At 38.7% G+C, this 122,068-nt stretch overlaps 3 protein-coding genes across 4 annotated transcripts; 1 reads left to right on the top strand and 2 right to left on the bottom strand.

Annotated features, from left to right (window-relative positions):
• Window positions 1–30,931: 30,931 nt before the first annotated feature.
• Window positions 30,932–35,289, bottom strand: fbxo4 (F-box protein 4). 2 transcript variants are annotated; one of them, XM_056237539.1, is made up of 7 exons: window positions 34,988–35,289; window positions 33,646–33,878; window positions 33,178–33,401; window positions 32,983–33,058; window positions 32,233–32,402; window positions 31,900–32,087; window positions 30,932–31,809 (listed from the first exon to the last, which is right to left on the bottom strand). In XM_056237539.1, the coding sequence occupies exons 1-7, from the start codon at window positions 35,117–35,119 to the stop codon at window positions 31,726–31,728; spliced, it is 1,107 nt and encodes a 368-aa protein (XP_056093514.1). In that variant the 5' UTR covers window positions 35,120–35,289; the 3' UTR covers window positions 30,932–31,725. The 2 variants fall into 2 exon arrangements, with proteins under 2 accessions (XP_056093514.1, XP_056093515.1); XM_056237540.1 differs by having other exon boundaries at window positions 31,900–32,084; window positions 34,988–35,288.
• A 1,039-nt stretch (window positions 35,290–36,328) lies between these two features.
• Window positions 36,329–43,354, bottom strand: rimoc1 (rab7a interacting mon1-ccz1 complex subunit 1). The gene is made up of 6 exons (XM_056237542.1): window positions 43,138–43,354; window positions 40,471–40,580; window positions 38,735–38,881; window positions 38,342–38,473; window positions 38,142–38,256; window positions 36,329–37,694 (listed from the first exon to the last, which is right to left on the bottom strand). The coding sequence occupies exons 1-6, from the start codon at window positions 43,226–43,228 to the stop codon at window positions 37,459–37,461; spliced, it is 831 nt and encodes a 276-aa protein (XP_056093517.1). The 5' UTR covers window positions 43,229–43,354; the 3' UTR covers window positions 36,329–37,458.
• Window positions 43,355–44,244: 890 nt separating this feature from the next.
• On the top strand, window positions 44,245–120,595 carry oxct1a (3-oxoacid CoA transferase 1a). The gene is made up of 17 exons (XM_056237531.1): window positions 44,245–44,463; window positions 45,672–45,780; window positions 46,526–46,616; window positions 61,805–61,940; window positions 62,107–62,256; window positions 62,406–62,512; window positions 64,350–64,410; window positions 74,966–75,073; window positions 75,173–75,287; window positions 81,534–81,628; window positions 82,081–82,129; window positions 82,267–82,339; window positions 84,512–84,587; window positions 99,388–99,477; window positions 113,521–113,601; window positions 119,828–119,929; window positions 120,118–120,595. Exons 1-17 carry the CDS (start codon window positions 44,365–44,367, stop codon window positions 120,151–120,153), a joined length of 1,578 nt encoding a protein of 525 aa, XP_056093506.1. The 5' UTR covers window positions 44,245–44,364; the 3' UTR covers window positions 120,154–120,595.
• Window positions 120,596–122,068: the final 1,473 nt, after the last annotated feature.

Raw genomic sequence — 122,068 nt, forward strand, 5'->3', positions numbered from 1 at the left:
GCTACAGCATATGAGAATCTTTTCGCTTTGTGATGGCATTCAGTTCTGGTTGGTGAGACCCGATCGTCTCTGCCGCTCCTATTTCACAAGGGCAATGGAAAAGTTTGGGTCAGCAAAGCAGGCTACTGGAGGGGGACGGAGCTAGATTCTGCCAAACGGAGCATGTGTGCGCGTATGTGTGTGTGGCGAGAACTGAGTTTTACGATGCTGACTCTAAACAAGAAGGAGAGAGAGATATCATGCTTCCAACACCCGTGGTAAACTGAGGTCAATCAAGTTCGTGCAGAGAGTGCTTGCAAACCTGTTTGTGTTGTGAGGGTCTTCAATCGTCTAGACGTTTTTCATTGAGAGCCAAAAGCTGGCGCATTGTAACGCTTGACCCCTTCATACTCTACTCTGTTATACCCCCGGTTTCACAGACAAAGCTTAAGCAAGTCCTAGATTAAAAGGAATGTTTAAGCTGTTTTAACTGAAAGCACATATTAAAATATGTCAGTGCTATTGTTTTGACTTACGATGCACACTAGTAATGTTTTTTTTTTTATATATAGGGCACGTTTATAAAAGCTACTTAAATGTCCAAATTGAACTAAGACTGGGGCTTAGTCTAAGCCCTGTCTGTGAAACCGGACCATAGAGTCTGGCACTTAAGCTACATTTAAAAATGTATGAATGTCTTTGCGTTATACAATACCGTTCAAAAGGTTGAGGTCCGTAGGATTTTTATAAATGATTACTTTTCTTACAAAAGATTTCTATTTCACATAAAGCTCTTCATTTGAACTTTCTATTAATCAAAAGCCGCGTTTCCACCGCAATTACCAGGAACTATTTTTCCCAGGAACTTTTTTCATAGGAACTTGTTTTGCCCCAGAACGGTTGCTCACTGCGTTTACACCGTGGACTAAAGTACCGGGAAGATTATGTTGACGTTGAACTGCGTGCGACTGCTCCTCTCAGTCTGCGCGTACTTGTTTTGAGTTTTAAGTATTGAGGAGATTCAAGCTGTGCTGTTTTTGTGTGCGATCTATTGGTTTACTAGACAACGTTTGTTATCAGCTATAGCGGACATGACCGTGAGATGGATGGGACGAACGCGCGCCATCTGGCAGAGAGAACAAGGTAAAAGAACCAATCAGCATGTTCAGCGCACAAGTCCCACCCCGAAAGTTCCTGAACTCTGAAAAAGTACTACCTCGCCAGCAGGGACTTTCTGGGGGGGGAATTTTTACCCGGAACTTCATTTAGACCCTGGTTCCTGCGGTGTAAACACACGGAGTACCACCCCAAAGTTCCTAGTTCCTGGGGAAAGTTCCTGCGGTGGAAACGCGGCTAAAGTATCCTGAAAACATGTACCACGGTTTCCACCAAAATACTAAACACAACTGTTTTCAACATTGATAATAATAAGAAATATTTCTTGAGTACCAAAACAGCATATTAGAATGATTTTGGAATTATTTTAAAATATATTATATTTAAAATATATATTTTTTTTAAAAACAGTTATTTTAAATAATATTATATCACAATAGTACTGCACCCCTGGGGCCTCATTTATAAAACTGTGCGTAGGATCCTTACTAAAAGTGTACGTGCGCCCGAAAGCCAAAAATGGCGTACGCACAAAAATATTCAGATTTATAAACCTCTAAAGCCAGAACCTGCGCAGAATTCACTTTATAAATCCCGATAAATCTCAGTCAGCGGAAGATTGTGCGCACACGCGTCTCCTCCCCGAAATAACCATATATGGAGCTTACAACGCCTAGTTTTACTATGCATATCCTCATCTGCATATCATTTGCATATGATTATTCATCCACGTGATAACATGTTTAACGGTATAGACATTAGGAAAATATGAAATAGCCTAATACGGATGTGCCGTCACATTAGCCTATACATTAATAAAAATAATTTAGTAGCCTAACCTTGCCTTGTTTTTGAATAAATAAATCAAATAGTGTAAAATACATTTCAGAGAAAGTTTTCACAATCTTTTCCACTGACCAAATAGTATTTTTTATTGATTTATATTTTTAATGGAAACAGATAGACTGTTGTGCATTATTTGCACGAAACTATTTTCTCAGACAATCTGCTATAAGCAATTATCTCTTTAGTTAAAATATTAAAACACAGCATGCCAGAGGAAAAGTGTTCAAAAGCATTGCATCCACAAGAAATATTTATATTTATTGAATATAAAAAATGTTGTAACTTCTCAGTAATGATTTCATGTTTAGCCTAAGTGTTTAACTCCATCAATGACAATGGCATATTTAATCTAAATGTTTATATCAGAAGTAAAACAGTTTAAATCATTCTTTTATTTATTTAAACTGTTATTGTGAACATGCACTGTTTTTATGATTAGGACTCTGTCGTTAGATAGGCGTTAGTTTCACTAAACGGCACAACGCGCTCGCTGGCGCGGACATTTAAGAAGGGATGAATATTTGCCTCAAGTGATATGCTTGGTGAGTGAAATTATATTTGTATTATCTTTCTGTATAGCCTATGTATAATTTTCTTTAGATTTTCTGTCTAAAAGTGACCAAAAAGACATTTAACTCCAGCTCACCATCGGTGTCGCCAAACTGCTCCGTCTCCAAAACGTTCGTACGCATGGATCAGAGTTTGCGTGCAGGTGCGCACATTTTTCCGTCAAGTTTGTTTTTATAAATCACAACTTATGCGTCGGAAGTGGCGTACGCCTCTTTCAGGGCCTGTTTTGTGCGTACGCAACGGTTATAAATGAGGCCCCTGATGAGCATAAGTGACCTCTTTCAAAAAGAATTTAAAAATCTTACCGACCCCAAACTTTTGAAAGATAGTGTATAACAAAATACCAAATGGCATTTATTTTGAAGAAATGTAGTACAAACACTCTTTTTTAGAAAAATAATTCACACAAAGCAGTTTATTAATATAACAATACAGATAAGTATGTTCTTTGTTAGTGTGTTGAATTACAGCTGTGTTATTCTGTTTGAACACCTGTGTCGACTTGAGAAGAACAAACTTCCACTAAAATATGACTTTGGAAGAGGTTAGTTAAGTAATTACAAAAGTTATACCTGATAAAATGCATCAATTGTTTGATATTTTACACCCATGCAGACATTTTAAGAGTGTCTTAGGGCATTCACACATGTAGTTCGGTTCTCTTTGTTCTTTTCTTCCGGACCAAAAAAGAAAATGATGCATTTAGTCCTGGTTCGCTTAGCGTTCACAGTAATTTTTAACACCGAACCTAAATATAAAAAACAAAAATGGCTTTTATGACGTTCGCTCATAAGCCTTGACAAGAAGATGCGAAAGGGAGCTCGTTTCGTTACTCACACGCTGTGGAAAGTTTTGTGTGCGCAAACATCCGAAGCGCACGCTGTTCACCAAACTGAGATCTCTTTCACGTCTTCTTGCACTTGAGAGGACAAATTCACACAAAATTATGTCAAAAAACAGTATCCTAGTAAACATAGTCAGTTACATCTTAAGTAAACTTAGTTGAGAAAGTAAACAAATGTATGTAACAGTATCATTATATTAGATCCGTGCATTCACTCTTAAAGTGACAGCAGCCTAATAGCCTTGCTGCTGTCTGTGTTTTTAATGTTAATCAAACAACATAATTATGTCAAAAAGTAGTATCCTAGTAAACATAATCACTTATGTCTTAAGTAAACTTAGTTGAGAAAGTAAACAAATGTGTAACAGTATCTGTATTAAATTCGTGCATTCATTAACCCTTTAAGACCGACGGTCTTCGTCGGTTTGTGTGTCTCCGTTTTTAGAGCCGATAGAAACTGAAACCAAGTAGCTAGCTCGATAATTCTTTTTGCATACAAAACCATAGACGTTACCCGTTCAGATCAAGCCTCCAACATGCTCCTGTTGCGTTGTTTTCACCCTCTAACGAGTCTGTACAAATTGTGTAATATGCGTTTACAAGAAAAACACTAAAATGCATTGCACGTCTTTGCACACATGTTCTATAGATCTGCGATTGAGTTACGTCTTCCGATGGCTCATAAAACGTGCTGTGCACTATGACCCCAGAGTTTGTCGCATGTTGTGACCAGGGTTCTAAATTAACTTTTTTGATCACCAGCCAATGTGGCTGGTAACTTTCTAAAGTTACCAGCCAATCAGAATTTCCACTAGCCAAATTTTTTTCCGGTGAAAATAAGAGAAATTATGAGTACCACTGAATGCATTTGATCATTTTATTAACATTGTTGGCATGAAAAACACATATAAAGTACAATACAACACAGAAAGTGCAAACATTTCATTTCAAGTTTGGTATCTATCTATCTATCTATCTATCTGTCTATCTATCTATTTGGGATGTGCACGAATATTCAAATTTTCGATCTGTAATTCAAAAAATAAAATACTATTCAAATTTTTTTCTTCTTTTTTTTTCAGTTATAATTAAATGCACTGAGTGGAGCGTGTTTAACAAGTGGATTGTATTTGATCACATAATGTCGTTGTCTGCCTCACGAAGTTTGGAATTACTTAGTTTAATTAATAATTGATTAAAAGTAATTCCATTTTGTAATAGGCTATAATTTTCATCTGAGTTATCATAATATCACCACCACAATATATAGGCCTATGAGAAATCACATGAAATACAAAGAAACACCAGTCGACTGAGGAAGCAGCTGTCCATCACTGCATTAACGACTGCAGGACAGCAGCTGTACCCCAAGGGAATCATGATCCGAGATGATATCTTCTGGTAGCAAAATGATTTTGAGACATATGCTTCCTTTAAATTTCGTTGAGGGATACAGGTTTAAGAAAAGAAAACGCAAAGTGCTGTTACTTCACTTTGCACACACACACGTGTCTCTGCAACGTCTGTGTCAGCGCAGCGCGTTTTCTCACTCGAGCATGTGGATATTATTGTTTTTCTCAACATGAACGTGAAACAATATAAACACGATAATCATGCTTACTCGAGTATGTACGTTCTGTACGATAACTGCGCAGTCTGCTTTTTTTAGCGTTTTTTTCCCCGTTCGCGCTGCTTGAGCTCAGCTGCTATCAGCTGCTATCTGGGAGCTTAAATGCTTTTGCTGTTTATATTTTTTGTTTACACATATTGTTTAATGTTTTCAACTAAAAGAAAACCTTAAGATATATAGTAAGCTTGTTGTGTATATTGCCTAAGGTATAAGCTTGTTCAGAAATAATGACAAAAACCTTAAACTTAAAAAAATAACGTATCTCTAAACGACATTTAAATTTAAACCCAGAAGTCTGTCCCAACCACCTCCGCATTTAGTTTAATCTTAACTTTTTACTTTACTTTACTAGCTCCCTCCTCTTTCAGTCTATGCTCCCTGCTCTGGCTCCATTCGTTCTTCATCTTCCTTGTGTTTTCTGGTGGACGGACGCGTACGCTCCGTTCGTTTCCATGATCATTTCTCGCGCTGGTTTCACTGCTAACTGCAGCCAATGGGCGTATGAAACGTCATCACGTAGCATTACGGCACAGTGTTCATGGGAAATGTAGGAAGTACGGCCAGGGGATAAATGACCGAGAACAGAGCCTTATGCATCACCGGCCAAACTGGCTAGTAAGTTTTTATTAGCACCCGCCAAAATGAATTTTAACCCGCATTTGGCGGGTTGGCGGGTGTTAATTTAGAACCCTGGTTGTGACGTCACAAGCTGCGACATTTGATTCCCATTTGCTGTATATGCTACTCTACTGCGTTCTACTTTCATTATTGTCTCTTTTTATCATTGCTTCATCATTTTGACTCCACAATGCACTGTTTATAGAAATGAGTATCTCATTATCAAAAAAAAAAACGATTTAATTTTTTCGTTTTTTGTTTATTGCACTTTTGAGCTATTTATCTAGTTACTATTGATTTATTACATACATAGCCTTCAAATAGAGGGTGAAAGGATTAATTAATTAAATTTTGATGTACGGCATATGAAAATGCTCAAAAGAATGACACCACATACTAAGATATACTCTGGCGGAATTGTTCTATGGCAGGTCATAAAGGGTTAAAGTCACAGCAGCCTAATTGTGGCGAGCAGGACGAGGTCGAGGGCCGTAGGAGGATGGCGCAAGGCCGGTGGCGTGATTACTAATGAGCGACACCTGAGCGACACACCGGTCTCGTATCTCTCACGGCCCTCTGCCTCGTCCAGCTCGCCACACTAATATGTTGCTGTCTGTTTTTAATGTAAATCAAACAACAAATGACAAAGAAAAGAAAAATCACTCACTGCTCTTGACTGAATAACTTTTGTAACTCTAATAAGGATGAATTAATAAGGATGTTTATACAGTGAAGACTATGCAGTGTTATTTTACATTTGCTTACTTAAATTTCTGTACCTGAAAACTACTGTTAGACCTACCTGAAAAGCCAGAAAAGCACTGTTTATTACATTTGTATCTTTGTTATATTGTATTTATTTGTGGTTTTGTATTTTCTTATTTTATTACTGACTTTTTGCTGACTTTACTGACCTATTTGTCTTTAATAATATTTTACATTTATTAGGGCCGGGACTTTAACGCGTTAATTAAGATGAATTAATTACACACTTTAACGCGTTAATTAATTACACAAAAAATTATTTTTAATCGCACTTATTTTTGCACCGCGGAACGTTTCTCACTGGATGAGTTTCGGCGGACCGATTATACTGGCGCACCAACTAGCGTTCATGACGAAGAAGCTGACGAGATCGCTTTGATTGGCCGGTGGCTGGGAAATGTTCTTACAAAAAACGAACGGATGGACGCGTCGATAAGAGCATGGTTGTGTGCAAGCTATGCAACAAGGAATTCGCTATTGCTATAAGTGTAGTGTAGCAATATGCTATTGCTACACTTAATGGCAAAAATTGCACTGGTCTGCTGGACTTGGTTGAACAAAAATAAACAATATTTTGTTGCTTAAGCTTATGTATGCAGTCATTATTCAATGGTATACTAAAAATCCATGTGAAAAAAAAATACTTCTCACAGTTCTCAGGTCAAATATTTATGCGATTAAAATGCGATTAATTTCGATTAATTAATTACAAAGCCTCTAATTAATTAGATTAATTTTTTTAATCGAGTCCCGGCCCTAAAATTTATATAAGGCTAGTAGTTGTAGCTGTGGTATTGTAATATAGAATTGAGATTTTCACTGGTGTCTAAAATTTTGGTGTCAATACTGCCTGTTTTTGCAAAAACAGTTTCATGGCTGGTAAAAAAACATTTATGCTTTATTTATGCTCAAATTTACGCTTTAGTCACCGGCCATTGGCAGGTGTGGCAAAAAGTTCATTTTAGGCCCTGTGCGTACATGATGGAGCTGACAACTTGTGATGAGCTTATAAAATGTGTAAAGGAGTCAAAACAACAGCAGAAATCCCTCCGTTACACAGACAAACGAAGATCTGCTGCGAGGAGATGTCTGTACTGCCTGTACCGAACTGTAATGGGCAACAAAATTGCGACTATGACGAGAAAAAACTGGTATGCTTGAGCATTCTTTCCTTTTTAGAGTAGCATCTTGTGACATCATGTCCTGTTTTTGGTTCATTTTCGTGTCTTTGGTCCGTGTTGCGTTCATATTTCAGTCGAACCGCACCAGAGTTTGTTTGAAAGAGGACCGAGACTGGAACACTCTAAAAAATGCTGGGTTGTTTCAACCCAAATTTGGGTCAAAGATGGACAAACCCAAATGTTGGGTTAAAAATGTAATTAAAAAAATTACAGTTGAAAGTGAAAGTTGAAGTTTTCATTTCCATTTTTAACCCAACATTTGGGTTTGTCCATTTTTGACCCAAATTTGGGTTAAAACAACCCAGCGTTGTTTAGAGTGAAGCGTTCACACTTATTCAAATGATCCGCACTAACAGAGCAATCGCACCAGAGTTCATTTTAATCAAACCAAACCTGACAAGTGTGAACACACCCTTAAAAGTGTACAAATACTATCTAACCTATATGGTAACACTTTTCTGATTACCAGCACTTTGAGCTTGTCTCTGTGTGCACAGTCCATTCAGTCAACACAAAATGTTCCTGAGAGCCTGCTACACAAAAAGCAATTACAATCGACACTGAACAAACATTTAATTACAGAAAAACATTAAGCTGAAACAAGTAATTCAATTTACTGGTGGATGGTGACAATTTGATAATGTATAGCCTAATGAGTTTAAATGAATAATAATGGATTTCAGGATCAATAACATTTAGCATTTTTCAATTAGCATGTGAGAATCTACTGCTGAATTTCATCAGCATTAGGAAAGCACTGAACAAAAATATAGAGTTTAACACAAGCTGGTCTGTACATGTCATGCCTTGAGTGGGAAACCTGTACAACCTGTAACCTTTTTTACTACAATGAAACAAGCCAGTCTTTGAAAACTGGGAAATCTTTCAATACATTTAAAGGGTTAGTTCACCCAAAAATTCTGTCATCAATCACTCATCCTTGTGTTGTTCCAAACCCTTAAGACTTTCGTGCATCTTTGGAACATCTACTATTTACCGTTTATATTCACCCAAAACTGGATTTGTTTAAAATATGGATTTCTTTTACAATCTCTATATGAACGTTTCGCAGCGCCAGAGTTTTGGTAGTACTTTCAATGGAGGAACAGAAATCTCTTTTAGATTTCATTAAAAATCTCTTTAGTTGTTTTTCAAAGATGAACAACAGTCATTGGAACGACGTGAGAGTGAGTAATTGATGACAGAATATTCATTTTTGGGTGAAACTATCAAGTGTTTTAGGAATATGCACAAATCTGCTGCACTCTTCTCACCCTATATCATCTTAAGACCTCTCTGTTCATAGCTGCTTGAAACAAATCTGTGAATAAAGCATTCAGACTCGTTTAAAACTCGAACTCATGACCTTTCTGTTTAAGAATCTTTGAAGAAATTGTGATTGCAGCGCTTTTACCTGTAGAATTGCACAGTTAATCATGGCTGCTTGGAAATATAAAATGCAGGGAGTATTGGATTTGCAGTCTCATTTCAATGGCATTTCTGTCTGGAAAAAGTGCTATAGATTCTCGGAAAAAATTCTAGGATTTCTCAACCATTGTTTGAACTTTTAGTCTTTCAAGCGTAATTTTCTTTATCAGTATTACAATTCAAAGTGATCAAAAGAGTTATCACTGCAGGATTTTTTTTGACATTTAAATATGAACATGAATATAATATGAATACAGTAAAAGTAAAACTTCTAGATATTTAAATGCATTTCTAACTATATGACCAGATTCTAAATGTGAGCTATAATTATTTGAAAATAATCTAATAAACTGTATCATACATTAGAAAAACAACGCACACATAATAATAATTATAATAATTATGCAAAACTATCCATACAATACATTCTTCAAAAGGGAAGAAATGCCAGCTGCTTATATATTCTAATAGCCCAAGTGTACTTGACTACACCCGAAGTGCCCTAAAATGATTTAAACCTGAGGAAAACACCTGCATGACAGTCGCCGAGTATGCATACATCCAGCTGTCACAGAAAATCATAACAGGGATAAACAGCAAATGTGTCCCACTCTGTTTAACTTGTTACTCTGGGTTTGGTTTAACAAGGGTAATAAATATTTTCAAACAGTTTTCGCAGCTGATAAGCCATCTGAGGCCCCTTATAAACATACTGAGACGTGGGTAAACTACATTACTGATTTATTTCCACTTGCGCTGAGCAAAGTTTAGACGACTGAACAACATCAGACGACAGAACAACATCAGACGAGCAAGACAAAGATTATTATCCAAAATTCCAAAGATTATTATTACATATTATCCAAGGACTTTTAAACTGCACACGAAGCCCGCAAACAGAGCTTGATTTCGCAAACTGTTTACCGCCCTGTGCTCCACGAGCTCTGCACACCCCTTTAAACCAACGTGTAGCCCAACTAAAACACTTAAAACCGAGATTTATAAATGCATATCATGCGAGAGCACTTGATAAGAAGAAAGCGAAACTCACTCAGCCCAGAGAAGTTGTCCGCGAGCAAAATCGGTTGCGAGTCACTTTTTTACCAGTTCGTTCATCCGGATCAACAGACTTGAGTGTTGTGGGTCTCCCGATATTGTTCCCCTCCAAAACGATGCAAAAACGTGATGAGATGACACTCAAAAATCACTCGAACATATTTTCGGGAACAATGCGTTGTAGGGTATTCAGGTAAAACGCGCTGAAAAGTGTTGACAGGGATATGTTAAGAGGGAGTGGGGGGCACAGCGCGGATCCTGAAGGGTCTCACGTTGACTGCGTAATACTTCAAGTCTCCAGCAGATTCACATTAACTGGTCTCTGGCAATGTCACTGGCTCGCGCCCCCTGCCGACAAATATTCAAGTCTTGGCGCGAGCTGCGAAATATAGCGGTCTCCCACGCGCTGAGCGCGCGCAACATCCAAAACACTCGATCGCGCCGCATAGAATCGAGTGAGTTTAGTTAGATTACTCGCGGAAACTAATTTTCTTTTTGTTGTTTGGGAAAGTCAGCACTGGTCACCCCTTTTGTTTACGTATTTTGGCCAGAGAGAGAGACAGCTCTATTCAGGGTTTTTGAGGGAGAATCACTCTTTTGGTGACTTATTTGGGAGAGCGCGCTTTTCAGACAACTCAAGACATTCATTTTGGTCACTTAATAGGGAGAAAGGGCTCTAATTCTCTTTTTTGGTCATTCAATTCGACATTTTTTTTGAGAGAGCCAGAACTGGCCACTCTATGGCAGCAACGCGGTCACTCTTTTGGGTCACTTGGTTGGGAGAGAGAGCACATTCATTGGCCACACTTTTCTGTAACTTTGGTCACACTTTTCTGTTACTTTGTTACCTTTGGCCCAAAAAGTGCATATAGCCTATAGCCTACCGTATTGAAGAAAGCACATTCAAATCACTGAATCCATACAGTGTGTTTGTGTCACTTCAAAATATTGAAAATACTGCACTGTAAAAAAATATATTGTTGGTTTAACTTTAAAAAAAGTAAGTTAGCCTACCTGGTTGCCTTAAAATTTTGTTTTAGTACAATGAAGGAGATTGGTTTATTCAACAGAAACCCAAAATAGTAGGTTATCTGAACCACATTAATTATCTAAGTTGGTTTGACAAAGGAAAAAGAAATTGTAATAGCAAATCGTAATGAGAGTAATGACAGTAATTGCAGTGAAAAAGAGCATAGTGTAATATTGTGTAGTACGGAGAATATTTTCCTTTCATTCATCTTTTCTACGTTTAGGGGATGGGGATGGTGGTGGTGGGGGGATGGGGATGGTGGTGGTGGGGGGGTGGGGTGGGGGGGGGGGGTTAACAGAATCCAAACCACCATAAATATTTGCCAGATGAAATTACCTCATCTTTACATTAGGACATTAGGTCACAGTTCATTATGTGTGCCAGCCTTTTAATTATTTACTGGATTTCTCTCTAATGGTGTAGCTTGACATCCACTCGGACATGTCTTGAAACCTTGCATGCTCGAGTCAAATTAGACCTCCTCAGTAGTTTCCACATCACCCTTAATTTTGTTTCATCATGCATGATCTCATGAAAAGGAATGCTATAAAATTTAAGAACTGTATCTTTTTGCTGAATCTTGCCTGTCTGCATAATATGGTTGTGATTTTAATATATATATATATATATATATATATATATATATATATATCAGTTCTCATACCCACAGGTGTCTCAAAAATATATCAAGGTTTTTATATTAATATTTAAAAAAATAAACCATAACATGTGAGGTGTTATAGCCCTGTAGTGAATTTAGATCAGATTTGGTCCATTGAAAGGGGCCCATTCCTAGCTCCCTATAGTGTCTCAGTGAATGAGAGTGGGAAAAAAACAGCAACTTCACATTAAACGAATGTGGCATGTGAACAAAAGCTCTTGGACGAGATGCTGAGTGTCCAACTTCACTCTTATAGAAATCTTTAAACATTCCTTGCCCTTATTGTTCATCTCAGTGATGTGCATCACATGTTCGGCCAACACATTTGTTGTTGTTAATCAATTTCAGGTCAGGATCGAGGTCCCATTCTCAAACTACTGAATACAATAGTATACATATATTGTGCATACACATATGATCATCCTTGTTTTGGAGCTTGTTTTTTCACAGCATGAAGGTAAGATCTTAAATGGATGAACTTATCATTTTAAAATCTTCGCGGACATTTGTGTCGGCTTCAAACATTACAATGCTCATGTTAGCTTTTGTTAACTCGAAGTAAATCCACTTCACCAGCTAATTACTCTTCCACAGCGATGCTATAGAAATATACAGAGCTACCGCAAAAACAGTTCAAACTCAAAATTCTAAAGATGGCTGCGCGCTTGTTTCTCTAGGTCCATGGTTGTGAAAAGTTGCAAAATAAACAGCTGGGAGGAAAATGGCCCACAGATGGACCTTGAAAAGTGGTATAAGATAGAAATACTTGTAAACACCTTCCTTGTCTCACACAACATGGCCTTTTCAGGCTGCAAATGAAGCGTAATTCACTTTGTTTGTGTGACACCAAGCTAACGTATTTACCTCAGTGTCACTAGCTAAACCTGAATTGGATTAGAAGGGCTGTTGTGCAGCCTGTTGGCTTGTTGGACACAACACTGGTTTTAAGTTCCCTGCGGCATTGAGATAACGACAAAAGGAAAAGGAATTATTGGACATAAGACACAAAGCAACCTCCATCCACATTCAGCAGATCGGCTGTTACCCTTTTTTTAGGTATCTGACAAATGCCCCAAAGGGACTTTTTTAGATGTAAAAATCTCTTCTAAGAAATTTTATATAGCATAGACAGGCAAATCAACAGTTAAAATTAGGGATGCACCGAATATTCGGCCACCGAAAATTTTCGGCCGAAAATGGCCCAAAAGTGCATTTTCGGTTTTCGGCCGAAAGACTTTTATCACCGAAACAATACAGCCGAAATGTTGTGATGACGCAAACAGAAACCGCGACCTGCACGTGCTTGTCAGAAGCAACATGTCTGCCGTGTGGACGTATTTCCACGAGTATTTCAGTATTTCTGAACCCGCGAGGAGACGGATGCCTTGTTTATACTTTCGCCTGCCTCCGCAGCGCGAGTCTCCACACTGACAGCGCGCACACCTCTCCAAACGGTCGAGGCGTTTATACTTGACGCGCTCGCCGTTGTACTATTCTTTGAAACGACAGGGAGCGACTCAAGTAACTGTCTAACCATCAGGAATCGGTGAGAAGAAGAAAGATAAACACGTGACAATGCTTATTTTTTAGTATACCACCACCAATACAAAAATAATCATGTAAAACCCAGTAAACCCTAAGATTATTACTTGTGACATTACAAAAAAATATGTAGGCCTATATGGTAACATGTATGTATACAACTAAAATAACGCTCTCTTAAATATTTTCTAATTTCACTAAACATATTTCATTAAGTTTCGTGTACGGACCTTTGTTCATTAAAAAGGCTTTTTATGCTATTGTATGCTCATTTTTTTAATGTTAGCGACTAATTTAGACGTGCAAACTGGGTGCTGGTGTGATGAGAAGTTCTGCTCGGCTTTGTTTTTATAAGAGAAAATTTAATTTTAAAACCTTTCTGCAGGCCAGTAGATTATTTTTTAATGTACACATGAGTGGGGTCAAGTTAAACATTTTAGTTTGAATTTTATTTTATACTGTGCATTGTGCTAAATAAATATTTGCATAATTTGTAATTGATTTATTCTTTAAAAATTTTATATTAATTTATGCAATTGCAATGCCTTGATTTTAGTAAAGTTTGTACACAGTCATAGCCATAAATGCAATGGTACTAATAATTGGCATAATTTCTTTCGGTGTTTTGGTTTTCGGCCTTGGTTTCCTCGTTTTCGTTTTCGGTTTCGGCCAAGAATTTTCATTTCGGTGCATCCCTAGTTAAAATGCTGAAATCTAGATCCATTTCTTGAAAGTGATTGGCTGAACATATGTTTCAAGAGTGATTTTTCAAACACATCGACTAACCAGTACACAATTCATTCAAACAATTTTTTCAGAAACAAATCAAGGCACTTTATGAGCAGGTCATTGAATCCTTCACTCAGCCGGTTCGTTAAAAAAAACTGATTAACTCAAAACACCACCATTGTGTTTCTCAGAGAAGATTAATAGAACTTAACTCTCAGAGAACTTAATAACATCAGATATGAACAATGAATCAGGACAATTTAATGAGCACTAGTGCAACTGTTTGTCAGCAAGAGGCCATGAACTCAAAAGAGATGTTTTTCCCACCCACTGACAGTCTCAGTGGGAGAGTAAAAACAAAGCAATCAGCATCCCAGTCATTGTTTTAATATAGTATGCAAATGAAATGTTTTCCTCATATTTTCTTGCGCATGGATGATCCTAATGGAGGTTAACGTTGAGGAATACAAATAAGACATTTAAATCTAATTGGAAGTGAAAAATTGGTGTGTATGAGGGGAAGGAAGGTATACATGGAGCCATGTGTGAAATATAGCCATTGGTCCAACAAACAAAATAAACTGAAACTAAAGACCTAAAAGGTGGACAAGTTTTGATACAAAAATATAGCCTGTTGCTTATCTTGTGTGAGGGGAATGGTAACCGTAACAACTCTGGTGGATATGTCAGGTATCATTTGAAGAGGAAATAGGATTAATTATTTTCACAGACAGAAAACAACAGCATTATATGCTTTTACAGAAAAATACGAGTCCATACACTATCAAAAAAAGATTCTTATCGGAAAAACAACAACAACGACATGTAGTTTCTGACCCACTGTGTCATCATTAATCTGAGTAAACAACTCTCATGCTAACATACAAACTGATATGTTAGTCACGTTGTCCATGACCCACCTCTTTATCTCTGTAGCTCTTTTTCCAAAATGAGTCGGGTCTATGCCACAGATATTCATGCAGCTGAAGTGTTTGGCAGAGCTGAATCACATTAAAGCGACCTATATGGAATTCAACCCATAAATATAATGTCAACATCACCAGTCAGTATGTGGTTCTGGATTTCACTTTGTGATAAGCCCAAAAAACGTTACAGATATTGCCAAAACATATTAAATGCATGGCTTTCATAGCCATTACTTTGCTACTTGCAAAATAAGATTGTGTTTTGATTGAACATATTTGGTTATTTTTTCTGCATAACTTGGCTGGAATATAATCATCTCAGGTGGTCTATTTCTGATCCAGACATGAGGACATAAACTGTTTTTGCAGAAGTAAATCATTTAAAGCACACTCCCGGCCTGTAATCTGGTCATGAATAAGGACAAATTGCCTCAAATGACATACAAAAGGAAGTCGTATTCTGAAAATTACTTTTAAAAATAATGCATTACAATATTGTGTTACTCCAAAAGTAACTAGCCTATGTAACATTTTATGAAAAGTAATGTGTTATGTTACTTTTGTGTTACATTTTATTACCTGGGCTGGGCTTGCTTGTGTAAATTTTAATAACCAAATAAATAAGTTTACCAATAAATTTTACCCAATTTCTTTTTTTCTTTTTTTTTTGTAAATGTAAAGGCTCTTTCGCACTTAAGGGACTGTTTACACAACACTGTTTTCAACTAAAAACTTAAAACTTTTAAACGAAAAGTTTTGAAAACTGGTTTTAAAGTGCAAGTTTTTGAAAAAAGGTCTCCATGTAAACAACAAAAACGCGAATGTCTGAAAACGATGACGTAATACACATGCATAACGTCTCTGGTTACTCACGTAACCGTAGTTCCCTGAGAGGAGGGAACGAGACATTACGTATGGGGAAATCCATTTTCCTCGAATCATGAAGTCTGATAGAATAACTCTTTTGCTTGCAAATAGCCAATGGCGGTCCCGCCATCACCTGATTGGCTGACACTGCTCAATATAGATGACGGCGGGCGCCAAAAACCTCAGAATCTTAGCTGAACGAGAGTAAGGAGACTGAGAGTCCCTCCCACGCGGCAGGTTACGTAATGTCTCGTTCCCTCCTCTCAGGGAACTACGGTTACGTGAGTAACCAGAGACGTTCCCTTATCGAGTCGGTCTCTCGACATTACGTATGGGGAACAATAAAACCCCCGCCGCGTGGGAGAAACCCCGCCCAGCTCTCAGGAACAGACACCGGACCTGGTTGAAACATCTATTGGCACAGAGCCAACTCGGCATCTGCACCAACGAAGGCCCCTCCCATCAAGCTAAGCACGCTGAACTGAATGGAGGGAGATTACAGCAAAGTGATTGGTGCTTAGGAAAATACTGCCGGTTATGAATACGGGCATAACAAAGGGCACAATATAGTGAACATGATAGCTATGCTAATAATAACTCGCACTGTCTGACGACTAGTCGAACCGTGGCTAGAGCGCGCGCCATCGGGGCAGTCTAGCTTAGTCCAATGACAGCTCAGCTTTCTCTCCCTGCACTGACAGACATGTGGTGCGAATGAAGGGATATCCAAGTTATAGAATCTCGCGAAGGTATTACGAGACGACCAACCTGCCGCGAAACAAATGTCTTAGACATGAATAGATAGACATGCCTTTCGCCCACGCCCATGATGACGCCAAACTCCTAGTGGAGTGGGCGTGCACCCCTATAGGGAAACGGCTTCCCGGGAAGCATAAGCCAGCCAGTGCACAGCCTCCACTTTCCAGTGAGATAGCCTCCGTTTCGACAACGCGCCGCCTCTTAGCAGACGAAGAGCTGCTCTGAAGTTCGAAACTGGCTAGTTCTGTTCACATAAGCACGCAGGGCACGCATGGGGCACAAAGCGTACTTCTGAGACTCTGAAACACTGACCTCATCCGGACAAAATGCTGGAATTGTAACCACCTGGGCTCTGATGAATATACGCAGTAGATAATAGCCCCATAATAGCATAGCACCTCAGTAAACAACAAACACATAGCCGTAGCTACAACTGTGAGTAGACGAGTTAGCACAGAATAGCCAGTTGCACTGAAGGAAACGGGGCAACATAACAGCATAGCACAAGTACGTAACAGCATCGGTCGCTGTAGCGCATCCATGCATGTACATAACGCAGCATAAGTCGCCGTAGCGACAGAACTGCGTAGAGACAGAAACTGAGATGTACAGTTCGATCAGGATGGCTAGCTGCACGGAAACGGGGCAGCATTACAGCATAACACATGGTAAATTGCACATCCGTGTACGTACATACATCCAGAAACTGTGAGTATGCACGGTAGACTAATATAGCTAGTTTTGCACTGAAAGAACAAAGCAACAAAATAGCAACACACGTCCTTATACGTACATAAGTGCAGTGTAGTCAGTGTAGCGACAAACTGAATATGCAGTTAGATAGCTGGTTGTTGCACTGAATGATAAAGGGCAACATAACAGCATAACACATCAGTGCACATTTTAAACATCTGCGTGTATAAAGCAGCTCAAGTCGCTGAAGCAACCGAAACTGCATGAATATATATACACTATGGTCCATTACATTGAAGGGCAGCATAACGCTTCAATATCTTCACAGATGCAACGCAAGTCGCCGTAGCGACGACTGAGACTATGCACAAGCAGTTACATTTTTGTGTACAAAAAACACAGCGTCAGAGGCATAGCGACATCGACTGTGAATACGTAGTAAATCGGAATAGCCGGCTGCACTGAGGATACAGGGCAGTATATAACGGCATAAATCATAGGCATATATCAATGTACATAACACAGCATCAGTGGCATAGCGACATCGACTGTTAATGCGTAGTTAATCGGAATAGCCGGGTGCACTGAGGATACAGGGCAATATATAACGGCATAAATCATAGACGCATATCAATGTACATAACACAGCGTCAGTGGCATAGCGACATCGACTGTGAATGCGTAGTTAATCGGAATAGCCGGTTGCACTGAGGATACAGGGCAATATATAACGGCATAAATCATAGACGCATATCAATGTACATAACACAGCATCAGTGGCATAGCGACATCGACTGTGAATGCGTAGTTAATCGGAATAGCCGGTTGCACTGAGGATACAGGGCAATATATAACGGCATAAATCATAGACGCATATCAATGTACATAACACAGCATCAGTGGCATAGCGACATCGACTGTTAATGCGTAGTTAATCGGAATAGCCGGTTGCACTGAGGATACAGGGCAATATATAACGGCATAAATCATAGACGCATATCAATGTACATAACACAGCGTCAGTGGCATAGCGACATCGACTGTGAATGCGTAGTTAATCGGAATAGCCGGTTGCACTGAGGATACAGGGCAATATATAACGGCATAAATCATAGACGCATATCAATGTACATAACACAGCATCAGTGGCATAGCGACATCGACTGTGAATGCGTAGTTAATCGGAATAGCCGGCTGCACTGAGGATACAGGGCAATATATAACGGCATAAATCATAGACGCATATCAATGTACATAACACAGCATCAGTGGCATAGCGACATCGACTGTGAATGCGTAGTTAATCGGAATAGCCGGTTGCACTGAGGATACAGGGCAATATATAACGGCATAAATCATAGACGCATATCAATGTACATAACACAGCATCAGTGGCATAGCGACATCGACTGTGAATGCGTAGTTAATCGGAATAGCCGGCTGCACTGAGGATACAGGGCAATATATAACGGCATAAATCATAGACGCATATCAATGTACATAACACAGCGTCAGTGGCATAGCGACATCGACTGTGAATGCGTAGTTAATCGGAATAGCCGGTTGCACTGAGGATACAGGGCAATATATAACGGCATAAATCATAGACGCATATCAATGTACATAACACAGCATCAGTGGCATAGCGACATCGACTGTGAATGCGTAGTTAATCGGAATAGCCGGCTGCACTGAGGATACAGGGCAATATATAACGGCATAAATCATAGACGCATATCAATGTACATAACACAACGTCAGTGGCATAGCGACATCGACTGTTAATGCGTAGTTAATCGGAATAGCCGGTTGCACTGAGGATACAGGGCAATATATAACGGCATAAATCATAGACGCATATCAATGTACATAACACAGCATCAGTGGCATAGCGACATCGACTGTGAATGCGTAGTTAATCGGAATAGCCGGTTGCACTGAGGATACAGGGCAATATATAACGGCATAAATCATAGACGCATATCAATGTACATAACACAGCATCAGTGGCATAGCGACATCGACTGTGAATGCGTAGTTAATCGGAATAGCCGGTTGCACTGAGGATACAGGGCAATATATAACGGCATAAATCATAGACCCATATCAATGTACAAAACACAGCGTCTGTGGCATCGCGCAACAACTGTGACTACACAGTAAAAGAGTAGCCAGTTGCACTGAAGGATACAGGGCAATATATAGCGGCGTAATAGTTACACATATCAGTGCGTTGTGTGTACACAGCGTCAGTTGCATCGTACAACAATTGTGAATACGTAATGATCAGAATAGCCATTTGCACTGAAGGATAGGGCAAAATATGACGGCATAGATCATAACACATATCAGTGTGTAGTGTGCAGTGCACAAACACAGCGTGAGTTGCATCGCACGCACGACAACTATGAATACACACTGCGTAGTAATCAGGATAGCCATTTGCACTGAATGACACAGGGCAATATATAATGGCATAAATCATTAACAGAGTGCGGTGTGTACGTAACACAGCGTCAGATGCATTGCGCACTAGTAATCAGAATAGCTATTTGCACTGAATGACACAGGGCAATATATAAGGCATAAATCATTACACATATCAGTGTGCAGTGTGTACAACGTCAGTTGCATCGCACGACAACTGTGAATACGTACTGCGTAGTAATCAGAATAGCCATTGCACTGAAGGATACAGGGCAATATACAACGGCAAATTCATATAGTGTGCAGTGTGTACAGAGCCGGATTATCCATAAGGGCACTTGGGCCAGTGCCCAGGGGCACCAACCATTCACAACCACTAGGGGGGCACCACATGAGTTGAGCTTTAAAAATATTTTTCGTAAATTGTTATAGGCTATTATTAACTTGAAATTCTTGAAAGACCATAAATAAATCGTTTATGAACACTAATTTAACAATAATAATAACAATAATAATTTAATAATAAATTATAAATAAATAAAGATTACATGACCACTATCACTCCCCCCTCCCCAATCTGTCAGAGTTGCGTTGGTCCACAACAAATACGTGCAAATGTGTCATTTTTTTAACGGCTACAGAAAATGAATCTAAATCAAAACTGGACAAACGCCAATTGCGTCTGTCCAGATGCAAAAAGAAAGTTAAAGAAAGACAAGGACGCTAGACGTTTAGCTACAATTCACAATGTTCCAGGGATCGAAAGATGTTTTGTGAGAACATCACAGGAATTGCGATCACTAGCTGCGCTGAGTCTGACGAAGCCGGAGCTAACCGTGGAGACTGGAACAAAGAAATGGACTTTGGGGATGTAGTTGACACCTTTGCTTGCGCAAAATCAAGGAAGAAGCAGTTCTGCTAAACTTAATACATGAAAACGTTTTACCAGATTTAGTGCTACACTTATTGTCTCTTATTTGTTCCTCACTAAATAAAAATTTTTTTTTCCACTAAATGTTCGATTTTATACAATTATTGTGCACTTGTGATTTTTCTAGACTAAATTTTACTGCTGAGTTACCCACTAATCTAGTTTATATAATAGAATTTTTGTCATAGGTTATGATCTTTCTTTTTTTTTTTTTTTTTTTATAATGAAGTTGTCTGTATTAAGTAGATTGTGTTTAACAGAAAATAGTGATTATCAGTTCAACACACAGAGTTATAGAAATTCTACTTGTTTTTTTGTTTTTTTAACAGCGCTGGTATCGGATCGGTATAATTCAATACTCAGAATTTTTGGTATCGGATTGGATCGGTTTAGAAAAAATTGGTATCGGGACATCCCTAATATTTTCTGGTAGGCTATATCTAAGTTACCCAGGAGCTCTGTTGACATAGGCTTTGCTAACGTTAGTTACAGCTAGATGAATTGAGTTGAACACAGCAGGAGAGAAAGCAACATTAGACAATGCTACGGAGGCCATAATATTTTTGACTCATGGCTGAAGAAGTTAGGTTTCTCCAACTCTCCCCAGGTTGGCAAAAAAATGCATCTGAAAATGCATCAGATTGATGCTTTAAAATAGGCCTATGGAATATTTAAAGTTTTCTTCCGGGGGGGCATGCCCCCAGACCCCCCTACAGGGGTACCTTCTCACCTTTTTCACCCCTGACCCGTTTTCATGCCTGTAGAGGTAAGAAACCTGATAGATTTATTATTATTTTGGGGCAAACGTGAATTGACTCTGTCAATTAATTGATGTACATTTTTAATTGATATATTTGAATATAGGGGGCCTTTTGACGTATAGTGCCCAGGGGCACCACACTGTCTTAATACGGCCCTGAGTGTGTACGTAAACACAGTGTCAGTTGCATCGCCCAACAACTGTGAATACGTACTGCGTAGTAACCAGAATAGCCATTGCACTGAAGGACACAGGGCAATATATGGCATAAATCATTACACATAACAGTGTGTAGTGAGTACGTAACGCAGCGTCAGTTACATCGCGCAACAACTGTGAATACTTACGGTGTAGTAATCAGAATAGCCATTGCACTGAAGGACACAGGGCAATATATAATGGCATAAATCCTTACACATAACAGTGTGGTGTGTACGTAACACAGCGTCAGTTGCATCGCGCAACAACTGTGAATACACACTGTAATCAGAATCGCCATTGCACTGAAGGACACAGGGCAATATATAATGGCATAAATCCTTACACATAACAGTGTGGTGAGTACGTAACACAGCGTCAGTTGCATCGCGCAACAACTGTGAATACACACTGTGTAGGAATAGCCATCGCACTGAAGGATACAGGGCAATGAATGCTGCGGCGGGGGCTGGGCGCCAGCCACCGGGGAAGCATTGACTGCTATATGAAATGGTATAGCTCGTCCGCGGCATCATGCACGGGGAAATAGATAGCCATCTCCTCGGGTTTCCCCGAGCTTCCGCTCTGCGATGCGTCTCCCGGGGGAGAGGCTTCGCCTATGACTATGAGGCGGGTAACGTTAATAATGTTGGGGAGAGAAGCTCTTTGCTGAGACATCTAATGTACCTTGTTATTGAAACAGAACACAGCGGTTTCAGAAACAACACATTCTCGTCGAACTCTGGGCGGGAACACGCCCTCTTCGCACGGGTCCAACGAACACGTCCCGCGCTCTTTCCTCCCTGACACGCACATCAGGAGCGCTGTTTTTTTTTTTTTTTTAGCGACTTCCTGAACTGCCTCTGGCGGAAGGGAGGCTCTGGCTCGCGACGTTCTGCCGCGCTTCAGCTTTACGGCCCGCGCCGAGGCCACCTTTCCGACGGCAGCTCCTTGGGCGCTGTCCACTCCAGCTCCATATCTGCCTCCGCCTCAGTGAGAATGGCCATAAGCTCCGCATCCAAAGAGGCGAGGGCGCCTTCAGACGGAGACTCGGACCATTGGCGTCGTCATCGTCGTAACCGAACGAGATAATTCCCGTGCTTCCTCAAGAGGGCGGTAAATGGCATCAAGAGTAACTCACGGGCTCTGCCACGTGAGGATGGCGTGGACCTTGGGCCGACGTCAGCGCCTCAACAGAACCCGCGAATGGAGATCTCTGCCGTCTCCCGGTCCGCGGCTTGACGGCGGCAGACTGGGGAGAGGCAGGAGACACAAGGTCGTCGCTACGTGTAACGGCCAGCCTTGCACGAAGGATCTGATGGGAAGCTCCTCACAGGCTACAACATGGTTGTACACACATCCTGTTACGTAAACTGACCTGTCAATAATCTTGTTAAAGATAAAATCCTCCACATTTAATTTAATTTCCTATACTGTATTGGAGAGAAATGCAGTTGCACGTTGATCAGCCAGTTTTATCAGCTTAAATGTTGATTATTAGTCACTCAAACCCCTTTATCGTAATTGTATAGGCTACTTTATGTAGGCCCCCAGCTAACAATTTTTGGTTCCCAGAACGTTCTCAGAACGTTAGATTTTGGTTCCCAGAACGTTCTCTGAACGTTATTTTTTGGTTCTCAGAACGTTATTTTTTATAGTTTGTTTTTGGTTAGCCAGGAAAGTTTTCTTAACGTTCTCAGAACGTTAGTTTTTGGTTCCCAGAACGTTCTCATAACGTTAGTTTTTGGTTCTCAGAAAGTTAGTTTTTGGTTCCCAGACCGTTAGTGTTTGGTTCCCAGAACGTTATCAGAACGTTAGTTTTTAGTTCCCAGAACGTTAGTTTTTAGTTCCCAGAACATTATTTTTTGGTTCCCAGAACGTTAGTTTTTGGTTTCCAGACCGTTAGTTTTTGGTTCCCAGAACGTTATCAGAACGTTAGCTTTTAGTTCCCAGAACGGTCTCAGAACGTTAGTTTTTGGTTCCCAGAACATGGTTTGTTTTTAGTTAGCCCGTAAAGTTTTCTTTACGTTCAACAACAATTCATCTTTTTTTTTTTACTTAAATAAAATACAACAGTAAATCTATATAAATAATCAACCTATACAGTCCATGTTTTTGTCGATTCATTGTTTAATTGTTGATTAAACACACACACACACACACACACACACACAAAAAACCACAATCATATAGGCTATGCATCACATTCAACACATGCGCAAAAGGCGAAACGAAAACAAAGTAACTACGAAAACATTTTTATTAGTAGTCTAATTGTAGATCATGCACTTGAAAGCCTCTTCCATCTTCACCACAGTCACCTGCAAATATAACAAATAGTAACATTATTATATAATGTTTCTCATGGGATCGTACAGTATTTTCAACATTTACGGGGGTTAGTTGGTGATTTTATATATCTATCTATATTTGACATTCATGATGCTTTTGTCGGTTCTTTGTGACCGCTTTTAGGTGCTTTATCGGCAGCGCCGCCGCCACCCTTACATGTTACATGAACGCGTCACCACCGCACCAAAAACATGATTGCGTGATTAAAACATGAAAAATACCACCTAAACATAGCCTAACTGTTTAGAAAGAAAACACAGAACGATTAGCCTAATGCGCATATCCATCTCGTGAATGTATAGTCTTCTTCATGCCATTGCCATCTTCATCCATTAGCCGCTTTTCCACTGGCCAGCGCGATCACAGAGGCCGAAATCATGCCTCACAGCACTCCTGTAAAAAATAAATCGCAATACATATATATCAGACGCTACCATTTAGTCTTTATTTACAAACTTGGACACCACACGCGGCTACTGACTAACCACGAACAGGTAACTTAACCTACTTGCATTTTTCATTCGTTAATGTCTCGCGGTCTTGCTGTTTTTTTGTTTGTTATACAATTAAAACTAAAAGTCTGTTGTAACGCAAGCCTTACTGAACATGTAACGAGTAAAATATTACTGAAAATTGATTAGTAATGCCTTACACTACTGTGTTACAGCAAAAAGTAATATGTTACTCTAATGTATTACCTTTGTAACGCGTTACTCCCACTGTTCATAGCGTCTTCGAGATGATGATCAGGACAAAAACTCCTCAGCTACGGTGCAGGGCATCAACATTGAAGGATCTAGGAACACCACAAACCATTTGTCACAGAGCCTGAGCCAACAATATTATTATACAATGCCAGGTTTATTAAAAGGAAAAAGCTACAGCAGAGGGGAAATGCAGAAAAGAGAACGAATATACAGAAAATAATTTCTTAATTAGGATAACAGAATTTATTTTTAGGTTTGCTTATTCATTTAGTATTGCTCATACAGTGTCACTTGTTTGGATGTCAAAACCTTAAAATAAATTATACACTTTAAAAATGTAAATTTGATCAATTAAAAAAAATAAGAAAATGATGCATGGTCATATAGATAAAATATTGTGACAAAATGGAAGTTATTTAACGAGCTTCCTCGGTTCACCTGTGTTTCCTACATCTCTGGCAGCAGCTTTCTTCAGAAATGTTGAAGCCGTGGAGCTTCCACTCTGTTTTAGAGGGGTTATTTTGTTGCTGCTGAAATCACAGAATTTTTTTTTATCAATATTTGTTTACCACTGAGCAGCTAGTTTCAGCCAATGTTCAAGCTCCATGTAAGTGACGTCACCGATTAACAGTAGGCTACATACCTTTGTTTACATTTATTTTAAATAAATTAGCTCACTTCCAAGTAAAACCTTTACAAAAACTCTCATCTAAGAGATGATTAAAAGCCCAAACTTTCATAAACAAAAGCTCAACCGAGTTAATGTTACCTTAACGATAAGTTACCTCTTCTGAAAACGGTTTAGATGCCAACGGACTTTTTCCGAAGACACTAAACCATGTGTATAAAGTAAATATTCAACAAAAGTGTGTCAATTACAAGTAAGAGAAGTGTCAAGAACAGTTGTGTGTATTATTTGTGTGATTTTAGAGACTAATCTCCCCTGAAAGCAGTGAAAACAACAGCGAGAGAGGGAGTTTTGCTGCTTGTCAGTCGCAGTAGTCCCGCGTCGTTTCCATGGCAACTCTGCGCCGCTCCAATGTTTGCGACTCGAAAGTTCACGCGCACGGCCATTGATTAAAGCACGTCAAAAGCATGCATTGCAGCATTTACAAATATAAATATCTAGAATTAGAACATTACTTTAAAAAAATCTCATAAATATTAAATTATGAATTTAAAACTAATTTTGGAGATCTATGGCCCGTTCTATAATAGTTTAACAAATATGAAACTAAATGTAGCCATTAAATAAGCACATTTAGTTTCATATTTGTTGAACTAATATAATTGTTATTTTTTTCCCCATCTGCTGATTATGAAAATTGAACAACATGAGTAAGATGAGCAATATATCGGGAGACATGATGGGTCAGACATGATTTTGACCACTTCATTAAGTTTTGTTTTGTGGAAAGCCTTTCTTTAAAGTGAATTTCGTTTTGTATAAATTATATCTTAATTTTAATCAAATTTCCATCAACCAATTGCTATAATAAATAAGAATCAAACATATAGCAGACATGACATGGAGGCGCGGCGCGATTGCATTGCGTGAACTGGAGAGCAAATCTTATCATAAATTAATTAACCGAAACTCAGGTATGCCTCACAGACATGAGGAACTATAGAATGCTTGAAATGTCAAAACAATTCAAAACGAAAATAAATCCATTATGTGCATTTCTAGGTGCCGCCCCAGAAAATAAGCGCATTATTGATGCACAAGTCATTGTAGCATTTATTGCATGATCACATTATGGAAGGTTACAACTTATTTTTTCCTTCTCAATAGAACCTTCCAGCAACGTTCTGGGAACAAAACAATAACTTAAAAAATAGTCATTAAGCAACGTTCTTTATAAGTTGTTTTGAGGTTATTCAAAAAATAACCTTCCAGCAACGTTCTGGGAACGTTGTTTTATGGTTGCAAAACAAAAACTTAAAAATAACCATTAGGGAACGTTCTCTATAAGTTGTTTTGAGGTTATTAAAAAAATAACCTTCCAGCAACGTTCTGGGAACGTTGTTTTATGGTTACAAAAAAATAACTTAAATATAACCATTAGGGAACGTTCTTTATAAGTTATTTTTGGGTTATTTAAAAGTAACCACCCTGCATCGTTCTGGGAACGTTTTTTTATGGTTACATAAAAATAAAACCTAAAAAGAACGTTCCCCTAACGTTAGTATTTGGTTCCCAAAAAAATAACCAAACGGGAACCAAAAACTAACGTTAGGGGAACGTTATGTGTTAACTGGGCCTATACTTAAAGGGTCATGAAACCCTAAACCAAATTTTCTGAGATGTTAACAGAGGTATGTGTGTTGAACAACATTGAAGACAATGTTAGCATCTGTTAGATTTAATAGTAGGGCGAAAATGGTTAAATTTTAGTTTTTTCCAGCTATTTTCGTCTTCCGGGTTTAAAATCTTCATCGCAGGCTGTGACGTGGCAGTGCACAGTGTAGTGCGTTGATGACTCATCGGTCTCGCATAATTATTAATGAGACTGAGTTTTTATATCCTATGAGAAGACACGGTCTCTTAATTATTCATGACACCACGTGGATCTTTCCACAGACATGTCAAACTGTGATATCGCGTAGTAAAGGAGAGAGACAATCATGGGACGCAAGACAAGTGCCGCAAACATTTTACCCGAGAGAGCATCGAGAATTGGAGAATGGTGGACTTCGGCCTTGTCGATGACCAATGCAAGTTACGTCTTGCGAGTAATGCGGTACCAAGTCCTGAGGACTTTTCTATCCCTTCAGAGTGTGTGTCTAAAATGTAACACTGGTCATTTTACTTGCCTTTTGTTAAATAAGCGGTCGTTATGAACATTTTAGATATTTCGATAATATATTGTATGCTTAATGCGGGAGACTTGTGAATGTGTAGTGTTGACGTGCGGGCCGGGCGACACCGTGTTGTGTGTGTGTGTGTGTACGTGCAGGCAGGCGAGCCTGCGAAATGATTCGGGGTCAAAGAGAGAAGCGGTAGGATGTGTGTTTGGAGGAACGACTGAAAACTCTGAGATTATTGTTCATTATTGATCGTACATTGTACAGAGGTCAAAATTATTGTACAAATACGATTTTGCCAGATGAACACTGCTGGCTGATGACAGTTCCCCCTCTCCCCTGCCGTGCCACACCCACTCCCTCCCTTCTTCTCACAGCCATCCACGCCCATTTAAGTTGCATTTTTCAAAAAGATTATGAGCTAGACTTGAGCTGATAGAGGGGGGTTTCATGACCCTTTAAAGCTGCTGTCCGTAGCTTTTTTTGGGTTAAAAATTATCCAAAATACATATTTGATAAAATACATAACCAGCCAGTGTTCAAAACTATCTGCTTGCCTTAGCTCGATGCAAAACGGTAAGCTTGTAATAATGTTTTTAATTTTAGTGGTACTGGTGGATTTCCGCGGGAGATTCGAGCATGTCTTTGCGTCATTACGTCACATCTGTACACATAAAGAAGGAGTCTCGGCTAGTATAAGCTATATTGCGTGTGAGGATGCTGGAGGTAGAGATTTATAGCTTTTTCTCACAGCACTTGATATAATTAAACTTATCAATTTGATGGCGGATCCAGAAAGGTTCAAACGACGATCATCATCAGTGACAAGAGACTCACCCGCTGTAAAATCTATCTCTATCATTATAATCAATATCAATTATCAATATTATATTAAATGTTATATCAATATCAATATATCTATTAACATGCAAAAGACTTCGTTCGGACTTCGGAGCTACAGAAAAAAAGAGACTGCAACCGGACCCATGCGAAAACAAGGATAATATCGGAAGGACATTACATGATGTAGTCACGCAATGCTTGCTGACGTTGTTAACATTAACAATTTGAGAACATAGTATAGCTACTTTGCACGGTTTTGCGTGAAATGATAACTTATAAGCAATTGTTAGATTTAATCAGCGCGATTTACTGCAATGTCAGAACCAGAATAAAAGTGAATGTTTCTTACTAGTTCAGATGACATTTCCCGGTGAAAATTGTTATGTTGGTCATACTTCCAAAAAGAATAATCTGTGATTCTGAATGACAATGTCCACATCGGCGCGGTGACTGACAGCTGCACACTCTCCTCAAACACTGTTCATCCGCGCTGTGCCGTGTCGAGGGTGTTGAACTACAACTCACGTAAAGTTGATAATTCCGCGAATGACTGCAATTGCAGATTTCGAACAGAGATGGCGACAAAGAGGAAAAATGCCGGACTGCAGCTTTAACCGTTGGTTAAATATTATGCGAAATCGCATACTCTCTTACTTATTTTGAATTACTTCACAACCACTATAAGTAAGTTCTAAACATAGACAGTAAAAGAAGGTTCTATAGTATGAGTGTGTAGTATGAATGCAAGCTGGACATGCTGCATTTGATATGTTGTCATTATCATGTAAATACTGCGTCAGTTGCATCTCTTCACTGCCATTCATAAATCCTCTCATGTGGCCTCATGGGATAGTAAAGTGTCCATCGCACACTGATCGTAGATCGTACACTTATGAATCTCAACGGAAATAGTATAGGGTCATCCGGGTTTTTTTCTACACTTTTATGAGTAGCCTACTGTGAATTCGGACTTCTTTTGTCAGTCACATACCAGAAATATGCGATTTTGGATGCAGCAATATAAAAAAGAAACACAAATGTGATCTAAAGTCTTTTTTTTTATCATATTAGTATGGTTGAATTGGATCATCGAAAGTCAGCATCAAAAACGTTGGTTAATAAAGCAAGATTAAATTTCATAAAGTATAATTTGTATAATCATGTTTGCATTTCTCTGTTTTTATTCATTTTGAGGAATACTGAATCTGTTTTTGTGCAAGTGAGATGAATAAATGCGTGCTCACATTTAGTGCACGGCATTTATTACAATTACCATCATGTTTACACACTGCGCACACAACGCCTCTGAACCTACTTTATTACAAAGTATCTTGCGTAACTAATTTAAAAAAGTAACTCTATTTTGTTGTAAATTTAAAAGCAATGTGTTAATTTGCTTGTGAATTGGAAAAAGGTAATCTGATTACACATTTCACGCTATCTATCTATCTATCTATCTATCTATTTATCTACTAATGTTTGTTATATATATATACTGTTTGTTATATCTTGAGTGTACAAAGAAAAGAAAAGAAAAAAAACCCAACAAGATTTGGAAATATACCTTTGAGGTACAATTCAAATAGGCAGCAATTGTGATGAATGCAATTTCATAATAATCCATGACAATTAACAGACAATGTCTTCCAAAAAAAAAAAAGATTTCAGGGCCGTCTTTTATGGCTGTGAAGAATGCACAGTCTGTCTTGCTATACATGAAATCATGGCATGAATGAGTTGGAGAGGGACGCGTGGAGGAAAACTGTTTGCAAGAGCTTCTGGAGAGATGAAAGGGAACATTTGAATGCGGAAAGGTCAACACTTTCTCCATTATGTCAAATTTCATTACAGAGCAGACAGCCATCTCTACCATTCAGGTTAGACTTAATGCATCCAAATTGCAGCAATTACGATTTCATTTTAAAACAGACTTTTTTCAAGACAATGATTATTGCTACACATAATCATTTTATGAGTAAGAGAAGAGATTGCAAGGGAAACAATTCTGTTCTTCCTCTAGGGAGATACAAAAGGACTAAATATATTTTAATAGTTTTTCTTCCTTTCGGAATGGATTAGAGAAAAAAAAATCTTTACATGCACCTAGAAATTAGTCACTTGTCATTTAAAATGTACCTGTCTAATCTATCAAGCACTCAACCTTTAAAATATGTTGGAAATATAAAAAGTCAATGACTGCTGCCTCTTTTCTTCAAGGAACTTCAAGCCAACCTTTATCCTCCTACCGTGTGCCATTTTTCTCTACTTCAAGTGACTCAGTTTGACAGTTTAAGCATAGTGGCAGCGTGGCCTTTAGAAAGGCTGAACTTTAGGCTTAGTCTCTTAATTACTCAGTTCATCATATTACCTCTGCAAAATGCCGAAAGCATAGGCTGGCTTTCACTTGAATTAAACAGAGGAAGAGAGCAGGGCTGGGAGTCGGTGACAAAGAGAAGACAGAGACAAAGCAATACCTAAATATCTCTGGAACACTGCCCAATGGATGACCTCCACCCTGAATAAAACTGGCCAGCAGGATGATGAGGTTATACCAGGTCAATGATCTTATTGTTGTCAACAAATCTCTTAATAAAGCTGGGGCTGCTGCCTCTTTGTGGACAAAAGAGGGAAAACACCATTCATGAGAAAAATCAGTCATACAAAATAAGTAAAAACAACATATGAGAACTAAACTACATCATTATTTCAGTGTTACATATTTATCATGCACTAATTACCTAAGATAGCTTCAAAAGGAGAGGAAACTTTTATGTTGTACAACCATATTTATACAACAGTTAGTTCAAGAACTCAATTTTGATTGGCCGAGAGGCATTCTGAAAGCAAATATCAGAATATTTAGTCATATAGCACTGGGACCGGGACAAGTGAGTCAATGAATCACTCACATAACTGATTCTTTTAAAAACACTGATTCATGATTCGGTTGGTTCTGCTTTGGCCTGAGTACCAGGCAAAATTCTGTATAAAATGTAAGTTGCTTATTAGCTTCTTCTTTATTGAACTGCATGTTTCATAAAATCTATATCACAATCATAACCTTCTTGTTGTTCAGATTCTGATTATCAGCTGCCACATCAGTCCCATCACAGACGTGTTGACATTCAGTACAATTGCACGCTTGCTTGTGTAATATTGCTTAATCATAATCCTGAGCTGCATAAATATAATTCCCCTTTAAAATACAAATATAAAAAATGTTATTTCACTTAAAAAAAAAAGTCAACATTAAGACAAAACAAAAGGTCAATTGTTGAAAAGTGCAATGAATATCAGATCAGTTCAATGAATTATGTAGATAACATCCACGGTATGACTGGCCACCACCAAAAGTACAATCACCAATAATGGTGTGACTTGTTTGTTGTATCTTTTGGATGAGAAGATGTTTGAAAGGCCTCTATAGTACTTCCAGCAGTATCATGTCAATCTTGGAAGTTACAGCTTGACTCCAGACTGCCTCAGCAGCCAATCAATGCCATCCAGCAGTCCTGTCAGTGTTTCTGCAGTCGTGTCCTGAACCTATAGCATCACAAAACACATTGAAGCCTTATAGAACACAACATTCATTTCTTATGCATGTCACAAATTCTTTTCTTGATGCTGTCTTACCATCCAGGGGTTGGGCAGTGAGCTGAGCTGAAGCTGATGGGCAACGGTCACACAAGGTATCCTGCGTCTGTCTGCTGTCTCTCTAGACACACAGGAGAGCACCAGGATAGGGCGGGACACAGCACCCATCACAGGGTCTAACATAACCCTGATCTGGGCACTCTCCTCCTCCCACCCTCTGCCGGCTACTCCAATATATGAACGAGAGATATACAGTATAATATCACTACATATGCTTACAGTGCTTCAGGCAAAATTGATATTTGTCAACATAACTAATTTAATGCATTGAAGAATAAGCTTTTAAATGAAAAGTGTACACAACAATCATACCTCTTTCTGTCTCAGCATTTGCCACAAAGATGAATCCATTCATGGCATGGCAAACTTGATTAAACATGGGGATGAGGCTTAAGGGCATGTTGGACTCGCTGTCCTCCTGATAGACAAAGAGTTTACTGCGCAGACTGAGGTGCTCCAGGCGAGCTCTTTCTCGCTCCGTCCTAAATCACCAGACACAGACTCTCATTCATACAAACTGGATTATGTGACACATTTACACATTAGCTCAGAATGAGAAAGATTCAAAAGTTCACGCAAATAAAAACATGAGCAACATAAACTACCATTTATAATGTTAAGATTTGTATCTCAAACAAATGCTGTTCTTTAGAACTTCCAATTCATTAAAGAATCCTGAAAAAATGTTTCCACAAACATATTTAGCAGCACAACTGTTTTCAACATTGATAATACTAAGAAATGTTTCTTGAGCACCAAATCAGCATATTAGAATGATGTCTGAAGGATCATGTGACACTAAAGACTGGCTACTAAAACTGTAGCTTTGCCATTAGGAATAAATTACATTCTAAAATATATTAAAATAGTAGACCGTTATTTTAAATTGCAATAATATTTCACAGTATTACTGTTTTTACTATATTATTGATCAGATAAATGCAGCCTTGGTGAGCATAAGAGATTTATTTAAAAAATCAAGATTTAAAAGAAATCTCACCGACCCCCCGTAGTGTATATTTCGAACACTTCTGAATGAGAATAAACTATCCTCTTCCTTACCTGTTAGTCGAATATAAAGTCGCAATATTGAATCTGTGCTGATCTTTGTCCAGAAAACTGATTCCTGATCCAATGCCTGGGAAAAAGAAAAAAATCCCATCAAGCTCAAGAGCAGAAAAAGCAACCACAGCACGCAACATTCATTTATTCAGTTAAATAACCAACTTGAATAAACCATAAGTAATTGCAGGGTACCATCAATCTGACGTTGAGGTATTCCTGCTATAGGCAGAACATCAGGGGAATTCATGATGGTGGTCATGAGGGAAATCTCTAACTGCTCAAGCCCAGGGCCGAACATGGCGAACTGTGGCTCTGCAACCGCTACGAAGGACTGGAAGAAGGAAGTCACAGACTCAAATGTTGCCCTGGGTTGGTGTCGCCACTGGTTTCGACAGGCCGGGCAGATGCGTAGATACCTGTGTGTGCCGTGCCAAAGAGAATATATTAGTAAACATTATAGGTTTTTGAAAACGACTTTTATAAGTACAAGACCACTTTTATTGATATTAATATAAACCACTTTTATTCATATTTTTATTTTCTTATATTTTATTTCAATATTCCGTAATCTCCCAACAAAACATATAATAAACAGGGCTGCTCCCAGAGCTAATTATTTCTGATATCAAAGTGCCATCTGCCTCAGCGTTAAGCACTTACTCTGCCATATAATCAAACTGCATCTGAGAGTCATCGAGCACAGCTGAGCCAGTGAGCTTGACATGAGGCACTGATAAATGGTCGACTGACTGCCAGAGCGGCATATCACGCAACAGGAAGTACTTCCACAGGACAGGGTCTCGAACCATTGACCGCCAGTAGGTGCTGGTGCCTCCCAGTCTGCAGAGGTCTTGCGGAGACAGGAAGGTCATAATGAGAAACTGCATGTCAACCTGTGTGTTTAAATAAGGAAGACACAAAAAAACGTGTTTTGGAATATTGTTTGAAGAATTAGACCGGTCATAAGTTTTGAGTTGGTAAGATTTTTTTAAATGTTTTTGAAAGAAGGCTGGACCAAGGCTGCATTTATTTGATCAAAAATACAGTAAAAACAGTTATATTGTGAAATATTATTACAATTTAAAATAACTGATTTCTATTTGAATATATTTTTTAAAATGTAATTTATTCTGGTAATTGTCAAACTGATTTTTTTTTTTTTTTTTGCATCATTACTGTCTCATGACCCTTCAGAAATAATTCTAATAGGCTGATTTGGTGCTCAAGAAACATTTCTTCTTATTATCAATGTTGAAAATGTTGTGAACACTGTGATACACTTTTTTTAGAAGGTTTTCTTTTGATGAGTATAAAGTTCTAGCCAGGGAAAACCCAGACAACTTCCGGCAAATTTAGATTTGCTCAGTTACAACTGAGAATGGTCTGGTTTTAACCAGGCTAATAAAGTTCAGCATTAATATGAAATACAAATCTTTTGTAACATTACAAAGGTCTTTACTGTCACTTTTGATCGATTTAATGCAATCTTGCTGAAGTATTAATTACTCCCTATCTTTTGAACGGTAGTTTAAATAACACTCTACTGGATTATTTAGAGACATGTTCCGGTCTACATACAGTATACATACTACTATACTGCTCTTACTTTTACAGCAGTATATAGGCCTTTGCATGTTGTGCACAGTATGCAAAAACATGCATAGACATGCTTCAGAAAATGCACTTGATTTGACCATCCATCTCAAGTGTGATAAATGAACTAGAAATAATATCAGCTGTGATCTCTTTTTCGTCGCATTATTTGACCAGACTACCAAATTGTTTTTTTTGTTGTTGTTTTTTAGAAAATTTTTTAGGTAAACTTTTGTTGAGGTGTGAGTGATGAGGTGATGTGGTAATGTACACATGCATACAGTGTACTTTCAGTAATCAGTGCGTAGTAAGCTAGTATTACATTTCGAACATAGTTAGCCGTAGTATCTACTTTTAATAAAGCGTCAGGTAAATAAATACTTATGAAATTCAAAGAATCGTGCCTTACCGACAGATTATCCAGAGAGGGGCCCGTGACGTCATCACTTGTCCCCTGAACATCATCTTTTTGTCGTCTTGTATCAAAAAACCTATCTCTAATACTCCTAAGACTTTGTACGACTATAGATCGGCTCAGCATACTGACACTTATTTGTGAACAATTTCTAAGACGGATTTCTATATGTAACCTTTTTAATAGAGTAATTTGCTTTATTTCAGTACATGGTATTTCAATTTCAGCTGTGCAATCTGAAGTATTCCTTTGGCTTTTCCCGGAACTGTCAAAGTTACACGTCTCTCATGTTTTCATAGGCGTGTATGCAACGTCAAGTACATAGTGCATTGTGGGAATTGTAGTTTTGAAAACAAGACACTACAATAGAAAAAAAACGAGTAAGTTACTAGGAGTGACACATAAAACAAATTTAAAAAAAGAATAAGTTATCAATTTAAAAATTCAAACATAAAAATGAAACAAATTAGATTTTTTATTTACAATGTTATTTATCTAAATGTACATTTATTTTTTCAATTCGAAAATGATTCATTTGAACACATTTTAAAAGATTCAAATGTCTATTAATTTGTCTATTTAAAATTAATGTATTTATTTATTTCCATTTTAATGTTTAAATTATTAAATTGATAACTTATCCCTTCATTTTTAAGTGTCACTCAAGCTTCTTAAATATTGTCCATCTTGTGCCCGTTACCCAAAGATTGCAATTAGTCACAATGTTGCAGATTTAGTTATTAATGACTTGTGTAGATCAAAAGAGGACATTACTCCTGTGCATATCAAACTACATTGGCTTCCTGTACGATGCAGAATTCATTTCAAAGTGCTGCTTTATGCTTTCAAAGCATACCAGAGTATGTTCTGATTTAATCAGTCTGTATCCAATATGTCTTTGCGTTCAAATGAACAATTGCATCTTATGGTTCCTCAATCTCGCTTAAAATGTAATGGTGATCGGGCCTTTTCTGTTGCAGCTCCAAGGCTTTGGAATGACCTTCCTCTGTCTGTAAAACCATCTCCAACACTTAGTGTATTTTAGAGTGCGCTATAAACTCATGTTTTCTTTAGCATTCGAACATGTTTTGTAAGTGGTTGTGTGGTATAACATGTTTCATTGGTTCTATGTTTGTTTTTATTCTTTTATTTATTCTTTCTGTACCACACTTATGTTCCACATTGTGGTGTTGAAAATGGTTTAGAAATAAAGTTTGAGTTGATCTGACTAAGGATACCTCTACAGAGCAACTACTGTATGTCTGATGTTTTTGGAAAATGCGCATGGAGAAAAAAAGCCCCACAATATTAATGTTAATCACAGCCACCCATTAGTCATCTTTTGTGTGTTTACTTCAAACAAGTGTACACATTCAACAAAATCATATTAACCAGTAAAAGGCACTAACATTATGTAGGGTTGCTAATTACCCCAAAACTGATAGCAATGTAAGCTTGAGATCACATTAAGCACATGTCTTGGTTTTGAAAATAACTATTGTCTTATATTACACCAGCACCAAAAGTGTTTGCACTTCTCAGAACTCTCAAGCTGGACTGTTAGTTAAACCATAATGCTTTTTTAATTGCCTCACCTTGAAGCTTTATGAATGTTAGTTGTTCCTATGTTAACATTACAAGATTAGCAATGAGGGTTATAAAATACAGATACAACTTGAGATTTGTCTGGAAACCTTTTGATAATCACTGGAGACATGAAGGCAATCAGCAACCTTTATCTATTAACACTCCAAATAACTTTTCTGGTGTAACAACATCCAATGCATGTGAAACCAAAATATCACTCGCACATTCACATTTCAACATTTCTTAACCCAAAATTTATTTCAATGAAGACATAAAAAACAAAAAATGAACTTCCTTTTAAAAAGAATAATGACCAAAAAGTTTAGCTTTTTAAAAGTATACTATCAAAATATCCAAATTCCCATCTCTGAACATTACATCTGGTCAACGAAAGCAGTAAAGATGTAACTTTGAATAAGTGAGCAGAAGAGGTGTCATATACAAAGATGTTATTAAAAAGAAAAGGTCCATACTTAAAAATGGTCACGAATACTTAAATATGCAACATATATCTGCATCTCCCCCTCCTTTGTACCATTTCTTTTAACATATATAAATGACATATATAAATGTAATGAACTAAAAATAAATAAATTAAAATTAAAATAAATAAAAAGTTGTGTGATGCTTCTCAGCTGGAATAACTGTTTCCTTAAACAAATAGTTATTTGTTTATATTTTACATTAGAAGTATTATTCCACATTCTCAGCGAAAACACACATCCAGAAAGCAAATCTGGACCGGAAGATAAGTGCCTTTTTTGTATTCAGTATTTTTCTTTTTTAATCTTTTTTGTTTGTTTAATTTTTTTTTTTTTTTGCTAGCTTCAGAACAATGACATTTTGTGAACCTCCTCTCCTAAAAGCTCTCTCCAGGTTTACTGTAAAATACTAAGGATCTCCTTGGCATTCTCTGTGTTCCAGCCCTGACCCTGAAGTGGCCCCTCGCATGCCAGCACGTACTTATGGAGGATTTGTGTGCCAATATCTCGGAAATGAAGCCTGTCCTCTTTGCGCTCTGTGGTGTCCATGCTGCAGTCCTCATATTTCACTGCCCAGAAACACATCTCACCAATGTACATCATTGTAAGCAAGTGAGTATCAGAAAAGATACCTATTGGGGGAAAGGGTAAAAATGGAATTAGTCAAGAATATAAACACACACTTATAACATTCTTTTAATTTTGATTAATAAAAATGATATTCTCTAAAAATGACACCTGACAAAACTATATGATGAACTAATGAACAAATCTCAATACATCTTTCCAATTAAATTCTGTTACTATGACTTCAAGAACTGTGTAATTTATTCTTATATAGCTACACATCTTTCCGATAGAAAATCTCTTCGTAATTAAACCAATATTTGAAGATACTGATAACCCAGTATCTTTACGTGCTTTGAAAATCCGCCCCTGCAGAAACAGATTGAAGTCAGTGCATACGCAATAACTGGCATGTCTGGAGTTTTCAGTTCCCAAATTCCAAACAAAATGCCAAAGAAATCAATCAATCGACTTTCAGTTCTAGAACAGAAAGTACATTTGCGAAGATGTACCTTCTGCCAGAAAATTGGCGGTTGCAGAGTCATGAAAAACCACACCATCGTTCAGCTTGACTGAGTTCCTCACTTGCAACATTCTCATAAGGTAACGCACACCTTCTTGAAGACACTGTGAAGACACGGAGCATTGCAACACTTACTCAATTCATGGCCACTAAAACTGGCACTGTGGAGTGAGAAGTTGGGGAAAGAACCTTAAGGAATGTGGCTTTGTTCTTCTTGATCCACTGCTTGCGCTGGTGTAGTGTATGGCAGTACATATATAATAATGCCCCACGCCTCCAGTATAGGCATTCCAGCAGCTCCAGTCCAAGCACAGACTGCACCTGAGACAAATCAGAGCATTACACTAGTTACTCACAGAAGAGTTTTCTCTGCTTCTTCAGTCTATGCCAATTAAGCTCTGAAAATAGATGCCTGTGGGCGATCAATTACGTATGCTGTGTGTGTTTAAAGTAAAGAATATTTATTCTGAACACCCACTTGTAAAGTCAAAACGCAAAAAAATGTATTGCTCAGGAAATCATCAGCAAATAATAAAACCAATTGTTCCAAGAAAAGGTATTTTACAGATAGAGAAACAACACCTCTTGAGCAGGTACCAGTCGCCCTGCTAAAACCTCTGGCTCTGTCAGGTCCTGTAGTAACTGCTGGATTTTGAAAGGAGAAGTGTCCTCAGGAAACTCCTGATCTACAAGCTTGTTTTCCTCGTAGAATGTAATGTCCAAGACAACCTGTAGAAATGTGGGTAAAACAATGGGCCATTGCATCAAAATCAGGGTCTCTGCAGAGTTTTTAAAATGAAATGTGACCATTTAAGGCCTCCACAAATAAAATTATAATTTTTTACTCAATTTAACAGGCTTGGGCAAAACATGGTAAGTGCACATTTAAAATACTTAAGACATGTTTTATTCAATATATATATATATATGAGTTTATGCACTAACATATGATTACATATAAATGAAATGTCAAAGTTCATAATATAATAACACTGTTTTTTTTCAGAATGACAGAAGGATACACTACACATGATACAAACAGACAGACCTGCAAATTGATCTGTATACATATGACAGACACCTATATTGTACATGACCATAACATATTACATTATTGCAGGTAGAAATAAGTATACAAGACACATGAGAAAGACAAACTAACATATCTACATATAGATCTTTACATGACAAACAACTACACTACTGTATCGTACATCATTTAGCACAAGTCACTGAACATCTATTTTATCTGTACATTTGATTGTATGTAGTGTTACATCTTATACCAGATTCATCTGTCAAGGAACTTTAGACCATATGTTTAAAGAAAGACAATAAACAGATTATTATCCGATACTAGGAAAAACTCTATATTTAATGAATATTAAATAATGCTTCTAGTCTTTCCTTTCTGTGACAGGGTGAAATTAAATGCCAGATGAACTTTATTGCATATCCAAAATACAAATAATATCCAGAAGAAAAAAAGTGATGCATAATGTGGAACTTTTTAACTATAAACAAGCCCCAAAACACTGGGACTCTTATTTTGAAATGTCTATGCTTTAGTACTTCCAGCAGCTCATTCAAAAAGATGAGATAATATGCACTTACTATAATCTACACCATATTAAAATATAAACATCATAATGTAAACACTGTCATAATTCAGCAGTAATGTGCAACCACTTGGCATAAATGGGCGGCATTCAATGATTGTGAACTACTTTGAAACCGCGAGCCTGTAGAATGTGCAACAGTGCCATGTTTTGTCATTTATTTAACTTTTACGGCTTAATAATCACATTAGATCATAAGGTCACATTTAAGACTTTTAATCAAACTGATTTAAGGACCTGCAAAGCCCCTGTCAAATATGGGAAGCTAATGTTAAAGTTGATTAAAAAAAAAAAAACTTATCAAACATTTCTTTTTAAATAAATTAACTAACATGAAGGTTCATCTGTGAAAAATCTGATTCAGGTTAAACCGTTAAATATGCTAAAATAATAATTGACTACTTTGTTACCTAGCTACACCTAAAGAGAGCTGTTAGTAATAATAAAAGCAAAGTGATTACCAAGAACTGTACATTTTTGATTGGGGCAGGCTGACAATATAAAGGTTACAGTTTAAAAGTGCCATACAATATAGCAAAGACGAATGATATTCAATGATATTTAAATGACATTCAAATACCAATTAAAACAATATGTCCATGCTATTAACTGTATTATTCATACATTGAACATGTTAATATATGATTAGGCTATGCTTATGGAAATTCTGCAGGGTGAGATGTGTGTTATGTGAAGTACCTGTGTATAATCCTGCAGCAGTTTAGGGAGGCTGCTGCTCTCTCCTCCATGTCTATAATAGGTTTTCAACTTGTCTAGTATGGAAGAGGCATTCTGTAAGTAGTCATCATCTAGGAAGAAAATAAAAACGTTATTATATAATAGAGGGCATACAACAACATTATATACTTTATAGTTGGATGTATAAGAAAAAGAGCTGAGGTTATATTGTTCTGGCAAAGCTTCGGGTCCTAAATGACTGTGGAATCAGGCTTCATAACATTGTTCATAAAAAGAAAATATTATACTTATTAGCCATTTTAATGAATGTAAATCTGTAATCAGATACCTGAAGGACAGCTTTTGGTACAAAACAACAAATAGCAACATTTAATGTCACAATGACAAAGAGGAAACTAGCTCTGTAAAAACAACTCTGCACTCTGCCTGAAAAGAGCTTGATTTATCCGTGCACATCATTATTTTTTATATAAATGAATGTGCACTCGTAATCTTTAATCAAAATAACTTCCCCTTCCTCTTGCAATAACATCTCTTCCCTTCTCTGATGACATGTTTACTGGCATGAAGGCGGGACAACCTGTCACTCACATGAGATCACAGCAATAGCAAACCACAACCATCCAATCAACTCCTGATGGACAATATCAAGTAACGTAGACTAACCATGTTCCGTACACTTTTAGCCTATCACCGCACGTCAGCGACCACTCCTCCGTTTCTGAGAGCAAGACTAGCATGTTTGTGTGATCATTCTCTGGGGGAATACCCATTGATTGGTCCACACTTTGATTGATGTCTTTTGGACCAATAGTTTTTGAGAAAAGTGGGGAAAACTACCTCCTCCACCTGTGTACGGAAGATGATAAGCGTTAACGATGTTCCGTACAGGCTTATAATGGTGTTCCGTACAGAGCGAATAACTTATTTTCAACGGCGAAATGGAAAATTAACCGGTCAACTGATTAATTTTAATGTTAAAATATTTAATCATGTAACAATTTATGTTAATATTAACTTAATTGACCCTTTATGAATATAAACATCATCACTGCACTGCTGACAGACGTGCAGCCTTTTTTGCTGCCTGAGAGTGGCGCCAAACGGTCATCGGCCGCAATCGTTTAAAAATCCCCATTTCACAGCATTTAGTCAACAAAAGGGTAATATATTTAACAATTTGTGATAGCATAATATTCATTTAATAAAGACTGTTATACTGGGAAAAGCATAAATGAAATTGAAATGTACATTTTCGTTGCTCTAGTTGTCTCCCCACCCAAGCCGCTGTCTGAAGTATAGCTTGCCCACGGGCAATTTTCAAGCGAAGTGGGCGCACCTGGCAAACTAACTGAAATATCACTGGAACATACAGCTGGAGTGTCTCTGTTTTGATCGGGGATGAAAGAGGGAGAAATGAAGACGACACAGATATGTATTTTGTGTATGACCTAGAGGTATTTATTCAGCGATCGGCGGTTAAAGTTAATCTGTACGGAACATCGTTGTTGTACGGAACATGGTTAGTCTACGTTACCGGTCTGCTTTTCTTTTTTTTTTCAGGAAGCCTTTTCACTTGTATATATATATATATGTCACTATAGGGAAGAAAAGACTATCGCAGCTTCCGTTTCATGCCAACTTTTCTTCCCATTACGTATATCTAGGTGAAAAGGGTTCTCGAAGAAGAAAAAAAATGTAGGGTGGGACTTGATTTATAATATTAAATAATTTATAAATCATTCATAATAATAAATTCTGCAATATTCCATGAAAATAAGAAATAAGAAAGTTTTGATTTCATGGTGACTTTAAATGATTCTATTGAAGTAATATGATTCTCGACAGGCTAGGTGTAATCAGTATAAAACCAAGCGAATTATCTATGAGATTTAAAACATTTATAATAAATTATAAATATAATACATAAAATGACATTTTAAAAAATGTGATTTCATGGTGACTTCAAAGACAAGAACGCATTAGTATGCGTGTAAACTACGTATGAATGACAGGTTCTAAACCGCCAGTGCTTTTACAGTAATAGGGCAGCAATCAGCAACTTTTTAGACTATAAGTATGACTGTTGAGTGACTATTTTTATATTAAAATGACCTTTGGCCTGGCTATAGTAGGCAAAGTACTGCTAAAAAGAGATTGATTGTCCGTTACATTCCTTTTAGTCTTTCACAATTTAAAGGTCGTTGGAAAGATATGCTAGTTATGGCTAACGTTACACCTATAATATCACGTTGTAAAATAACTAAAGCTACGTATACAATGTTTTATTTAATGTATGTATATCGTTGTGTTCTGTAAACTGCACGACCACATGCGAATACACTTCATGCAAGCTGCATCTAACTAGCTAGTCAAACATTTGAACATTTACAGCACACAACAAACGTGCTTTGCCTTTTAAACTACCGCACGGTTTAGAATGACTAGTACGACGTTCTTGTAAACTAGTTAGTCAAACATGCCCCGTATAAACAGGGTTATTGAATGGAATGGAAATATTTGTTGTGGTTCGCAGGAATGCTAACGCAGAGCGGCTAAGCTAACTAGCTAACGATGACAACAACGGGCTGATTCGCCCAACTAACCTCACTTTCTTTAATAACGAGAGTCTGGTTTTACGCATTTGACGCCACGATTCCCGGTTACCTGGTTTCTCGGTTCGAAGTGTGGCACACTTGTTATCTAACTCAAAAATCCTCCTCTCCAGCTCGACGCTTCGTCTGTAGTCGTCGGCCATGACTGCAAACGACAGTCACGTGACGAGCGCGCGATTGCTCACGTGCGGAGGATTACTGGGATGTTTTGTTCTTTCGTTTCATTCATAAATGGCACCCCTGGCACTTACATCCAAACAGAAGCTTACTTTTTCCACCCTTATCCAAATTACCCCCACAATACTCGGTGTTTGATAACAGTGAATTGAAATTAATGTCGGCAGTAGTGATGACGGGAAGTCCGATTCATTTCCGGGAATCGGTTCTTTTGAACAGTTCAGTTAAAAGAACCAGTTCAAAGATAGATTCATAAATTATTTTAGGTTATGACGTAATTATGCACCACGTGCCGTTGTGCTTATTTCATGATTCTCCGTTTGCGTCTATTTATTTTATTTCACGGTTTCTTTTTATGTTATTTATAATTTTATTGATGTATGTATTTTGTATTATTTTATTTGTTTTTATTGTATTTTTTCGGCCTGGCCGTTGTTATTGTTGTCATTTTTCTTTCTTCTCCCTGTTATTGATTGTTATTATGTTATATTGGAACTATATTTGTTTGAATAAAAAATAAAATGATGAGTAGTGTGAACACATTTAGAGCCTAAACAAATTTTCCATTTACATTAAAAATACTACAATTATTTTACTTGACTGCTTGACTGAAAATGTGTTTTTGCATGTTTAAATGCTACTTTTAAAGACTGTCGTGTGTGTGTAAAACTGTTATTATTATAACAGTAATTAAGATATTTTTCAGCATGGTTTATGTGGAACATCAATGCGGTACGCTTAAAGCAAATACTGTTGCTCTGTTTACTGACTTGCTTTATCTGGAACACTGAGAGTCGGTCATGTACTAAAAAACAATTCTTGGTGATTCAAATGCGTTGTTGAATCTGGAACCACTCCGAAAGATTCAGTACGATTCGGAAATGAATCATCCAGACATGTCTACCGACACATAAAAAAAAAGATCCGACTCATTAGAATGAATCGGAAATCGTTAGATAGCAGTGAGAGAGTTAAATGCAAATAAGCAAATCGAGCCCCCGACACTCCTTCGTTTACCTCATCCCCGCCTGTCTGAGATCAACGAGGGCATTACTGTCACCATCATTCACTATACACAAAATTAGGCCTGTAATTTTCAGACATGGCGACTCTTAAAGCGCTAACTAGAGCGGAGAATGTGATCCTCAGGAACGTGACAGCGACGATCAAGACGAACCTCTTGCGATTCTCCGTTGGCAAGGTCAGTGTTTAGAAGCAAAAGATGGTGCATCAGAAATTTTGCATGATGTTGAACGTGTCGGTGCTTCTATGTTTGTCTTTTTTTAACCCTACTACCCATTGCAAGGCGAAGAGAGACGTTCAGATAGTATAAGGAAGCTATAAATAATTCTATACATGATGTGTTTGCTTGTGTTTGAATGATGTGTGGCAAAACTTACATATTCTTGAAGTCAAAAATTATTGCATATAGCTAGTCTTCTAAAAGTGGTCATTTTGTGCTGCATTGCATTTTTATTTTAGCAAGCCATTAAATACAATCAGCACAAGATCTTGAGTCACTTCGTTTCATATATTTGTATTATTGTTGGACTGGAAAAACAAGGTCATTAAGCAATTCTGGCTTGAGGCATAATCTACCACAGATTTTTATCAAAAACTTTAATGGAAATTCTATTGTTTTTTTATTTTGTTATTTGGATAACTACCTTGACAACACTGCAAACACTATTCATTGGTTAACAGTAACCCAACTCTCATCCCAACCCCCCTCACCATTTGGCGCATTTACATCACATAACAGGTGAACTAGACTGCTATTATAACTAGTTCTCAGAACAAGGATAATAATTCTCCAGGCCCTGACCACTAAGATAGCATTGGATTTGAAGTCATATATATGACAGTCTCATGCTGCTAGTGTCATGTGGCTGTGAGGTTCATGGAGTTGTTCTGTATACAGACAGAGCAGAAACCTTTGAATCACTGTTTCAAGGAATAACACTGGTCATAATGGTTTCTCCTATAACTCAGTATTTTTGTCGATTATTGTTTGGTAATACTGCTCAAGGCTTCTATATATACATAATAACAGATATTATTTATTCAGACAGAGTGATAATAAGTGGTCAGCTGTTTCCTCTCCACGTCCTTTGGAGCAATTGTGAAGTCAAACACGCACTGTTGTATAAACAAATAAAGATGAAATGGATTGCTTGGCTGGACTCTCAAGGTTTATTTATCACGTGAATGTCAGCATGGGATAATCAAACTGCTTTAGTTGACAGTGGAAACAAATCTTATTTGACAATTCACTTTTCTATGCATTATTTAGGAATCCACTGTAAATAGCTAACATTCAAGTGTGGAAATCTGTTTCATTCATGCTTTTAAGTGCTTCTGAATGTCCAGCCTGTTTCATTCATTCTACTCTATGTTTCTGGTTGGCAGACGTGCGGCTGTTACTTTTCCACATCAAGTCAACGGTCCGGACGATTTTATTCAGACCCCCTTGATGCCGTCAAAGATATTCCTAACGGAGCAACCATTCTTGTGGGAGGTAACTTAAGGGTTATGACTTATCATAAACTCAATCTTAATCAGTAACTGTCTGCTTAGGTATTACTTAGACTACCGTTCAAAAGTTGGGGGTCTGTAAGTTTTTTAACATTATTTAAAGAAGTGTCTTCTGCTCACCAAGGCTGTATTTATTTGATCAAAAATACAGGAAAAACAGTAATATTTTGAAATATTATGACAATTCAAAAGAACATTTTTCTATGTTAATATATTTTAAAATGTAATTTATTTCTCTGTTGGCAAAGTTGAATTTTCAGCAGTCTTCGGTGTCACATGATCCTTCAGAAATCATTCTAATATGCTGATTTGGTGCTCAAGAAACATTTCTTATTATTATCAATGTTGAAAACAGTTGTGCTACTTAATGTTTTTTTTCAAATCATGATACATTTTCTTCAGGATACTTTGATGAATAGAAAGTTTTGTTTGAAAATATAAATCTTTTGTAACAGAAATGTCTTTACTGTCACTTTTGATCAATTGAATGCCTCCTTGCTGAATAATTAAAAGCTTTAATTTCCTTCCAAAAACAAAAACAAAAAATTAAAATCTTACTGACCCCCAAACCTTTGAATATTGTATTATATTATATTAATACTATTTTTAATTATTATATTAAATCTGTACAGAACAACATGTATTGAGATCTCCCTGATAAATGGCTGAGGAGGTCATGCCAACAAGTATTTTTTGATTTCTTTACTATCCTTTTCCTTCATTCACAGGTTTTGGCCTATGTGGTATTCCAGAGAACCTGATAAACAGTTTGCTGAAGACCGGAGTGAAGAGCCTGACAGCAGTCAGCAATAATGCAGGGTAAGTCTTTTCAGAAGTAAACAACAGCTTAAACCCAGCCAAAACCAGTAACTGGATTAAAGTAAACTCGACCATCTTTATTATCGTACCCCACCAATAGGCCTAACATTGAACTTCTGTACTTCCTGACACATTCAAACAACAGAAACAGCATTCAACAAACAGCATGATTGTGTAAAAGTCTGAGCATAATCAGAAAGGATACTTCTGTGATTTGAGATTTAAAATCCATTTGGAGAAATTTGAAAGATGGCAGAATAACAAAAACAATCGCAGTCACTCTTGATAAACATCTTCTAAGGTCACTAAGTACAGCTCCATAACATCAATTGTCCCCTAGATGTCATTACAAGAATTTATCACTTAAACGACAATGAGAATGTGTGCGCAACTGACCACAAATAGAAAGAGATTACCAGTTTGACCAAGTCTAATCTGCAAGTTGGTCTAGACCTACTGGTAAATACAGAACACAGCGTGCACAAGGAGATCAATGATAAAGATTCCTTCTTAGAAAGAGTAAATGTTTTCTAAATGTCTAGTTATACAGTCTAATTTACTGTCTTATTGGACGTTGACGTTTGGTTTATTGCTGCTATGTCGCAGCTGCTCTGAACATGTGATTTGACGCTGATCTATGTATAGGTCTTTCTGTGCTGGCATTGCCCCAGGTTGGTTGTCCATGTCTATATCTTTGCGTAATCTCTGAGAGTGGGCCAGTTATGTTATTTTGAGTTTTTTGTATTTCCATCGTGACCAGTGAGTGAAGCCAGTGTAGGTTGCTGTTGAAGAAAGCGATGAAGTTCATTCTAATCGTTTTAGTTAGGCTTAAATAGGATATTGTGTATGTTAAATATGCCAACCAAATAAAAGTTTTTTTTTTTTTTTTACACCATTTGTTTATGTCCACTCCTTTAAAACAGACATGCATATCAAACTCATAAAAGTGCACTTTTTAATTCAATACATCTGGCCTTTTTCCAGAGTTAGTTTTGTGGAAAACCTCAGAGAAATTTTTTTGATAGAAATTTCCCCACTGATTCACGTGAAATTTGTTTCCCTTCCATCTTGACTGTTTGAAGCCCGCTGTTCTTGAATGCATTGTTTATTGTAACTTGTTCTGTGAGTTCTGAATCTCTGTGGTAAAAAACTTCTGGTCTACCACAGAGAGGCTGCTCAGTGAGACTGTAATGTGAAACCTGCGTCACAGCAGTGTTTGGCATTAGCATGCGTTGCTTGCACAGGAGTAGGACACTGGGTCTAAGCATGTGTATGCACAGAATCGTCTCAGACAGCGCGTGAATAGTGAATTTAATTCTCTTTCACGTCTTGTGCTTGTATGGACGAATTCAGACAAAATTATGTAAAAACGCCCGTCTTGGCGAGTATGCTAGTAAACAAAGTCGGTTATCTCAAGTGAATGTAGACAGTGTATTCAAAATGGAATCCATACATTCGGTCTTGAAGGGAGAGCAGTCTAATAAACCTGCTTCTGTGTTTTAATGTTAATCAAACAAATTGAATGAATGAGGCATTTATAGCGCTTTCATATGTACTACTGTACACCCAAAGTGCTTTACAATCATATCAGGGATCCCTCGGTTTTACGTCTCATCCGAAGGACGGTGCTTTTTGACAGTATAGTGTCCCCGACCGTCACTATACTGAGGTGTTAGGACCCACACAGACCACAGGGTAAGCGCCCCCTGTTGGCCTCACAAACACTTCTTCCAGTTACAACCTGGTTCCCTTTCGAAGGGAACTCAACAATACGTCATTGACGCTATGGGGGAACGCCTCAGGCGTGACAGGTGTCTGAAATCATGTATCAACTCACAGCAATCATGTTGACCGGCGACAGCCTGTGCATCATCAGCTCAAATGATAAGCACGCAACCTGGATGTATAAAAAGGGCGCCTTGAAAACAGTGACAACATCCTTTCGTCTTCAGGGACTGTTTTGTCTGTTTGAAAGTTATCAACGATGAAGCGTACAGAGAAGAGGAGAAATTCTTTCCGCAAGTATGCCGATCCGTGTCCCAGATATCTGACACCGGAGGATTCACACGATCTGTGCGTTTTCTGCCTGGGAGAAGAGCATGCGCAAACTGCGAGGGAGCTTCCTGCGCAAACTGTGAGAGTTTTTATATCAGAACTCTCCGCTCTCGTCTGTCCCACTTCTCGAGGGAAGTGGGCGTGGCATCTGAACCCCGCGGTGCCGGTCCCGCTCGGGCTGAGGCTCAGCGGCGCTTGAGCTCGTGGGGCTCTCAGATGGAGCTGGCAGATCAGCTGGAGAGGGGCGTTAACCTCGCGGATGATCTGCCAGCTGACGAGGGTGAGTTACAGGTCGATGTAGAGGAGGTTCGTTCTCTTTCTGATGGGTCTGTAACTGGTTCTCTTCGGGCCGGGCAGGAGTCGGCTGCCGATGATATCAGTCTGGTTAGGACTGAACCATCTCAGCCCTCCTGCCCAGTGTACGCTGAGTTGGTGGACGTTATGGGGCGTGCCACCAACAGATTGCAGCTGCAGTGGAGGCGCGTCCGGGAGGAACCTGCTCGTGGTATTTTGGACGATCGGTTCCTCCCTACCCGTTAGCCACCAGCTCGGACAAGCCTTCCATTCCTTCCCGATCTCCACTCTGAGACGTCGTTCTCCGCACGTCTTCATCTGCATCAGCGGGCTAGTTTCGCTGCTGTGGATGGGGCCGCGGAGCACGGGTATGTGTCGATGCCCCCAGTGGACGAGACGTTGGCCAACTATCTCGCCTCTGGTCGGTCTTCGTCACTGGGAGCTCCAACCCTGCCATCCAAGCCGCTTAACCCTCTGGGGTCGGCGGTATCGCCAGTGATACCAGCTCACTCTTTTTCTTATAAGTGCAAAAGAGATTCAAAATACACTGCTGATTTTGATCTTACATATAAGTGTTATACATCATTCGATCCTGTTAAGTGTCTATTTTATTTGTGGATACTCACAATAAAAACAAAGTGTTGTGCTTTTTGTCAAATAAAGAAAAATAAACATGATGCGCGTTTTGCCTTCTCTCTGTGAGTGAAGTCCATTCTGAAACGCGTCCGAAAAATGAACTGTAACTCAGTCAATACTTGTCACAGAGACACGAAAGATTTATCTTTATGAAGCTGAAATTCTCTTCTTTTAAATGAAGTAATTTATATAAAAAACAACTATTCTCAGTTTATGTAATCTGTATGAAAAGAGAGAGATGTCAGTCTTTTTCCTTTCAGCTAATTATAGCGTATGACGTGTTAATGTGACCACGACCACTGAGAGCGCTATTCAAACATAAATGTTGAGGCAAGCCATGCCAACGCCCACATCAGCTGGATAAAACATCCAGTTTAATAAGAATCTTGTACTTTACCTCGTTTTGCTGCGCTGTGAGGAATAATACTATCTAATAATCCTGAAAAAGTTACCTCAGAAGTGCTGGTAGGTTCATTTCGAGGAGCAACGGATTCAGCTGATGAAGTAAGTTATTTATTCTTAAGTGCTTTGTTCTAATCGCGTTATTGAATAGTGTCTGTAAACTGCACAAAGACTGTTTAAATATGAATTGCGTGTCTGTGTCATTCATTCATTCATTCACACACAGACACGCAATTCATATTTAAACAGTCTTTGTGCAGTTTACAGACACTATGTTGCGCGATGTTACAACAACATCTGTGCCGTTCATTCACTCTCGCTCCTACATTATTTTACATGAACACATCCAAACTATATTGCTATAGCCTACTGAGATCTGTTCTAATCGCGATATAGAATAGTATCTGTAAAACCAAAAAGACTGTTTAAATGAATCGGGGTGTCTGTGTGTGTGAATGAACGAATGCACAGATGCGCACTGTTACAGACGAAATAAAAGACAATATTTCGTTGACTAGTTTTAGATAGATTATAAAGTTTTTACTATAAAATAGACATCAAATAAGCTTTTGTTAGATAGTTTCTGCATTCTGCTCATATGTTATATAGTATGTTTTGTAAAAAATAAACTAATCAACTGTTATAGTGTTTGTTACAATGCACGCTATATCAAAATAATGAATCCTTCACTTTGAAATATGTATGATAAAATGTATTGGCCTACTTTAAAAAATAATACTTTATAAAGACATTTATGGAAAAAGACAATTTTCTTTTCAAGATGTTTCCAACTCTAACTTTGAACCAATTCTATAGAATGGCCCATATAACCTATTTGAACAGGATTTGTTTCCAGGTATGACTAAAAATGTGCTTTTGACTTTCATTTATATTTTGATTTTATATATATGTGCGTGTGTGCGTGTGCGCGTGTTTTCTTGTGTGACACACCTGCAGTGTTGGGAACGTTACTTTAAAAAAGTAATTAGTTATAGTTACTCTACTTGTTACTCTACTTGCTACTACTTGTTCCAAAAAGTAACTGAATTACTCTATAATAAAGTAACTCGTTACCAGGGAAAGTAACTATTTGCGTTACTGTTAAAAAAAAAGTTGCTATATGTCAAAGAATTTGGATTTTTTTTTAGCAGTTTTCACAAGTCAGTTGAAATGAGTAGAACAGACAGGTGTTTGTACGTAACTTTTGATATTTATTGCACGTCGACAGACAGCAAGAGGTTTATCCTGCACCTCAAGTATTATCTTTGTAAGAAAAGTAAACAGTTACACCATATAAAGTGCATTTAACTCTAGCGAATTAAATCAAACTCTCTCAACCTAAGACAACTGGTCAAGTTAACAACCTGTACTTCCAAGTGTTTTGTTCACAACAAAAGTAAACTTTTAAACTACAAATTCTTAATTAAATAAATCAAACTCCCAATGTCAGACAACTGGTCTGGTAGACATTCTGTACTTCAAGTATTTTCTTCAAAAGTAAACGGTTAAATAATATAAAGTGTGTTTGCAGTAACTGTAGCAAATTAAATAAATCAAACAAACTCTAACAACCTGAGATAAATAGTCTGGAAGACATAGGCTGCTGTATTTCTTTATCTTCATTAAAAAAGTAAACAGTTTAACAAGATGGAGTGCTTTTAAAGATTGAACTTTAGCTCCTAGATATAGCTGTATCTATATATCTAGATCAAGCAGGGACACGTTTGTGTGCATTTTATTTTGTGTTTTCACCGGAATGAATAGTCTCCGCAACGGCGATAGATTGAAGCGCGCGTCCGAGTGAAGAGTGCGCGCGCCGCGAGCCACAAGAGAACAACTGTATCCATGACACTGATCGCAGCAGCACGAGCGCTCAGCTGGATCTCAAAAACAACAGATTTAAGCGCTAGATCTCTTATTTAAAAGCGAACTAAATGAATGCTCTGCTAGTTAACTGGATATGTTTTATTTATTTGTATTAGGTATCCGTTCTATGACATTAGTATATTTTTTACTAACCGTATATTTACGTATATTGCGTCGTTGTACCCAGCACTTCTGAAAGTGCACTTCCGAATGCGTCTCTGTCCCCCACACATTTCAAACCAAACTGACGCCCATGAATCAACGCATAGTAACGCACCGCATTTAACGTCCAGTAACGTTAACGGCGTTGTAACGACGGAAAAAGTAATTAGTTAGATTACCCCGTTACTTCTTCTTTTAAACGGCGTTATTCCAAACACTGCACACCTGAATAAAAGGCTCATTATGCGGGTCTTTGTCTTCTCTGGTGAGAAGCCCCTAATTATTCATGAGGGGGTTGGGCCGTTCATGCCCATTCGCATATTGCCTTTCCAAACAAAAAAATATTTTTCACAATTTAAAACAATCTATTGTTTTATTTGAATGATTAGGCAGGATGATTTTCAGATCATTTTTAAGCAAAAACTCTAGGCGACAACATCCATTAGTCAAAAGTCTTGTGGACACATATTTAGTATGTGTTTTGTGGCCTTATTTCAGAAACTTTAATTTTTAGTTTTTTTCAGTAACCATGCATAAACAATATTCTCTCAAAAATACAAACTAGGGGTGGGCGATATGACCAAAATTCTGTTTCACAGTATGACTAATTTTATTTCACGGTAACGATATATTTCACGATATAGTTATTTATATATATAGTTATTCTCGAAAACAATCGACAAAAAGGGCTTTGTATAATAAATAAACACAAATACTTTAGAAATGAAAAGTACTTCACCTTGTTTGATTTTTCTTTTATTTGGATCATGTTCAGAAGTGACTAGAAGGAGAGCAGTATGAAAACCGAACAGCAGCGACTGTTAGTGTTGACTAAGTAGCCTAGTTTAAATTATGCACACCTTGTAACTGTCATTATTTGACCATAACCCGGTGAACACTGAGACACCGCGCTCCCTCTCAGTGCGGGTGCACGCGCGCGTCTTCTGCATCAGAAAAATGTGATCGGTTAATTTGAGTGTCAAGTTGTAATCCCGTATCGAATCAAAGGAAGATTTTATCAGCTGGTTCAGTGGCCAATTGTTTGGAGTTAGAAATATATAACTCGCGCTGCATATTTAGTAATTCTGCCTCAGATACAGGATTACACATTCGCTTTAACAAGCAGTTGTTTATTACCACAGCAACCGCTTGCGTGTCATGCTGAATGCGATTTTCGTGTTTAAAAAGTAACTATACATTAGAGATGGAAAGATGCAGATAACTGTAGACTATTTAAGGTTATTTCTATTCGTTACGATATTGATATATGAACTGTTGTTGTCAAGTAAGCCTTATGCTTTCCCCGTTGCGAGCGTGCACTCCTCTAAACTGTAGCCTACGGGTGCTGCACTGCTCTAGGTGACTGCTGCGCCTTTTGCCCCGAAAATATCACGTTAACAACAACCCTTTAGAAAACGTAATTCCTTTGTGGATCCTCTTGATATGCTTTCTTCATATTTCTTTGATAAATCTCAGTGTCTCAGTCTCACGCACGCTGCACGGGAGTTAACCACGCCCACTTATTTACATGTCGCGGTATACACGGAATAAAAAAATCTGTTACGGTTGACATTTTCTACCGCGGTAACGATATACACTCACCTAAAGGATTATTAGGAACACCATACTAATACTGTGTTTGACCCCCTTTCGCCTTCAGAACTGCCTTAATTCTACGTGGCATTGATTCAACAAGGTGCTGAAAGTATTCTTTAGAAATGTTGGCCCATATTGATAGGATTGCATCTTGCAGTTGATGGAGATTTGTGGGATGCACATCCAGGGCACGAAGCTCCCGTTCCACCACATCCCAAAGATGCTCTATTGGGTTGAGATCTGGTGACTGTGGGGGCCATTTTAGTACAGTGAACTCATTGTCATGTTCAAGAAACCAATTTGAAATGATTCGAGCTTTGTGACATGGTGCATTATCCTGCTGGAAGTAGCCATCAGAGGATGGGTACATGGTGGCCATAAAGGGATGGACATGGTCAGAAACAATGCTCAGGTAGGCCGTGGCATTTAAACGATGCCCAATTAGGCCCAAAGGGGCCTAAAGTGTGCCAAGAAAACATCCCCCACACCATTACACCACCACCACCAGCCTGCACAGTGGTAACAAGGCATGATGGATCCATGTTCTCATTCTGTTTACGCCAAATTCTGACTCTACCATCTGAATGTCTCAACAGAAATCATGACTCATCAGACCAGGCAACATTTTTCCAGTCTTCAACTGTCCAATTTTGGTGAGCTCTTGCAAATTGTAGCCTCTTTTTCCTATTTGTAGTGGAGATGAGTGGTACCCGGTGGGGTCTTCTGCTGTTGTAGCCCATCCGCCTCAAGGTTGTGCGTGTTGTGGCTTCACAAATGCTTTGCTGCATACCTCGGTTGTAACGAGTGGTTATTTCAGTCAAAGTTGCTCTTCTATCAGCTTGAATCAGTCGGCCCATTCTCCTCTGACCTCTAGCATCAACAAGGCATTTTCGCCCACAGGACTGCCGCATACTGGATGTTTTTCCCTTTTCACACCATTCTTTGTAAACCCTAGAAATGGTTGTGCGTGAAAATCCCAGTAACTGAGCAGATTGTGAAATACTCAGACCGGCCCGTCTGGCACCAACAACCATGCCACGCTCAAAATTGCTTAAATCACCTTTCTTTCCCATTCTGACATTCAGTTTGGAGTTCAGGAGATTGTCTTGACCAGGACCACTCCCCTAAATGCATTGAAGCAACTGCCATGTGATTGGTTGATTAGATAATTGCATTAATGAGAAATTGAACAGGTGTTCCTAATAATCCTTTAGGTGAGTGTATACCGTCATACCGCCCAGCCCTAATACAAATATGTACATACATGTTGCTCATATACTATGGTGGCCATGTTTGTGCTAAATAGAGTGTAATTTCACCTGTGCCATTAATATGTTTATAAGCAACTGAAAAAAGCTCAAATGTCAGGGCATGTCAAAACATCTCAATGACCCTAAAAACACCTTAGAACCCAGAGGGTTAAGACTACATCACGCTTGAATGGCAGAGTGTACACGGCAGCAGGTGCGGTTCTGCACACCCTCGCGCCCATCCTTCAGGCCTACCAGGCCGACCTGCTGCGGGACCTCGATCAGGGGGCCGGCCTGTCCCCTGACGCGGTTGCAGAGTTGCGCCGCACCACGGATTTGGCTCTCCGGGCCACCAAACAGTCCGCTGTTTCCATCGGCCGTGCGATGGCGGCTATGGTGGCCACGGAGAGGCATCTGTGGCTCAACCAGGCTGACATCGGGGAGAAAGAAAAAACCTTTCTCCTTGATTCGCCGTGGACGGACTTTTCACTTGAGCTCGGCGACTTCTAAGGGCCCCCCCCCTACCTCGGTACCCTTTTTCCCCCCGCTACCACGCCCCTGGGTCAGGTTACAGGCCTCACCGGCCTTCCTGATATGAGCTCCCACATACTGTGGTCGCCAGGTTACAGGCCTCTTAGGCCTTCCTGAGTGTGAGCTCCCACATTCTGTGGTCGCCAGGTTACAGGCCTCACCGCCTTCCTGAGTATTAAGCTCCCACATTCAGTGGTCACCAGGCTTCAGGCCTCCTCGGCCTTCCTGGATATGAGTTGTCACATGTCAGGTTGCAGGCCTCACCAGGCCTTCCTGAATGTGAACTCCCACTCACTGTGGTCGCTAGGGTGTGGTTGTGAGCTTTCACATGTCAGGTTGCAGGCCTCATCAGGCATTCCTAAATGTGAGCTCCCACACATTATGACTATCAGGTTACATGCCTCATCTGGCTTTCCTGATCATGTTAAACCCATACTTATGGGAAGTCACACGATTGAACGTCTTGTGTACTTTCTAAAATCAATTTTTATGGTAAGGGTCATGCGCTGTACACTTCGGTCCCTTCCTATGTGGCCCAGACCCAGGTCTTTCACCTCGGGTCCCACTCTAGATGCGTCCTGTCGTCGAAGTATGCTACGACAGACGCCTTTCTCTAGCTAACTTCCACATTCTGATCCGGGCCTTTCTGGATTCGGAATGGCTAAGTACATGCACTTTTGTTTCATGTACTTTCTAAAATCCATATTTATGGCCTTTCTGAAAGTAGCCCCCACATGGTGTGGTTGTCAGGTTACAGGCCTTGTCCGGCCTTCCTGATATGAGCTCCTACATACTGGGTATCAGGTTACAGGCCTTACTAGGCCTTCCTGAATATGAGCTCCCACACACAGTGGTCGCCAGGTTACAGGCCTCGCCAGGCCTTCCTGGTTATGAGCTCCCACATGCTGTGGTCGCCAGGTTACAGGCCTCACCGGCCTTCCTGATATGAGCTCCCACATACTGTGGTCGCCAGGTTACAGGCCTCACGGCCTTCCTGATATGAGCGCCCACATACTGTGGTCGCCAGGTTACAGGCCTCACCCGGCCTTCCTGAGTATGAGCTTCCACATGCTGTGGTCGTCAGGTTTCAGGCCTCACCGGCCTTCCTGATATGAGCCCTCATGTACTGGAGCTCCCCACATAGGGGGTCATCAGGTCTTAAGCCCTTAGCAGACCTTCCTGGTTTTGATCCCTCTCTTACTTAGTCAGTGTTCAGAACGAGCACTGGGTAGACCCGTGGATTGAGTGGGCGACTTCCGTCGTTTCTTTAGGTTGAGTCACACTCTCCAGGGGGTCCCGTCTCTGTGATCCGGAACTGAATGGTTTTCTGCCAGCTTCGCAGGCCTTCGGTTTTGGATGCCCTTCCAAGGCAATTTCCGGAGGCTCTGTCTCGGACAGACAGGCAATGACCAGACTGTGCGTCTTATTATAGATCACCAGGCCAGCCTGGTGGCATGTCAGGAGGCATGCTCTCCTGAATAGTGACTGGCTGGGAGTCCCTTGGGTCCCCTAGCCACACTCCCTAGAAGGGACCCCTTCTATTAGGAAGTTGTGGTCCTAAGCCTTTGAGCTGGCCCAGATATACCTCCCATGAACTATGTTCTGGCAGTTTTCTTGGTTCATTAGCTTGGGCTATGACCGGTAGGGAGTGCTGTCACTGACAGCCCAACGTGACCTAAGGGTGAGTGGTTTTAGTGTTCTATTACTGGTTCTGACAGTTGTCACTGCCCTTGGGTATGCACTCGCCTCAGTATGGTGGCGTGGGTATTTCGTTCCCCGTAGCTTCAATGACGTATTGTTGAGTTCCCTTCGAAAGGGAATGTCTTAGGTTACGACTGTAACCTATGTTCCCTGAGAACAGGGAACGAGACAATACGTCTCCCTGCCATACCTCGGGGCCTGCCTGCAACAGTCCCTTCAGACAATAGGATGTTGTCACGGTTTCAAGGCGCCCTTTTTATACATCCAGGTTGCATGCTCATCATTCAAGCTGATGATGCACGGGCTGTCGCCGGTCAACATGATTGCTGTGAGTTGATACTTGATTTCAGACACCTGTCACGCCTAGGCATGTGCCGGTATTCGGTAATGCGATAAATCGCGGTAATGAATATGCACGATATTGTTATCGCGGGCACTTCAAAATACCGTGAAAAATAATAGATTCGAATTTAGACTTTTAGAACGCGCATTAGCTTATTTTCCATCAACCGCTTAAACACTGCGTATATGCTGCGCAAAACACGTGCGCACTCTGATGTAAACAATCCCCACATGTACAAGCACTGTGTGCATGCGGCGGCAGTGCGCACTCTAGTCTAATGTAAACAATCCTGACATGGAGTAGAAGCATGGCGGAAGGAGGAACGCTTCCGACGATTTACCCCCCGCAGGGCTGCAAACTCTCACGCATTCAGCTTGAGACTCAAGCGCCTTTCAGACAGAACGCGGAATACGCGCGGGGACGTTTTGTTGCTGCGTCGACCAAAGCACGCCGGAGTCAAAGTTCAAAGTAGTTAAACTTTTTATTTGCAAAATAGCAAATCGCGTTTCGCGTCCTGTCTGAAAGGCGCTTTACGCACCGACAGACTAGACAGAGCAGGTTACTTTTGATATGAACAAAAAAATAAATAAATCAGCTCTTAGGTTCTGTCCATTGTGACAGATCGGTGCGCCTCAGTTCAAGTAAACCGATCATCTATTACTTTTTATTTAAAGACACAGTACAACTTACCGTAAGGTATATGCCTCATACATAATGTCGATCAATCAGTGTTTTTCAAACACGGAAAGAGGTCAATAAAACTGCAAGAGAACAGAACTTATGTCACAGAACGTTACATTTACCTCAGGAAAGCCATTTAATGACCAGCACATTAGTTGACTAGAAAAAATAGCGAGGAGTATTTTGCTAAATATGTGCACTATATTACATATTTATTATATGTTTACTTGTCATTACATAATTGTTATTATAATGAAAACCGCATTATATTTAATTTCTCTCTGTGTGTTTACAGCATTATGTGAGATATATTTTTTTCTTGAGAAAAATTAACATGCAGACTGTGGCCTACCTAATATTTATCCAAATGAGTCAATATTGAATTAAGATTAAAATCAAATCCTTAACCAGGTTTTTTTTTCCTGGTTAAATAAAGGATAAAAATAATAATAATAATAATAAAAAAATCCAAGAATTTAATTGAATAATACAAACAGTAGCCTACCAGTCATTGTACCATGTAAACATTGTAACATGTTGTCACTAAATCAAATTCTGTTTAGTTACCATATGTTTTGAAAATCACATTGTGATGCAAGTTTTTTTTTTTTTTGATACCCACAATCCATCTGTTTCTCTTGAGCAATTAAAATATCGTGATAATACCGTATACCGTGATAAAAGCTCAATCAATTAATCGCAGCATGAAAATTTGATACCGGCACATGCCTAGTCACGCCTGAGGCGTTCCCCCATAGCGTCAATGACGTATTGTCCCGTTCCCTGTTCTCAGGGAACATAGGTTACAGTCGTAACCTAAGACGTTTTCTCAGGAGCCATGCTCTCCTGAATAGTGACTGAACAATAGAATGAACAGTAAAAGTAACAGAAGCTCATACAATACATTTTAGCTTAATTAAGCTTGAAAATAACTGAAGGAAATATATATTTGATGAACAAATTAAGCCAACTAATATGATTTATATTCTTTAGGTTTCTCTACCCAATATATTTAAAAATTACAAATGCATTGAAAATACAGGTATCGGTATCGGTGTGTACCAAAAATGAAAGTAACGGTATCGGACTCGTTCTGGAAAAAGTGGTATCAGTGTATCCCTAAAATTTATTCAAAATTTATGAAAAAATATAGGTGAAATCACAGGCACGCAAAAAGCACTTACACTTTGCAGCTTTATAATAGTGTTAAAAAGTTATATTTCATCTTATCACGACTATATTATATACTACTATATTATATATTTTTCCATCAACAACCCTGCTGATAAAATGTTGCTCATTACTTAGAGATGGTGTGCTGACTTGTTTTGAATTAGTTATTGGCCACTGTTCAATATCTGTTTCCACCGGGGGGGGAAAACAATCCAACCGTCTCCATTGACTTTGCATTGTGAGAAGTTGCCTCCTAGTCATTTCTGACTTAAAACAAAAAACAAAACAATGTTTAATAGCTGACAAGGTGTACAGCAAACAAGCTAAAAAACCCAGAAATAAGTTTTTAAAAGCTGTCGACCCCAAAAAACAAGCATTTAAGGACACAAAAGTGGACTATATTATATATTTTTCCATCAACAACCCTGCTGATACTTTTAACATGTTGCTCATTACTTAGAAATGGTGTGCTGACTTGTTGACTTTTGACGCTCTGTCTCTATACTGTTTTTTGCTTACTAGTAGAGAAGTATGCTTATTTCTATGCAGCCTGTTTTTATGAGTAAATCAGTTAATCATTCATTTTACCAATTTTCTCAAATAAATTAATTCAAGAACAAAACACTGCTGTATGTTGCTTGGAAATAGACAACGGTTTGTTTTTCTTTGATTTGCTTTGATCTTTTTTCATCTGCAGAGCAAAAATAGACCAAGTAACTGACAACACTGTCTACAATTTAAGTGACTCACTATTAACTTGTGTTGACTGTTGAGTAATATCACTTATGTTTTTGTGCTTTTTATGAAAATTTGGAATCAGTTCGTTTTACCTCAGTAATTCTAAGCATATACAGTATATGGCCTTGATAACTTCTCTTAAAACTGGTCTCTAAAAAAAGCCTTTGTCACTTATCTGGCGGGAGAAAAAGTGAAAAAGACACATTAGAAGAGTTAATGAGAACATGACATGACACAGTATGCATCTAATTGCAACCTGTCTCGGTCCAGTGAATGAGTCGTGACATGAAGAGTCTGTGCTCCCCGTTGATCGAATTAACCTAGAAAATATACTTGAACTTATAAAATGTCTCTATTAACTTTCATCAAACATTTCCCCCTAATGTTTCACCTGAAAGCCTTTGGTTTTAACAGTGTTAAAAATGTCCAGATCTGCACTACTGCACTGATTGCCTTTAAAAATGGGATAGCTAGCCAACATTTTCATACCTCAGTGCCTTTCAAGTCTCAATAAGTCATGCTATTTGTTAATGAATGACAAAATCAGTTTTGAGTCACTGCTTCTGTAACTGTGCCAAGCCACCGCACACACCGAATTGAGGAGGTATGAGAGAGCTGTAAGACGTTTCATATGTTTCTTGCAGTAAAATGGAGTTTTGTGTCCTTTGTCTCTGTATTCTTGCGTGTTCTGAATTTTAATGACCTGTTTGCTACAGAATGCTCATTGGACACTGGATTTAGACCAATTTAGGGAATAAGTGCTACTTTTCCAACAATAGTTCAACCTAAATTGGACATTGGTTTTCTGGAAATGTATATTTGTTTGTTTGCAGTTAGGCATTATCTGAAGGTGGTGTGCCTAGTGGTTAACAATCAAGATTTGCAACAGAAAGTTTGTAGATTCAAACCAACTTTTTTTCTTTTCTTTTTTGAAAGAATTAATACATTTATTCAGAAAGGATGCATTAAATTGTTCAAAAGTGACAGTAATGATATTTTCTGTTACAAATAAATTCTATTTTTAAATAAATGTTCTTTTGAACTTTCTATTCTTCAAATAACCCTGAAAAACTGCTTCACAGTATCCACAAAAATATTAAGCAACACAACTGTTTTCAACATTTATAATAATCAAATCAGCATATTAGAATGATTTCTGAAGGATAATATGACACTGAAGACTGGCTGCTGAAAACTCAGCTTTGCTATCACAGGAATAAATTACATTTCAAAATGTATTAAAATTAAAAATAAAAAACAGCTATTTAAATTGTAATACTATTTCACAAAATTACAGTTTTTACTGTATTTTTAACCAAATTAATGCAGCCTTGGCGAACCTAAGAGACTTCTTTCAAAAACATTTTAAAAAATCTTACCGACCCCAAACTTTTGAACGGTGCAGGAACCCAGGAATACAATTTGAAATCTAGCATCTTTGTTCATGGGCGGTCAGTTTCCCAGCCAGGTTGAATTGAGCCAATCAACTTGAGCTGTAAATGCCATGTGGTTACTCATTCAAGAGCTGTAAGACAATGACATCAGGAATTCGTGATTTTGCCGATGTCACCAAGTATACAGTCTCACCTCTAGTGACTGTCCTGATCTGTGACGTCAATAGTAGCAGATAAGGAAAAGTATGTTTTTGAATAAAGTGATAATAAAATAAATTAGTTGTGTATGCACCGAATTGATTGAAATATATATTGCAGAAGGACATATTTAGCTATAGTTTTTCATCTTCTGTATGTTTTAAACAGGGTGGATGACTTTGGCCTGGGCCTGCTCCTTCGGACCAAACAGATCAAGCGTATGATCTCATCATATGTGGGGGAGAATGTGGAGTTTGAGAGGCAGTATCTCTGTGGCGAGCTGGAGGTGGAGTTGACCCCACAGGTGAGACCATCCTTTACCCGTAACTTCAGAATAAACACTTTACCTTTGTTCTCAGTGGCAAGTTTATTGCCCAGTATATGTATGCTAAAGATTTTATAGTACCATTCTTCCAAAAAAAATCCAATCAGGAAGGTTTTGTTTACCCATTGTACTGTGTTGACGGCAGGGCACGCTCGCGGAGCGGATCAGGGCCGGTGGCGCAGGTGTGCCTGCCTTCTTCACTGCCACAGGCTATGGCACACTCATCCAAGAGGGCGGATCTCCGATCAAATACAACAAGGACGGAACCATTGCCATCGCTAGTGAACCCAGAGAGGTCAGTTGTCGCTTATCTTCCAGTTTTATTGAGTGATGCAGTCATACAGCATGTTTCAGATGAGGTTTGATTGCTATTAATATCTGAAGTGTGACGATCAGTAAAAATAGACATAGGATCTATTATGTTCTCCCGCTGTCGTGTTTCAGGTGCGGGAATTTAATGGCCGACACTTCATCATGGAAAAAGCCATCACGGGTGACTTTGCCCTGATCAAAGCCTGGAAAGCAGACAGGGCAGGAAATGTCATCTTCAGGTACAAATGCTTGTTCTTCTGAGGTTGTTCAGCTCTACTTTATGACGGACTAGAAGTTGTTTTCCTTTACCCAACAGTATCACATGTTCACTGGTGTGGTTGGTGTTTTGCCCAAACCTGAAAATAGTACCTTTCTCTCACCTTACTGTTTCCATTTAGCACATACCCACACTGAAGGCAAGGCCACATGAGACACTTTTTGAAACAGTACCTTATTTTAGAGAAAACTTTAAACACAGTAGACAAGGCAAACTGTTAAAATAGCTGTAATTTCAAACCCAGTCTTTTTCATTCATTATACAACCCACAGAAAACAATGATATAAAATAGTGGTAAAATACTTAAAGAAGAAGAAAAAATATTAGTTTTAAATGCACTACCATGCAGAGATTTAGTGTCAGTAAGATTTTTAAAAGTGTCTTATGTACATTAAATATATTTACTGAAATATTATACATATTATTGCTAATATTACCAATAATACTATTACTGTAATATCAGTATTGTTACTCTTTGAAATATCTCTTTTCTATTTTAATATATTTTAAAATGTAATTTATTCTTAAATGTATTCATTTCAGCATCATTTCTCTAGTCTTCAGTGTCACATGATCCTTCAGAAATCATTCTGATATGCTGATTTGGTGCTCAAGAAACATTTCTTATTATTATTATCAATGCTAAAAACTACAGAGCCCCTGGAAAAAATCTGAGATGGGAGGGAAAATAATAAGTCAATGCTTTTGCGTTCCCTCACAAAAACGTTGGCAATTCCACCAAAAAACTTTGCATTCGCTCGCAAAACCTTTTGAGCTCTTGCGAGCGAACAGAAAGTTTCTCGGGGGAAGGAAAAATATTTTTGAATGAAAGCAAAAGTATTGACAAATATTTTTTCCTCCATCTCATATATTTTTTCCTTCACCATATCCGTTTAGTGGCTCTGTATTATACACAGTTAAAGCTGCTTGATGTTTTTGTGGAAATCATCATGCCCTTTTTCATGATTCTTTGATGAATAGAAAGTTTTAAAAAAGTTATGTTGCCATATACAAAGGGTTATAAATAGTGTTATAAAATAGCTGTGTATGGTAAAAATGGTGTTATATTTGATTTGAAAACAATAAAGATTTGAACAGAGAGGACATTATTATTGCTCAATTCCATTTGCAACGTTACATAAATGTAAGTGTAGTATTTTTTTTTTACCACAAGGGTGCACTGTTTCCTTTACCATAAAATTGTACACTTGTTCTGCTTTGGTTGAAATTTTTAGGAAGATGGCACCAATATGGATGATGACTAAGTTGTTTTGGTTACACTTCATTTCAAAAGTCCACTATAGACATTATATTAACTATAAGTAACTTTAAGTAACGACTACATGTCAACTAACTCTCAATAACTACATATCAACTAACTCTTAGAGTATTAGTAGACTATTAGGGTTAATAATTTTAGAATAAGTTGACATGTACTTGCAAAGTTACTTTGTCAGTAGAATGTCTGTTTTGGACTATACAAATAAAGAGTTAGCAGATGTTAAGCAGAAAGTTTCTAATGACTGTTGTTAGTTGACATGTAGTTACACAGTTACTTGTAGTTAGTGGAATCTCTGAAGTGGACTATTGAAATAAAGCGGTACCATTGTTTTTGTCAATGGTTCTGGACTGATTTTTAATAGCTTGTCATTCTGGCTCATTTCACCATATTTAATTATCAGTGGCTCTTAAATAGAGGAAAGAACATTGATACATGTATCAATACAGTTCCACCTCAGCTCTACATGTCTGAAGTTGTTTTTAAAAAATTTATTGCTTAGCATGTACTTTTTTAACAGGAAAACAGCGCGGAACTTCAACCAGCCCATGTGCAAGGCAGCCAAGATCACAATTGTGGAGGTAGGTGAATACCACATTGTCAGGGTTATGCAGTTTAGTTTGGTTCAGACCTCATTGTTTTCTGTTTGCCAGTTTCTCCTTACCTTGTCTGTTACCATAGTCATTAATTGAGTTACGCAGGTGTTGTGTGTTACATTAACAATCTCTGCGTTTATTTAAGCCCTCAGTTTACTCAGTTCTGTGTCATCTACCTTATGTGGTTGTGGTTTCCCCAGAGCCTCTCCTGTATACTTTTGTGGATTATTATATTAAAGACGTTATATTATTATATTTTCGTGCGCTGCGCTACGTTACAGCAGCCACGTGTGACGCGCATGACTTCTGCCCATGTGCTTCTGTCAGATCCTGTTTGGATGCATTATTGCAGGTTTAAAAGCTTGTGCATATATCATGTTGTCCATACTATAAATTCAATTCCCCCCTCCTGCATTTCATTTTATCATTGTTTTTCACATTAACAAAAATAAACTGTTGGTTTCATCTAGATCTTTGAAGTTTTTTCCCCCATTCACTCCTTTTTCATTTCCTTTCTATCAAGAGCGCTTTTCAAACACTTGCCTGCATATCAAATATGCTTTTATCTAAGCCTTTGTTCAAAACGCGCAGCTACGAACAAAAGACTTATCAAAAGGCATTTTCAGTAGCCATGAACAAACTCCATTAATGAATCTGATCTTCCATCAGCACTGTTCTTTCTCTAGCAGCCTTGGTTTGAAATGGTTTACAATGTGAAACAATAACTACTGAATTTGAACCATTTGAGCAGATATTTCTGTAACTAGTCTTCACACTTCACTATCTGTCTACCAATAGTACTATCATCAGGAAGGAAGACTTTTAGCTCACTCAGATTCTTTAATTGTCTTCTGCTACAATTGCGTCGGATGCTATCAGCGCATTAGAGCTTTTATTTGTCTGGTTTTCAATCTTTATTGTGGCTGCACAGCAATATGAGCAGTTATTAGTGGCCAGTATCCTCTGACAATACGGTTATTGCGGTCCCACTAAAGATAAGCTTATCAGTTCTCTGAACACAGTAATGGTTAAAGACCTTTTTCAATGTTTGTGCATCTGGTGATGAAAGCCGTCCTGCTAGGAGAATAAATCAGTTGGCTGAGTGCTGAGCAACAGTGTGTATCTTGCATTCTGCCTCTGACTGGTTAAGATGTTGTTTGTGGTGCCAACTCACTCAGAATAAAGATTGACTCACTGCCATCCCTGTTGTCTGGGGATGAGAAAAGAAAACAGTCATTTGGGTTACTGCAGGTGTCATGTCTGTCTCACCTGTTTTAAAAGGTTTTTCGGCAAGGACACATTAAATTGATCCAAAATGACAGTAAAGACATTTATAATGTTACAAAAGTGCTGCTCTTTTAAACATACTACTCTTTCCTCATTGTTTCTAATAAAAAAATCATGGAGAGAGAAAAAAAGCTCCCCAGAAAAATATTAGACAGCACAACATTAATATGAATAAAATACAGTTGGTACGAGTCAGATGAATGGAATCAGCTACTACTGTTATATTAATATATTTAAATCCTATTATGATTCACACATTTAATTTTGTAAATAGTTTTGATTAAAAATAACTTTCATGCAATTGAATCATATGAATTAGCATTAATTGATTTATCACAGGCAGCATTAACATTATTAATGTTCTTCTATGTCTTTTTAATAATAATAATTCATTACATTTATATAGCGCTTTTTCTGGGACCTCAAAGCGCTTCACATATGGAAGGGGGGAATCTCCTCAACCACCACCAATGGTTTCCCCAGAGCCTCTCCTGTATACTTTTGTGGATTATTATATTAAAGACGTTATATTATTATATTTTCGTGCGCTGCGCTACGTTACAGCAGCCACGTGTGACGCGCATGACTTCTGCCCATGTGCTTCTGTCAGATCCTGTTTGGATGCATTATTGCAGGTTTAAAAGCTTGTGCATATATCATGTTGTCCATACTATAAATTCAATTCCCCCCTCCTGCATTTCATTTTATCATTGTTTTTCACATTAACAAAAATAAACTGTTGGTTTCATCTAGATCTTTGAAGTTTTTTCCCCCATTCACTCCTTTTTCATTTCCTTTCTATCAAGAGCGCTTTTCAAACACTTGCCTGCATATCAAATATGCTTTTATCTAAGCCTTTGTTCAAAACGCGCAGCTACGAACAAAAGACTTATCAAAAGGCATTTTCTTTATCAAGAATATGCTTATGCTTTATCAAAAAGCATATACTTTAATGCTTTAATTGTCTGCAAAAGTGTCGTTGAATTATATTAATTTAGGGATTTTCTCAGCAAATATTTATATCGGTTATCATTTATTAGTAAACCATGTAATTAATGTGATTAAAAATCAATTAAGTAGTCAATTGAAGTCTATACTAGTTTAATATGGTGGAAATCTTGTGCAAATGCATTTTGAGAGCATAGTGGTTGTGACCCAGTTTTTGCAAGCACATCTATTTTCCCAGACAGAACCATCCTGTACCTGCATATGAAAATCATACTTACAGTCCTTGATAAGCTTATTACGGAGTGCTTGATTGTAGCCAGCTTAAACTCTGTCCCATGTTTTACTTCAAATAGACTGTCATTTGGTTCAGCCCTTTACCTGTATCCCCCTTCCCTTTTTTTGTGTGTTTTCATATGTTATTTGTCTGTGGAGTGCACTATATTTTATAGCTTCAGCATTTCCTTTACTTTCTGACATCTGATTTTCTCTCCAAAGTAGCTGAGGCCATATTTAGCTGCTTGGAAGGAAGACAGTGTTTTATGATCATCCAGTTATAATCTGCCAAAACGCAGCAGCCACGTTGAATTATTTCCTCTCAATTGGCTGGCTGATGAGGCTTGCCAATGGCTCAGCGTTTCGAGAGAAGCGTTCCTGGTGCCTGTCAGAGCCAGGCGCTGGAAATACTGATGCCACTGGAGGAAACAGACACCTTATTTCCTCTTGTTATAAAACAGACCGCGTCCTAATTAACAGGATATCTGATAGCTGTGTGTCTAAAAAGCTGCCATTTTCCTAATGAATTAAAAAGAACGGATCATTAGCATTAACCAAAGGAAATGCAGATTGCTAAAAAATAATAATAATAAAGCAGGCGAAATCGATTCGGCCAGCTGGTTGCCAGGCGACAGAAGCCTGCACAGCAGATCCGTGGCATATTCCAGTTATCCTGTTATCGCAGGTACAATGAGGCCCAGAGCAATGTGGGATTCGAGGGAAGTTAGTTCAAACAAGGCCATATTTGCTAGTCACATTGGCTGTAAAGGTACCGATCTGTTCTTTTTCAAATTTTGTTGAAACGACATGTTGCATGAAATGAGTTTTTCAGGATGGGGCTAATTGGTTATTGATGAAATTCGTGCTCAAAGGTATTATCTCTCCTCCTCCCTCTGTCCAATTTCAAAACGCTGATTTTGCTTTTGGTTTGTTGCACATAAATTACCAGTGCGAGTACGACAGCTGGGGCGTTGTGAGCGAGATCAGGGATATTGCTAAATGTGAAGCCAGTAGGTCATAGTGTTGATTTTTTTCAGTCCTATTTCAATCAAATAACCTCCTAGTAGAATATTTGAGTATTTCTTTATGTAAAGATTTTCTGTTATTATTCTGCACAGTTACTGGACAGGACCAGGGTGCGAATTACACAATGGCTTTCATATGTATGTATGTATGCATACATATATTGTACGAGGGTGATGGTTTATGACAACAATTTTTTTTATAACATATATATATATATATATATATATATATATATATATATATATACTCACCGGCCACTTTATTAGGTACACCTGTCCAACTGCTCGTTAACACTTAATTTCTAAGCAGCCAATCACATGGCGGCAACTCAGTGCATTTAGGCATGTAGACATGGTCAAGACAATCTCCTGCAGTTCAAACCGAGCATCAGTATGGGGAAGAAAGGTGATTTGAGTGACTTTGAACGTGGCATGATTGTTGGTGCCAGAAGGGCTGGTCTGAGTATTTCAGAAACTGCTAATCTACTGGGATTTTCACGCACAACCATCTCTAGGGTTTACAGAGAATGGTCCGAAAAAGAAAAAACATCCAGTGAGCGGCAGTTCTGTGGGCGGAAATGCCTTGTTGATGCCAGAGGTCAGAGGAGAATGGCCAGACTGGTTCGAGCTGATAGAAGGGCAACAGTGACTGAAATAACCACTCGTTACAACCGAGGTATGCAGCAAAGCATTTGTGAAGCCACAACACGCACAACCTTGAGGCGGATGGGCTACAACAGCAGAAGACTCCACCGGGTACCACTCATCTCCACTACAAATAGGAAAAAGAGGCTACAATTTGCAAGAGCTCACCAAAATTGAACAGTTGAAGACTGGAAAAATGTTGCCTGGTCTGATGAGTCTCGATTTTTGTTGAGACATTCAGATGTTAGAGTCAGAATTTGGCGTAAACAGAATGAGAACATGGAACCATCATGCCTTGTTACCACTGTGCAGGCTGGTGGTGGTGGTGTAATGGTGTGGGGGATGTTTTCCTGGCACACTTTAGGCCCCTTAGTGCCAATTGGGCATCGTTTAAATGCCACGGCCTACCTGAGCATTGTTTCTGACCATGTCCATCCCTTTATGGCCACCATGTACCCATCCTCTGATGGCTACTTCCACCATGTCACAAAGCTCTAATCATTTCAAATTGGTTTCTTGAACATGACAATGAGTTCACTGTACTAAAATGGCCTCCACAGTCACCAGATCTCAACCCAATAGAGCATCTTTGGGATGTGGTGGAACGGGAGATTCGCATCATGGATGTGCAGCCGACAAATCTGCGGCAACTGTGTGATGCCATCATGTCAATATGGACCAAACTCCCTGAGGAATGCTTCCAGCACCTTGTTGAATCTATGCCACGAAGAATTGAGGCAGTTCTGAAGGCAAAAGGGGGTCCAACCCGTTACTAGCATGGGGTACCTAATAAAGTGGCCGGTGAGTGTATATATATGTATGTACATATACTGTATGATAATCAACTGTGTTTATTGTAGATTGCTATGTTAGTTTATTTAAAGGCTGAATTCTGGTTTATCACGGCCCTTGGCATAGATTACAGCAATTTTATGAAAATGTGCTACATGTCGATAAATAACTTTTTAAAACTTACCTGTATCTTTAGAGGTCCCCTTCTCTTTAGTTGGTGTATATTCCCCTTAAGGGCCATTTGAGTGAAGTGGTAATTGTATTTAGCTCCGGGTTGGCGGCCCCTCAAGGTGCATGGTGCTGATAGGCTGGGTTTCCTCTAACATACTCATACTGAGCTGAAACATCTGGAGAAGGGATAGTTTTTTTAACATTTAGAAAATAGACAAGACTGTAACTACTACACAAAATGTATCCTCAGTATATTCAAACATACCTTGTTTTGTGTTTATCACATTGTTAGCTTAGTGCTGTTCATGCCCTCATTGGATTTTTGGATTTGTCTCAACTATTTTTGAAGATTACCGTTTATTCGTGTGCCGTCTGTTGCTTATGCTTGGCACTTGAAATGAAGTGAGACTTGTAAAAATAAACACGTAATCATTTTTAGCTACCTGCCAGATTAGCGATATGTAGCATACACTCACTTCATGTTTCTGATCGAGACACACTAACTGTTTCATAACAACATGTGCCCATCAGCTTCTGCAGATTTAACCGGCTTTGACAAGGCTCACAGTCCAAAAAAAGAACAAACCCTTGGAAAAAAAAGGTTCCTCTGTATCCCTCAAGGATTTTGTATCCCTTTTTTCCTTCTTTCTATGTGACATCAAGCTTATTTTCATTTCCATTGAAGACCAAACGCTGCTTCAGAGTTTTGTCCTGAGGGCTGCTTGAGTATACATATAGAGATGTGGTGTATAGTATCATCTCATATGATATGTAATCATATAGTTATAGTTAAAAAAACCTGCATATTCCTCATTTATAGTACTATATAATATAAACTAATATTAATATTAAAGGGTTAGTTCACCCAAAAATTATTTCCTCACCCTCAAGCCATCCTAGGTGTATATGACTTTCTTCTTTCAGCCAGTTTTATTTTTAAAAATATCCTGGCTCTTCCAAGCTTTATAATGGGAGTGAGTAGTAACTGAGATTTTGAAGCCCAAAAAAGTGCATCCATCCAACATAAAAGTAATTCATACACCTAAGATGTCTTAAGAGTGAGTATTATGGAATAATTTTGGGTGAACTAACCCTTTAAAGCTGCAGTCCGGCGTTTTTCCTCTTTGTCGCCATCTCTGTTCGAAATCTGCAATTGCAGTCATTCGCGGAATTATCAACTTTACGTGAGTTGTGCTTTCGACACGGCACAGCGTGGATGAACACAATGTTTGAGGAGAGTGTGAGGCTGTCAGTCACCGCGCCGCGCCGGTGTAGATACTGTCATTCAGAATCACAGATGATTCTTTTTGGAAGTATGACCAACATAAGAATTTTCAACGGAAAATGTCATCTGAACAAGTAAGAAACATCCACTTTTGTTCTGGTTCTGAAATTGCAATAAATCGCGCTGATTAAATCTAACAATTGCTTATCATATCACGCAAAACCGTGCAAATTATACTTTGTTCTCAAATTGTTAATGTTAACAACGTCAGCATTGCGTGACTACTTGTAATGTCCTTCCGATATGTATCCTTGTTTTCGCATGGGTCCGGTTGCAGTCTCTTTTTTCTGTAGCCACTCCGAAGTCCGAACGAAGTCTTTTGCATTTTACAGCGGGTGAATCTCTAGTTGTCACTGGTGATTGTCGTTTGAACCTTTCTGGATCTGCCATCAAATTGATAAGTTTAATTATATCAAGTGCTGTGAGAAAAGGCTATAAATCTCCACCTCCAACATCCTCACCAGCCTTCTAGCCGAGACTCCTTCTTTATGTGTACAGATGTGACGTAATGACGCAAAGACATGCTCGAATCTCCCGCGGAAATCCACCAGTACCACTGGAATTAAAAACATAATTACAAGCTTACCGCTTTGAATCGAGCTAAGGCAAGCAGATAGTTTTGAACACTGGCTGGTTATGTATTTTGGATAATTTTTAACCCCAAAAAAGCTACGGACTGCAGCTTTAACTTTTAACATAATATAATATACAGCAATGCAAAGCACTATTCACCTCTCTTATTGTCACTTTAATGGATCAGTTCACCCCAAAAATTCAATTAAATCTTTAAACGAATGATAATTTTAAATAATAACAGCATACAGATTTGGACTGGTTTGAGGTTGAACAAATAATGCCAGATTACATTTTTTTTGGATGCACTGTTCCTTTAACCAATATGGTCTGTTTTGAATCCTACTGTATATGGTAACTGTGTATGTGAAGGGTTAATGAGGCTCCGAACTCTCCAGAGAAAGTGTTGTTAACTCCTACAGATTTCATTTTGTGCTCCGCATTAAACCCTTAGGCCGTCTGGAAGCCTGAGCCCTTCAATCACTCTCTGCACTGCACAGCCCGGACTAGTGATAAAACGCCAAATGCCACCAGTGGTAACCATGACAACAACACCGCTCAATCTAGGTTCATCGTTTTGCCCTCTCTAATGGTGCCCCATGTAGAGGACACAGTTGTAAAATGCAGCAATTTCAGGTAATTCCCCTCTATGTACGATGCACAAGCGTATTGGATCGGACAGCTAAAGTTACGCTGGTCTGTCGGATACTTGGGATGCCTGGCTTTTGTTGTCTGTTTGTGCACATCTGCAGGGCTTAAACGTGCTTTGGGCGCATCGATTTGGTTCTCGGCAAATTGTTTTGTCCCCTGAGCCCTTATTCTGAGTCTCAGATTTTTATTCAGTATTTTAAGAGCTTATTTTTGCTCTTTAAAGGAGTGCTAAGCTGCTCTCTTAGATCGCAGCGGCGCTGCCTGTGAAACTGCGTGTGGGGCTTTGTGCTGTTATCACACACAACACCACAACAGGTACGACAGCGAAATTCAACACGGGAGGATGTGGAGGAAAACGTGTTTTTGCAAAATGAGACATACTTGACAATTACTGATCACAAAGTTCATCCAAAAATCGAAATTAAAATGATTTTCTTTGTTCTATGAAACAAACAAAGTTTAACAAACAAAGTTATCTTGTCCTTAATGAAAGTGAAAGGTGTTCCCACACCAGGTTTGTTATTAATAATGGAAAATGCCATTGGTTCAATTGAGAGATCTCAATATGCAAATAACAAAAATCTACAGTTAATCAATAGTATGGAGTATTAGAAGCTCCATACTAGACCCGCCTGCTCAAACCCTATTTTGGTGTTAAAATCTACTGTCAGGATTTACTAAAGACACGCAGTGAAAAATTTGCGCTGAAAAGGCGTGGACAGGGTTATTTTTGCGGCTGACCTTATTGCACATGCATTTGTAGGACTTTCCCTTTCAGATGCAAAATTTATGGGAGGAGAGTATTTAAATGAATCACGCAAGGTGATTTACTAAGGTTTGCGCTAGTCAATTAACTGGTATTTGCACCATTATTTACCGCCCCAAAAAAAGCATGTCTTAAACCAGATGCTACTTTGCGCTGCTCTCTGTAGATTGCGTTGGTCATTATGGAAATGATCCTGCTGCGTCTGTGTTCTTTAATTTGAGCATCATAAGTAAATCACCCGCAGAACTTTCCACTCCCACCTGCGCTTTTTTGGAATTTTCCCTGTTTAGTAAATCTGGCCCTATGTTTGTTATTAATGGTGAATGCCATTGTTTCTTCTGTAGATTGTAACTGGTTACAAGTGCGAAATTTGAATATGCAAATATTAAAATTGTGCAACTGAAATATGAATAACTAGTATGGAGTAGTAATTAATCACTAGGTTTGGTATATTAATAATATTATACGTTATTGGTTACAAATGCAAAATTTGAATATGCAAATATTAAAATTGCACAAATTAAATATTAATCACAAGTATGCTATTAGCTCTTGTGTTTCTGGTAACTGGTTACAAGTGCCAAATTTGAATATACAAATATTATAATATGCACAAATGAAAGATTAATCATTAGTATAGACTACCTTTATCGTGCTTTTTGGAGTTTCTGTTGATTGATGACGATTTTGGTGATGATTATAAAAAGAGTAAAGCAAACATTCTGCTAGACATCTCCTTTTGAGGATAAATCCTGACTTAAATGCAAAAATGTCCCTTCAGCCAGTTTTATAAACTTCTTGACTTCAAGATTAGTGGTTTTGGAAAGTTTAAGTCTCGATAAGCTGTCAGCACTTCATTCCCTTTGCTCATATCCTCTAGTCTCCAAAGAGAGATAGGTTAACATTTTCCCATTTGCAGGGCAAACCCTCCTCAATCAGGCTGCTTATATGTGACAGGTTTATTGTTCCCTGAAGGGTCCATATCAATGCTGTGTGGAAAAGCAACTGAAAAGGCAATATCTATATCTCTGAATTCAGAATAAAAGCTTTTTCTTACATCTCTGACACAATGGAAGGCATTTTTAACATTTTCAGGGGCAGTTTCACCTACACTGTATAGTATGTTTTTCAGCTGTAATGGATGGCAGACAGAGAGCTGATGATAGATGATGATACAGAGCAGTAAAGAAATGTCTGACACTGAACTGTCATCTGGCCCGGTGTCCATTACCAGACTTATTTCATCAATTTTCTTGAAACAGTGTATGTGTATTTTGAGTGTTCCTAGTTGGATGTGTGAAACTGCGCTACCGTTCAAAAGTTTTTGAAACTACTCTTATGCTTACCAAGGCTGCATTTATTTGATCCAAAATACAGTAAATCAGTAATATTGAGAATTATTATTACAATTTAAAATGACTGTTTTCTAATATATTTTAAAATGTAACTTATTCAAGAAACATCTCTTATTTTTATCAATGTTGAAAACAGTTGTGCTGCCGCTGCGTAATATTTTTGTGGAAACTGAGATACACTTTTTTCAGTATTATTTGATAAATTGAAAGTTAAAACCACTTGAACAGCTTCTTTTTTTTTTTATGAAAATATTTTCTAACAATGTCTTTACTGTTGCTTTTGAATAATTTAATGCAGCCTTGTTGAATAAAAGTATTAATCGTACAGAGACGTTTAACATCTACAAATGTTAGAAATGAAATAGGTTAAACATCTACATTATTTTATTGCACAAAATTATAGTCCTCACAAAAAAAGGAGCCCTATGGATTATGCAAAATAACAGAAACATTATTCATGGCAGGTGATTTGTCCAGGAGTGAAAGGGGATGAATTCAGAGAAGCAACTTCTCTGACAGTTTGCCATGCTGACAGTACTGATAGACTCTTAGTGCACTACATGCTGTCAACATGCTAAAACTGTCTCTGAGAGGTTGCAGCATTCCCTTTAGCCATTGCACAAAAGATTGAAAGGTACTTCAAAATCTCAATAAATGTATCTACCCCACTAAACAACTGGCAGTTGTTAGATGGCTAGTCAACAGTTCTGCCAATCTGTATTACAAAGAACTCCTTGTCACCTTCAGCTGGTCTATGTTCTGTCTTCAGGTAGAGGAGATTGTAGACGTGGGCACGTTTGCAGCAGAAGACATCCACATCCCCAGCGTCTACGTCCACAGGATCGTCAAGGGAGATCTCTACGAGAAACGGATCGAGGTAAGGTGGCGCGACTTGTCTGACTCGTTTCTATCAGTTTTCCTTTATCCATCTATCCTCTGTCATCTTTTTGCCGCCCCTCTGTCTGACATTTTGCAGAGGCGTACAGTAAAGAAAGGCCAGGCTGAAAATCCCAAACCCACAAAAGACTCTGATATTGTGAGAGAGAGGATTATTCGCAGAGCTGCACTGGAGTTTGAGGACGGGATGTACGGTATGTACATTGTTTCGGACCATATCACGTACATTTATCGTTTTAATCTCACTGGACCATTGTTTTATCCTTTAAAGAGATGAAGAGAAGTTCACCCAAAGATGAAAATTCTGTCATCATTTACTCACCCTCACATTGATCAAAACCTGTATAGAGTGCATTAGCGCCCGCCCCCAAAAGTATTTTTCCATTCATTTTTCCTATAGGAATTAAAAAAAAAGTTTTCATTAAAGAGTTATAAGCCGTGAACCAAGCCAATCAGCTACGCGGTGAATCACAACACTACAAACTTTGATTTGAAGCAAAAAAAGTTTTGAAAATCAGACAAAAAGACAGAAGTACAAGACTGTGTACTTAACGGTTTTAGTGAGGGAAAGAAAACTACAATTCAATAAAGAAGTGGTGCAGGTATGACGTAACTTTGTAGGCCAACTGGCAGTTAGCGTCAGGCTGGTTCTCTCGACAAAAACCCAATAGGATTTTTCCATAGGTTTTTGGATTATCGCAAAAAACAAGCTCTGTGATCAACAAAAGTTTATGATTAATTTGACTAATTTGTCCATCAAGATAATTATCACAGATGAACACAACTTTTATGAATTTACAGCGCTTCACTTTTTCCACATTTTGTTATGTTACAGCCTTATTCCAAAAGGGATTAAATTCATTATTTTCCTCAAAATTCTACAAACAATACCCCATAATGACAACGTGAAAGAAGTTTGTTTGAAATCTTTGCAAATGTATTAAAAATAAATACATAAGTATTCACAGCCTTTGCTCAATACTTTGTTGAAGCACCTTTGGCACCAATTACAGCCTCAAGTCTTTTTGAGTATGATGCACCAAGCTTGGCACGCCTATTTTAGGGCAGTTTCTCCCATTCTCCTTTGGAGAACCTCTCAAGCTCCATCAGGTTGGATGGGGAGCATCGGTGCACTGCCATTTTCAGATTTCTCCAGAGATGATCAATCGGGTTCAATCGTCGCCCCATTCTGAGGTCCAGAGCGCTCTGGAGCAGGTTTTCATCAAGGATGTCTCTGTACATTGCTGCATTCATCTTTCCCTCGATCCTGACTAGTCTCCCAGTTCCTGCCGCTGATAAATATCCCCACAGCATGATGCTGCCACCACATTGCTTCACTGTAGGGATGGTATTGGCCAGGTCATGAGCGGTGCCTGGTTTCCTCCAGACATGACGCTTGCCATTCAGGCCAAAAAGTTCAAGTTTGTTTCTCATGGTCTGAGAGTCTGAGAGGTGCCTTTTGGCAAACTCCAGAGGGGCTGTCATGTGCCTTTTACTGAGGAGTGGCTTCCGTCTGGGCACTCTACCATACAGGCCTGATTGGTGGAGTGCTGCAGAGATGGTTGTTCGTCTGGAAGGTTCTCCTCTCTCCACAGAGAAACGCTGGAGCTCTGTCAGAGTGACCATCGGGTTCTTGGTCACCTCCCTGACTTAAGGCCTTTCTCCCCTGATCGCTCGGTTTGGCCGGGCGGCCAGCTTTAGGAAGAGTCCTGGTGGTGCCAAACTTCTTCCATTTACGGATGATGGAGGCCACTCTGCTCATTGGGACCTTCAATGCTGCAGACATTTTTCTGTACCCTTCCCTAGATCTGTGCCTCAACACAATCTTGTCTCAGAGGTCTACAGACAATGGGCTCTATGCACGGCGGTAGGTCTAAGGTGAAGGTCTAAGGATGCTGGATTACTTCCGCCGATCGTAGAGTCCAATGCTATACAGAGAATTTATATTGGTTTTTATACTCTATTGCTATACTAAAGAAACGTTAGTCACGAAAACAGACAAAACAGACACTCCTCATTTTGTTTATGCTTCTGTGTTTATTATATTAAATAAACATAACTATATATAAAATTACATCTAAACGTATTAAAGTTTCGTTTCAAAGACGAGAGGACAGTAAATTTTGAAGACTCTGCCATAATCCCGTTTTCCTCCGCTTTAAATCTCCCCAACCGGAAACGCACGAGCATCCTTGCGTCAAACGCGGAAGTAATGCGTGCATATAGCCCATTTCTTGGACTTTATGGCTTGGTTTGTGCTCTGACATGCACTGTGACTGTGGGTCCTTATATATAGACAGGTGTGTGCCTTTCCAAATCATGTCCAATCAACTGAATTTACCACAGGTGGACTCCAATCAAGTTGTAGAAACATCTCAAGGATGATCAGTAGAAACAGGAAGCACCTGAGCTCAAAAGGATTTGAATACTTATGTACATGTGATTTTTTTTTCCCATTTATTATTTTTAATACATTTTCAAAGGTTTCAAACAAACTTCTTTCACTTTGTCATTGTGGGGTATTGTTTGTAGAATTTTGAGGAAAACAAGGAATTTAATCTGTTTTGGAATAAGGCTGTAACATAATAGGACATAATAGGGCTGCACAGTTAATCAAATTTTAATCACGATCACGATTTTGGCTTCCCACGATCAAATTCGCGTGATCGAGCGATATTTAAAAATGCGTCATTCCGTTCATAGAATGCTCTGTTTTTTTTCAAAGTTTCTTCTTTTTTTTTTTTGCAAAGCCAATCTAGTCTGATCACGTGCCTCCATGAGCCAATCAGAGTTGTTCCCTGCACCGCACAGCTTAGTTTCTAGTTGTAGACTATGACCCCTGGGCCCTGGCGCAAGACTGGAAATAAGCGAAGCGAACTGCGCGAGTGAGCGACACTGCACGAGTATTTAAACGCGCAATTGAATGGGCCTACTCTTCTCACTGCTGATGCTATGACTGTTTGAAATGATCCTGATGCCAATGATTGTAATATAGCTGCACGATTATGGCCTAAATGAAAATCACGATTATTTTGATCAATATTGAGATAGCGATTAATTATCACGATTATTTGTTGATTTTCTTGAGGTAGTCAAGAAACTCCACGGTGGCAAGGCACCGGGGGTGGATGAGATCCGCCCTGAGTACCTCAAGTCTCTGGATGTTGTGGGGCTGTCTTGGCTGCCACACCTCTGCAACATCGCGTGGCGGTCGGGGACAGTACCTTTGGGCTAGCAGACCGTGGTGGTGGTCCCCCTTTTTAAGAAGGGGGAACGGAGGGTGTGTTCCAACTACAGTGGGATCACACTTCTCAGCCTCCCCGGCAAAGTCTATGCCAGGGTACTGGAGAGGAGAATACGGCCGATAGTAGAACCTCGGATTCAGGAGGAACAGTGTGGTTTTCGTCCCAGTCTTGGGGTGCTGGAGGGTTCATGGGAGTTTGCCCAACCAATCCACATGTGCTTTGTGGATTTGGAGAAGGCATTCGACTGTGTCCCTCGCGGAATCCTATGGAGGGTTTTCTGGGAGTATGGTGTCCGAGGCCCTTTGCTAAGGGCTGTCCGGTCCCTGTACGACCGGAGCAGGAGCTTGGTTCGCATTGCCGGCAATAAGTCAGACTTGTTCCCGGTGCATGTTGGACTCTGGCAGGGCTGCCCTTTGTCGCCGGTTCTGTTCATAACTTTTATGGACAGAATTTCTAGGCACAGCCAGGGGTCGGAGGATGTCAGGTTTGGGGACCACACGATTTCGTCTCTGCTCTTTGCGGATGATGTTGTCGTCCTGGCCCCATCAGACCGGACCTCCAGCATGCACTGGGACGAAGCGGCTGGGATGAGAATCAGCACCTCCAAATCCGAGGCCATGGTTCTCAAGCCCCGTTCACACCGCCAGCGACACGCAGCGACAAAGAGACATGATCACATTCATTTCAATGGAACGCTGGCGACATCCGGCGACACGAGCGAAAGTGACCGTTGGCGACAGAATGTGGGCATGTCAAGCGACAAGAGACAAGCGACAAAAGTTGAGAAATTTCAACTTTATGCAAATGAGAAGCGATTTTCGCGAGCGACAACCAATAGGAAAGAAGACTTTCAGTGGAGCTCACGTCACCGTCTCGAGTGCAGGCAAGACAGAATAGTCTGTGGGAGACTGTAACCACATACATGGATATAATAAAATGACGAATGGAAAAGAAACTGTCGACAGTCTTGTAATGTTTGAGTGTTGTAATTTTATGATGCAAGTTTAGGACTGCTGCAGATCATTTTACAGTTTCCCTGCATTATGTTGACTATTAGGGACAAGAAAATTGATTATTTGTCAAATTCGAATGACGTTTTAGTAATTTATGACAGAATGAGTGAGTTTAATTTGTTGATTGATCGATCGTTAATCTAGTAAATGATTTAATCCACTGATCACTGCTGTGGTAATATAAAAACACTCTCCCAACAGCATACTGTTTCTTGTGAGCCTAATTCCTAGTCAAATTAAAATGATATAGTTGTATATGTCACTTCTGATGGTGTTTTGTATAGATATATGGCTAGACGTGCAGTCTACCAATAACATTAGAGCGACAGCACTACGAACGCCCACAAGCGACTTCACAGTACAGAGACAAGCGACATGTAGCGACAAAATCGCTGGCGGTGTGAACGGGGCTTCAGTCAGAAAAGGGTGGCTTGCCCAGTTCAGGTTGGTGGAGAGTTCCTGCCTCAAGTGGAGGAGTTCAAGTATCTTGGTGTATTGTTCACGAGTGAGGGAAGGATGGAACGGGAGATTGACAGACGGATCGGTGCAGCTTCTGCAGTAATGCGGTCGATGTACCGGTCTGTCGTGGTGAAGAAAGAGCTGAGCCGCAAGGCGAAGCTCTCGATTTAATGGTCAATCTACGTTTCTACTCTCACCTATGGTCATGAGCTGTGGGTCATGACTGAAAGGACAATATCCCAGATACTGGCGGCCAAAATGAGCTTTCTCTGCAGGGTTGGCTGGGCGATCCCTTAGAGATAGGGTGAGAAGCTCAGTCACTCTGGAGGAGCTCAGTGTAGAGCCGCTGCTCCTCCACACCGAGAAGGGCCAGCTGAGGTGGCTCGGGCATCTGTTCGGGATGCCTACTGGACGCCTTCCTGGGAAGGTGTTTCGGGCACGTCCCACCGGGAGGAGACCCCGGGGAAGACCTTGGACACGCTGGAGGGACTATGTCTCTCGGCTTGCCTGGGAACGCCTCGGGGTCCCCCCGGAAGAGCTGGAGGAAGTGTCTAGGGAGAGGGAAGGGCATCTCTGCTTAGACTGCTGCCCCCGCGACCCAGCCCCGGATAAGCGGAAGAAGATGGATGGATGGATAGTTTGTAAGAGCACAATTATAAGCATAATGATGCTGTAAAAGTGGACTGAGGTTACCTTTTCGCCGTGATGACGTTTAATCTCCTCGACAGCCTCTGTAGTCCCATTTAGCCACTTGCTAGCAACCGCCTTTTCAAGACAAGTAACAGCTTAAAAAAATCATGAGTGGTGTAATATTGATGTATTTTATGTCGAATAATAAAACGTGAAAGTATCTTGAGCTTGTTTTCACCACATACCTTATTTCAGCCATTTAACAAAAAATCATAAAAAAAAAACATTGAATGATTTCGGGGCAATGGAACCGTAGGTGCTATAATGCTATAACTCTTTGCTACATCATGCTACGTCATTCCTGCTTCACTCTATTTCCAACAGCATAATTAAATAAAAATTACTGGAGAAATATAAAACTACTAATTTACAAATGTTGATATAAAAACAATATATTTTAGTTTTTTTGCAAAATATGCATACATATGTATAAATACACACACATACACACACATTTAAGTATTTTGAGAGCATAGAAAGATGGATTCGGTTACGTCATTCATGGGAGTGGGCGGAGCTAATGAGATCTTTTGGCACGTGTTGCTTTTTTGTATTCTCTGATTGGTGTGATTTTCTGTACATCATCATATGTAATGTAATGTTACACCAGAAATTCAGCTGTTAAACAATTATTTCAAAACTAAACTGAAATAATGTGAGCTGACATCTTCAGAGTCTTCTTTAAAGGTTTATAAGTTATCGTTTAAAATCAGTTTCCCTTTGGAGAAAACGAATGGAGGTTTTACCTGACTGTAGCACTATATTACTTTTTTTTAAACAAATTTGCCATGCAATTACAACGAATAAGGACTGAAGCTTTCAAAGTACCATAAAACCGATTCACACATCTTGTGTGCTATATTTCAAGTCTTTTGGAGCCATATGGTAGCTTTGTGTGAAAAACGTACTGAAATAGCTTTTCCTTTAATTTTAACAGATTATTGGAAGCAACAATGGTTTTATTGTTTACTAAAATGACATTTCCTGTGTGTCTCTCATGATAATTTTTTAATGCCGTTTGAAACCTTTTTAGCTAACCTGGGCATTGGAATCCCCATGCTGGCAAGTAATTTCATTAAACCAGATATTACCGTCCACCTGCAGAGTGAAAATGGCATTCTGGGGCTGGTAAGCTCTTCTTTAACAGATTTGTATTGAATTTGCTAAATGCATTTAGAAACATTATTGAAAAACCATCTGTTATGATTTTAATTATTATGTTAATGAGAGAAAAACACTCACTTAATGAGAGAGTTGTTTGAATCTAGTTGTTTTTAAGTGTGCACTTTAATTGCATCTGTAGTTTATATGAGAAAAATATTAATGGCAAATATTACCATTATCCGATATACTGTTATGCTATCATATATAAAATTAAAAATAGTGAGTGTAGACATAAAACCATTAGATCTGTGTAAATGTCTTTTGTCTACATGAAGCAGGAGTTAAATTCTTGTCTCCATTTAACTATAAATCTTGTTGTTGTTTGTTGTATATTTCTTTTTTAATATGAGCCGAGTGATTTTTGCACTCATCATAAAAGCATTAATGAGTACTTCTTTTTTTTATATTTAATTCAGGGCCCCTACCCAACAGTGGAAGAGGTTGATGCAGATCTTATCAATGCTGGTAATAATTATCCCTCACTTTCATTTTTGTAGACAGTTATACAGCATTATCATTGCATAAATTGCCTTTTAATAACCTAATTTGTCCATTCAGAGCACTTAATGAAAGCTCTTTCCATTTCACCCTTACCCTTTCAGGTAAAGAAACTGTCACAGTTCTTCCTGGAGCAGCCTATTTCTCTAGCGACGATTCCTTTGCCATGATCAGAGGGTAAGTACAAATCACATTTTAGTCTTCAATCAAATATAAGGGCTTTTTTTGTAACCATTTCCACAAAACATTTTTCACAAGTTGACTTTATTTTTAGTTGGTTGGTCCTCAGACAGGCTGAGTACTTTGACCCAAATGATAAAACTTTTAAAGAAACCAGCTGTGGGTGGAAGAGCTCTCTTAGACATTCCGATAATAAATGTGACTTTCTGTGTTGAATGAAGTGCCGTGACTGTTTTGGGGCGTAAGGGCTTGATTTGCAGCTGGTAAAAAATATGTAGTTGTTTTCTGAGTGTTAATGGTGAATGTGTGGAATGGAGCGGAGGCAGAATATGCAATGAGTCGGCCATGACGCTGACTGCGCCTTTGGGCACGTTGGCTGACATTTTCAGCTCTGTCAAAACAGGTGGCTACTTTAATTGGATGCTTCTTGTACTGCTCAGTAGGGTGAGACGGCCGGAATGAAGGTGCTTTGTCTCTCCCGGTGCCTTCTGGCCTTCACGGAGAAACCTGCGGTGCTGTCAATAAAGCAATTGACTCTTGCTGGTCTTAAGTGCGGGAGTGTGTAATTCTGCATCCTGTGTATGTGAATATCAATTTCCTGACGACACCAAGTGTTCATGTGTTGATTTTCCCAGTGTACTGTATTAACACAAAGGCGTCCAAAAGCTACTGAGTCCAAAAGCCAAAAGCCACTGAGAAAATACTTCTCTTTTTGTCTAATTTAATTAAAAACAATATAAAAGATTATTTATTTATTATTTAAATGAATAATTTGAAAACAATGTTATTAGCAGCATAACAACTTAATTTTTTTTTTGAATTTCAGGATGAGTTAAATAAAAAATATGTATGTGTATATATACATATTTTTTACATTTTATACATATTTTTTATTAAATAAAAAATATGTATGAATGCATGTATGTGTGTGTATATATTATATATATGTATATGTTTATTTGTTTGTTTATTTATTCCAGCTATTTAGTGAAGTCACAAGATTAAATTTATCTTTAATAATGCATAGCTGTATGTTAAGCATTAGTCCCATGTCGTTTAGAAAACTCCCCGTTGATGTTTTATGAGCCTTATCGATTTTTCCACAGGCAGCTGACGCCGCCCTCCCACAAGCCTCAGAATTATTTCTGTGTTCGCCGTCTGCGAATCCAGCAGCGGTCGTATATTTAGGCCTTAATTGTCTGGTGCAATAGGGAGCACTGTGAATGGTCATGGGGTCTTTGCTGTACCCGGCACAAGGGGAGTCATGACAGCACATACATTAAGAATAGAGCACTTCCACCCACTTACAGTCTGTCTGTACATTCATGAATAAGGCCATCACAATCCAGTGGTTTAGTGGTGCACTATTTCAAGCCAATAGGCTTGACTTTTCGGCACACAGGTCCTTACTACTCAAATGATTTAGTCTAGTCTTTTCAAGAAAGTGTTGAGGTTTTTTTGTTTTTTTGTTTTTTTGAATGGCCTTTTGAAATTGACAATTTTGCCTAAATCAAGTGTGTATTGAGCTTGAATTACTAGTTATAAAGGAAGTACTGAAGTTCACCCTAACATAAACTGGTGAACTATTTATTTCAATTGTTTGTCAGCATTGACCTAAGTAATAATCTTGCATTTGTTAAGTAGTCCATGACCAAACGACATGATCTCATAACAAAAATAGTGGCTTATTGTTCTTATTCTTATGAGGATGTCCGTGTTCTCAGTGTTTTATTACAGCTTTGAAACCAAATTCTTTTGTTCCACATTCAAAAAAATATCATCTTATAATTCTATTATATTAAATTAGTGAGACCAAACAGATTAGTTTAAGTGCCTAACTCTGCATCTGTCTTCTAAATATTTAGGGCCTGAGCACCGATGGTGTGAGGACCCTATTGGAATTGCTCCGTTTATTAGCCATGATACTCCTGAGGAAAGGTGCAGTCCCGAAGCAAAGATTTCCCTACTCAGATTTCGTGAAAGGTTCAGTTGGTCACTCGATTTTGCTGCGTTGACCGATAGAAAGCTGCTTCGTTTGACATCCTGAGCTGTGCTTCACATTGCTACTCTATTGACAATAGACAATGGGCCTTTTTTGCCAGTGAATTTTTGCCGAAATGTGACCGCACCTTAATTTTTGCATTGATGTCTTTTTTTTCTTTCCTCTAGGGGTCATATCAATTTGACCATGTTAGGAGCCATGCAGGTATCCAAATATGGAGATTTGGCCAACTGGATGATTCCGGCAAGTTCACAATTTCATTCATTTATTGGTACAATATGTCAGACTGACCAGGCAGAGTGAAGCTGAAATGTTACTTGGTTCAGTCCAGCCATTTGTGTCGCACACACAAAACATTTTGGCTACTGCATGTTGTTTTGTAGGTACAATATGTTTGTAATTACATTTTCTGCTGTCCTTCTCAAGTATTTTATAATAGAGACTTGTGTAAAAGGTAAAGGCTCATTCATAGTTTCATCACACATACATTCATTGCTGAATCAAACCAAACTTCAAGACTATCATAGAACAACTCCAATTCTTTCCCTTCTTTCCATCTGTATCTTTGTTCCAAATTTCCAAATTATCTCGAGAGCTTTCCTTTTGTTTTATGGAAATCAATGAGCAGCTAATGACAGAACTCACAGCATGAAATCAGAAGTGATTTATGCAAAAGATGATGTTCTCTGAGGAGCATAAATACAGATTTATGGTCTAATTTTACAGCTTTTATCTTCTCCTTTCAAGCGGAAAAAAAGAAGTTGTCACTGAGGTAGCACTTGTACAAACCCATGAAGAGTTTAATTTATACTGTAACATTTGGGATAACAATTGCATAACAATTTTGGTCAGGATATTAGCTAGAACAAGATACTCAACTTTTTTTTACTTCAGGATCCAGATTTTACATTTAGATTTTACTACTGATGACCCAACAAGGTACTGTTTTTTTTTAATAAATAAAGTAACTATATTTGTTTAAAATAGAAATGTATTATTATCATTATTACTATTATTATACTTTCTTTAATATAATGTTTTTTTCCTATAAAAAATACAAACACACACACACACACACACACACACACACACACACACACATACATACATATATATTGTATTTTTGATCAAATAAATGCAGCCTTGTTGAGCATAAATGTATTTATCTAGTGTGTGTGTGTATTTATGTATTTATTTAGGCTCTTTTTGGGACACAATCCACCAGTTGAGAACTACTACTTTGACCACTAAAAGAACCACAATAAATAAAACTAGTAAAACTCAACAAATGAATTGCACAGTATACAGTGTGCACTAACATAAGCTCCAGTTAATCAGACTCACTGCATGTCAAAGCAGTTTCCTTTCCATTATAAGTTTACTTGCGTTCACATTGTTCAGTACTACTCCTTACAGTCATCCAAGTATTGTCTGCATGTCTGTTAGCCTGCTATTATTGGCCTAAATCCAAAGTCATTGCTTCCCTTTAGGTTATTAAAAGGGTTTCCAAGGCTTAATGTGAGTCAATGTTGGCTGTGGTTTTTTGGAGCCATTCTTCAGCTGGCTGTCGCCTGTGGCGCCTGGTCCTTGCGCTCAGTTGAGGGGCTGTCGATACACAGCTGCCCTGCATACAGACACCTCTGCAGGGTTATTTATAGTTCTCCAGGGCCCTCGCCCTGTCACTGACTGATGCCTCCCAGCCTCCCGGCCCTCTGCCTGTCTCGCTTATCGAGTTTGCTTGAAGGTTACTTCTCGCAAACTGGCACACATGGACCATGAGCTGCACTCTGCTTTCAGGGATGTTTTCCCCCCTCCCTGTCTCTTTTTTTGTGGCCCTTGCTTTTTTTCAAGTCTCCTCACTTGCACTTTGACAAGGCCAAAACGTGAAGCATACGCTGATATGCAGAGATTACACTCATGAAACGTGCTACTTAATGGGCCCTATTTTAACGATCTGAAACGCAAGTGTCAAAGCGCAAAGCGCAATTAACTTTGTGGGCGGATCCCGGCGCTGTTGCTATTTTCCCGGCGGGATAAATGCCTCTTGCGCCAGGCGCAAATCTAAAAGGGGTTGGTCTGAAGTAGCTTCATTATTCATAGGTGTGGTTTGGGCGTAACGTGAAATAAACCAATCAGAGCGTCATCTCACATTCCCTTTAAGAGCAGGCGCGCTTGTTCTAAAGCGGATTCCTATTATAACGGCGGATTTGCCAGGCGCGCGCCAGGAGCGGTCATAGCCGAGGAGAGCAACGTTCTCGTCAGGGCCGTAAAACACAGAGAAGTGACATTGGGGATGGAGAAACCCACCCAAATTAACTTCTGTTAAACAGGCGTATGATAATTTGGGTAAATGTGTAAGCTACATGTATGCTTTTATAATAAATTGTCTATCTATCTATCTATCTATCTATCTATCTATCTATCTATCTATCTATCTATCTATCTATCTATCTATCTATCTATCTATCTATCTATCTATCGTAATAATGTATGATTTGCAAAAATGAAAACTGCTGCTTAGATGAGAGAATCAACGTGTATGCGCGTTGTGCACACGCTACATTGATTATGGCCAAGCATGCGCGCTTAAAATAGCATTATGAACAACCCGCACCGGGCCACTGACTTTAGACTAGTTTTTTTCTGGTCAGTGGCGCAATTGTTTTATGGAACTGCAAAATAGCATGAGGGAAAGTTTGCGCCGGAACACGCCTCCTCTTTGCGCTGAACCGCCCCGGGGAGCGCAAGTGTATTTCTTAGTTAACCGACGTGCGTCTGTGGAGGGAAAAGTCCGCTTTGCGCGGGTGCAAAATAGGAATGATACATGCGTCAGTGTACAAAGTCATTTGCGTCGGTTGCAAGATAGAGCCCAATGTGTCTGAGATGGCGAAGATATGGATTGGTGAGCTGATAACATTTAAATTAAAGCATTTTTCAGAGGCGTTTTATCCAAAGTGACAGCGACAGAGCATTCAGAGTATACAATTTATCACTTTTTGTATTCGAATTACACAAAGTGTAATCAAACACCTGACCTTGGTGTTGCTAGTACCTTGCTGTACCAATCAAGTTACAGTCCCCCTATAATAGAGCTTCAACGAGTGCTGGGCAGAATAGGCTTTGGTATATTATATTGTGCATTTCATTGTATGATAAAATTCCATCCGTACATCCATCCATCCGCTATCTGTGGGGACATCAGGATACATTATCAAAGATAAATTGATTTGCATGCAGTGCTACAGAGTGTGCTGTTCTAAGCTGTCTTTAGCCTTTAAACTCTTAATGAATCAGACAAGCCTGGCAGACTAATCACAATAATCCCTCCAATTACTGTGGGCTCCCCGGCCACCTCTCAAGACTAAAAGGACAACAGGCTGTAATGTTGCCAGAGGGCCTAGAGCTGGAAGACTCATATTATCAAGAGAAGAACGGGGACATTACTCAACCCCTCCTCTTCCATCTGCTCATCGACTGATAGCAGCTCTCCTTTTCCTCAGCATCCCAAAAATGATGATAAAGACATGCTACATCAAATAGTCATAACATTTTCGACAGGGGCCCAGTACCAGTAAAAGAAGAAGAGTTGTGGCAGGGTGTGGCAGATTGAGCTATTATTTTGGGGAGATTTTTTGTGGGTAACTGTTGTTCAGCTGTTATTATTAATTATCCCTTTTCAGACCATTAGTCAGCAAATCTTCGGTAAACACCACAGGTGTTATGATGGCGACAGGTATGAAGGTTAATATTTAATTTAACCAAGCTGACATGTTGCTAAAACAACACAGATCACCAATGGATTACTCACTTTCCAAACCACCACCAGAATACCTGTGGTAATGTTCTGAACATAGAGAGTCAACTGTCACGCATGCATATGCATTACAGTTTTTTTCAATCGCTAACAAGCGCTTACCCATACTTCAGATACTTTTTCTAAACTCTTAACACAGACTCACACCTACAAAACACAATTGGCCAAATGGTTAATTTTCTTCTCAAAAACACATTTCGTTAAATATATACTAACTCTTCATTTCAAAATAGAACACATCTTTCTCTGCACACACTAACTTTACCAAAACACTGAAAATCTGTCTCAAAATGAAATTATTCTGTCAAAGAATAACACTTGTTTTCACTTCACAAGGTACATGCAGTCAATCAAAGTACACCAGGTTTCAAAATACTGGCTATTGTTGACATTACAAAAACTGCATAGACTTTGATGTTTCAGTTTTACAGGTATTTGCATGCAAAACATGCAATCCAACCTTTTTACACTAAATTTCTTGGTTGGGAACTGTATGTCCACATGTACAGTAATGTTCACATAGAAAAGCATTCTAGTAAAAAGCAAATCAGTTTTTTCCCTTTACTGTTTACAACAGGAGGTACAGTAGAAACACGGTATGAAAAAAACAGAAAAAGTTTTACAGTATTGCTTACAAAAAAAGCACAAAATTACTGTATCTAAACTCTGCGATCTTCAGGGTTAGGCCACATGTTTTCATCAAATATTTCACTTCTGCACCTCTCACTGCACCTCTCACTGCACATCTCACTGCACCTCTCACTGCATCTCTCACAGCATCTCTCACTGCATCTCTCACTGCATCTCTCACTGCATCTCTCACTGCTGCTCTCACTGCACCTCTCACTGCATCTCTCACTGCATCTCTCACTGCATCTCTCACTGCACTTCTCACTGCACATCTCACTGCACCTCTCACTGCACCTCTCACTGCATCTCTCACAGCATCTCTCACTGCATCTCTCACTGCATCTCTCACTGCATCTCTCACTGCTCCTCTCACTGCTGCTCTCACTGCACCTCTCACTGCATCTCTCACTGCATCTCTCACTGCATCTCTCACTGCACTTCTCACTGCACATCTCACTGCACCTCTCACTGCATCTCTCACTGCTCCTCTCACTGCATCTCTCACAGCACCTCTCACTGCATCTCTCACAGCATCTCTCACTGCATCTCTCACTGCATCTCTCACTGCATCTCTCACTGCTCCTCTCACTGCTGCTCTCACTGCACCTCTCACTGCATCTCTCACTGCATCTCTCACTGCATCTCTCACTGCACTTCTCACTGCACATCTCACTGCACCTCTCACTGCATCTCTCACTGCTCCTCTCACTGCATCTCTCACAGCACCTCTCACTGCATCTCTCACTGCTCCTCTCACTGCTCCTCTCACTGCATCTCTCACTGCTCCTCTCACTGCACCTCTCACTGCTCCTCTCACTGCACCTCTCACTGCATCTCTCACTGCTCCTCTCACTGCATCTCTCACTGCTCCTCTCACTGCATCTCTCACAGCACCTCTCACTGCATCTCTCACTGCTCCTCTCACTGCTCCTCTCACTGCTCCTCTCACTGCATCTCTCACTGCACCTCTCACTGCATCTCTCACTGCACCTCTCACTGCATCTCTCACTGCTCCTCTCACTGCATCTCTCACAGCACCTCTCACTGCATCTCTCACTGCTCCTCTCACTGCTCCTCTCACTGCACCTCTCACTGCTCCTCTCACTGCACCTCTCACTGCATCTCTCACTGCACCTCTCACTGCATCTCTCACTGCTCCTCTCACTGCATCTCTCACAGCACCTCTCACTGCATCTCTCACTGCTCCTCTAACTGCTCCTCTCACTGCTCCTCTCACTGCATCTCTCACTGCACCTCTCACTGCATCTCTCACTGCATCTCTCACTGCATCTCTCACTGCACCTCTCACTGCACCTCTCACTGCATCTCTCACTGCTCCTCTCACTGCTCCTCTCACTGCATCTCTCACTGCTCCTCTCACTGCTCCTCTCACTGCATCTCTCACTGCTCCTCTCACTGCATCTCTCACTGCATCTCTCACTGCATCTCTCACTGCATCTCTCACTGCACCTCTCACTGCATCTCTCACTGCTCCTCTCACTGCATCTCTCACTGCTCCTCTCACTGCACCTCTCACTGCATCTCTCACTGCTCCTCTCACTGCATCTCTCACTGCTCCTCTCACTGCTCCTCTCACTGCACCTCTCACTGCATCTCTCACTGCTCCTCTCACTGCACCTCTCACTGCATCTCTCACTGCTCCTCTCACTGCTCCTCTCACTGCACCTCTCACTGCATCTCTCACTACACCTCTCACTGCATCTCTCACTGCATCTCTCACTGCACCTCTCACTGCATCTCTCACTGCTCCTCTCACTGCTCCTCTCACTGCACCTCTCACTGCATCTCTCACTGCTCCTCTCACTGCATCTCTCACTGCTCCTCTCACTGCATCTCTCACTGCTCCTCTCACTGCTCCTCTCACTGCACCTCTCACTGCATCTCTCACTGCTCCTCTCACTGCTCCTCTCACTGCACCTCTCACTGCATCTCTCACTGCTCCTCTCACTGCATCTCTCACTGCTCCTCTCACTGCACCTCTCACTGCACCTCTCACTGCATCTCTCACTGCTCCTCTCACTGCATCTCTCACTGCTCCTCTCACTGCTCCTCTCACTGCACCTCTCACTGCATCTCTCACTGCTCCTCTCACTGCATCTCTCACTGCTCCTCTCACTGCTCCTCTCACTGCACCTCTCACTGCACCTCTCACTGCTCCTCTCACTGCTCCTCTCACTGCACCTCTCACTGCATCTCTCACTGCATCTCTCACTGCATCTCTCACTGCTCCTGCTATTCTCCCTGGGCCCCTTGCTCTTACTCTGCCTCGTCCAGACATTACAGTGTTTGTCTTTTTCTGTTTCCAAAAACATCACTCCTCAAAGTCCTAATTTTACTGTATAAGTGTCAATGTAATAGAAAAAAATTGGGTAATTTTGGGTTGGCCCAATTTACCCAACATAAATCAGCTGTGTGTCAATTATTCAATTGTTTGTTTATTATTTTGCTGAGATATATTGTTTTTGGAACTGATATCTTTGCAAAAGCAGAGGTTTTTATACTGTATCTAAGGTTTGGAATATTGTTTTTGCTATTGTGGGATGGTGTGTGTTAACATTCGCAAATACTACAAAAACAATCCATAATTTTGTTGGGAGGTATAACTTGTCTGTTAAGAAAATGTAAGCATTGTAGAAATGTGTTCACTGACTGCATATTGTGTGAAAACGACATGAAATGTGTGAATGGTATGGCCACAATAGACCGATGCTGTGCTAATTGTGTTTAGAGTTTTGAAAATGTGATTACTGGTTGGACAAATGCTTGTTAGTGACTGAAAAAAACTGTAATTTGAATGTTAACAGCAGAATTAATGTTGCATCTTGTGCAGCATCTTGCGCTTGACACAGAGTTCTAAAGACTTGTTAAAAGAAGTTTTACTTTTAAAAACATGCTTTGCGTCTCATGTTTTTCAATGCAAAAACACATGCAGTGTGAATTGCCACTTTGACCTATCAAATTTCATTTTTATTTTTGTGCTGTTGATTGTGGAGGACGCACTGCCTCTATTGCGTCCTCGAAAAATGCCCCTAAAGCATTGGTAAAGGGGATTATGAATTAGCATTCATAATGTTCCAGGACAGCTTAATCCAAAAAACAAATGTACATCAGCCTTGAGCTCTCAGAAGAACTGCTTGGCATTCATTGGTAAAGGAAGGATTTTGGTTGCTTTTTATGGTGAAGCTATTTCTTTTTTTTTATGGACAAGAAGAAGAGAAAATTCCTCGCTTTATAGTCACGATGTGCCTTTAATTATAATGTACCACACTGATGCAAAAAATGGGGGTCGAACATGTTCTGAACTAGATGAAATAATCCTGCTTGCTTCCACATCCCAACACCCACACACACTCTCTTGTAAAAAGATGTGATTCATGTGCACAAACCTGAGTTGGGACTCTCTAACTCTTGACCCTCATTCAGAAATGGCTCTCATACAGCCTTTCAGCAAACCCAGACGCAAAATTATAGTCCACTTCAAATTACCCATTACCTGACAGAACTTAAGGCCACAGAAGCTGCTCAGTCTCTGCATCTTGTTCTCTTTTATATGTTTCATGGCTTTCAATTTAATGCATTATTTAGTACAGGTAATTACAAAGGAATATCACGCTACATTTTTTAAATTTAATCATGCCCCTTGACCAATATGTACATTTTGTACTAAGGAATGTTCCTACCATCAAGGTTGAAGTACCCTGCTCCACACCAAACATCACTTAGCTCTGTTTCAACATTGATAATAATAATAAATGTTTCTTGAGCATCAAATCCTCATATTATACTGATTTGTGAAGGATCATTTGACACTGAAGACACTGACACTGGTGATGCTGAAAATTCAGCTTTGATCACAGGAATAAATTACACTTTACTATATATTCACACAGAAAACAGATGATTTACACTGGAATAATATTTAATACTATAACTGATTTTTGTTGTATTTTTAATCAAATAAGCGCAGCCATGGTTAGCAGAAGAGAATTCTTTTAAAAGTATTTAAAATCGTACCGACCCCAAACTTTTGAACGGTAGTGTATATATTTATATAAACACAAAAAGTTCTCATAATCAACATGTTGGATACTGAAGAAATTGGCCAGAATAAAGATCTGACTCTAACAAGGGCCAAATTGTTATGGCAGGGCGACTGGGTCACAGTATCTCTGAAACGGCAAGGCTTGTGTGTTGCTCCCGGTCAGCAGTGGTGAGAATTTACTAAAAGTGGTCTGAGAGGGACAAACTACAAACCAGTGACAGGGTTTTGGGCACCCAAGGCTCATCGATGCACGAGGGCAACAAAGGCTATCCTTTCAATGGGGCTGTGTAGCCACAGACCAATCAAAGCGCCTATGATGACCCCTGAACACCGTCGAAGGCGCCTACAATGGGCACTCAAGTGCGCTGTCAAAGAGCTTATTCTCTCTTTTTACAAAAAGAGTCAGTTTCGCTTTTGAATGTGCTCGCTTTTCACTTTTGCTTTTAAATAAATAATGCAACAAAGTTTGTTTTGGCTGTACAGCTGCTCTAAAAGAAAATAGTGTCATTTTCCAGCTTAAGTAAGTTCAGTGTTGATTCATTTCCATTGTAAAAATCATTAGTTATTAATTTTGTTCATTTATCTATATAGCAACTCTAGAGAAAACAGTGATGTCATCGTCCAGCTCAGTTCAGTTCTCATACAATGGTGTCAATGCAGGAAGATCAATAATATTGTTGAATATTAGGTGTCCCCAACTTAGCAAGGAACCCTAACCTGGCAAGGAACCCAAACTCCATCAGGTGACAGAATGGAGAAAAAAATAAACTTGGGAGAAACAAGGCTCAGTGGGGGGCCAGTTCTTCTCTGGCCAACAAACGAACAGTACATGATTATGATTCAGGCAGCATTACAGGTCAGAAGTAAGATTGGATCAGAACATTCAAAATACTTAATCCAGTTCCATCTGGTTGAAGATCTGATTCATCATGCCGGTATGGAGACGGATTTGTTGAGGATCAGAGCCACTGGCTGTCGTGTCGATGAAGCCTTCACAGGGTCTAGTTGTCTAGTCTAGTTGACACAATCTCTGCTGACACTTCAGGGATGCGTTTTGTCTAGGCACAGGTCCTCCAGCCCGGATCCGGATGACTACCGGCTGTAAACCTCTGGATAAACAGAGAGACTAATATTAGCGTAGATGCCATTCTTCTTATGATATAACAAGTAAATCGGATATCATAGGAAGTGTTCCCGGTTTCGGCTGACCTAGTATATACAGCCTAACAATCATTTAACTGATTTGAATAATAGAAATTGATTATATATTATGTGTATGTAAGGTTAAAGAGATGTGTTTCTGCTTCCCGAACAATTCTAGGAAGGCTGTTCCAAAGTTTAGGTGCTAAAAACAAATTTTTTTATATTCTAGGTTTTATCAACTGGCCAGAATTTTGAGATTGCAATAGACGTGAAGGACTATAATGCGTTAAGAGCTTGCTCAAATTCTGGGGGCTAAACCATTTAGTGCTTTGTAAATAATTAGCAAAAGATTTTAAAATATATGCAGTGTTTAATAGGGAGCTAATGCAGTGTTGACTAAACCGGGCTAATATGGTCATATTTCCTGCCTGGTTCTAGTAAGAACTCTTAACTGCTGCGTTTTGTACCAGTTGGAGTTTGTTTATTCAGCGTGCAGGGCAACCACCCATTAAAACATTACAATAATCTAGCCTTGAGGTCATGAACGCATGAACTAACTAAGAAAGGTGTCAGAACACCCAGTGAATCACTCTCTGCTGCGTTTGGGGCTGCATAGCTGCAGACTGGTCACAGTGCCCATGATGACCTCTGTCCACAGCCAAAAGTGCCTACAATGGGCAATGCGTTTAGCAATGTGTTTAGCAATGAATAAACGCTGAATAAACAAAGGTTGCCTGGTCTGATGAATCAAGTTTTCTTTTAGATCAAGTGGATGGCTGGGTGTGTGTCATGTGGATGTTACTTTGACATGTTCCACTGTCAGACCAGGTACACCCCTTGATGGCCCCTTAATGTCTTGGTGCTAGATACCACAGGACACATTCAAGAGTCTTGTGGAGTCCGCATCAGAGCTGTTTTGGAAATGTCAAGTTTGGAGCATGATGAGGTTAATGATGATGGAATTTTATTTTTTGGATGAACTATGCCTTTAACTACTTTTTTTGGACTTCTTAATATATAATTAGGAAGTGACAGCGGGTTATATGCTGCACAGAGGCAAGCCACCTTCCCAAAAGGTTATGTTTCTGGTTAATAGTTTAAAAAAAAGAAAGAACATGAAATGTTATACCATAAAGTTCACAGGTCCTTCAAGATGTGAAGACTTATTCACTTGTCTGCAGATGTTCAGCTCTGTTAAACTACACAGCCTTTTGTCACACTGTCACTGGCGCTTCAATTGTTGTCTAGGAAACGGCATTAACGCCAGCCACCGTTGAATCACCACACATTTAAATGTCCAGCCAGTTTGTGTAGGAGAGAATGAGTTTAGAGGAGTGGATAAGGACGCAAGCCGACAAAAGGAAATTGCCTGAAGTGAAGGGCATAATTTCTTGTCTTCATCAGTAGGCATGAAATGCAAGGATAGTGTGATTTACAGGGGAAATATTTGATAAGTTGTCATGGAAACTCTCAGTCTGCTGTCCACTAAAGTTGCGGGTTTTTTTCATGTGAAATATCCCCTCAACACATAAACACACACACACACACCCCCACACAGCACTTCCATGTGGCACTTTCCCACCGTGTAAACAGCTCTCCTTCCAGAATGTGCCTCCTTCAAAGCCTGCATAAATGAAGAAAAAAAAGCCCATGCAGGTGTTTGCACATGGACCCCTTCCTTTCCACTTGGCTCCCAGTTATTTATTTGCTTGCTTGTCAAGCTTGTGTGTTAACAGCCAACAGTGACGATAAGAGCTTGATGGTTGATTAATTGATTTGCACTTTGTGGTTTTGAGAGAGACTCTTGGACCATTTTTAACTGGTTAATGCATATGATTCATCATCTGACAAATTACAGTTCAAATTTCATATCCGTTTACGTCATTTGATGTAATTTGTGAACCATACGGCACCACGTATTTTCTATTGTTATTAAGTTGTAGGAAACCCATATGTAGGGCGGGGTATCAGCAACTACATCAAGATACATTTCAATGAATACCTCACAAAAATGTATTAATTGAAACAAAATGATGCCAGTTCAAAAGAAACATTGAACTTTAAAGACTACACTGAGCTTTTAATGTAAGCCGCATGCATGTGAAAGATTTTGAAGAACTACACTGAAGATCTGCAACTTATCTGTCAATTAACAATTGAGCCAAATGTGGAACCTTTAAATGTGCTGAAAATATGTTTTGCACTTTATAATTCTTCAATGTAGTAAGTGACGTATTTAGTCATGAAATGTCTGCAATCATTGTTATTGTCTATGTGGCCCTTTGATTAAGCTATATAAGGGGGCTTTTACACTGGCAGTCTAGTTCGAAACAGATCATGGTTCGCATGAAAAATTGGTAATGTGAAAGCTGTCATGCGGACCTGGAAGGGTACCGAACCCGAGACTACTTGTAGGAGAATGTGAAAGCTACTCGAATTTGGGTATGCTTTTTTTCAGGAAGTAAAATAAATGCAACCACACTCTACAAGGTACTCGGGCCGATTTGGGGCCCAATTCTCTCCTTCTGACTATCCAAGGTAAAGCCCCGTTTATCTGCATGGTTCTATTATCTTATCAGATTTTCCTGTGGTGTGAGGTGTGTTAAGAGAGATTGAATCTGCTCGGAAGAACGTCGGGGCTGCGCCGATCTCAAATCGTAGATATCCAACATGTTAAATATTTTGGATCTGAAATCATGTTGTGTGAGGACAAACATGGACACACTCTGTAGATTGTCATGTCGAACGAAATGATACCAAATCAGATACAAAATCACTATCGCCATTTCTTCTTGCACATCGTCCACCATGTTTGTTTACTCTGTAAAGTCACGTTTGACCGCAAGAGATCTTTCGAGATTTCCCTTGTTCACAGTCGAGAAATCTGGTTGTTTGTGAATGGAATCTGTTAGTGTGTAACATGTACTCTACTCACTATAGGAACAAAACTGTTAAATATATGATTTTTTTTATCGTCATGTTTGTGGTCTCTCACATATGAAAATCTGATAAGATTTTAAAAATCTTTTAGTGTGGGCCAGCCTTAACATGTCCATGCGTTTTAGCTGATGACGATGTCATTAGTTCAACGAAACACATGTTAGGAATGACAGTGGTGATGATTTACCCCGGATACAAGCAAGAGTGAGCGTGCAGTGTATTCGTGCAGAGTGAGCGCAATCTGAGCTGCAAATGAATGGTTCGCAGTCAGCTTTCTCCACAAAAGAGTTTGTTTGCAAGCACCAGAAAGCTGCCTCCATGCAATGCACACACAGTACAAAAGTGTCGTTCACCAGAGTTCTGTTTTCATCACCATGCATGTTTGTGATGACGTGAAATGAATGCAAATGCACCAGGGTTCGATAGAATCAGGGAGTGTGAATTCAGACCATCGCTGCGGGGGCGCCTAAAATAAATACACACAGATTCGTGAGCGTGGCAAACGTGCCCAGTGTGAAAACCCCCTAATGCCGCTTTTCCACTGCATGGTACGGCTCACTTATATTGTACCACCTTGTTTGAGGTTCCAAGTAGGGCTGTCACTTTACGTTCGAAAATCGATTGCACAATCGATCGGACCAACCAACAACACAAGTTTCGAAAACGAAAATAGGGAATCGATTTTAACCAAATATGTACACTATTAATTTTAAACGAATTAAACAAAATAAAAAAGATCGAGGTAACAAAACTCACAAACAAGCAGAAAAAGAAACTAAAGAATTCCAAAAGTGCAGTAGGCGTTGCGAAAGCTAAAAAGAAAATTTCCAGCTGACAGCGACCCGCTTTTGTGGTTGAAGATTGGAAGTACGAAATACCCCCACCTTGGGCAGCTATGGCAATGAAGTACCTGAGTGTCCCTGGGACATCAGTGCTGACGGAGCACGTCTTCTCAACAGCTGGACATATAGTGAATAAAAAAAACGCTCTGCTCTGGACCGTGAAAATGTTGGTCAACTTGTTTTCCTTTCCAATAATTTGTAAACACTGCAGATCACTGATTGGTCTGAGAGAATCGTCACTACCAGCGTCATTGGATTTGCGAAACAAGACACCAAACCCGCTAGCAGCAACAGCCACCGCAGTATCATTTGTTCACACAACTTTTTTAAACGACTTGCTTTAAACGACCGTCACACGAAGAAATGGCTGAATCGTGGTCAGTAGACGAGGTGCAGACGTTCCTTTTGTGGTAACCGAGGAGTGGATGATGTCACGCAATAGGTGGCGCAACTATAACGATCAGTCTATCATCTTACCCACTTTAAAGCGGTACTAACTGCAGTGGCTGGAAAAGCAAACCAAGCCGAGTCTTCCCACGCAGTGGAAAAGCGAAGCGAGTTGAGCCGTACCGAGCCATACCATGCAGTGTAAAAACTCCATAAGATTTGCCTAGCACATAAACAGGTTTTCATAAACCTGTATTTAGGTCTATTAAGGACATCATCATAATTTTGCCACATATTAGGATCCTGTGATATCTTGCCATTTAAGATAAAGAGACTTATAATGAAAAATTATTATATAAATATTTTTCATAATATTTATTTTTATGAGGCATTCCACCGTATCCGACACCTGTAGTAGGAAAAACCCATCAAGGCTAGGTATTACATTTATATTCACCTCTCTTTATTGAGATTCTACTCAAGCATTTCAAGTGTGTCTGTCTCTGTTGGAGACTGAAGGAGATCATGCTGGTTGAGCTCAAGCAGAATACTTAGAGAAACAGCAGAAGACATTTTCTTAAATGAATTCCCATAGCCTATAAAATAGAGTTAGGAAATTGCTGTAAAATGACACTACAGGGGATCAGCAAGCATGAACGGTCAAGGCACTGGAAAAGATTCATTTTTCGTAGAGGAATGGCAGAATATTTAGGCATTGACTTAATGTGTTGCTTCAGGGACGGCAGGAAATGTTGTGTTGATGCATTCAAAGCCGAAGCAAAATCTATATGGCACAAAACAAGTGTCATTATCAGACGATGTGTTAACACATATACTCCTCATGGATTTCTTAGCATCCGTGTGCCCAGTTTGTGTTTGTGCATGTGTCTGCATCCATGAATGTTTGTGAAAAAACAATAAAATCAGCGTCACTGAAAAGGCCCTTTTGTTAAGTGAGTCCAGCCATAGGTAATCAGGTTTATGGTTTCCTAGCAACAATGCCCTTTCAAATCTCCTCCAGAACAAACTTGACCGAGCTTTGTTGTCCACCTTGAATTGAACTAATTCACATAGACCACTGTAGGATTTCATTTTAATTGTTTAATTGTCTCATTTGTTTCATACAACCTGAAATAATCTGTGTTTGAAACGTAACAATGTATTTTGAAGTACATGTGTGTGTTGCTCATTTCTTGCAACATCTTTTTTGTATGTTCCCATCAGGGTAAGATGGTGAAAGGCATGGGAGGGGCAATGGATCTAGTGGCCAGTGCTGGAACTAAAGTGGTTGTTACAATGGAGCACTCTGCTAAGGTAGGTGTAATCATGAGTTATGCTGGCTTTCTATATTACATTTGAATTTGTTTGCAGTTTGTAAATAATAGTGTAATTTGCATTTCAGACACAATGAGGATGCCTATTTGTGCTCTGCTAATGAAATTAGTTAGCCTGGTTAAAACCAGACCATTCTCAGTTGTAACTGAGTTATGGTCTGGCAAAGCGTCATAGACAAATCATTTCCAGAGGGGCGTCACCAACGGAGTGATGCGCGGTTGGCGGTTACAGCCGCGGACTCCGCGGATAAACCGCGGATCGGGCGGATGACGGGACGGAAAAAAATATTTTAATTAAATTCGGGCGGGTGGCGGGCGGCGGGCGGTTGAACCAATCAAATGAAAAAATATACATTGTTAAATATTGTAATCTGACTATATACCTACATCCAAAAAAAAAAAAAATCGAGCACACTTTGAAATAGTCAAATTTTCATCAGCTAGTCGAGTCTATGCAGAGACTGCTTGTTGTTATCAGAGATGGCAGCGCCGGCGAAGGAGGTAGCTACGTGACAAACTCAAAAAAGGAGAATTAAAAACAAAGAAATATGGAAGGTTGCCTGGAATAAGTTGTGCGCTCTCTTGATATGCGCCCGTTCGATATTGTTTCTGGTAAAGGATTCCACGAAGTGGCCCAGACGTTGATTAACATTGGAGCCAAGTTCGGTGCTGTTGACGCTGGACGAGCCTGTTCTGAAGACTCCCGTTAATTTTGAATGCACGGGAAGAGAGCGGAGAGCGCGTCTTTTTCAGGCACAGTGCAATTCATTTTATACCATCAACAGGCCTAACAATCATATAATAAACCATAGAGCCTTGATATTAAAGAAACGCCGAAGTCACTCCTAGGCTTTTTCGTTGGTGCGCCATCAGCTATGCCTACAAAAGACAGATGAAATCTAATATTAATAATTGATCCATGTCGGTAATATTTTATAATGAAAAATAGCCTACACAATCAAGATAGACTATTTACTTTTTAGCCTATTTATTAAATCCAGGAAATTGGTTAATGAAACATGGATTAAAATGAAGATACAATTAATACAAAACGAAATTCGCTTTAAAGAAAGGCTTTGTGCTTTTTTGAGGCCTCTGTGAAAGTTTGAAAGTCTTTTAGTGCCGCTTTCTGAGTGTTCGTGTCCGTAATGGAGAACTGTCACGTAACATTGTTGGCGCCCCATACAATAGCAGCATGTTGAAATTATGTGCCAAAATACGTTTTCTATTAGGCTACTATGAAAATAATGTACAGTAGCCTATCAGATAAGGTCAGGTTTGCCGAAGTGCGTTTAATTTAGGCTATTTATTTATTTTTGTCCCCGCGCCGATCGGAGACGGAGTTCACTGCTGATATTCTGAGAGCTTTCTAGTCTCGCGGCTGTCATCAGCAGCGCCTTGTATTGCCCAATCAGCGGATGGCGGGCGGGTGCGGTTTTGAAAATTGGTCAAAAACGTTGGTGCGGATGGATGGCGGACAGATGATGAGTTTTGTGATGCGGTTGCGGATGAAATAATAGCCCATCCGCGCATCTCTAGCGGATAGACCTAAAACCAATCAGAGCGATGAAGGAGATGACGTATGCAGAGCGGCGGAGACACATCTCGTGTTGTTCTTTGCTCGGTTTTTAACAAAAAGGAAACGTTCAAATCGCTTAAAACAGACGCGATAGCTGATTCGAACGAGTGATGTTCGACGGATGCGGCATCCATCTTTGTAATGTAGGCTACAAAATCTGCTTCAAATCCCAGCGCTGTCGTCATCGTGTAAAGCCCGCCCCAACGTTTCTGATTGGTGCCTCGATTTCGACGGATTGGAAATGGGCTTGAATGAGCTCTTTGCCAGACTAACTTTCAGAGCAAATCTAAATTTGCCGGAAGTTGTCTGGGTTTTCCCAGGCTAGAAATTAGTTCCAAAAGAAGCCAAATTATCAAGCTTTGCATGTCACAGAGCAACTGAAAGGCGTTCTGGAATGTTTCTAATTAAGACAAGCGGAACAACAAACAATAAAGTGTTCTGGTGCTGTTATAAGCAGGGGTTCAATTTGGCGGGAATGATCCAGAATGACATTCCGGGACCTTGGAATGAAATTTATTTTCTTTTTTTTAATTCAAATTTGATGCAGTACACACATTCCATTTCCAGTGACTTAGTGATGACTTCAAAAAGAACCTTCATTACAAAAATTCATTACATATTTATGCTTTCCTCGTAGCTGTAGCAAATTGAAAAAGTATAATACTGCTAAAAGTATGCCGTTTCCAATAAAGTGTGCCGTTTCCACTTTCCTTCAAATGTTTTTTTTTGTCTTTTTGAAAGAAATTATTCAGCAAAGACGCATTCAATTGATCAGAAGACAGTAAAGACTTTTAGATTGTTGAAATGCAAACAGCGGATCAAAAATGCTTTCTATTCATCAAAGCATCCTAAAAAAGTGTATCACCGTCTCCACAAAATTATTGAGCTGCACAACTGGTTTAACACTGATAAAAAATGTTTCTTGAGCAACAAAACAGCATATTAGAATGATTTCTGAAGGATCATGTAACACTGAATACTGGAGTAATGATGCTGCAAATTCAGCTTTGCATCACAGGAGTAAAATTACATTTTAGAATATATTAAAATGGAAAACAGTCATTTTTAATTGTAATAATACTTCACAATATTACTGTTTTTACTGTATTTTTGATCAAATAAATGCAGCTTTGGTGAGCATAAGAGATTTCTTTCAAAAAACATTTAAAAAAATCTTACTGACCCCAAACTTTTAAATGGCAGTGTGTGTTAGAAATTTTGCTTGCTATATTCAAAGTTATAGACTGTATGCGGTCTAACCCGTTTAGAACTTTAGAAGACTTGTTTAGAATTCTAGTTTAGAACCCGGTATCCTTTGTGTCGAAGTAAGAATCATACCACTGGACCGACATCATATAGGCATTAGTCATATTTGTATATTTATCCATGTCATGTAATACCTTTCTAGGTCACCATTACCATTAAATTGGAACTCTTTCCCCACCTCGGAAATCCCAATTTAAACCTTAGTTTTTAAAAAATGTCAGCACTTTAGGAAACACTGTTTAGAAAGGTTAAATAAGTGATGTCTCTTTCCCATTTTACTTAAAAATAAATCACTTCTAGTCAATGACTTAATAACCACATACAAACTGGATTTTATGCTTCTAAATGAAACTTGGCTAGAAGACAGCTGCAGTGCAACAGTCCTCAATGAAACATCCCCTCCTAACTTTACTTTTATGAGTGTCTGCAGAGCGGGTAGGAGAGGTGGAGGAGTAGCTGCTCTTTTTAAAGATGTCTATATAGATATCTGGAGATTTTAACATTCACATAGATAATGATACAAATATGGCAAAAGAAATCAAAACTGTTTTAAAAACTTTTGATCTGATTCAGCATGTACATGGACCCACACACAATCGTGGACACACTCTAGATTTACTTATCAGTAAGGGTTTAAACATCTCATCGATTGTTATTAAGGATGTAGCACTGTCTGATCATTTTTGTATTTTCTTTCATATATTGATCTCTCCTGCCATTGAAACTAGATCTGTGTCTGTCAAGAAGAGATGCTTAAAGGAGAACACTAGTGTGCTATTTATGAAGGCCATATCTTTAAAACCAAGCATATCTGCTGACTCTGTTGATTTTCTCCTTGATTCTTTTAACTCAAAGGTTAAAGGTGTAATAGATTATATTGCTCCTGTGAAAGTCAGGAAGAGTGGTAGACAAAAAGCACCTTGGAGAAACTCAACAGCTGTGCAAAATATGAAAAGAACATGCAGAAAAACAGAGCGCATGTGGCGGAAGACAAAACTTGTAGTCCATTATAACATCTACAAAGACAGCATCCATGCTTTTAATATTGAACTAGGCAAAGCTAGACAGACTTTCTTCTCAAATATTATAAACAGCAACTTAAACAACACACGCACTCTTTTTGCTACTGTAGAGAGACTGACAAACCCCCCAAGCCAGATTCCCAGTGAAATGCTCTCAGACGGCAAGTGCAGTGAGTTTGCTTCTTTCTTCTCTGAGAAAATTAAGAATATCAGAAAGGTGATCAGCACATCATTGAGCCGCACTGGGGTCAGACAGATCAGACCACAACCTGAGAAAGTAGTTACTATGTCTGTTTTCGAAGAAATTGATGGCAAACTTTTGGAAGAAACCATACAGCACCTTAAAACATCAACCTGCGCCCTTGACGCACTTCCCACATCTTTCTTCAAAAGTGTGTTAAACAGCTTAGAAGCAGATCTCCTAAAAGTGGTTAATGCCTCACTTCTTTCTGGTAGTTTTCCAAACTCCCTGAAAACTGCAGTTGTCAAGCCCCTCCTGAAAAAGAGCAATCTGGATAAGACTATATTAAGCAACTATAGACCGATCTCAAATCTTCCTTTTATAGGCAAGATCATTGAAAAAGTTGTCTTCAATCAGCTGAACAAATTCTTAATCTCGAATGTATACTTTGACAATTTTCAATCTGGTTTCCGATCGCATCACAGCACAGAGACAGCGCTCATAAAGATAATAAACGATATTCGCTTAAATACTGATACAGGGAAATTATCAGTGCTGGTACTACTCGACCTCAGTGCTGCATTTGACACTGTCGATCACGACATACTACTTGACAGGCTGGAAAACTGGGTTGGGGTTTCTGGGATAGTCCTAAAATGGTTCAGGTCATACTTAGAAGGGAGAGGTTATTATGTGAGTATAGGAGACCATAAGTCTGAGTGGACACCCATGACATGCGGAGTCCCTCAAGGCTCAATTCTTGCGCCACTCCTGTTCAACCTGTATATGCTCCCAATGAGCCACATAATGAGAAAGAACCGAATCTCTTACCACAGCTATGCAGACGACACACAGCTCTACTTATCCCTATCGCCTAACGATTACAGCCCCATTGACTCCCTGTGCCAATGCATTGATGAAGTAAACAGTTGGATGTGCCAAAACTTTCTTCAGTTAAACAAAGACAAAACTGAAGTCATTGCGTTTGGAAACAAAGATGAAGTTCTCAAGGTGAATGCATACCTTGACGCTAGGGGTCTAACAACTAAAAATCAAGTCAGGAATCTTGGTGTGTCTCTAGAGTCAGATCTTAGTTTCAGTAGTCATGTCAAAGCAATAACTAAATCAGCATACTATCATCTGAAAAATATTGCAAGAATTAGATGCTTTGTTTCCAATCAAGACTTAGAGAAACTTGTGCATGCTTTCATCACCAGCAGGGTGGATTATTGTAATGGACTCCTCACTGGCCTTCCTAAAAAGACCATAAGACAGTTGCAGCTCATACAGAACGCTGCTGCCAGGATTCTGAGCAGAACCAGAAAATATGAACACATCACACCAGTCCTCAGGTCTCTACACTGGCTCCTAGTTACATTTAGGATTGACTTTAAAGTATTATTACTGGTATATAAATCTTTTAATGGGCTAGGACCTCAATATATTGCAGATATGCTCACTGAATATAAACCTAACAGATCACTCAGATCATTAGGATCACATCAGCTAGAAATACCAAGGGTTCACTCTAAGCAAGGAGAGTCTGCTTTTAGCTATTATGCCAGCCGTAGCTGGAACCAGCTTCCAGAAGAGATCAGATGTGCTCCTACAGTAGTCACATTCAAATCCAGACTCAAAACACATCTGTTTAGCTATGCATTTACTGAATGAGCACTGTGCCAATGTTCGTCCGACTGTTTTTACTGTACTTTATTTTTTTATTCTAAACTGTTTTAATTATTCTTATTTGTTTTGATTATTTTAATTTCTTCTATGTAAAGCACTTTGAATTACCATTGTGTATGAAATGTGCTATATAAATAAACTTGCCTTGCCTTGCCTTGCCTTGAGAGGATGGCAAATCAGCTCTTGAAGATTAAAGGTATAAGACCAAAATATGTTGCATTGAACATCATTTTACAAAGATACATTGTGGTATTTGTTGTAATTCCTATAAGTAGTTTGTTTTAAATGTATAAGGAATTGATGATTGCATCAATCAGTTTTAATGAACAGATTCTTATTGAGTCACATTGCATGGCACGTATTTCCTGTGAGAAGGGCATCATTATTTCCCGTGAGAGACAGAATCTCTTTTCCCTAAGCAGACAGTTGGAGAGGCGTCATTATTCTGAGAAGCTTTCTGCTGTGCAGACAGTGTCAATGGTATATGCCTCGTATGTTTGCAACCTGATAGTTATCCAAAAATGAATATTCTATCATTATTTACTCACAAAATATAATTTTTGCCATACAGTTTATGTTTACCAGGGGCTCCAAACAGCACAAAAAAACAACAACAACAACAAAAACAGACAAACTAGGGACGCACAACACATTTAGCCTGATTTAGAGACTTAAGATATTTGCATTCTCATTTCCTCTGTTTTTACGTTTAGATTAAGTCTCACTTAAAGTTCATCTTTAAACAATGTTTTACACAATACACCATAATCTTTAGCAAATTTAAAAAATGAATATCCATTTTTCATACTGCATATAATTCATAATGTTATAATGCCTAAATTCACCTTTAGCATTTAAAATAATTGATTTGATTTTTTAGTGTCTATATACATCAAGTGCAAATAAATAGCCCTTCTTGTTGGCAAAGGGTGTATACACTAACTCCGCCCACCATTGTCTAATTGAGCCAGAGAAAATTAGAAAAGAAATCCGGTGGTTGGCGCTAGTCACGACTGACCGAAGTTCGAATCTGCCCTTTTCCATCGCATATCAGTTCGAAGAGACTTTGTTAAAAAAACAAAGAAAATATTCGAAAAATGGGAATAAAGTAGAGGTCTTCTCGGGTCCTAAAAACTGTACCCGACCCGAATCGACCCGAATCACTACTTACCCGAACCCGACGTGCATAAATTATTTTTTTTAAAGAAAAACCCGACCCGAGACAGACCCGATAAAATTAGACCCGAGTCCGACCCAACCTGACGCCATTTCCTTTAGAACCCGACTGGACCCGAACGTAAACGTCATTTACATTGTGCACACTGCACAGCCTACAGCCCTGCGTTTGCTGCGCAAGTGTAAGCGTGCTGAAGTGCTAAAATGTCAATCACACATCACTGTAACCCATTACGTCCTATAAAATTTGGCATAATGTTATTTACCGGACCATGCGATGATTAAAACCACCATTCGTTTTCCCTGACATTTTTCACAATTTTTGTTATCGCCTCCATGCTTTTCTGACAGTGTCGCGTATTTTTTAAATTGATTGACAGGCCTGGCTTAACGATAATTCAAATACTTGCATTTAGTCAAACATATATCCACATGATGGCGCACTAGTTCTTCTTGGCAAAGGGAGGGGTTGGTTTATGTGGAGCGAGCAACTGAGTACAACAAATTATACCCCATTTGCACGTAAAAGCGCGGATTCGCTCTCTCACTTAGAAAAAGTGAGAGAACGGTGTCATAGAGTTGTTTTAAATACTGCAATTTTCTTAAATGCCCAACATAGTTAAAAAGAATTCGGATCTTCTCGGGTCCATTTGGAAAAAGCATATTTATTTTAAATTACCCGAGACCCGAGGCCACTAATAGCGAACCCGACCCGTGTCCGAGACACTCGTCGGAGTTTTGGACCCGAACCCCGCTCGGGTCTCGGGTCGGACCTCGGGTTTTCGGATCCAAGTGGACCCGTGAAGACCTCTAGAATAAAGTGCCTAACGGGTATATAATAGTGGGAATAAAGTGTTTAACTGGTAGGGTAATGGTTAGGGGAGATGAGAGGAAGAGGAAGAGGGACAGGGACAAGTAATGTCCCAATAATTAATCCATTTATGATTTTAATAAATATGATCATTTTCATTGAATATGCTGTTATTATTGCACAGGTACAAATGGTATCTGCCACTGTTTGCACTAAGTAGAAATAAGTAACATCTAAAAAAAATCATTTTGAATGTATTTAGACAAAATGGTATAGAATTTTAATATTGGTATTTTCTAAATTTTTGGCCATGACATGAAAATAATTATAGGTTTAAAGGTGTCAACCACAGTATTAATAGTGGTGCATCCCTACAAGAAAGCATCATGAAAGTATCATAAAATTGGCTGACACATTGTCACCAGACGCGAGCGGTGCGATGCGACAAAAGCAAATGGAGCCCATTATAATCTGCGATCCTGTCTACACTGGATGCCACCAATTCTTGACAGTAAACTGATTCCCCGTTATATTTCAGACGTACTTAAAGTGCTTGCGCTACTTCTGACACGAAGAACAAATGGATTTGCAATGGTCGCTTTTTCGCGTCTAGTGTAGACAGCCTCTAGCTGTTGTAGCGTGGCAACTGTGGTGTCCGGTGTAGACATGGTGTCATGCTTTATATTTCACATTTTTCGAAGCCTTTCAATAGCTTTGTATGGCTTTAGAAGATTTGTAATATACTGCATGAGTCACATGGACTACATTTTCTGCTGCTTTTATGGTGCCTTTTTGTAGCTTGACAGCCTTATGAACTGTGATTGAATGGAATGAGCTCTGTAAAGACTCTTCAAAAACCTTTGACAGCATGCGGTTTGGAACGACGTGAGGGTGCTCTTTACTATTCCGTTAAACAGTTCTTTAGATACAGCTTTAGTAGTATATGCAGTGCATTTGCCGTTTTTCAATTCAACTCACATGCTGTAAAGAAGCTGCCTCAAATGAAATCTTCATGCTGTCTGTTTTAATTAAATTAGTGGTATGCACTAAAAAAAAAAAAAAAAAAAATATATATATATATATAGATTTGGATGCTTTGCTATGTCCATCATCAAAAACACCCTATTGAACATAAATGCTCATGTTGCTCAATGATCTGTCAGAGTTCAGTGTTCCCATCTGTGAAATGTGCTTCAATTTGTTCAAGGGTCGCGAATAGTCTCGTTTATGACAGTGGTGACATAATTCCCTTCACACCACTCAGATCGCATTGGAATAGATGCATAGAAAGATATGTCTGCTGTTCACATGCTGCCCTTGCTTTGTTCATGCTGGCAGTGGCTGCCCGGTGGGAAGGCTAACAGGGCCAGCTGCCTGCCCCTGGTGGGATGAGCTCTCTGGACATGAGTAGAATTAACCACCATCAGCTATCTAATTATTATCTCCAGATCCAAAAGAACATGGAGTCGGCAGGGCCAGTGTATCCATCACGGTTGATGATGAACACAGCTAGCTTAGAGTGTTTTCTGTACCTGGGCTGAGTGGAGAATGAATTTAATTTCAGGATTCAATTGAGAATTCCTTTTCTACTTTTCATACCTAAATCTAAATTCTAAATTGACCATGGAGAATTGAAATTCAAATTTATAATCAAAATGGAATGTAGTGTAAATTAACTTGTTTATTTATTTATTTTTAGTAGAAATTAGTCAAAAGCGTATTATCTAGTGCTGGGCAAGTTAACGCGTTATTATCGCGTTAACGCATTTATTAATTAATGCCGACAATTTTTTTATCGCGCGTTAACGCAGAGTTTTTTTATTTTTATTTTGAAAGTCCGTTGCTCACTGGCTCTGAATACACATAGGCCTACAGTCAAACCATGATCACAGGAGGGGTGGGATGTTGGTCAGCCAGCAAATAACCCACCCAAACAAGCAGTGGAGAGGCTTTGGCAGGTTCTCTCAGGTGAACAGAAAGGGAGACAGCGCTCCGCGAGTGAATGACAGGCGCTCTATGGATAGTAACCATGGCAACGGCTTCTGTGCGCTACGCAACTGTAGCCTTTTTAACTTAAATTAAAATTATACATAACTTTACCTGATAGGCCTGCGTTTAGTTTAGCGGGGATGCTCTGCCATGTGATTTCCCTCCTGTTGATGTCCTGATAACTATTTAGATTCTGGAAACTCAGAAACAGCGAGCCGAGGATCAGTCTCTCTTCCAATGATTTGTGCTGCGCGTCGTGTACAAAAAAGTTAGACAATTTAACTTCGGCAACGCGCGGGCGCGTGCGTGCGTGAGGCGAGCATGACTGCAACAGTTTCACAGGAACGCACCCGCTTGTCGCTGCACCTGTGCTCGACCACTTCACCTCATTCTAGGCTGATTTATACTTCTGCGTCAGAGCTACGCCGGAGCCTCTACGCTATAGACTACGCGTTGGTTTTCATTTATAAATCTGCGTCGTTGTCCGCGTTGACGCGCAATTACACATGCAGAGGGAGAGTGTGAAACCCGGGGAGCGGTTCTAGCAATCACAGCGCTTGCGGTACGCGTAGAATTGACGTTACATTTTTGGAGAGATGCACGTCAGGGTACGCGCGCTACACAGCTACGGCGTGAGTTCGACGCAGAAGTATAAATTGGGCTTTACCTCTGTTTAATGTAATCTTAAGTGGGAAACCATGGCATGCCATGACCAAACCTAAGCTGCTATCAGAGAAGTAACGTTGGTCGACTTATATCTGTAGTGATCATGACCCTTTGACTACATAGGCTGTTTCTGCTGCTCCCTGATACAAGATACCTGTTCAGAAAAAAACACACAAGAAAACTGGACTCGTTTTAACAAGCTAGATAAAAGGTAATGCCCTGGCAGTGGCAAATAGCTTTGTTTAAATATTTGATTTGATTACATTAATGTTTAAGTTGAGATTTACAAGAAATATTTTATTGATACTGTGTAAAGGGAATACTGCTGGTATAAAAGCACCTTATTTGTTTAAAGTTTTTGCAAACCACATGTTATTGCACTTTTGTAGCAGTACATTTAAATCAAAAGTGCGCAATACACTACTTTAGAATTCATTATACAATTTTGCGCGTAACAAGAAAATCATGCGATTAATCACGATTAAATTTTTTAATCGTTGCCCAGCACTATATCATAGTATTTTTCTACTATTATATTACTAAATTACTAAAAAAGTGACATCTTATTTATCTTTATGATGACTGAATCTGGATCTATCTTGACTGAAAGGCAGTGAATTCTGGATGAAAAATGGATGTGTGGCGTGAGAGTGTGTGAAAAGTGTCAATTGCGTGAGTCTCACGGTCAATGCGTGTTGGCAGCCCTGCTTTTAGAAGGGGGATAAATCGTTGGCAGGGTTCCCCCTTCCGCCATGCTTCTTCTCCATGTGAGGATTGTTTACATTAGACTAGAGTGCGCAATGCGCCGCATGCACACAGTGCTTATACATGTGGGAATTGTTTACATCAGAGTGTGCACGTGTTTTGCGCAGCATATACGTAGTGTTTTTTAAGCGGTTGATGGAAAATAAGCTAATGCGCGTTCTAAAAATCTAAATTCGGATCTATTATTTTTCACGGTATTTTAAAGTCCCCGCGATAACAATATCGTGCATATTCATTACCGCGATTTATCGCATTACCGAATACCGGCACATGTCTACTCGCTAATAAAGTTTTGATGGATGAGGATGAATTTGCAGCACAGAGTTCACCAAACTTGAACTTTGGAATGCAGCGAAATACAAAACTTTTCGCATGAGCTTGCGTTTCCAGTCTGACGCATTCGCATGCGTTTGAATCAAGCGTGCCGCACAAGCCCTCAAAAGTGAAGCCAAAACGTCTCGATCGCCCCCCCGTGACCGGTCCTAGTATAGGTCATAAACCCCGCCTCCCCATGTTATTCAACGGGACGTGAGACCAACTAAATAATTAAATTACACTTCACATATCTTTTTTTCTAAAGATAGTTTCTGACATTTACTGTAGTTTCTATCACGTTGCTGTAATTTCAAGTGTTTGTTTTTAAAATAAGTTAGTTTTTAGTTAGTTATTTGATGCCAGGGCCGTCGCTAGTGGGGTGAAAGGTGGTGACAATTATAGGGGCCCCCGCTGCCCAGGGGGCCCCACAAAATCCAGCAGTTATACTATTCTAGGCCCCTGTTGTATGAATAATTCTAATATTTATATTAGTTGTATGCCTGAGATTTAAATGAAAACCACAAAAACGTGGAATTTGGGTAAATATTTGTCCAAATATCTGCTTCTCTTACCTCCATAAAAATGGTTTAGTCCGACCTAAAGTATTTATTAATTATTCAGTCAGAGTCAGTGACAAACATCAGATGGACCCAATAAAATTGTAAGTCCCACCCCAGCTCGTGAACAGAACCAATCAGAGTTGAGGCGGCAGCCTGAACAGTTAACGATGAACTTGGTGGAAGAGCAGGAGACTGACTGACTGAAAAATGTCGGGGAAAAGAAAACAAAAATCAGTGAACCAAAAATGCCTGGAAAAGACGGAGAGGGAGGCAAGGAGAGTGGTTGTATCCCAGTCGATCAAGACGTTCTTAAAGACCGGTTATATAATGTTATTTCGCTGGGAATTAGAAAACTTCCGTCTACAGTCTGCCGTGTACAGTCATTTTTTATTATCGGTGCGCGCCACAATCGACCGAATGATTACGTGGTCTAAATTCCTGTCTTTTTACAGTATTGTAACTAGAGTTTTAAAAAAATTACACGAGTCACGACGCATTGCATTATGCATCTGACCTGCCGGCTGATGATATTTAAAACATCGAGAAAACACGAATTCAACACACTGCACTTGGATGAATAAATGTATTCGCTTTATTTAATAATATTACCAGTTCCATATTATCTTTATTAAAAAATAAGGCAATATGGTTTTATTTTTTTAATTAGACTGCATTCTTGTCAATTTCTAAATGTTTACTTTTTGATTTATGAATTATAACAGACTGATGGGGGAAAAAAAATTATTACTTTTTAAAAATTGGTTTTATTATTATTTAACAATTTCTTGCTTTTTGTTAGTTTTTATTAGTTGTAATTTTTATATAAACATTTAACTTTTAAAATAAAGGTTTCACAACAACATCACCATCTTCTGTTATATGTGGGCCTCCATGTTCATCTATTGTACAGTATATGATATTGGTGGAGGGTGGTGGGGGCCCACATCAATATTTTTTCAGGGGGCCCCGAATCCTCTAGCTACAGCCCTGTTTGATGCTATAAAAACGGTGCTGTGACATCATGATTGACAGCTGTGATTGACAGGTTCTCTGTGCGAAGTAGTCACTGAAGTACTAACAGACTTTTTTTCATAATGTTGACTATGTGGTTAGTAGTTGTATTTACCTTATTTTAACGAGGTACTGCAATCAGCAGACATCATTGGAGAGGAACGGAGCAGACAAGGCCACTTAAGAAAAAAGCAGGGGCGTGTGCTTACGATTGATTCAGCGAGAGTGGGGGCGGGGCCTTGATTTCGCGGCTTTACTTCCTGCTCACGACTGCGCATGACTGGTCCCGAAAACGCTACTGCGCAGACTCAAGTTCCAATATGTCAGCGCCATATCGGGACACTGGCCTACTGTCTATGGACACTGGCGGCTTCAGTTCTCTCCAATGGAAAAGAGCGAAGGGGCGTCGTCCATCTTTTTTTACAGTCTATGGTTTGAATAGAAGTCAATGGAACGAAAAGTGACCGCCGCTTTACAGTGAGTCCGTTATATGGATGCACAAACAAACCTCGTACGTGCACTCTTGAAGCACTGATCGCACATTGTGTTTATGCACAAGCACATTTCAGTACATTTACGTTGTTTCCACACACATTCAGGATAATGTTTAGATTTGTCATGAGAATGTTGCTGTGTTTAGTAATTCTAAATGGATCCGTGTACTGTAGTAGGTATATGCATAATTTGGTTATTTGCTGTCCTTTTGGAAAGACACCTAAATTTACCTTGAAAATACAGTTTTGTGAGATTCACCTGGTTTACTTTGATGAATATAGCAAACGATGAAAAAATGAACGTGTTAAACAAGATAAATGGTGTATGCGTAATTTCATGATTCAATAATCGCACAAAAGGTTTTGATGACAATTAAAAAAAATGACCTACTGACACCCCTAATTTATATATTTATATTATATATTGAAAGACATTTTATTTTTGGATTTATTCTACAGTATATTTTATAGTCTTTGTTTTGTTATTTGATGTATTTCGTAGGGTGGTAAACACAAGATCATGGAGAAATGCAATCTGCCTCTGACCGGAAAACAGTGTGTGGACCGTATCATCACAGAAAAGGTGGGTTTTGATATTAAAAGATTCATAGTTTTTACCATTTTAGCATTAAGAGACTTTAATCAACAGCCCACACCAGTCTCTTCTGGTACAGAATAAATGCCATCTAGTCAGCAGCTTATCACTTCATCAATATACCGAATCAGCCTCGGATTAAACTTCAGTCACCACAGTGAAAAGCTTTGAAAATGGCTTTGCTCTTTTCTCTTAACGCATGTGCAAAGACATAAAGGGACATGACCAATTGTTATGACACTGCACATAGGCAGTAGAAAATGGAAATCTAATTATCGGACCAACCCTAATCAAATCTCCTGATCGGAGCGACATTACACATCGACATATTTTTTTCCAACACAGAGCTCTTTAATGTGAATGTTACTTAATAATATTATCAGCCCTGCCACATGGCCAAGGATCGGAGAGCTGGGAAAATCCCAGCTGGATTGTGGAGAGTAAGGATTTGTTGTCCTCTCATCTCATCAAAAAAGCCTTAGGAGATGGTCCAGGGGCTCTTGAAAGATGCAGCTGTTTATAGGCTATCTCAGCTGCTCAGAGCTGCTGGTTTTTATGGACTGCTGCTGGCACTGGTTGAGCCGGTCTCTCGTCTCACCAGTGTTATCACTGAACTGTAGAACAGCAGTCTTACCTGCCTTCCTCCCCTCCTTACCTTTTAGTCTTCTCCCTGTCCCCTACTTCCTCTTTATATGCTTTGCCAGCGTTTGCTTTTGTAACAATCACACAACGTGGTTTCCAATGAAAGGATTCTGTCAACATTTATAAAGGTTAGAGCTCTCCAGCTACACTGCCACCACCTTCTATTCAGCCTGTGTTTGTCATGCCACCCTGCTGCTTAACACAGCCCCTGTCTGTCAGCCTAACAAGCTGAGCTTCAGCTCTGGTAATAATAAGAACCGCTCGGATGTTTAACCTTCATGTTCGGCGAGACCCCAAGGCCATTGTAGTAGCTCAAGAAACATGAAGTATCTGCTTGATACTTGGTGGCTTTTTCTAATCGTATGAGGACTGATTGCAAAGAACTGATTATAATTTCAACTTGATAACGGAAGAATGTTATCAAGTTGAAATTATAATCAGTTCAGTCTTTGTAATCAGTTCTCATAAGATTAGAAAAAGCCACCAAGTATCATAATAACAAAATGTTATATTTTGTCTGTTTGGGGTCTCGGATATTACAGATTAATTTGCACTTGTTAACATTTTCTGATGGCTGTTTTATACAACAACTGTAATATAGTTGTTTATTTTAGTTATCATATAGATTAGTTATCATATTACTTATTTCGTTATCATCTTCATTTGGTAATTAACACCCTGGTGTTGGTTATTTTTTGTTGAATAACACTTTTTATGTTTTTGAAAAAATGTCTCATGTTCACCAAGGCTGTATTTGTTTGATAAAACAAATTAGATATTATTAGAATTTAAAATAACGTATCTTTTTTATATATATATTTTAAAATGTAACACATTCGTGTGATGGTAAAGCTGGCAAAGTCTGCAGTGTCACATGATCCTTCAGAAATCATTATAATATGCTGCTTTGGTGCTCAAGAAATATTTCTTATCATTATCAGTGTTGAAAACCATGTGCTGTGTGATTTTTAAATGGTTCTTTGACTAATAGAAAGTTCAAAAGAACATTTATTTGAAATATTTTAATTGAATGCATCCTTGCTGAATTAAAGTGTTAATTTCTTTCAAAAAATCTTACTGACCTCAAGATTTTGAAAGGTTATGTATATTTTTCTGCAGAAACAATATTAGTATTCTTCTGAATAAATAGTTTTCTGAATAATAGTAATAATAAATGAAAAAAAATCATGCTTTCTTTGATACAATGACCTAACAAGAAAATACAGTTTTTATTAATGATATTATTATATAAAGTATATTATTGTTCATTGTGGATGTTAATTCATATTTATTCACAATACATTGACTAATTTAAATATTAAAACAATACATAAAAAAATGTATTTGTATATGCAGAAATTAACATTAAGATAAATGCTGTAAATGCAATGTTTATTTTTAATTAATTAACATGAATGCTTAAAATAATTTTAAGGGAAAATAAGAAGTAGGGTACAACGGGCTAAAGGCAAACCTTAAGAAAAATGTGCTGTTCCCATAGTGTATGACTGCAGAAAAACATTCGTTTTTTTCACACAAAATCTGTTGCTCCATAAATGTTCAATACAAACATATGTTTAAAAATCTTATACATGTATACGAGGTGGAAAGGTGGACCTTTTACCCCACACACGGGGTAACAGGCACACAGTATTTATACAAATACTTTAGCTAAAATAATATGTTTTTAATCATGTCTAAGTTAATACTTGTTCAAAATAATCACTTTAGCAAAGTTTGCACTATTTTCTGTTTATTTTGATAAATAAAATAATTAATTTTGTTCAATAAATATACTGTCATTAAAAATATATATTTGAAAATACATTAACAATTTTTTTTAAAGTAAATATTCTGAAAGCATTGAATGAGATCCCATAATAATTTAATATAGATTTACAGTAGTAACATTAAATCATATTTTATTATATGATATGATTAATATCATATTTTGTATATATGATGGTTTCATTATTATAAATATGGTGATTATCTCTAAGGTGGACACCCAACTTAATATATGATATTTACTATCTGAAATGGAAAAGTCAGCATTATCATGCTAACAGCAGGGGCGCCTTTTACCCCAAATACCATACTTTTACATATTCTTCCGTTATTAAATTACTTTGAACATCACTGAAAATCCTCAAGAAGACATTTGTCTCAAAATATTCAATAATTTTAAGTGAATCTCGTTTGCTACTTAAATCTTCAACATTTAAAAAAGACATTACATATTAGATCAAATTAGCACAGAATACACTTTGCGCTTCATAAAAAAATAGCAATAGCACTTATTAGCATCTTAAATGCTAAGAGTTACATGCTCCTTCAGCCAAAGCAGTTAAACAGCTGAATCAGTCTGCAGCCTAAGCAAATGCTCCACTCTTCTCCACAATGGTAACCCACTGTAATTTAAATGGTTCTAATAATTCCAATGTAATTGAACATTAAACACAATTACACACTATCAAGTCTTCCCCTTTTCTCAAAAACACATAAAATAACGCTTAATTTCAACATTTATTCTCTCTTAATTCAACCATATGCAAAGCATGCTGGGAACTAACAAGCACCGCCCAGTTAATGCAACAGTAATCATTCATCAAATCCAACACAAACGGATTAAGTCAACTTAAATTTGACATATGTTTAAGCAGATTGAACACAATCAAATTAAGTTAGGACAAAATGTATAGCAATTGTGTTGCTTAAGCTCCTTTTAACTAAGCAATTTGAAAAAGCAGCAAAAATCTTTTTTTTTCAGTGAAGATTCAGATCATTCCCATGTGCATCTGGAAAAGCAGATGTTTTGGAAAGTGCTACGGCAAGTTTTTGTGCCGTTTAGAGGAAAATAAAATCAAAGGAGACTTTTACCGTGGAGCCTTTAACCCCATTGTACCCTAAATTTTAAAATTACAGTTGACCCCAAATATAAAGACTGTAAAGTCACTCTCAGAAGAACATGAGGGTTAAGCTGTCTTTTTGAACCTCCCACAAAAATATTACAAAGAAAGAGCAACTGTGTTGGAGCCAATGAATGAAACTTAACGTATGCGAATCATATGTTAGTTAAAGGACTTATTTTTATTATAAGATGCTTTTCATGTGCTTTTCATGTGTTGTCCTAGAAATGTAACTAATACAGGGCAAACATTGTTTCCTAGAATGAATATTAATCTAAACGTGGCTTTCTGGGCCAATTTGCCACTTGTCATCTCAGCAGCACGCATATCTCCAGCAATGAAAGTTTTTATAGAAACATTGCTGGCAAGCTGTGATGTGATTACGCCATCCATCTTGCCATATTTGACTGTTCAATTTGCCTTCCCCTGATTGTTGAAAAAAAATAAACAAACATGCAGCACAATATCTCTGAGGAAATAAACATTTTTTTGGACTGTCAGAGTTTACGGCTGGACACTGGCAGGTAGATTAATGCTATCGCCTGCATTGTTACACACCCAAGCAAATCCTCCAGCAATCAGAGCCTCTCATTCAGGTGGAAGAGAGGATACAGAGACAGCAGGTTCAAGGCGAAGCGACAGCAAGCGTGCTGCCCATGGCAGGTTGTGCTCCACAGGTACAGGGTGTAATGAGACTACAGGAAAATTAGATCTGGGTCACATTGAACATGCAAACATACATGATTTGGTTCAGTAATAGCCTTTAGCATGCGCAATGCATTCACTTGACATCTTGCAAGTCATTGTGACGCAGACAAATGTGTTTTTATCCCTCTACAAACAACATTGTGTATTGCATTATTAGGACAATAAAGTGTTGTTATTATATTAATGATGGCTTGATGGAGAAAAACATGCACATTATGAAAACATTTATTTCATAATGTGATTTTACCACCACTTTCAATTCTTTTACTTCAATGAAAGGTGTAATTTTTGCCAATTTTTTTAATGAAAGATCAAAAGATAAACAATGCTGATTTTACAGAGCAGAATTATTATGAATAAAGCACTATTTCATCTCAGTACAGATCTGCAGCGCATGTGATATACTGTAATAAAGACAGTGGTTGGATTGAATAATTATTTAGTTTAAATGTTTTTAATATACAGTGGGGTAGAAAAGTCTAAGACCACTAGTTAATATGTTTGTATCTTACAAACATATTAAAAAAAGTAATATACTTACTTGTATATTACATTTTTATGTTATCAGCATAACAATTTGAGTGTAAAGTTAAATTGGAAAAATGAACATGACTTTCTGAATGGTCAAGTATTTGGTATGACCCTTTTCCTTTAATGAGCAACTTTTAATGAGCAACTTTTTATAACAAGTTTTAATATTGAACTCTCTGACCATTTTCTCAAGCATGATTTGATCCGAAGAGCATCTAGAGGTTCAGTGAAAGCAAGAACATCTGACCATCTGTACGAAGGAGTTCTCAAACTGACTTATTTGAATAGTGACCAAGAAATAGTGTAAAGTTGGAAATATTTCTTATGCCTTTTTTTTTTCATCATAACTATTTCCAGGTTTAAATCCCCAGGTTTTCAATGTGTTCCCAGACAGAAACATGTTTTTATTTCATTACATCACAAAGTTATGGAAGCTTGTTTCCGCCACTGAATAAAAAAAATAATTGCGACTTTTTATCTCACAATTGCGAGATATGAAGTCAGAATTGTGAGAAATAGTCGCAAGTGCGAGATATAAAGTCGCAATTCTGAGAAATAAAGTCGCAATTGCGAGATATAAAGTCGCAATTCTGAGAAATAAAGTCGCAATTGCGAGATATAAAGTCGCAATTCTGAGAAATAAAGTCGCAATTGCGAGATATAAAGTCGCAACTATGAGAAATAAAGTTGCAATTGCGAGAAAAAAAGACAGAATTGCGACTTTTTATCTCACAATTCTGACTTTTCATCTCGCAATTCTGACTTTATAACACATACTTGCGAGTTTATATCTCGAAATTCGGACATCTTTTCTCAGAATTATGAGATATAAACTCGCAATTCCGAGTTATCAGGCCAATTCTAGGGGGGGAAAAAGACTAACTTTTTTCCCCTCAGAATAGTTTATATCTCACAATTCTGACTTTACAACACGCAAATGCGACTTTATATCAATCAATTCTGACTTTACAACACGCAATTGCGACTTTATTTCTCAGAATTGCGACTTTATATCTCGCACTTGCGACTATTTCTCACAATTCTGACTTTATATCTCCCAATTCTGACTTTATAACACGCAATTGCGATTTTATATCACGCAATTCTGACTTTATATCTCGCAATTCTGAGAAATAAAGTCAGAATTGTGAGATGTAAACTCGCAATTGTGAGAAAAAAGTCAGAATTGTGAGATAAAAAGTCGCAATTTACCTTTTTTTATTTTTCATTCTGTGGCGGAAACAAGCTTCCATACAAAGTGCCTTTTCTGTGTGTTTTTTTTCTTTTTCTTTTTTTTTCTCACTACATTGCATTTCTCTACCCTGTCTAACCACATCCTCAAGGTCAGAAGAGTTCACTTACACATGGCTTGCACATTTGATGGCACTTCTGTCATGGTCACATTGTTGTCCTTTCTTCTCCAGGCGGTATTCGATGTGGACAAGAACGAAGGTTTAACCCTGATTGAGGTTTGGGAGGGTCTGACACCAGCTGACATTAAGAAATGCACAGGGACAGACTTTGAGGTGAATGACACAACTGATGAATTACACAAACAGTTAATAAAATTGAACACTTTGCACCATACTTTATGTAGTATCCATAGCCAAAAATGACATTTAACAACAAATAAAGCCCTTTAATGCTTTAATGAATCATCATCCAGAATACAAGGTCATAACTTTGACTTCTTCTTTTCTTTTTTTTTAAACAGGTCTCTCCTAACTTGAAAGCAATGCAGCAAATTTAACACATTTAGGAAAAATGCTTAATTTAGTTCGGACAGCTGACGGAAACCAAACACTTGTTAAATCCCCAACTCAACTACTTTTAGGTCTTCAACTGAAGATTTGCTAGGAAATTTCACTGAAACGTATACAAAACAAATATTTAAAAAGGCCATCGAGCCTTCACAGTAACTTCATCTGTTCAAATAAAGTCCATGAATGTGCAATAGACTGAATGGTTGTTTTAGCAAATATCAATTTATTTAGTAAAAACAAACGTTTTGTTAGAATATTGAATACAGAATATTGTCAATAGGTATTGTGTTTAATCACACAAAACAATCCATCTGCAATTCATAATTAAAACCGTTATGCTATTAAATTCAACTTTACAGGTCTAAGGCCTTAAATGTTCTGTTCACAGTGTGTACATATTTGAACTAAGCAATAAATGTCTATTAATGACCTGGGCAAAAAAAAAAACATCTTGTGTTTTTATATTTATGTACTGCAGTTTATTGTTAAACCCTCTTATTGTTTTAACGTTAGTACTTAATTTATTTAGTAGTACACAAAAGATGTTAAGCAGAGGCTCTTTTCACAATGACGTCCACCTATCCTAAACAAGTGTTTCTCTTCTTCCCTCTTACCTTCGCACCGGAGACTTCACGTGAAATTGTTGTAACAACTTGAAATAGGAAAGTTATAAGTTAAGAGTAAGCCTAATGGTGATTAATTATTTACACGGTCGAGTTCTTTTGGTAACGTTATTGATTATTTCCATTCTGTAACTGCAGATGCTTAGGGAAGTAGGCTAGCTAGCAGCAACTTTAACACCAATGTTATTGTCTATTGTCTTTGAAATGCTGTTGTATGACAACGATTACATTTCCACAAAATCTGTTATTTGGAATAACAAGAATATTGTGTTTAAAAACAAATCTGTGTTTAAAAACTGGTGAGTTATTTTAGAGTAATTGGATGTAAAAGTATTACATCCACATACAGTATAATACTCTGGAGAATTAATGGTGTAAAGATTTTAGATCATTACATCATACCATTTTTAACTGAGCTGATGCAATATATTGAGATTATAAAATATGTAAGAAAGTATAGAATACTTTTTTTCATTTAATGTTATTTCCTAGGTAATTTATTTGGATAATTTATTCTGTAACAGTGAGACTACTGTGTAAATCCTCTGTATATTTTGTGTTTGTGACGTTCTTGTCCTGCAATAAAAAGAAGAAAAACCGATGATGTGAGGGGGTTTTTGTACGATGGGAAAAATTATATGGAAAGGAGTCATATTTAATATCAAGTATTCTCTTATGTCAGTTTTCTCTACTAATTGTTAAATTTCACGTACATTAATGCAAGTGGTCTGAAGGAAAAGCCAATATCATCCAGTTTCAAAACAACAACCGAACACAACCAATAAAAAAAACTTCACTAAAGAATAGCTACACTTAAGTTTATGAAAGTTATGGTGTTGCTTTAAATTAAGTATGAATTAAGTCATTTCAACTTAAAATTGTATTTAAACTGACTTAAGAAATCAAGTTGAATATCATATAACTTAAAAAAGAAAGTTGAAATTGCTTAACTTATTTTAAAGTAATGTAAAAACATTACTGCATTATTGCAACAGTGCATGACAAACAATAACATGTCTATTCCTATTTATTGAATTAACCTGCTTTACATGTCCTCCTGCAATATTAGTCTGAGACAACGGAACTCCTGGTTAACCACAGATTATCTCATCATAATCAAGTTTCTCTGTCAGTTCGCATTAAAGGAAAGGGGACTTGTCACGGCCCTGCTTTCATTGCATCTTTTCTAAATTTAGCCTAATGAAAGTGAAAGGTGACCGAGACTGTCTTTCTAACATCTTCTTATAATTGGATGGCCTATTTGAATAGTTGTATCATC

Source organism: Rhinichthys klamathensis, unplaced genomic scaffold, assembly GCF_029890125.1.
Source record: "Rhinichthys klamathensis goyatoka isolate OS25496 unplaced genomic scaffold, OSU_Roscu_1.1 h1tg000487l_1, whole genome shotgun sequence".
NCBI classification, from domain to species: Eukaryota; Metazoa; Chordata; class Actinopteri; order Cypriniformes; family Leuciscidae; genus Rhinichthys; species Rhinichthys klamathensis.

Excerpts from the sequence above, each read along its gene's own strand:
- oxct1a (XM_056237531.1), top strand. The coding sequence starts at position 44,365 with ATGGCGACTCTTAAAGCGCTAACTAGAGCGGAGAATGTGATCCTCAGG. Across the intron at positions 64,411-74,965 it reads CCAAGATCACAATTGTGGAG|GTAGAGGAGATTGTAGACGT; the intron begins GTAGGTGAATAC and ends TTCTGTCTTCAG. Across the intron at positions 119,930-120,117 it reads GCACAGGGACAGACTTTGAG|GTCTCTCCTAACTTGAAAGC; the intron begins GTGAATGACACA and ends TTTTTTAAACAG.
- fbxo4 (XM_056237539.1), bottom strand. The coding sequence starts at position 35,119 with ATGCTGAGCCGATCTATAGTCGTACAAAGTCTTAGGAGTATTAGAGAT. Across the intron at positions 33,879-34,987 it reads CCTCTCTGGATAATCTGTCG|GTTGACATGCAGTTTCTCAT; the intron begins GTAAGGCACGAT and ends TTAAACACACAG. Across the intron at positions 32,403-32,982 it reads ACTTTATATTCGACTAACAG|GACGGAGCGAGAAAGAGCTC; the intron begins GTAAGGAAGAGG and ends CTGGTGATTTAG.
- rimoc1 (XM_056237542.1), bottom strand. The coding sequence starts at position 43,228 with ATGGCCGACGACTACAGACGAAGCGTCGAGCTGGAGAGGAGGATTTTT. Across the intron at positions 38,882-40,470 it reads TGCTGCAGGATTATACACAG|GTTGTCTTGGACATTACATT; the intron begins GTACTTCACATA and ends ACATTTCTACAG. Across the intron at positions 38,257-38,341 it reads ACAAAGCCACATTCCTTAAG|TGTCTTCAAGAAGGTGTGCG; the intron begins GTTCTTTCCCCA and ends GTGTCTTCACAG.